Below are 144,179 nucleotides of genomic sequence, written 5' to 3' on the forward strand. Positions count from 1 at the left end.
CGAAAAGTGAATTTTTTTTAAATTTATTTATTGGTATTAAATACGATTAAAATTACATATACACAAAATTTCTTTGGAGAAATTTTAAGTTACTTAAAAGAAAAAATGGTTTGTATTAAAGGCTTCCACATTCAAATGTTCCATCTTTAAAAATGAATTACTCGTATAACAAAATTAAAAGAATATAAAACTAAAAGATAAATGCAAGCCATATTTATTAATATTAAAACCTTTTTAGCACTTTTCCAAAAAATTTTTGAAAAAAAGTGCTTATTAGTTTCATTCTGTCTTTGCGTTCGTCCGTGAACCCGTTTACAAAACTTATAAACCCTTGAAGATAGAAAGTTGAAGTTTCAAATATACATAGATCTTTACTAGAAACTTATTTTCGCAGAAGAAGATGTCTGCTTTTTCTAGAAGTTATGACTTGTCAAATTTCCCTCAAAAACTTTCACTGAAAAAAAAAAATCGCATTTCTAAGGTGGCTATAAATCATTTCGAAAGTCATATTTCTGTTTTGAAAATAAAATATTTCATAACCCGTAAAATGTGTACTCAAGTTTATCGGTATTTAAATAAAAATATTAGCAAATGAGAACGAATTTATTTGCAATGTGCCATGAGAATGATGTTAAATTTGTTGTAATATAACAATACGTATTTGAAAATATCTGCATATGTGATAAATTTATAATATGTATATACAAATGTAAATGAAGTAGAGCTACCAAATAAATGTTAATTATCTCAAAATGGTAGTTATAAATATTGCATACAGCTATTTATATATTACTTTTCATACTTAAATATATATCAAATTAATATTATAAGTAATATTAATGTGAAAATATATATAAAGTAATATTAAAATTTGAAATAAAGAACACTTTTGAGACATTTTTATATTTAAAAACGACATTACTGTAGCCAATTCAGAAATACTTTTTATTCTTACTAGATAATTTATTTTCATAAACAGCTCAAAAGTATAACTGATTTGTAAGCATTACGAGTATATTTCTAAAACTGCTTTGAATTATATTCAAAATAAAAATGAAGTGGTGTGAAATACATATATTTAAAAATTAGCTATAAAGTGTGGTTGTTGTGATTTCGGATATAGTTTGGGTCTGTTCTGGTTATAAAAAATATCTAATATAGATAAAATTTTTCTCAGAGTTAAGTGCAATTTTTTGACTGTTTACTGTAACAAAACCACAAACATTACTTTATGTACGATCCTCTTCTGCATACCAAGCCGCATACCAAATTTGAACTTAAAAAAAAACAAAACGGCCGTTAAAATTTATCGTTATCTAAAGTTTGTTTTTTCGTTTGAATTTAATATAAAATAATAATTTTATATTAAATATGAAATATAAGAATATAAAATTTTTGACATCGTTTGTCTTGTAGACTTCTGGCTGTATTAGTCTAAATAATATATTTAGCAGCTTTCAGACATTAATAAATAGCTCGTTTCGTTCAAAGAATTGTTTTTTTCACCTTCACCTCTCTCGAAATTTGAAAAATGTGAATTTTTGGCACCTTATATTTACGAAACTGCAAATTTTTCCAAATTTCTATAAATGCAGAAAGCTGACGGTAAATGCCATGCCATTAAAAAATATAATTATTTTTTTTTAACTTAAATTATTAGCTCTTAAATTCGAGCATTATTTTAAAGACTATTTAAATTTCTTTTTGTCTTGTCCCAAATATATTCAATCTTTGACATATTTTGGTATATGATTGAAAGAAATTTTAATAATGTAGAATGTAAATTGTATTTGAAAGCAAAATTTTAACTTCTTGAAAAGAAAAGTGCTACTTTACAAAGGATTGATTTGAGTCAACTTTATTTTTTAATAAAACGCAAATTTAGGTGAGGCGCTCCCTCTCTGGTTTCGAGTAACTCATTTTTATTATGAAATCGTTTATGTACTATTATTGAAACTATTAAGCTATAAAATTTTAATTTTTGATTTTTTTTTCGTTATTTTATTTACTATTTTGTAAATATAAGATGTTCCATGGCGTACATGTAACAATTTTTGGAATACCCAAAATTGTGTTAATCCCTATGAAAGAAAAAATTTATTATGTTGGGATGATAAAATTAAAGGAAATTTAACAAAAGTTTGTGCTCTTACAACTGGTTCGAATGTTTCACTAACTGATTTAACTGATCCAGTTAAAGAATTTTGGGAGTAAGTTGTAATTTTCTTTTGTAAATTTAATTAAATTAAACTATTAAAAATTAATTTAAACTAATTAAATTTTATTAATACTAGACGTCGTGCACTACAAATTTCATCAGGTATTGAAGATATTGGTGTTATAAGATGGGAACTAGCTGGAACATTATTACTTGTATGGATCTTATGCTATTTTTGTATTTGGAAAGGTGTTAAATGGACAGGAAAAGTTGTTTATTTCACAGCATTATTTCCATATGTATTATTAACAATATTATTAATACGTGGTATTACATTGCCAGGTGCTATTGAAGGAATTAAATTTTACGTAATACCAAATTTTACAAAATTGTCACATTCGGAGGTAATTCTTGTTAAATATTATAACCATGGGTCGTATTGTGCTATAATAAAAAAGTACTATTTAAAAAGCTTAAATATTAAAGTGGTTGGTGCAATAAGGCCCAAATTTTAAAATAAAAGCGAAAACGTATTAATATGCAATTCATAAAATAAAATTCATAAGCTGAATTGTGTATTAATTGTGCAAATTTGAAGTTAAAAATTATTTATGCAAAAATTTATATAAAATGAATTGGTTTATATGTTAAGAAACAAAAAAAAAAACTTCCTTTTTTATTTCATAGGTATGGATTGATGCAGTAACACAAATTTTCTTTTCATATGGTCTTGGTTTGGGTACATTAGTTGCATTAGGAAGTTATAATAAATTTACGAATAATGTTTATAAGTATATATTAAAATTATTATGAAAAATTACTAAAATATTCATTGCATATTTATTTTTACTTTAAGAGATGCACTTATAGTATGCACTGTAAATTCAACAACAAGTATGTTTGCTGGTTTTGTAATATTTTCTGTTGTCGGTTTTATGGCACATGAACAGCAAAGACCAGTTGCTGAAGTCGCTGCCTCAGGTAAGAAAGATTATATTTAACTATCAGTGCGGTAAAAATTTTTAAACATTCTTATTATTATATGTGACATAGTGTAATATCAAAACTTTCGTCAAAATCAACATTTATACGATTTATAGTAACTTTTTTCTTTTTTTGCTTGACATGCTTTACAGGACCAGGATTAGCATTTTTGGCATATCCATCTGCTGTTTTACAATTACCAGGTTCACCATTATGGGCATGTTTATTCTTCTTTATGTTATTATTAATTGGTCTAGATTCACAATTTTGTACAATGGAAGGCTTTATAACAGCAATAATTGATGAATGGCCACATTTATTAAGAAAACGTAAAGAAATTTTCATTGCAGTTGTATGTATGATAAGTTATCTTGTTGGTATAACTTGTATTACACAGGTAATTTTATATTATGCATAATTTTTATATATTAGTAATTATAATTAATAATTTTAATAAAAAAAAATATCAATTCAAACACAATTTTTTTTATTCTATGTTTTTTTTTATATTTGAAATACTTAAAAACTGTAAAAAAATTCACGAACCTCCATAAATGGAATATATGTAGGGTGGAATGTACGTATTCCAAATATTAGATTCATATGCGGTCAGTGGTTTCTGTTTACTATGGTTGATATTCTTTGAATGCATATCAATATCATGGTGTTATGGTGTTAATCGATTTTATGATGGTATAAAAGATATGATCGGTTATTATCCAATGGCATGGTGGAAATTTTGTTGGACAATAGCAACACCAACAATATGTGTGGTACGTATAAAACCAAAAAAAATATTCTATTGTCTGTACTCGTAATCTTTGATTTCAATATTGCATTAATACAGTATTAATACACAATTCAGTAGCTAATTTTGTGAATTAAATTATAGCTAAATTTGTGTTTTAATACCGTCTTATTGCAATTTTGAAGTAATGAAAACTATTGTAATAAAAGAATTATCTAAGCAATTATCAGTTATTTATATTTTATGACCTTGAAAACGAAATCACTGCCAAATACTGTTTTGGTACACAATTCAGCAACTGTTGCTCATTAACTCAATTGTGTGCTAATATCGTAGCAGTTTTCAAACCAGGGTAAACAGATTTTTGTCCCTTTAATTTAAACCCTTTAGAAGACGCTTAATTATATTTTTTTTATCTTTTTTTATATTTTTTTTTAATATAGGGAGTATTTATTTTCAATTTGGTACAATGGACGCCAGTCAAATATTTAGATTATAGTTTTCCATGGTGGGCACATGTATTTGGTTGGTTTACAGCCTTATCATCTATGTTATATATACCTGGTTATATGTTCTGGTTATGGAACAAAACTCCAGGTGATTTAGCAACGGTAAGTATTTATATTCAAAAAAAGTATCACTAAAAATTAAATTCTGTGCCGTTGAGAAATATGTATTAGTTTAATATAAAGCAACCTTATTCTCTTATCAATATTTTATAGGATTAAAAAATCGGGATGAAATTTTTGATTTTAATCCACAAGAAAAACAAAGATTATTTCTTTTTGTTGAAAATGTATAAAGAGGTTTACAAAAAATCTGTATTTAGGTTGAATCATATAGGTGAAAATTTTTAGTAATGAAACCAGAAATACGAGTATTTTTTAAATTCTGCAAACGCAGAAAAGTAGCGGTTGGCTTTTTACACTGCGGTCTAGAATAGTTGAGCACGAAAATCCCAAAATGGCTCTTCTAAATTTCTATAAAGGCAGAAAACTATGCCATCAAATAATATAGTTATTTATCTTAATTAATGCATTTAATCCTTAAATTCGAACATTACGTTCTTTTTAGCACTTTTCCATAAAATTTTTGAAAAAAAGTGCTTATTGGTTTCACTCTGTCCGTCCATCCGTACGTCCGCCCGTCCGCCCCTCTGCCCCTAGATATGTTTACAAAACTTCTACACCATTGAAGATAGAAAGCTGAAATTTTATATGTGCACAGATTTTTACTAGAAACTTGTTTCCGTAGAAGAAAATTTTTACCTATCTTCCCCCTCTAAAAGTTATTTTAGAGGGGGGAAGATAGGAGAAGATAATTTTTTTCCACCTCCACCGCTTCTCAAGTTATCGTCTCTTGAAATTTGTAAAATTTGAATATTTGGCACCTTATATTAAAAAAACCACAAAGTTTTTCAAATTTCTATAATCGAAAAAAGTTAACGGTAAATTCCATGACGTTAAAAAATATAATTATTTTTCTTAATTCACGTAATTAACTCTTAAAATCGAGAACTACACTAGCCCCTCTTAAAATTTATTTTTGCTTTATTTCAAAGACTGCGTAAATCGTTCACCCGAAATATATGCAATCCTAGAAATAGTTTCATATGTAAATGAAAATAATTTTAATAGTGTGGTAGGTATACACAGAATGTTTTTCAAAGCAGTATTTTCACTTATTGAAGGGAAAAGTGCTACAATACAAACCATTGGTTTGACCCAACTTTATTTTATTCTATTTGGCTCCTAGGAGGAGCACAGGACTGATGCATGATATTGTAGATAGCCACGAATCAGTTTCTTACGTCATTGAGTTTACTAAGTAGGTGACGAGCCTACCATAGGAGCATTATATTAAAGCACCAATTTTATTTTTCTCATCCTAAAAGTATGCAACTTTTGGAATATTTTGATATATTAATATCACTATTTTAAATAATGTAATAGATTGTTTTTAACAGCAATTTTTAAAGAGAAAAGTATTAATTTATAAATAAATAATTATTTCAATATTATAATAATTTACAACTTAAATAGACAATTGTAAGTTTACATTATCGAATACTGTAGCATTATTTTATTTACAGTATTGAAGTCGAAGAAATACTTTGTACTTATGAAATTAGTGTTCCGATAAGATTAGTGTTGCTCACTTATTATAATAATACAAATTATATTTATATACTTATTATTTTCTACTTTTCATTTTATTCATTTAGAAAATACGTTTAGTTATCAGAATAGATGATGATGTGACTTCATTAAGAGAAAAAATGCAACAAGAAACCCATAAAACGACGGCAGAAATTTAAAAAGAAAAAATTAAAATAAAAAAAAAACTGTCTTAGTTTTTTTTTTTTGTTGTTCTAATACTTATTAATTTCTTAATATTTTGAGAAATTTCAATTTTCTATTGTAATTAAATACTATTTTTATTAAAAAAAAATGATTAAATTAAATTAAATAATTAAACAAAAAAAAGAAAAAACAAAAAATCTTCTCATCCTAAAATAAAATTTATTAATTTGCTTCATCAATCCGCTTATATATTAATTTGTATATGCCTAAATAAATTATACAAAAAGATTTTAAGCGATTTGATAAATATAATTTTTATTTTAAGCAGAAGCAAAAAAAAATTTTTTTATAATATCCCAATTACAGTGATATTTTTTATTACTTTAAAAATTTAGCAATTACCAGTTAACTAAACATTAATATATCCGAGTTATAATATAAATTCGAAATTATATAATATACCATCACTGTGACTTCAAGAATTTGCAGTAATAATGTCTTTTACCACAATTCAGCAATATCAATTTATAAGCTGAATTGTATAATAATAACGTATACTCTAATTTTGGAGAACAAAGGCATATTATAAAACAGTTCAGCTAAAAAATGCTAATTGCTGATTTATTAAATAAGAAAATATAGGTTTATATTGAAATTTCGATGAAGATGCTATAGGAATTACACAGTTATGTTATTTGGATTTGAAAGATTATTATTTTTGTATTTGACTTCAAAATTAAAATTATAAGACATTAAAACAAAATTCAGCTAATCAGTTGCATTTGCTGCAATTCTGAAGTCACAGACACATTGATAAAAAATTTAATACAAAAACATTCCATTAAATTATGTCTTCCATCTATATATTAATAATATTATTATTACATTTTTTTTATATAAAATTAAAATATAAAATAAAATATTGTATAATATGAGGAATAAAAATTAAATAAAAATAATCGATTACTAAGGTTTTTTTTAGATTACTAAGGTTTTTCTTTTAGTACGAAAAAATTATATAAATTTTTAAAATAATTAGGGGACATATTTTTAGTATTCTATACAAATAAAAAATAATATAGAAAACAATTTTTATAATAATATAAAATTTTATATTTGATATTTTTTTATATTTATGGTAATGAAATTAATAAATTTAAAAAAATTAAATTAATTATTATTTAAATGTAGTATTAAAATTTATTAAAGCAATATAATGATAATAGGTAATAAAAAAACAAAAAGCATTCAATTCTAAATAAAATTTAATTTATAATTGATATATAAAACGGTATTTTAATACACAATTCAGTTTATAAGCTATAATTGACCAATTGTGTAGAAATATAGTATTAATGCAATTTTAACTCAGATATATTAACGTAAATTTAGATAAATTAAGAATCCCAACGATTTTTTATAAATTTTTACAAAAATTAAAAACAGTATTTTAAAATTCAAAAATTTCAAAAATTAAAAAAAAAATAAATAAATAAAATTATAAAAAAAATACACGTGGGGCTCAATATTTTATAATTTTACAAGATCAAATTTTTTTTATTCATTGTTTTATAATTTATCCTTTACTTCATAATTTCAGCAATATGGTATTCAAATATACAATTCAACTTATGACTTCTAATTGCTGAATTATGCAGAAATGAAAATATTCTTATATAATTATTTGAAATATGAAAATACTTATTATTCATTCATTTTATTTCCCATATTTCAGAAAATATTTTAAAAAAAATTTCCTTGAAAAAACAAATCGAATAATATGCAATAAAATTTAAATTTTAAAATTGATCTAACTTCAATATTACAGTAATACAGTATTAAATATACAATTCACTTTATTATTTTCAACTGCTGTATTGTGCTGATAATAATAGCTGAATTACAGCATTATTGAAATTTTACATTTTTTTTATTTTGTAGTATTACAGTATTATTGAAATTTTGAAGTCACATTATACAAAATACTCAAATTTTTAATTTCTAAATAAATTTCTAATTTCTTTCATTATATGACAAGTAAATTATTTTGTGACACTTTGAATTGCAATTATTTTATTGTATTTACTGTAGATGCATAATTCAGCTATTAAAATTTATAAGCTAAATTAATAAATCGTTTTTTAACTGCCATTTTTAAATCAGAGATTAAATATAAGTATGTGTGAAAATAATTTACTTTGAAAAATTTTTAAAAGTAATGATTATTAATATTATTTGGAAATAATTGAAAATTTCATCAATTTCAAATTAATCTTTATTTAAAATACACTTCAGCTTATGAATTTATTATTTTTTTTTTAGTTTTTTAAATAAATTTTTATAAAATTAGGATTATAGTAAATAGAAATGTATTTATTTCTTTTATAATTAAAAATATTTATAAATAATATATAAGATGCTTGTGTGCGTGAAAAAAAGAAATGTATGGACCCAAATAAAATATTTCATAAAAAAAATTTAAATTCTTATAAAAAGAAGAAAAAAGCGGAACAATAAACAAAAACAAACGGGATAGTTTACATTGGTATAATACTGTGGGAGCGAAAATCGTACATAAAAGAAAGTCGCAGAAATTTTGCGTTGTCGTAATTCAGTACACATATTGATGATGTAATATTATAAAAATTTTATTATTAATTTTTAAGCAATTTCTACTCTTTCTATTATTTTGAACTGTACTCAAATTTTTCTCTACGCAATTTTAAGTTTTTATTGTTTGCCTTATTCCAAAATATAATTAAATTTTATGCTGAAGCGACAAAAAATATTCTGAAACTCTATACTGTAACTGCACTTTTAATGTTGCACCCAATGTAAGCAAAATAATATTGAATAATGTTTTAATACAATTTCAATTTAATGTTTTAATACAACCAGAGGCTTGTCACATTATTATAGTATATGGTGTAAACAGCTCATTTAATACAAAAATTCATATTAGATATGACATTTCAAATAGAAATCATAAAATAAGCCTTGAGTTCCATAATATCCTTGACTACCAAAATGCAGTAATGCGGTATTGGCAGGTACACAATTCAACTTATAAGCTTGAATAGCTGAATTATGTAATAATGTCATATTCCTGTATTTTGGAAGTCAAGGTATATTATATAATTTAATATATAATTATTCTATATTATTTTGGAAATTTAGATGATTAAGCCTGGATTTATGATATAAGTTATTGCTAAATAAGCTAAATCAAGTCAGATTTTAAAAAAATCATATGTGTTACTGCAATATGTGCATTGATTTGTATTAATTTTATATTGAAAATCTTCATATTTTTTTTAAATTGATGAGTTTAAATCCATGACATCAAAAATGCAATAGTATTGCTACTACTATATTCTTTTTAAAAAATTCATAGGCTGAATTTTGTATTTAAATATATATACCGTATTACATTGCTATTTTGAAGTTAGAGAATTTAATTTTATAAAATATATAAATTTTCGAGCATATAAATCGAAATAATATTAAAATAAAGTACTTATTCGATAAAAAATATCAAAAAAAAAAAATAAACGTTTGCAGAATCAAATTTGAAATATATAATTTGAAAATAATTCGAAGTATATAAAATGAAAATAAAAATCATTAATAAAACAATTTTGGTACATTTTTTGTTATATATCAAAACATAAATTACGCTATTTAATATGAGCTTCTTTAAACTATTTCTATATATGTACATAGTGCGCACTTATGCATACAATATGTTTTAATATACAATTCAGCTTATGTATGATTGTAATTGCTGAATAGTTGTACGAATATATTTATTATTGCAGTTTATTAAAACCAGGATTATTTACTTCGTATATATATATATATATATATATATATATATATATATGTATTGTTACAATGTTATTTTGATTGTTTTTGTTTTTAAATTAAATCCCATATTTATGTCTAATTAACAAAATATTAAAATATTTAAATAAAAAACAAAATTTTTATATATAGAGTATAAAAATGTATGTCGATCACGATGATCTTATGCTGCTTATAAAAATTTCTCTTTGTATTTTCAAATACTGATTATAGTATAATAGTCTATAAATACTATACTACTAAAGCATATCATTTTAAGCATCTGTGCTGTCATTTATATTTTCAAAACCGCAGTAAATAGGTCTCTTAAGCTGCAGCAAACTTACCCAAATTACAGTAAATCTGACAAAAGAACAATTTTTGCTTCAATTAAAAGTTTTAATCATTTATACGTAATTAACACTTTTCCTGACGTTTATGTGCAAAAAAGACCTAAATCAGTATAACGTTTTATTTATTTAATTCCGTTTAGTATAATGTTGCATCTACAATCTACAATCACAAGTTTAGTTTTCAATTAATTTTTTTTGCAAAAAAATTCGTTCAATTTTTGAATTATTATGGGGTAAAATTAATAAGCCTGATACGAAAAGTTTCAATGTCAGAAATATTTCCTCATTTAGCCAGTTTCATTTACATTGAAGTATTCTTTTAGATCGGTTTGTTGAATAACTTTCTTTGAATTGTGAGAAATGAAAATATACGTGTTCCATGCGAATTTTTTAAGATTTGATTGCAAAAGCTGCTGAGAAACATACATGAGAATTGAATGGAATGTACATCCTATTATGTGTCTTTTAAGAGTTTTCACAAATAAACTAGCAAAATAATTAAAACACATTTTTTTAAAATTGCAGAAAATCTATTAGAGCTGCAGTATTGAAGTAAACGTTTCCCAAATGCCATAAATCTGTTGCAATTTCCATATAAACAGTGAACATCAATGTCAATTCGCTCTTTATATAATAATCTAAGCAGTTCTTAAATTTCGAATTCAGAAAATCCGATTTAAATTTCATTTGTGATTGAACTTTGTTTTTTTTTATTTTATTATAAATTCGATGCTTTTCGAAATGACGTATTAAAATTTCAAACTGTTGCTGTTTTTTTTTGGTTTTGTTTTAAATTTTTTGGTGTATAACAAAATTGTTTGGAGTATTTAAATACATTAGCAGTTCACAAAAATTACTCTGAACTATTAAAGTCGTTTTTGAAATTTTATCTCAAGAAAGAATTAGAACTATACAATGTATATGGAACACTAGTTTTCAATTTTATCGTTGTATATTATCATAAATTGTAAAGTTTATTGTGAAGTTACGCAGGAAAACATTTTGAAAAACATTTTTTTTTTATCGAATTAGTATTACAGTTATTGTATATAATATAATATATATATATATTCATGATTATAAATATATGTATATCGACTATTAAGAGATTATATGAGAATGTTTTATAAAATATAAAAACTAAGTATTTTGAATAAAATAAAATTTTATGAATTGAAGAAGAAAATATGTTCGATTAAATTATATAAAAGATTCTTATGTCTAAGAGAAAATTTTATTTTTGATTTAAGTTTTGATTTCATAACAACTTGTACTTTAAAATTTAGTATTTACATGAATATGTGTATATGTTTACATGCATATATGTATATATATATATATATATATATATATATATATATATATATATATGTATATGTGTAATTTAAATTTTTAATACAAAATAAATAAGTATATTTATGTACGTTTAAGATAATATTTATTAATTATTTTTTTTAATATTAGATTGTCTTGAGTATTATTTTTGAAAAAAAAAAGGTATAACAAAGTTATATAATTGTTATATAACTGATATTAATTATAAAAAAAAAAAAACAAAAAAAAAAAAGAAATTTAAAATATTTTAAATATTGACAACAAAAAAATAAGGAATAGATTTTTAAGTTTTTATTGTTTAAGTTAAAAACAAAAAAAAAAAACACAAAAAAAATAGGAATAAGAACAACCATAATGTGTAAATATATACATATGTACACACAAAAATTCGCAGAAAATAAAAAAAAGGTTCAGAAATAATAAAAAAAGTATTTCAAAGTTATTTTTATTATGAAAAGTTTGAAAATTAATCAATTTTTCTAGTTTTTAGCACAATTTCAAAGAGGTTAACATAATTGAAAATAACAAAATGGCGGTTGAAAATTAACGGATTTTTAAAGCTCGTTTCGCTTTTTATACCCTGCACTTCGTGAAGAGTTTATTATCTTTGGTATGGAGATTGTAACTACTTAAAGGAGTGATTTGCGGTATGGACATACATTGTATATATTTTTGCTTAGCGTAAAATTCTACGTTGATTTAGACATGTCTGTCCGTCCGTCCGATCAAACGATAACTCAAACACGAATAATACTAATTCGGACAATGAGTTCGGGTAGCTGCCATACAACTCAAAGAGTTTATTTTAAATATTTCGAAAACTAATATAGGTATTAATATCAAATATTCTAAAGGTGTGTCCAATTACATTCTACATATGATCTAAAAATTTTAATAGGATGGCGGCACCGGTTCGGGTGGCTGCCATACAACTTCAAAAGCAAATTTTATATAATCGGAAAAATAATAAAGTCAGATTCATGAAATTTGGCAATCATGTGTGCAATTTAGATTAGATATATTCTTGAAGTTTTGGTTGAATTGCTTGACGGGTTCGGGTACCTGCCATAAAATTCTAAAAGCTAATTTTAAATATTTAGCAAAATAACGAAGTCAGATTCATACAAAATTTAGCAGTTGTGTGTCTAATCATGGATCAGACATATCCGTGAAGTTTCTATAGAATGGTTTCACAGGTTTGAGTAATTGCTATACAACAATGAAAGGTACAGGGCATAATTCAATCAGTTTATACCGATTGAAAAGTTTTTATAAGTTTTTAAAATTTTTTTGATATGAATTTTATTGGAAAAATTTAAAATTTAGGCTCAACTTTTAGATACCTAGTTTTTTGATATTTTAAGTGAATGTAAGGATGACGTAATAAACACAAAATAATAAAACATAACAAATAATAATACCCAAGCATATATATATATATATATATATATATATATATATATATATATCAAACTATATTTATCTAAAGTTGATTGGCGCTTGCTCCACTCCATAAAACCTCCACATATAACCTCCAAAAATAACATATTAGAAAAAAAAGAACGATTAAATTCGCACTGAAAAAAATTGGTACGGTTGTTTTGTTTGGTTTGCTTCACATTTTCATCAGTATTTTGATATTTGATCGGGGAATATAAATTGTGTTCGATTAGGTAAAATACAATGTCATATTATGCCAAAATTTAAAAAAAACTTGACAGTTTCAAAGTAGTTTAATTGAAAAAACAAATTTCAATTTCATTTCAGTTTTTCATATTATTGGAGTTATAACATATAGATGTAAATAAATTAAACAATCTTGAATTAATTAACCAGGAATTACAGTCTCAATATTTAAAATAAGAAATAACAACCCTACAAAATTGAAATTAGTAGGCAATTTTTGAATAAAAAAGATGTGATATATACGAGTGCTTTCTTATTGTTAATTCATACCCCCGAAATTTTCAAATTATTTTTATTTTTAATTCAATGTACAGAAATATAGTAAACTTTTATAATAACCAATTGTATTCTTTTATAAACTACACTATTCTATTAATATAAATAAATCACATATCAAAAATGAAATATTTCTTTGACTACTACTAGTTCATACAGCTTCGAAAAATTTTATTAAAACTGCGTAACATAGCCTTTATTTTTTATTACTGTCTAAACCAGGCATGGGGAACCTGCGGCCTTTTAACTGTTTTTTAGTGGATCTCAAATTCCCATTTTTTAAAAGAAAAAATGAGAATTTGATTGACGATTAATAAACAGGTGTTCAAGCTGCAGCTGGTATTTCAACCACACTTGTTAGATGTTTTGAAGGCACCTGATTATTTGCAAATGGAATTAATCGAATTATCAGAAGATCAAATATTTAAATCTCTCTTCAACGATAACATTGACATGCTCGTCGTGTCCTCTCCTGTTTCGGCACAACTTACTACTGTTAATCAACATTTTCACATATGACGCAAATTAAATACTGCTTGAGATCCCAATTAACTAACGCTCATTTGGAAGACCAACTAAGATTGAAGACAACGAGGCTGGAACCAAATATAAAATTGTTATCGAGCAACAAACAATCACAGAAAAGTCATTGAAATAATGAACCATATTATTTTATTAATAATGTACATACTTACTTATCTATTTTTATTTATGAAATAAACTGTTTTATGTTATTTTTTATATTCTGACATAATTTTGTTTTCATCAACCTACACAAAGCAAAAATTTATAACCTTTGGACTTTTTTTAAACTTTGCGGCCTGATTGACTTTGCATTGACTAAAATTTGGCCTTATATAGAGAAAAGGTTCCCCATCCCTGGTCTAAACTCTTGTTGGCATGGTGATTGAGTTCGATATTTCTTTTATTTTTTCTTTTAAAGGCTCTAATCTTCTTTGTGGGTCCTTTTTGAGTTTCCTTTTTTTTTCCCCAAAGACACTCTATAGGATTTAGGTTTATAGAGAAAGGGCCTTATAAATTCAGGTGTATGAAATAATTATGGTTAAGGTTGTTTATCAAGCAGTGAAAACTGTCTATAAAAATGAAACTTTTAGAATTCTTTTTCAAAGATTTTTCAAGGTTTTAATAAAAATACACTTGGCATAATATTCAAAAAACTCAATACAAAACTAAAATCCATTATGCCAAATTTGACATCAAAAATGCTAATATGTATCCCAACAGTGATTTTAATTAGCCCCTTAAGTGGAAAAGACGAGTGTCGCCCGCAAACATTTTTTGTGCCAAATTGGACATTGACGGGCTATACCCGCCGCATATTCAAATGTTTCAACAGCAGTAGTACGAGTAGTAAATTTTATAAGCAAAAACAACTTTTATGATATTTATGCATAATCTTGGCTTCCTTGTTCTCTAAAATTCTCTCATTGTAGATAACGGTACTGGGCATTTTATAAAAGAAAATAATTGTAATTTTTCCTTATTCAGTTTGTCAGTGAGTTTTGTAGAGTGTTGTAGTTTTTTAGCAATATATTTTGCTATTTTTGGGAGGTTGTTTTATAAAGTTTATATAATTAAAGATAACAAATAAATAACACAAGATGTTAATCTTAGCCGTTTTTAGCACTTTTCCAAAAATTTTTTGAGAAAAAGTGCTTAAAGAAACTTATTTCGGTAGAACAAAATTTTTACCTATCTTCCCCCCTCCAGAAGGTGTACTCCCCCAAAACCCTAAAAATGGCCGTTTTTAACTATTTGTTGCAATGAAACCATAAGCATTTTTCAAATTTTGCAAACGCAGAAAGGCAGCGGCTTACTTCCCCTAGCGCGGTATACTACTGTTAAACTTTAGAAAAACAAAATGGCCATTCAAATTTATCGTTATCTAAAGTCCGTTTTTCTCAAATTTTTGATATTGTTTTTCTTCTAGACCCCAGCCTGTACAAGGTTGAAATTTTAGGGGCTTTTAGACACTAATAAATGCTTCATTTTGTTAGAAAATTTTTTTCGATGTCCACCCCCTCTCAAGTTATCGTCTCTTGAAATTTGTAAAATTTGAATTTTTGACATGTTATATTTCCGAAACCACAAGATTTTTAAAATTTCTATAAGCGCAAAAAGCTAACGGTAAATTCCATGGCATTAAAAATTATTATTATTTTTTTTAACTCACACAATTAAACCTTCAAATCGAGCATTATATTAAACCACTTTATATTAATTGTTGCTTTATTTTAAAGACTTTTAGAAATTTGAAGAATAGTGTTATAGACATGCGTAGACTGTATTTAAAAGCAGTATTTTCACTTGTTGAAGGGAAAAGTGCTACAATACAAACCATTGGTTTGACCCAACTTTATTATTTATACATATCTAATATAATTCTAAAAAAATGCCCAAAAAATAGAAAACTTATTATACGAAAGTGATGATGACTGCAATTTGAGTGAAAGGAAAGATATATTAGATGAATTTGAAGTTGAAAGTGATTTTTTGTTCATTTTTGTTATTTTTATAAATATACTCATTAAAGTTAAAATATTTTAGTTTTATTTTCTGATAACACCCGGACAGAGTTCGAAATTAAATCGTAAGGCAAGGGGTTAGTACACTTCTTATTAGCATTTCGTTTATCCCTTTTTGTATGAAATAAGAGCTTTATTATTATTTATCTTAAGATATTATTTATCCTTACAAAATTAAAACAGAGAGCTACATTCCAGAAACCGTAGATGCCCATAACGCGACTTTCAGGAACAGGGCATTAGATGTATTTATTAGAAGACTAAATTCAGACCTCGCACGTATGCTAATGATCCAGAGGCTGCTAACACTACCCGAGGCTTATTCTTCTTGTATGGAAATACAAAATTTTAATATTCGAAATATGCCTGTGTACAACAAAAACTTCAATAAATCAATCGTAGCACCTGTGAATCAAATGATGAAGAAGCAAGCTGTACCAACAATGGCACCACAGCGTAACCATAATATTTACTTGCCTAAACTAACGCAAATGGCTCAACTTCAACCCCAATGAGTATAGATCAGTATATGTTAACTATATGAATAGGCCCAGAAGGAACTTCCAACCAAATCACCAGGGAATCTTTTGCGCCGAACTAGAGGAAGAAGATGATTTTGAAGACCACATTAAGAAATACGATAACGAACAAGAATTTGCTGAAACGAAAAATGACGAATAAAATGAGCTAAATTTTATAAATCAAGCCCTTCCAGCGTACCATACCTAGAGTATGCCATTACAGACAACAAGCTCTTAAAATTTTGATAGACACAGGGGTGAGTAAAAAGTCAAAGAACCGAATTAGCTCCAAGTTTAAAAACTGTAGAAAAATTTTTTTATAAAATCGGTGGGTAGAAATATTAAGATTACTAAAAAAATAACAATCAAATTCTTCGACAGTATAGGAATCATAGGAGATGACACTTTAAAGGAAATAGAAGCAGTTATAGACAGAAAAAATAATCCACTGAAAATAGTAATAAAACAATCAATCCAGGTCGACAATTTAGAAATCAGAAAAGTTAGGGATACTGGTAACAACTGAAGAAATTAGAATTGACCCAAAGAAGACTCAAGCCATCCAAAACATAAAGCATTTCTCAAAGCTTTTCTCGGTTTTTTCCTGATTTTTAGAAGCCCTTTATACTCATCACTGCGTCATGCATCAAACATGACAATAAGCACAGTATTTTTACAAGGAGAAGGTGGAAAAGACCGTCCGATAAATTACATTTCTAGATCTTTCAACAAGACGGTAGAGAGGCTTACGCAGCAAATGAGAAACAACTACTTGCGATCGTATGGGATCTAGGCACAAGTTACTTATATGGTGCGAAAAATATTAAGATAATGACTGATCATCGGCCTTTAACATACATAATGAGCAACGGTAATAACAAGTCGAAACATAAAAGTTGGAAAGCTCGCATCGAAGAATATAACTACGAACTCGTCTATAAACGAGGAACTACGAATAAAGTTCCTGATGCGCTCTCAAGGTTGCCACTAGAATTAATTATGTTATCTACTTCAGGCGCTATACCATCATCATCGACTGAAACAGCTCACACTGCCGAAGAAGATAGCACTAATTTAATGCATAGAAGGTCCCAAAAATGTCTTCAGAAATCAAATGATCATAGGTGAAGGGAAGGTCCTGTGAACAACCACACCAAATTTCCATCGGCATTTTATACAATTGGAAAGAATTGACCAAGCTGCATTAACAAAGATTTTAAAGGAAAGATTATTACAAACACTTTTCAATGGTGTCCGGAAAATACCTTAAAAAAAAACCTAAATAAAATACCGGAAAAATGCATTTAGCAATTACAAGAAGTGTTTCAAGAAACCTTCCAGAGTTACAAAATAAGAATAACCCAAATAATAGTCGAAGACCTCAAAACCAATTAATAGTTGCTAAGTAGGAACATAAAAGAGCACACAAAAATTGGCGAGAAAACAAATAGCTGTGATATTTAGAATACTAAAAGTATGACCGCCATTCTAATGATCACCAATTATTAGAAACACCGGTTCCAACCTATCCAGCCGAGGTTCTATATATTGACATAATCGAAATTAAACAAGAGAAATTCATAAGTTATACCGACAAATTCTCAAAATTCACAAAATTCTTCCGTATATAAGATAAACAAAGTTTCTTATTTAGACTTTCTTTTTTTTTCTCTTCAATTTTTTCATTCTTCATAAAATTTTGTGTTTTTTTCTTGCAAAATTTTTATCAATATATTATTATTTTTTTTTTTTTGCAATATTTGAGTTAGATTTTATTAACTGTAATTTTTGTTTCTGTTACTAATCTCAATATTTTACAACTTTATTATACTTATGTATATACACATGTTTTACAATTTTGTTATACTTTGTTACACTTTTTAGAATTCTAATATTTTTAATTTTATATAGTCTGTAATGAGATTTAAAATTCTCCTTAGACATTATACTTTGAAATAAATAAATAAATAAATAAATAGATCTGTTCTTCAAAAAAGGGATAAACCCATCAAAATTATGAATTGTTTCACAGCACCGATGATAATAGTAATGGACAACGAAACAGATTTTGTCAGCCAAGTTGCCACATACTCGTATTACTTGAAAACGCTTGGTATCGAAATTTATTTTACACCATCACAAAGAAGCGAAATCAATGGAGCTGTCAAAAGAGTTCATTCCACGATTATTGAAATTATAAGATGCCATTAAGAAGAATTCAAGGATCTCACTATGAAAGAACTAGTAAACATCGCAGTAGACCGATATAATAACTCCATACACTCAGTTACAGGAAAAAAACAAAATAATGTCTTTTTCGGAAGATCACAACGGATAAATTACTAAAACTTAGTAAATTTCAAATCGTAGGACATTGACGACTTAGTAGATCATATTAGAAAGAGTTGGAAAAGAAAAATTGACACGGAACAACAAAAGCGAAAAGCAGCTAAATCATACCAAGCTGGAGAAACAGTTTATGCCGCAATAAAACAAATAAAGGGGAAAACAAAGAGCTTTAAATTAATGGAGCAGTTTAAAAATGAAGTTGTCCCAAAAGACAATCGAGTTACCATCACAACTTAATCAGGCCGCAGAATTCATAAGTTCCACTTAAGAAACTCCAGTCCAATCAACTGAACATTTTTACACTTTTCAGACCCTTCCAAATTTATCAATATGATACGCAGCTGGTTACCATCACACTGGGCGTTGGTTATATTTTGAATGGTAATTTTCGTCTAGTCCACAAAATAAATTTAGAGAGCTATTAAACAGTCTTGAAATTAGTTTCAAAAGCAGTACAGCAAGTTACTACAAAAAATAAACTCTGATCCCAACCCAGTTATCAAATAAAACAAGTCGAGAAGCTAATGGCGAAACTTATTGAGTTATATTTTTGCGCTTGAACGTTTCAATATATTATCTTTCGTTTTATTGTGAAAACGAGAACCAATCCATCGGAATCAGGATGAATTTCTTTGAATCGCTTCATTTACCATCCGTTTCTCGCCTTTAGTAATATCAAATCGGTATTCTTTCTCTGGATCTCTGCTAATCTCAGAAAGACGTCGAAGATCTAGGGGAGCTTCTATTTAGTTTAGTTGAAAACTTTTCATACGGTATTTTTGCAAACCCGAGAATTGGGATGTTGTTTTGCCGATCTATTTAAACCAGACAAAGTGAATTTTATCCGGTATTCGGCGCTATGAAACTGAAAGCTCTCCCTTATATTCAAGTGGTTGCGTCGAATCCGATCTCAACCGTTGCAACGCCTTTCTATATTGCCCCGTGAGCTCCATGTCTGCGCCAACAAAGCGAATGACGCCATCGCAATAGAATATCTCGCATCTGCTACGCCTGCAGCCGAATCTCCTGCTAGCTGGAGTGAAACCTTCGTTGCTGAGAGCCATGACCAGCTCAATATGTTTGCTCCCGACTGCACGTAAAAATAGATATGTAGCTTTTATATGTTTTCGGGTTTTAACACTTATTGGCTCTTAATTCAAGGGAGGTTTATGGGTTCTTAATTCAAAATTTAGTTATTTTGGAAAAGTTTTGTCTGATAGGTTTAGGTTTAAATGATAAGAGCAATGTAAAAAAATAAAAGTTTTATAAATCACCGTAGTTTGAATAGTAAGAATAGAGAACAAGAAAACACAAATACTATAAAATATAATAGCAGGTATGTACCGCTAAAAATATACTAGTCACATTAACAATTTGTAAATAAATTTTTTGAATTTTGTGAAATTTGAATAATTTCTAAATGAAGCATCTGAGTTTGAAAAGTAAAGTAAAACTGTTTTTGTTTTTGTAAATAACTTTTAATTGGAGCTTATTGTATAATTTTAAAATTAAAGTGAATTTTGGAAAGTAATTTGTAAATTATTTTTATAAAATTTTAAATGAATTAAGTTGAAATTTTATACAAAACAAAAAAAAATATTATCTTAAAAAGAAAAGGGAGATGTTGTGTAGTTTTTATTTAATTAAACTACATATAGAATATCTCTTTGAATAATAGTATTAATAAGTATGCAATCATAGCAATCGTATGGCACACTGTAGTTTTAGCTTTAATTCATACTCGTAAGTTGAATTATTGATATAAAGACATAAAATGATCAGACTCAGGATTAAATATCCAGATCAAAATAACTCCAGTTATAATGTAGGACTGAAAATGGTAAGATCCTTTTGATTTTAAATTTATAAACTCTAAAACAAAATATATAGGTTATTAAAATATAATAAAATAATAATATTATTAAAATTGTAGTTTCACGTAATGATTATTAAAAAAATCTTATTCTATCGATAATCTTGTGAAAACGTCACTTTTTAAACTAAGGTCTACTACTATATTAGAAGAAATAGAAAAATAATAGACAAATACTACTCTTAAAGGAAAGGTTTTTACTTAAAAAAAATCATTCTTAATAATTACAGAAATAAAACAATACATAAAATATTTATTATTTTAATTATAATTTTTCTCTTTTTCATATTTCATTTATTTTCTCCGAACTATAAACATACTATCAATATAAATAACTTAATATTGTGAATTTCAACATTATATTTTTAAAAATATATTTACATAAAATAAACCTAGGTATGTAATTATAAATATAAAAAATTCAAATGTTATTTAGACAAAAAAAAATATATATATAATAATTTAATTCAAAAGTATATTAGTTTGGTTTTTATTCATTTAAAATATAAATAATATAAAGACTACAACTGTTTCTTAAATGATTTAAGTTGTTTGGTAAGTATTAGTGTTTTGTAAGTGTTTAATTTGTTTAGTTCAGATGACTTAAATAAAATATATAACAAGGAAAAATAGAAGAAATTGTGTCTCACTTTAGCTTTCATTTCAGGGTAAGGGATAAGGACTTTTTATAAACGTAAGTACATTTGAAATTGCGTTATATTAATATTCATAAATGAAATAAGCAAAATGTTGCTAACCTTATTTATTTATACTGAAATCAGTAAATATTTTCAACAATCACAAACAGTAACTGCGAAACGCAATATGCCATAATGTGACGACTATGTAGTATCTTAAAAACATACTGTAAAATATTATTACATTTTTTGAATTATTTTGAATTACAGTAGTGTATTGATAGTTTAAAAACAAATGGTTTATTGTTTTGATTTTATTACGAGTACTTATTTACTACATTCGTTTGTTAACAATGTTTTTATCTCTTTCCTAAATATTAAATTTATTCATTACTGCATTTGTCTTTTCGTACATGTTAAATTAATTATTTCCATTTAAAATTATCGAAATGTTTTCAAAATTTTGAAACAGTTTATGAGAAAAATTCTTTCAAATGGAATATTCATCTACTAGGTTAATTTAATATTGTATATGAAAGAAATGCTGAAAAATCATTCAAAAATTCATTTAATAAGAAAAAGAAACTAATTTATTTGATGCGAAGAGGAACAGAGATTATATCATAAATTTTCTGTAAATTTTGCCTTTTTTTTTTAGCCAATAAATTATTCTATTCTTCTTTATAGATTTTTAAGATGAAACCTTTGATTTATTTTGATACACGATACTCGTTGGGCATATTGTATAGAAAATTTAACTATTTGATTATGTTTTTTTGATTTTTTAATATTCAATTTTAAATACAAATTCAAATTAACAACTATATTATTACAGTTTTATTTTGTTTTTAATTATTAAAAAACACCATTATACATGCCATTATTCATAGTTTAATTCTTCACGATGTATAATGGCATTAATAATGATCGTGTATTGTTTTATGAGTGCGATAAATAAATACATACATACATATATATAAATAAAAAATTTTTGTTATTTAAATTAAGAATTAAATATTAATTAAGTTAATTTTCATTCCATTTTGTTTTTAATTTTTTCGTTTATATTTTTTGCGTTTATTCTTCTAAAATATAAATTTATAATTAAGTCGATTTTAAAATTTGTATGGAAATTAGAAAAAAATATTTGTTATGTTTCATGTTTTACTGATGTTTGCGATGATGTTTGATTTAGTTGCTACTGCTGTTTTTGTTGCTGATTCTATTATTGTTGTTGTTTTACTTTTATCTAGTATTAATGTTCGATGCTTATGTGATGTTAATTGTGCTCTTGATAATACTGCAACATCACATTTTAGACAATGAAAATGAGTTTGTTTCATTGTATACGGACATTCATCATAATATTTTATATTATTTATTTTTTCACTATTATCTTTTAAGTTTATAGAATCTATTAAATTACATTTTTCATTATTTGATATTTTACGAAAACCAGCCATACGGAAAAATTCAGCTTTATTATGTTGTCTACGATGTGCAACAACTTTATTCGTATCAGAGCATATAAAATCACATTTAAGACAATGAAAATGTGATGACTTATTATTCTGTTCATCTTAAAAGAAGAGAAAGAGAATAAACAAATTAATTTTGTGTAGAACAATTAAAATTATATAATGTTAAAATTTTATAAAATATTTATTTAAAAATCACAATAGATTGCAACTAATAAAGTACTTTACTATTTTAATTAATAAAATATTAGATGTATAAAATCGCTCTTGCCGCAGCATAACAAAAAAAAAAAAGAATTAAAAAAACGCCTATTAGTTTTAATTTGTCTATCCGCACGTCCGTCTGTGGATCCGTTTATAAAAATTCTATACAGTTTAAGATAGACAGGTCAATTGCCATAAGATGTAAATAGATCTTCACTAGAAACTTATTTCCGTAGTAGAAAATTTTTACCTATATCCTCACTTATAAAAGTTTTATGCCATTTTTCAACCATAAGAAACCATAAGCATTTTTAAAATTTTCAGCTCTCTATTTTCACGGGTGTAGAAGTTTTGTAAGCAGATCCACGGACGGACAGACGGACGGACAGAGTGAAACTAATAAGCCCTTTTTTCCACAATTTTTTTTGAAAATGCTAATAAAAGCACTATAATAATTATAAAACTTAAAATCAAATGATTACGAAATTAAATTCTAAATTAATAACTAATAAAATTTTTATTAACTTTTTATTTTATGTCGTGTATTTTAGACCAAAAAAATTTAGTACAAAATTTTTTTTATTCATTGTACGAGTACTTTCATTTTTCACTCCTTCCTCAGATATGCTGCCTGAAATGACCTTTTCAAAAAAATTCGGAAATATATTAAATTAAAATTACGGTTAAAATTTCGAGTTGAAATTTGAGTTTTTGGTATGTTGCTAAAAAAACTCCCAGTTTCATTTTTTTAATGAAAAATTTGTTAGACTTTCATCAATTTTTTTTATAGAAAACTCAAAATGAAAATAGGCAAAAACCATAATTTTAAAAAAAAAAAAAAAATTATTCAGAAATGTAATTTTTTTACATTCATTGTGTAAGTATATTTGCAGTTAAGAATTGATATTATTATTACGTCTATTGTGTTAGCGCCTCTTTAAATTTTGTTATTTTTTTTACTCATCCTAAATATATGCAATGGTTTGAAATATTTTAACACATTCATTTTCATTCAATTTAATGGATCGAACAACATAATTTAAGTGTGGAGTCACTAAGTGATAGTGATAATTATCGTTGAAAGTTCGATATTATTATTATAAACACAATTTAATGATTCGTGTCTACGATAAAATTCTTGAAACTTTTACGATAAAAATCACTATTCCTTAGAACAGGCTTGTCAAACACACGGCCAGCAGCTCTTGATCCTGCGGTTCGTTACGATTTTTTAAAAGTCGTGAAATTAAATTCTCATAATTTTGTTAGAAATATTGATTTAGAATCAGTAAGAAAATGTTGAAACCAAAGTGAAGGTTCTGCGGGAGTTTGTCACACATCCAAAAACCAAACTTATGCGTATGTGAAAATTACAGAGTTTCGAGAAGTGGAAAGCGATTGTTTTATACACGAAATACTTATTTATTTGAACCAGTTTAATTTTCTCATAATTGTAAACAGTTGACCAGTTAAGTTAATTAGAAATTTTCCGAATATTCTAATTAGAGAAAATTTTTAAAAACGGAATTTGAAAGAAGATTTTTAGATTTTAATAGATGTCAATAGATTTTCCATTTTCTGTTGATAATTTTTTGCTATTTTGCTAATATTTTTTTTAACTAGCTTACTTTTCAAAAAGTAAATGGTAATATTTACTGACCGGATTGTGTATACAATAGGTAGGTTATGTGATGGCAACAAATTTTGCATATTGAGTTTTCGGTGGGAATGCACTTCTCCATGGTAGGGAAGTGTAAATAAACTATTTTTAGCAACCTGTCGGTCTGTCGGTCTGTGTATCCACGCGTGTATCTCAAGTTCGGCTGAACCGATTTTGATGAAAATTTATATGTAAGTTTATTTCGAATATGACACGGAATGATCAACTTTTGTGATATATCAGGCTTCGGGAACTGCACTTTTTAGTGGGCCTGCTTTACATTTTTGACCATTTTGAAGAAAATATTCAACCGATATACTTGAAATTTCATATATAAGCTTTGCTCGATCATACGCAAAAATTCCTAACTTTTGGAAGAAATCAGGCTTCAGCAACTGGGCGTTTACTACGGGCCAAATATACATTTTTGTGTATATAAAGAGAAATAATCGACCGATTTCATTGAAATTTAATATTTGAATTCTTCGTATTAAATCAATGATCATATAAATTTTTTTTGGAAAAATCAGGACTTGGAAACTGATCTAAGGGCCGATTTTACATCTTTAAGTATATATATGAAACGAATTGATCGAATTTCTTGAAATTTGATAATTGAGTTCTGGTTGTTACCGAAACTAACGCGCGAGCATTTCAGGGAATTCGAGTGGCCAAAATTGAAGCTCTACCATGAGCAATATTTACATTTTTCTAGGTATGTTAACTATAAGCTTACTAATGCCCTAAAAATTAGAAAAAAGTATTTAATAGGCATTTTTATAATATTCTGTAACACTTTCACTTAACTACACAATACACATTGCGGTCAGTTATGTGCTGAACATATCAGTTATTTTTTTCTTGTGGCAACTTTCTTTATTTAATCTGGTTTTGAATTAATTATAATGCATTATACATTTATTTGAATATTTATGCTGTGAATATATATATATATATATACGTATATGACAATTAAGCGATATATGTATATAAATAGAATAAATATGTAAAAAAAAACAAAATTTATTAGAAAAATTTATAAAGAAATTTCATTCAATTCTATGTACAATATTCCGATTCCCATATTTATTAAAATTTTATTTTTCAGAGAGTAAATGAAAAAGTACATAGTGATAACAACCCTTATATCAAGTTCATAATATATCAATATGTTATTATGATGCTAGTATTTACATATGCACATACTTAGGCATGAATAATGAACATTTATTCTATTTAGCATGTTTACAAAACTTCTACACCCTTGAAAATAGAAAGCTGAAATTTCGTACGTACATAGATCTTTACTGAAAACTTATTTTCTAAAAACAAAATTTTTACCTATCTCCCCCCGCTAAAAGTAATAAACCCTCAAAATCTTAAAAATGGCATTTTCTAAAAGATTATTGTAGTAAAACCAGAAACATTTTTTAAATTCTGCAAACGCATTTAAATTCTTATTGCAAGCAGCATACCATATTTGAACTTTACAAAAAAAATGACTGGTAAAATTTACCGTTATTTAAAATCCGTTTTTTACAAATTTTTGATATCGTTTTTTTTCTAGACCTCTTAGGATAATAATAAATAGTTCATATCGTTAGAAGAAAATTTATTCCCACTTCCACTCCCTCTTAAGTTACGAGTATCACCTTTCGAAATTGGTAAAATTTGCATTTTTGGCTCCTTATACTTCCGAAACTGCAAATTTTTCGAAATTTCTATAAATGCAGAAAGCTAACGGTAAATGCCATGTCATTAAAAAATTTAATTATTTTTCTTACCTCACGCAATTCACCCTTAAATTCGAAATTCGACTATTATATTAACGCTATACGTTATTTTTTTGTTTTATTTAAAGGATTGCATAAATTGTTCATCCTAAATTTGACCTTGGAAATATATTCGTATATGAATGGAATAAATTTTAATAATTTAGTAAACAGATTATTTTTAAAAGCAGTGTTTTCAGTTTCTGAAGCGAAAAATGCTACATTACACTTAATAAAGTTTGACCTAACTTTATTTCTTTTTCAAAAGAATTTTGAAAATTCAATTTAAAATTAAACCAATTCTCAATTTTCGATTTATTAGTTTTTTTATTGGTATTGAAGTATAAAAAAATAATCGGAAAGAAAAAACAAATTACATTGTTGGACAATGTATAGGTGTATATATATGATATACTTGCATGTACATATGCATGTGCTTTTTCTAAACGAATAATAATAAAAATTATGATTTTTGGTGGAATATGTAAACACAATTTTGTTTTTAATCCATCCTTCTATTGTAAAAACTAACAACATAGTATTTTCGGTTGCTAATAACTAAGGCACCAAATACAAATTTTAAATTAGCTATAAATATTATTTAGGTATTTACAACAAAAAAAATCTGATCTGGTCAGCACATAACCGACCGCAATGTGTATTGTCTAGTTAAGTGAAAGTGTTACAGAAGATTCGTACATGCGTGCACACACAGACAGACACATATACAGACTGATAGACCGATACCTCTCTAAAAATAGTTTATTTTCGCGTCCGTACTATGGAGAAGTGCGCTCCTACTGAAAAATCGATATACAAAATTTATTGCCATCACATAACCTCCCTTATTATATGCAATGCGGTTGGTAAAAAATAATGGTTTAGAAAATTTTCAATAAATTTTTTAAAATATTCAATATTTAAAAAGAATAATATTATTATATTTTTCTAAATTAAGCTTTCGTTTAAAAATTAAAGCTGGGAATCATTTTAATAAAATTTTCTTAAGATTCTTGGAAAACTTTACATAGAAAAATCCTTAAATTTTCCTTTGAATAATCATTTTTAATGTGCATTACAATTATATAGCAATGAAATGACATTATGAACTGAACAATCGAAGGAATAACATAATTTTCTTTTATGTTTTTAAAAAAGTAATTTTTTAAGAAAAGTTGAAATCTTTCAAGATTCAAGATTAAGAAATAGAAAGAATAATCGCACTTGTTAAAAATTTACAAACGCATTTGTTGATTATTATACGTACTATGTATAAATTTCAATTTGAATGACATAAAATACGTCACACAAAAACAAGATTCTTAGAAAAATAAACTTGTTTTGATAATTTCTTTATTTTTTTATTCACTGTCTTTATTTTTATTTCATCTTTCTTCCCGTTTGCTTTCTAACAACAAATCGTTTAACTACAATTGGTTAATTGTTATACATGTTTCATCGTCATACATGTTAATTGTTATACATGTCGCTAAGAAGTGGGAAATACTTATATATATTTTGCCTTTTCTGGCGAAAAATTTTACGTTGGTTTGGATTTCTGATATATTATAAGGACTATGCTTTCGTTCATATACTAAAATATATCAAGCATGTATTTGCATATATTTAGGATGAGCGAAATAAACAAAAAAATTAAAGAAGCGTCAATATATTTTGACGCTTAAGTGTGACTAACTTTTAATGTAAATGTAATTATATATTTTAAAGGCACAGCATGTATCATCTTATTTTTGTTTTTTTTTTGAAAAAGTTTGAAAGTTTCGGAAATATAACAGCGATTGCAGAATTTAATAAATATTTAATATACATATAATAATTTTTTTTATATAAAAATATATAATAGATTCTTCATCTATATTAGAGATGATATCTATATTATATTCATTTTATATAATGTATAATAAAACAAAGAGATAAAATTGAATGCATTTTAAAAATGGAGAAAAAAATTATAAAAATAAAATTAAACTTACCAAAATTTTTATTATATGAGCATTTCATATAAAAGCATCGCATATTTGAACGATATTGTTTAAAATCATCACCCATTAATTTATCAAGACGTTCGTGACGTGCTGTATGTTGCACAAATCTTGTTTTATCGCAAAAGCTATAATAACAATCATTTCGTATACAATGAAAGTGTGATTGATGATTTCTATAGCCACAATTATTAAAATTACAATCTTCATTAAAACGAAATTTTAGATAACCATTTGGTATTGGTTCATCTTTAAATATAACGTTATTATTAATATTATTTTCAATAATATTGTCATTACTACTGTTATTACAATTACTATTAGAAGGTTTATTATGTAATTTATTTTGAATAGTTGATGATATTTGTTTAATGTTCTTTGTTGTATTATCGATATTATTAGGAACAGATATCGTGGGAGAAGAAGTGCAAGAAGAGGGAAAGGAAAAAGATAAGGAAGGCATAGATGATAATGAAGATAATATGGAATTAGAAGTTACAGAAGGAATAGAAGAAACTGTTGTTGTAATATTAGATATCGTGGCATTTGTATTAAATAAATTTTTATTATCAACATCACAATTATTATCATGATCGTCATTATCAGCATCGTCATGGACATTATCGTTAGTATATTTAGAATTCTGTATTAATTTTTTTGTACTTGAATTAAAATTATTATTGTTATTGTTATGCGATAATTTACGTTTTTTATTAAGATTACTGTTATCAATATTATTAATATTATATTCTTCTACCTTTTCTTCTTCTTCTTCATCTTCTTCCTTTTCTTCTTTTTTGCTTTCTTTTTCTATTATATTATTAATATTAAAATTTAATAAATCTTCATCTTTATTATTTGATAACAATTTTGATGATGACTTCATATTAGAATGATTAGTAGATGTTAAAACTGTAGATGCTGTAGAATCAGCAGTAGCAGCTAATTGCTGTTGTAAATTCATTATTGCTGCTGCTTTAAATAAGTAATTTGATAAATTATTATTACTTATACTAGTGTAGTTATTAACATTATCATTTTTATAATTATCTACATTAACATTATTAATATTTGGACTAGAATCAATGGAAGAAATTAAAGGTGAAGAAGACGTTGACATATTTTTTAAGGATTCTATAAAATTTTTATAAAAAAATTGATTAGATTTATATTGTTCTTTGTTAATATCATCTTCTTGTTGTAACGATAATAAAGATTGAGCTAAATGAAAATTTTTCATAGTATTATCAAAATTTTCAAAGTAATCTTTATTTTTATTAAATACTGTTGATGAATATGGATTCGATAATATTGATGACGATGACGATGATGACGATGATGATGTTGATGAAGATGTTGATAGTGATGATGTGGTTGTTGTTGTTGTTTTTACTTTTGATAACGATGATAGAGAACATGTTGAAGATAATAACGATGATAATGATGACGTTGATACCGTTGTTACTTCTGTTGTAATAGTTGGTAATAAATTTGAAAAAAATATTTTATCATTTGTTGGATTTGTTATAAATGATGTATTAAAATACGGTATTGAAAATGGATTTAACTTTTGAAATTTTTCTAATAACTGAAAATTTTTAAAAAATTTCTCTGAATTTTCATTTAATAACGGTACATCATTATTATAATAATTATTATCAGATGATGATGATCCTGACAGTAATATATTATTATTAATTTTTTTTGCAACCATACTTAAATCTTGTGGCTCATCATTTATGTTTAAATTATTATTTTCATTGTTTTTACTATTACTATTAGTGCTATTCTTATTATTTTCATTATATAATGATTCTGCCTCATCTTTTTCGCTTATTGCTTCTGTTGTTGCTGTTGTTTTTGTTTCTAACACTGCTGTAGTATCTTCTGAATTTAAATATAATAAATGCTTTGTTTTGTGATTTTTAAATTTTATGCTATTACGAAATGTCTGTTGACGAAAAAAAAAGTGTATATAGGTTATAGTAAAATTTAGATATCTTTACGTTGAAATAATTGTATATTTCGGACGTATATATATACATATATGTTATATTATTAAATCCCACAGTTTTCTTGCGTTTTTTAAAATTAAAAGCAGCATGGAAAAATTATGAACAACGAAAGCAATTAAAAATAAAACTAATGCAACCTTACAATACAGAAAAGCACAGACCACCGCATTTATGCAAGAATTCCGAGATTATAATTTTCGACTCAATTTACGAAAACATGTTATCGTGCTTCTTAACAAACAAACGAATTCCTCAAAATATAATTTGGTTTTTTATAGAAGTGTAAGGTTTGCAGTACTTTATTATGGACACTGGGTTATTCAATAGAGCTGGAAACAGAAGTTTAATAAGACAGTCCACCTTTTGTTTAATATAATGCTTGAAAACAACAAATACACCTGAATTAAACGGACTCTCACAGAAAAATTAGAAGATCTGGTATACACAGATTATATGGCCTTTCCAGTATAATATAGAAGATATCTTCAAGTTCTGTTATCCAGGTAATTACTAAAGGAAGGTCGTGCTAAAATATGATCTGAGACTTATGGAAAAACCGGAAGCAATAACATTTGGGAAGGTCTATAAAAATAAGAATATTGAACACCTGTGATAAATCAGTACTTCTCTATCATGGTGCAGTGAATCATGAATGAATATCTGTGAAGCATAAATCGTGAAACAAATAAGGAGTGTTACGAGTATATGAATAGAATACCGGTCCCTTTGTCAACATAGATAACTTTGATTTATATGCGAAATATTCTGATAAAGAAAATAAAGATATCAAGGAGGTTGATTACAAATTCAGGTAAAAACGAATTGGGATTGGTCATTTTTTCTGAACGTTAATGAAAAACATTTCAGAAAGGGTTGTTCAATGAAACTCACAAGATAGAATAATTAGTTTGCCAGAACAACAAAAAGTGCTCAATAAGAAGAAGATAAATTAAGGAATATTTATTTTTGAACCCTTGGAAATAAAAAAAAAACAAATAAAAAAGTTAATTTTGACTTTTGGAAAGATTTGGTTACTTTTTTTTAAGTTTTTATCGGGACTATATAAGAGTTTTAAGCTCCCGATAAAGATCTGTACTATATATCTAGATGGATCTTTACCGGGATATTTATGTCGTGCCTTTATCGCAAGCTTATTGTGACCAAAACAAAGGAATAACAAAAATTAATTATTGGAATTTTTAACGTATTCCATAAATGATGAGAATTTTATATAAATTGTGAGTTGCAAGAATAAATTTTATATCAATTTTATGTCAAACTATTAAAACATTTCAAAATAAAATTTGTTTAATTACCTGATTACAAACTTCGCAATGATAATGTGGTCGTTTTTTTAATTTGCAAAATGACTTCCCACAGTACATAAGATTTATATTGTCATTAGTATTAATTAAATTTGATAAGTTACTTTTTGATAAGTTATTAAATTTGATACTTGTTAATTCCTTAACCTCATTTAGTCCTAGATGTAACTCATCTGCTATATCATTATTATTAACAGTATTTTTTGTTGTATTTTGTGGAAAATATGTGCCGGCCGCTCTAACAACTAATTTATACAGAATAAAAGAAAAAAAAGGAGACAAAATTAAATTAATTTTTTTATAAAATATAATACTATTGATAATTATTACAAGTATATAAGTATAAAAGTAAGAAAAAGCACACCCTTATCCTGAAATCTGTGCAAATGTTGATTTTCATAAATTGCCTAAAAATTTTATTTTTATAAACGTGTGAAATTCATGCGAATAATGATGTGAAATTCATGGCGATTGCAAGATATAAGATGAATAACCTAAATATTTCTAGGCTATATAAAATATAGCATAGAAATGTTCTGGTTAAATATTTCTGTTCGATATACAGGGTTCGATATAGGCACTTATGATAACACTATGAGAGATAGAGGAAAATGTTATATACATTAACTTTTAGATCTCATCGTAGCACCAAAAAAAAAACAAAAAAAAATACTAACAAAAATATTCGAGAAATTTCAAGTTTTGTAAAAAAAATTAAGAAAAAGACAAAAATTCTGACTTTGACGAGCTGTTTCCCGAAAACTATGGCTCAAATCGAATTAATTGTAAGACCAAAAATAAAGAACAATCAATGTAAAACAAGCTTCCAATGATAACTCTATTTTTTATGGTTTCGAAGTTATTAATATTTAATTATATTTATATATATTTTTTTTAGCAGGCTGTAGCTCGAAAACAAGTATATCTGCACCCCACCCAACCAATTTTTGCTCGAAATTGATCAAAGAATTATCCCTGAAATTATTTGCTACCTTATGCGTACAAACACCCTGCATAAAATCATATACTGTAAAATTCCGATGATTGCCTTCCGTTTAATTATGTTCTTTCATAAAGAAGAACTATATGAGATCAACTTAAAGTTTTTAATACATAAATAGAAAATTTTAATTCGTTTTCAGGTTGACTTAGTTAAAAAATTTAAAGTTTTGTGCTGAAGAAATTATCGGTTTTCTCCTTGAAATATCCAAATAAAGAATATCTTTAACATTTGAACGAAAGAATCTTAAACGAAATTCAAATTTGAACCAATTGGGTATTTGGAAAAATTATCGACTTATTTTATAAAAATAGTTTTGAATTTTTATTTGCAGTTTATTTTTTTTATAAAGAGCTATTTCATTAAAATATCTACTAATTTAATAAATAGGTCGAACATTCTTAAATTTCAAAATCTTCACTTGCAAAATGTAATTATTAATATACAGTTATCCATGGATATTTTTTTTAATTTTACAGCAATTGAACAAAAAACCCATTTAATCTTAAATGTATCTACTGAAAAAATTTGGTCTTCCTTTCGCAGCACTAAACGGGAAACGCATTTAAACATAGTGTTTATATCAGGATATAATTGTATATTTAACTTTTATGATATTTGCAGAGGATGAAAAATTTATAAGTTCGTATGTTTGATTCTTTTTTGTAAATTGTGTATGTATGTAAATAAATTAATATGTATATGTAATATAAGAATGTTTCATTGATACATAAGAGGATGTTTCTTAAATACTTTAATATAAATTAGTTTAACTTGAATCTTGTTTTTACCGAACGCTTGAATCTTGTTGATGTTTTTATGTGAGGTAGGCTATGTGATGACAGCAAACTATGCACTTCTCCATAATAGAGAAACGACAATAAACTACATTTAGAGGGATGTCGGTCTGTGTGTGCACATGTGTGTCTCAAGTTATTTTGACTATTGCACGGATTGATAACTTTTTAGGATATATCAGACCTCTCAAAACTGTTTACGTTCTTGCGTATATAATGAGAAATAATCAACCAATTGCCACGAAATTTAATATTTAAATTTGGGGGGTTAAGGCAATGAATCTATAAAGTTTTTGAAAAAATCAATGGTCGAAAACCAAATTCGGGCCGATTTTAAATATTTTACCATATCTGTGGAACGGATTAATGAAATTTCTTGAAATTTGATATTTAAGTTCTGATTGTTACCGAAACTAACTGGTGCGTTTTTCAGCGATATAGGTGGCACAAAATGAAATTCTTCTAAGAGCCAAATTTACACTTTTCTAGGTATGTTAATTAAAATTTTACAAAGTGTCCTTAAAATTTAATAATATATTTTTAACTGTCGCCCAACGAAAAAGGCGTCCAAGTCTGAAAAAGTTACTTTTAAAAAACCTCCTGAGAAAAAATTTAAACAAATTTTTTAAAAACCAAAAAAAAAATTTTTTCTTGTGTAAAATTAAAATGACTTTATGAAAGTTGAACTTGTAAATCAAAAATGATAATAACTTTTAAAAATAAAAATTGTGCCAAATCCTTGCAAAAATAACGATAAAAATAATAAAAAACAATTTTAGAAAATGAGAGCTAATAGCTAGTTGAAAATAAATATAAAATAAAAATCAAAACAAAAATAATATTAAAAAGCCAAACTAAAAAATAATAAATGAAATTCAAAACCAAAATTAATACTAAAGTGAAAAAAAGTAAGGAAAAAATTGTAATTAAGTAACAAGGTGAAAATTTGGAAGCAACTTGGATGAATTAACGAGGCCCTGAACTAACTCAACAGAGAGGAAACGGAGTTTTTAAACAGATTTAATTAGTTAAAAAAAATATCCGTCTTCGCAGCCTATAACAATCACTAATAAATTTTAATTATTTCGAGTTATAAGAAACAAAAAATCACAAGCAAAAAATTACACACATGAAAAAATTTTTTAAATTCGAATATAAAACAAAAGCAAATGCGAATAATAATAATAATAAAAAATTTTTGAGAATATTTCTTAGCAATAATATTCATGTGAAATGCGAGTAAGAAAAAAAAGAAAAAAGAACAGAAATCAAAATTAAAAAATAAACCTTTTTATATAAATTTGCAAGTTGTAGTTAATTTGTAAACATATTGAAGAATCCTAAGCACAATCCAAGTATTCGTTAATATACAATTTCTAGAAATTCAAATTAAAAATTAATAAAAAATCGGAAAATTTTTTCTTCTTAAAAGTAAATTAATCTTTCTTTAAATACAAGAAAACTAAGAAATCGATAAATGAAGTGTAGTTATGTGCTATAATATTACAACTTTAAAGTTATATTTTTAAAATACAAAGTTATTGACTATTAAAATTTAAAACAAAAAAAAATTTTGAATCAAATATTTTTACTAAATTTAATTAAAATTCTTTTAAAATTTTCTAGTAAACAAATTTAAATTTTTATTAAAAACAAAGAATATTTTAACTTCTTTTATTAAACTACAATTTAGAGGTAAGAGGATTATGAGGAGAGTTATCCAAACTGCTAATTATAAAAGAACCGGTAGATTTACCACAGGCCTAACATCTTTGTTTAAAATTACAAAACGTTGACTTTAGGATAAATTATACGAAAAATAATCAGAACACAATACGCAGACCATCCCATTCTACACGGATTACTTAAGTTCCTTCTTACTTCCAAATATCCGGAGTAAAAAATTGTAGGTGCCAAAATGCCGTAATTCGTAAAGATTTTTACGCACAACCCATGAGCTATCCTCAACAAAATCCATACTCCAGTTCTCAAAAACAAAATCATGCACAAACACATCCACAATATTATCTCAATCCAAATTTCATAAGAACTTCTCACCGACCGCCGCTGAAAGTTGCGGCAATGGAAGTGGACCAAAGTATTCATACCGCCGAATCAACCGCACAGTTTTAAAAGACCCCTTAACAATTCTATACAAACACATAACCCCGTTAGAATCAAAGATTATTCAATGCAGAAATAGAGACGGACAAACATTGAAACCTTGATCCTCAACCTTTCACATCCCGGCATTCTAACCAGCGATATATCGACTCCGAAAATTTATTTATTTATTTATTTATTTCAGTATGTCCGAAGAGAATACAAATTTATTCTCATATAAAGACCAAAATTTCATAACCAAAATTTCGAACAGGACTTTTAATCTGCTGCAACTCAATGGGCGGACGTGAATACAAATGAAGAAACTGAACTAGAAGAACATGAAGACATTTAGACTAAACCGCGCTTGGTCTCCTTACTTCAAACACAAACTTAAGAAAGAAGGGTCTTTAAAATTTTTAATAGACACGTGCCCCAAAAAAAGTATATCGAAAGTAAATACGTACGTGCCACAATCCCAAACGAAAAACCATTTTTAGCAAAGTCTGCTGGAGGAAATATCAAAATTACTCAACACGCCTTCATTAAAAATTTTAGGTGAAACCAAACTAAAATTTTTTATATTACCCAGTTTCTAAACATTTAACGGTATTATCGGAAACGACAGCTTAAGGGAGCTTCAAGTGGTCATACATACCGATAAAAGATTCATAATAACAAATTTCAACCAAAAAATCCCACTTCGTGAACAAAGTACTACTGACAACATTAACAACATTAACAACGTTTAAACAAAATAATAAATGAAAATCCGAAACTTTTTTCATACCCCGACAAAAGATTAACGTACAGTACCATACCCATACGCTATGGCATTCAAGGTAGAGGTCGAACGTCAAGTCCAAGAGTTGTTAGATCAGGGCATTATAAGACCTTCGAAACCGCCCTGTAACTCATCGGTTCTGATCGTCCCCAAAAAACAAGACGCCTTGGAAAAGAAAGAGTACAGAATAGTAATAAATAACTGCAAATTTAATTCCATTACTATACCGAACAAATATCCGATCCCGGAGATTAACGAAGTTCTTTCTAATCTTGAGAAAAACAAATACTCCACAACTATTGAACTCAAGAGTGGATTTCACCAGGTTCCTTTCAAACCTTCTGACATTGAAAAGATCGCATTTTCCATTATAAAATGGCAAATTCGAATTTGTTCGCCTACCATTTGGGTTTAAAAACGCCCATCCATTTTTCAAAGGGCTCGTGACGCCATTTGGAGGGAACATATTGGGAAACGATGTTATATCTATATAGATATCATAATATTCAGTAGAGACCTTGACGAGCATCTGAACAATTTGAAACTTGTTTTCAGAACATTAGGATCCGCGAATATGAAGGCTCGGTTGGATAAATGCGAATTCCAGCAATTAGAAGTGGGATTTTTAGGGTTCATTGTTGGAACACCGGGATTGAAGCCGAATCCTAAAAGATTGGAGCCATTGTCAACCTGCTTTCGCCTGAGAATCGCAAAGACCTGAGATGGTTTTTGGATATGTCAAGGCAGACGCTTTATAATGCACTACGTTAAAATAGCAAAACCTCTGACATCTCTTTTGCGTGGGGAGGATGGACGACCGTGCAGGAGCGCTTCGAGAAATAAACAAATTATATTAGACCGAAATACGCTTAAAGCATTCGAAAAGTTGAAAGCTAATCTCGTAGCGAAAGAAATTATGTTGACACACCAAAATTTTGACAAACAATTTGAATAAATAACTGACGTATCAAAGTTCCCTATAGGAGCAGTTCTGATGCAAAATATTAGACCTACAACTTTTATTAGGCGGAATTTAAGTAAAACAGAAGAGAACTACGCGATGAATAAAAAGGAAATTTTTGTCATTATTTAGGCCCCTAATTCATTGCGAAATTACCTATACGGTTCAAGGAGCGTAAAAATTTACACGGACCATCAACCTTTGACACATGTTCTAAGTAGCAAGAATACGAACAGCAAGAAGAAGCATTGGAGGGCCATTCTCGAAGAGTACAACTACGAACTTAAATACAAAACCGGAAGGTCTAACGTTGTTGCTGATTCACTTTTAAGATTACCTTATCGGACAGAAATGAATTCGTTAACACCTACCCAACATGGTAACGAAAGCTCACTACACAATGTAATACCACTTGGCAGTCAAATTAACGTCTTTAGAAATCAAATATTTTTAAGGATTTGAAACGAAACCACTTGCCAATTAAAACATCCCTTTTCTAATTTTCTCAAACGCACCTTAATCCAACCGCAATGCTCTAATTTGGAAGATACCTTAACCCAGACAAAACTAATGGCATATTTGCGGAAGAGAGTATAATGGGCAAAATTCAGGAAATACGCCTCTTATTCTTTTCCAAATAAAAAATTGTACTTACGCGCAAAATGTTAGATAACGTACAAAACGAAACCCTACAAGAACAAATAATATTAAACACGCATCGTGGAGCTCGTTGCGGTGCCCCAGAAACCAACTTCAAATCCTTGAAAAATTATACTTCCAACAAATGACGAAATAGATTCAACGACTAACCAAATATTGTGAAATTTATAAATAAACGAGTAATTATGAATAATTTAGTTACTGAAATACTAAATAACTTGACTTGATAACTATTTTACCTTTAGACCTAAAATTTTTAAGGAAGACCTTTTCAATATAAACTATGCCAATCATTGGGCAAAGTTAATATTAGTTAACTCATTAATTTTATCTTGAGCCGAAATTAATAGTATAATCAAAACATTGAACTAAAAACAATTTAAATATTCCACAGTAGAAGAAGGTTTAAACTTTTCTGAAATTAAAATAATAACCAATAAGTCAACTATTCTCCACATTTTTAATATTCCAATAATCGAAAAAGAGATTTATGAAAAAATTTTACTAAAACCTGTAAAAAGAAATAATGTAACAGTAGACCTTCAATACAACAATGTAATAAAAAATAAAAATAATATTTTTGCTTTAAAAGAAAACTGCAAAAGTAATGACACATTTTTATTTGTAATGAATTAATATTATAAATTTAGTAAACGAAAAATGTATAACTAATCCTTTAAAAAGCCTATTAGCTGATTGCAACATCAGTATCACATTAAGACAGTATATAAAATCGCACCTGGGGTCATTGTGTTAAACAACTTTGAAGAAAATATTTTTATCAATTCAGAAAATAAATGGTCTTTTCTATTGAAATTCCATAGCATAGAAATTACAATAAATGATAAATCATTCACTTCACATGAAATTTCCAATTTTCATCTAGCAATTTTACATCCTCTTCCCAAAGAGATTAACGTTCTATCCTTAAAAAAGTGTCATGCAGTTCACGTCAATAACACAAAATTGTGCAAAAAGTAATTTTATTGTGCAAAAAGTTCCATTTCAAAATCATCGAAAATTCAACAACCAATAAGAACAAATTCTCGATGTACAAAATCTCGAATCTTCGCGTCCATGCTAATCTACCAAGATTTTCGATATACAATTTTTCTAAAAAATTGAGGACAATCATTTTTAAGCGGGGAAGAGTTAACGACAAGTATTCATTTATTTCTAAGATCACGTTGCAAATCCGCGTGACCAATTGTGAGAAACAATGTTCAAAATATTTTCTCACAATTATGTTCCCATATGTTGCAAACGGTAAATATGCTTATTTACGTTTTATAAATTAAATTATAAATCTTAGCATGTAAGATATAAACATTGTTAATTCGTAATTCTAATTTCTAACCATGCAGTTAGATATTCATTTGTATTATTAGAATAAAATTTGTATTGAAATGAAGAGTAAAATTTTTATAACAAAAAGTGTTAAAGACAAATTTTTTTTTATACCAACAATAAAGGTGATTTCTAAAAGCAAAGTTGTATGTATCTGATTTAAAAATAAAATGGTGAACTAAGATATACTCATATTTTAGTTTACCATTGGTGTATACAGTAAAACACGGTTAAGTGGAAATCGATCAGCCAAAAAAATTTTGTCCACTAAAGCGTGTTTTCCACTTATACGAATTCGACTTAAAAAATAAAGTTGGGTCAAACCAATGGTTTGTATTGTAGCACTTTTCCCTTCAACAAGTGAAAATTCTGCTTTTAAATACAGTCTATGTATACCTATCACACTATTAAAATTATTTTCATTCATATACAAAACTCTTTCTAGGATTGCATATATTTAGGATGAACGATTTATGCAGTCTTTGAAATAAAGCAAAAATTAATATAAAAAGGGGTTAACATAATGCTCGATTTTAAGGGTTAATTGTGTGAGTTAAGGAAAATAATTATATTTTTTAATGTCATGGAATTTACCGTTAGCTTTTTGCGTTTATAGAAATTTGAAAAAACGTACGATTTCGGAAATATAAGGTGTCAAAAATTCAAATTTTACAAATTTCAAGGGGCGATAACTTGAAAGGGGGTGGAGATGGAAAAAAATTTTCTTCTAACGAAATAAACTATTTATTAATGTCTATAAGCCACTAAAATTTCAAGCTTCTACAGGCTGGGGTCTAGAAGAAAAATGACATCAAAAATTTGGAAAAAAAGGACTTTAGATAACGGTAAATTTGAACGGCCATTTTGTTTTTCTAAATTTTGACTATAGCATACCGCGCTAGGGGAAGCAAGCCACTGCCTTTCTGCGTTTGCAAAATTTCAAAAATGCTTATGGTTTCATTGCAACAAAAAGTTAAAAAAGGCCATTTTTAAGGTTTTGGGGGGGTATAACTTCTAGAGGGAGGGAGATAGGTAAAAATTTTGTTCTACGGAAGTAAGTTTCTAGTAAAGATCTATGTACATATAAAATTTCAGCTTTCTATCTTCAAGGGTGTAGAAGTTTTGTAAACAAAAAAAGTGTCCACGGACGGACGGACGGACAGAGTGAAACTAATAAGCACTTTTTTCAAAAAATTTTTTGGAAAAGTGCTAATTATCTCCGATGTCAAAGAATTGAATTTATTAAAAACTGGTTCTAAACTTTAATTTTTCAACACTCAAAATTTGACAATGACAGAAACTAAAATATTTTGTGTAGCTACATAGTGTTGCTTTTCTTATTTTGTAGTTGAGAGTGTAGTTTTTCATTTTTGACATTTATGCTAAATAAAAACAGGGATGTGCAGTTAACTGAATAAATTTACATATTAAGTATTACATGAGGGAAAAAATATATGCGCAGATAAGCGTGTTGTGCACTTATCCGAATTCCACTTAAACGAATTTTTTTATATGAAAAAATCGAAAAAAGTACAAGCCACGAAAATTTGATGCAATTAAGCGTGAAATCCACTTAAGCGTGATCCACTTAACCGTGTTTTACTGTATATGTTTTTAATTTATTTTGACAATTCGTTTGACATTTCTTTTGGAATGCCAATTAACATTTCTGGAAAACAACAGCGGAACATATATTTTTATGAAACCAGTTAACATTGCAATTACCTGTAATTGTTTACTCTGCAATTAAAATTTTGCGCTTATCATTCACGCAATAGAATACTTTTTGATTTAATTTTCATCGTTGCACAGTTATATTGTTGATTTCAGATTACAAAAATACAATAACAGTGAACTGCGGACAATCATAAAGGATCTACTGTATCCCCCCTCCCCCTTACTAACCACAACGCTAAAACCATTTATATTTATCAACTAATGAAAAAGAAATAATAGAACAACTCATCTCCCTTAAAACGGATTTTTTAAATTTTTAATTTGTTTTTAATACATATCCAAACTGCTTTATAAGATATATTTGGTGTGTGTTTGTGAACAAAAAAAATCATCTTATTTTGGAATTTCGGATCAATATAATATCTAAATAGTCATATTTTTAACTTCATAACAATACATGAGGAGAATATTTGCACGGATATCACATAAAATATTGTTGTTATGGCATTTAATTAAATTAAATAAAAACAAATCTGATGTGTTCAACACATAACCGACCGTAATGTATCTTGTCTAGATTAGTAAAAGTATTTCAGAAGATTATAAAAATGCGTTTTAACAACTTCTTCACAATTTTAAGGACATTAATAAACTTTTAGTTAACATATCTAGAAAAATGTGAATTTGACTATTAGTAGAGTTTTATTTTGTGCCGTCCGAATTATACAAAAAATTTGTTAGTAACTTCTGGTAACAACTAGAACTCAAATATTAAATTTCAAGAAATTCCATCAATTAGTTCTGTAGATATGGTAAAAAGTGTAAAGTCGGCTCCCAGATCAGTCTCCGAGCCCTGACTTTTCCAAAAAATTTATAGATTCATTGTTTTAACATCGCAAAAACTAATATTAAATTTCAATGAAATCTGTTGATTATTTCTATTTATATACGCAAAAATGTATATTTTGCCCGTTGTAAACGTCCAGTTGCCACTTGATTTCTTCCGAAAGTTAGGAGGTTCAGCGTACGGTCGAATGAAGCTTATATATAAAAATTTCAAGTAAATCTGTTGAATATTTTCTCAAAATGATGAAAAATGTAAAACAGGCCCGTTAAAAGGTGCAGTACCCGAGGCCTGATATATCCAAAAAGTTGATCAATCAAATAATGTAATGTTTAATTTTTTTTCATAGTCAAAATAATAGAAATTCCTCAAAGTCGGTTCAGCCGAACTTGAGACACACGCGTGCACGCACTGACCGACTGACCGACAGGTTGATAAAGATAGTTTATTTACACTTCCCTACCATGGAGAAGTGTCATCCCACCTAAAAATCGACATCCAAAATTTGTTGCTAGCACATAGCCTACCTTATTGTATACACAACGCGGTCGGTAATTACTTACCTGAAATTCTTTCATTATCATTATCAATTAATTTTGTAAATATTTGCTTTGATTTTTTTGTTATAAAAAACTTTTCACTTAATAATTTCACTTGATCATCATTGTTTATTTGAAATGAATTTATATTTCTTTGTACTATTTTATTATTAGGATTATTTTTATTATCGTTAATACTAATATTTTTATTAATTTTACTATCACAATTATTTTTATTATTAATATTACTATCACTTAAACTATTATCAATGTTATTATTATCATTTTTCTTATCATTAAAATTATTGTCATTATCACAATCGTTATTTTCATCATTATTATTATCATGAATGGAATTATTATAATTTTTATTATTAAAAATTTTATCTTTAATTATTTCTTCTTCATTTTCATTGTTATTATTATTCGCTTTATTCTTTTTCTTATTAATATTTTGATTTTCTTCAAAATTTTTTGTTGATGAACTATTATCGAAAATTTCAATTGGTTGTTGTATATGATAAGATGATGTTATATTTTGCTTACAATTAAATTCGGTAGATGATGATGTAATTGTTGTTGTTGTTGGAATTTTAATATTAGGAGAATTTACATTACAATTGATATTATTATTTTCATTTATGTTTGCTATTGGTAAATTTGTTACCGTTGTTGTTATTGTTGATGTCGATGTTTCAACATTACGATCAACTGAAGAGGAATTTGTAACAGTAGCAGCAGCAGCAGTTGGTTTTTTTAGCATATCAATTATATTATTATTATCATAATGATATTCTTTTATTTCTGATGTTAAAACTGACGGTATTAATAATTGTGATGAGAATGAGGTTGATGATATTAAATTATTTGAACTATTATGCTGTTCTTGATGATCATCATCGCTATCGCAATCATCATTATTATCATCATCATCATTGTCATCATAATCATTTTTATTTTCGCTCTTGTTAGAGAGTTTTTGTTGCCCTTGTTCATAATGATGATGATTATCATGTTGATGTTGATATGATGACTCTTGATATTGATTATAAATCGTATTAGAATTATTTTGCTCATTACATACATCTTTTTCCAATTTAAAACTAGTAAATATTGCTTGGGGAGAATGTTGCTTCTATTATATAGATAAAAAATTAAAATAAATACTATAAAAAAATATATATATGTATATATAAAGTATATAACAAAATGTACATTAAAAATATGTGCATGTGTGGGAAAAAGCAAGGATATGATTATTTGTTAGTGTAATTGTAATTAACACTGGATTTGGGATGAAATGAACAAACATATAAAATTATAATTAAGTATGTATGTAGCTTAATTTAACAATTAAGCTAAAATATATAGAATGAATTAAAAACTTATAATATATTAAATATTATTAATATATTAGTATATTAATATATTAATATATTAAGTATATTAAATACAATACAAACACAATATATATGCAAATACATTATTGAATTGTGTGGATTGAATGAACGTGACTTTACAGTTTTTAGAAATTTATTGTAAAATTTGTATGTATCGAAAAGTAACTAAAGATGTTATGGCTCTTAAATAAAGTGAGGTAAAAAATAGTTCATTTGAGTCAAAAGTGGGGAACACTTAGACGCATGAAAACATAGTCATAATCCATGTACTAATTAAATTATATTGTGTAGTTAATATAGCATTAATTAAATTTAATGTTAAAGCTGTTTGTTTCCAAATATTAACTAAAATTCTTTTAATTAGAAATATAGTATGTGCCTTCTTATTGTTAAGAAGTGATATAGTGTTGAATTTTGTTAGATTGTACATACTTAGATTGTAAATTGTATTAATGGAGTAACAATGCGACCAGAATTTAAGCATCTATTGCCCCCCCCCCCCCCCCCCCCCCCCCAAACCAGATGTGGGATAGAGTTCTGTTAAAGACATTTTTCTCAATTACTATTTTTAAAAAATATAAACTTACATTACTATAAACTTCAACGACACGATTTTTTGGTGGTCTTCCACGTTTTCTATTAAAAAAACCTTCAATCGATGTTATTTGCATTAAATTTGATTGATTTTGTAATAGTTGTAATGAAGTTGATGAAGAAGATAATGTTGATGATTGTGATGATATTCCTAATAATGGTATTTGAATTCCCAATGAGTTATTTGAAGAAATTATTGTTGAATTTGAAGTTGTTGCTATATTTGGTTTTGTCATTGCCGTTGTTATTGTTGCTGTTATTGGTGTTGTTGTTGTTGATATTAACGATTTAGCATTTATTGAAATATCAATTTCTGATTCAATTGAATTTGTTTTTTTAATATTAATATCATTTTTGTCATTTTTATTATTAGAATTAGTATTTTTATTTATTATTACATTATTAACTAATTCATGTTGTTGAATATGCTGAAATATTTCTTTTAAATTATAACCGTAAATAATTTTTAAACAATTTTTGTATAAACAATGATAATGTATTACACTATCATCGACGCTACTATTATTACTTAAATTACTATCATTATCATTATTATTAATATTATTATTAATTGTTTTTATAATATTACATTCAATATACGGTTCATACAATTTTATTTCTTTGTTACTTTTAATTATGATATTATTATAATTATTATTATTATTATTATTATTATTATTATTATTATTATTATTATTATTATTATTATCGTTACTTTTAATATCATTATTATCTAATAAATTATCACACAAAAATTTTTGCTGTTTTGAACAATTTGTTGTAAAATATTGTTTAATTATAAATTTCATATCATTAAAGTTATTTAAATTTGATAATAATGTGTTAATATTATCATTATTGTTTTCGTACTCATTAAAATTATAATTATTATTATTATTATTATAGCAATTATTATCGTCACTAATATTACCATCATTATCACTAATGTCATTATCAAAAATCTTATTATTTTTATTTTCATCATAAAGTTTTTGTTTATTTATTATATTTAAGAGAAAATTTTTATATATATTTTCATTGCTTAACGAAATATGAGAATTATTAATATTATTTTGTGGTAGTAATAAAGACTTTAATTTTTCATTTAAAATTTTATATGATGTTTTTTCATTATTATTATCATTATTTGTATTATTACTATTATTATTATTATTATTATTTTTCATTGTTATTGATGCTAAAATAGAAGTTGTTGGTATTGCAGTCGTTACTATTGTTGATGCAGGTATCGTTGTTGCGGTTTTCGTCAATAGTTTTAAATTTGATGAGTTTTCTTGTAAATTACTATTATTTTCGTTGTTATTATTAGATATTTCATTTATATTATCAATAATGTCTGAATTTGAAATAAATTCATTTAATATTGACATAGATTTTAAATTAATTTCATTATCATTGTCACTATCATTATCATTATTATTTTTCTTATTATTACCACTATTATTATTATTTTTATTATTATTATTGTTATTATTATTATTACTATTGTTATCATTATTATTATTAATATTATTATTATTATTACTATTATTATCATTATTATTATCATTATTACTAGGATTATTATTAATTGATTGTGATGTTAATTCATTTTTTTCTATTGATAATGTATTATGTAATGTGGATTCTGATGTTATTGTTGTTGTAGGTGATAATGTAGATGATGATATTAATTGTACAGCTTCTGGTGGCAATTGTAAGATTTTATAATTTTGATATGCTAATTCATTATCCATACGTTCATGTTTACGTTTATGACTTAGTAATTGTCCACTAGAATGTAATATATAAAAACAATCCTTTCTTATACAATGTATATGATTGCAAACACGTGAAAAACGGCATTGTTTATATGGGCATTTCTCATTTTTTAAATATTTTTTAAATCCATCTCTTGTTAATTGTAAATCTTTAATATGATAAGATTTATGTTTTTCTAATTATTAAATGGGAGAGAAACAAAAATGTAGAATTATTATTTAGTTTTTAGATTTTTCCTTTTGGAAAAAAAAAAAAAAACAAAAAATTTTTTTTACCCATATCCGCTTTATTTTTGAATGTAAAATTACAATTCTCTCGGCGGCAGTGAAAATGTGTTGTTTTTTGACTTGAAAATATACAATATGTTGCATTACAATTTTCGGTTGCACGATATCTTTGAAATCTATGCACATATACATATAAAGAGAATAGAATAAAACTATGTTAAAAAATGATATAATAATATAAAAAAAAAACATAAAATAATATTGAATTATTTGATATTTTGGATATATAAGTTCACCATGGTTCGTTCTTTCCATAAAACTGGTTTATAATTTTCGCCAATAGCCAATTAATGCAAAATGTATAATATGCAAAAACATTTCGAAATTTATAAATTTTAATAATTTCTTTTATTTTTTTTTTAAATAGACAAGAACATTAAGAACTATGTGTATCCCTGCTTTTTGGCAACTAAATTTTATGTCGCTTCCCAATACGTCAAAGATTTGAAAATTATGTCAATTGTTTAATTTTGTTAATTACTGTATCATCTACAGTTAAGCATTTTTTGTAATTTTTATATTCGATTTTCATTGTTAATTAACATATGAATAAATCTTTAACAAATAATGTAAAATAATATCTAAAATAATCGTCAGTAGCTTTTTGTGGTATATTGGGACCAATAAGACGTCGGAGTTCATGATTATAATGTTAATCGCAAACTTAAAATAGTGATTTTTTTTTAAATTAATTTTTTTGTTGAAAAAAAAAATAAAGTCCAAAATTAAATATATTCCAATCAAAATTAAATGCTTATGATTATGTTTCAAAGATCATTTTGTGCCTACTTAATGTAGGGTTTTTCGTTTTACCTATAGATATATGTAACCTTTACTTTAGAAACAGACATGCAGTTTTCAAGTTTTCATCAAACGGCTGTACCAAAACTAAAAAGGCATATCTGCCAGAGCCCTTAGACATAAAATATATTCTTTAATTATATTTTGATATTTTTTTTAGGACGCATGATTGAAAAAGTGTTAATATTAGTAACAATTTACGAAATTAAGTTTAGAAGTGCTGTATTAGGCACCGTAATGTAATTATAGAACAATCTTCATAATGTTTTCTCTTTTTTGTTTTTTTCAATGCACTCATATAAATTGAGAATTATTTTTTTGGTATTAACATTTGTCCACAGATATGATATAAATCCATATGATATAAACTCATATAATATAAAGCAACAACTCAATTAAAGAAATCGATCAATAAAACAGGGGAAATATATTCGTTTTGCTTATATCGTTCATGTGTTCTTCTTTTCGAAAATTAAAAAAAAAACTCGTAACCACTGTTATATACGTTATTCTAAAACTTTTATATTGTCATTTACAATCTGGAAATAAAAATTTTCCAACACTATGTTGCTAATATTACAAATGTCTAACTTTCGCTTTTTTTTAACTTACCCTTCTTGAAATATAGCAATATCCTTACGATGATAATTTGAATGCATTTGTACATCACTAGTGCTTATATAAACTTTATCACAATTTGGTTGAAAACAATGATAATGTGTTTGCTTCTTATTATGTTGACAACTTGAATTGAAACGTAAACTGCAATCATCTGATGACGAAAAACGTAAAAAGCCATAATTTAAACTTTCATTACGTTTTTTATGCCATTTTATATGACGTATTATTTCATCCTTTTTGTTTAATGATTTACCAAAGCATGGTACGTCATAACAATGAAAATGTTCACGTAAATTTTCATATATACATTGATTAATATTACATTCATAATGTGATCCAAAACGTTGTAAATTTTTTAATTGATAAGCTATGAAAAATAAAAAAAATAAAACAAAAAAAAATAGTTATTTTTTATTACTTTGATATTCAAATATTTTATGTAAAAGTAAATAGACATATCGTCATTCTGATGCTATTTATATACTGCCATATGTTGCAAAAATAATGAAAATTATGAACTAAACTCTAAAATGAAACTGAATAACACAATAAAATATAAGTTCATAATTGGAAGCAAAATATGCGAAAAAAATGGCGACAAAAAAATTGTCGGTCTATCGTCTATTTCAAGTTCGGCTGAACTGATTTTGATGAAATTTTATATGTAAGTTTATTTCGACTATGGCACGATCAACTTTTGAGATATATCAGGGCTCGGGAACTGAATTTTTTAATTTTTGATCATTATGAAGAAAATATCCAATAGATTTACTTGAAATTTCATATAAAAGCTTCGCTCGACAGTTTGTGAAACCTCCTAACTTTTGAAAGAGTCAAGCGTCAGAAACTGGACGTTTACGACGGGCCAAATATACATTTTTGCGTATATAAAGAGAAATAATCAACCGACTTCATTGAAATTTAATATTTAAATTCTTCGTGTTAAAACAATGAAAATATAAATTTTTTGGAAAGACCAAGGCTCGGAAACTGGCGACCGAAACTAACTGGCGAGCATTTCCGGGAATTCGAGAGGCACAAAGCGAAACTCTATTAAGACCCAAATTTGCATTTTTCTAAATATGTTAACTATAAGCTTACTAATACTCTAAAAATTGGAAAGAAGTATTTAACAGGCATTTTGATAATATTCTGTAACATTTCACTTCGCTAGACAATACACATTGTGGTCGGTTATGTGCTGACTACATCAAATTTTTTATTTCGAAATTTACTGCTTTTATTGTTTTTTTTTCTGTATTTCTCTTTTAACATTTTACCAAACTATACGTACTAAATAAGCGAAAAGTAACTGGCGAGATCGACATATTACCCAAATGGTTTCATTTTTGAAATTGTAATGGAAAGGGTAAGGTATTTAATAATACAATCAATTACTCCTCAAATATTTCACCAAACGAAAGTAGTTCTGATTACTTTGTGAATAGTTACTTCTATTCTTTTAGAAATCTATAGCGATTAGTAGTTACTTCTGTCCTTCTTTGTAATAAGATGGTTAAAAGGTTACCTAATCTGATTACTTCACTTTAATTCTTTACTTCGCTACTTCTTTGCAATCAGATGGGTAATGTGTTGTCTCCTCTTGCTTTCCATCCTGATATATTACCTTACTAAGTACACTTCATTTAATTGGTTGCCTGCACGGACATTGTCCGCGATATATAGTTCAGGAATTACATTATGGGTAATCAATTAATGCCTACAAAGGAATAGTTACATAATTACCTATTGTAATAACAAAATCTCCTATTGAAGACATTTGCTCGAATTAAAATTAAAATTTATAGTTATTAATATAAATTACTATGCAAATACTCGTATGATCGGAACATATGAAAAAAATGTTTTCAATAATAATTATGGCCTCTTTTTTTGCTTCTCAGTATTAGAATCTAATAATCTCAGTATTAGACAATATTACTAGAAGTCGATTCTACATTTTTGATCATACTAAAATCTCAAACACTTCAAGAGCATTTATGGAATCTATTTATTTTTACAGTTTTCATTCCATATTACTATTGTTCGTTAACTAGAATTCTATAGCAAAATAATTTTTCTAGACCATCTAAGTGAAAAACACTACATTGCTAATTCAAAAAGAGCAAGAATTCTATATAATAAATTTTTTTAGAATTCACATGAAATTAATCGGTCCAATTTGTCTAGTTGGAATTCACTCGGTTAAATTTTCAATGTGTATATTTAATAGATGGTTAATATAATTCTCATTAAAATTTGAAATATGTAAGTTTCAAGGACACATTTACGTATATAATCATGTACAATAAATGCGGGGGGTTATGTGCTGGCCACATCAGATTCGTTTTACCGACCGCATTACCAAAGTTCACACTTCTAGTTTTCGATGGAAATGGGTATGTTTGTCTGACTTTTTGTCAGTCTGTCTGTGCAGATCAGAATCTGAATTTTGGCTTAACCGATGTTCACGAAAATTTATATCTGAGGTTTTATCTAGGATGCGACGGTGTGATCAACTTTTAGGATATGCCAGGTCTCTAAAACAGGTCTTTACTGCGGGCTTGGAAACCAAACTGGGGGCCGAATTTATATTCTTTTGTCATATTTAAGGGACTAATTGACGGAATTGACGGATCTTTACTAAGTGCCAAATTTACGTTTTTCTCTTTCTAACTAATTAGAATATATAGAATAGATAATTAACTTGCGGTTGGTTAAGTGGTGACTACGTGAGATTTCTTTTACTGATTTCTACATTTTGCACATATAATTTTTTTAAATTTGTCTTAAAAGTTTTAGGGACAAAAAATATTTAAATTGAAAAAAAAGAAACAAAATGAAAATAATAACATGCAAACAACCAATTTGAATCAATTTAAAGCTTTAAAATAAAGACCTAAAAAACATGAGAAAAAATTATAAAACAAAACCGGCATTCTATAAACCGTGAGAAATTTTTTTTTTTTTTATTCTTTAATTTAATAATATGAAATATATAATTTACAGTTAAGGGAAGTTAATGTTTACCATAAATACAAATTTTCTACACTTGTTTGTTTTATACATTTACATTTTGAAAAGGTATTATAAATTTGATAATTTATACATGAAACCTCTAAAAAATTAAAACCTCTGCAATAATTATTGTTGTTAATTTTAATAAGAGCAATTTATCTTAAAGTAAGATCTATCAAGAGAAAAATCAGAACATTGAAAAATCATATGAGATTATATAAGTTTTTGATAGAAGCCATAAGTCCTTACTGCATTTACATTTACAAAAAATACAACGAATTTTAATAAAAGAACATAGATCAAGAAATTTTAAAAAAAGAACATAGAAATTATGCACATATATAACAATAGATCACTTATTACTTATTTAGATTATGGTAAATAAATAAAATAGTTCTCAATTTTTAATACATAGGTTAGCTTGGATTGGCGCGGCTTACCGTAAGATACACATAGACCAGATAGGTCCGTTGTAATACCACCACCGGATTCACAAAACAAGAACATTTAGACCTGACAAGAATCAACCTTTCTTTAATACATACGTATATATCCTTATCATATATATTTTAAGAAAAAAATTTTATATCATTGAATTATATCATTGAAAATACAATGTAGATTGTATTTTTGCCTCAAAAATTTAAAATTTAATTCGAAAAAAATCATAAACTCTGCTATAAATGGAACGCTAACACAATTTAGATATTCATATTATATGTGACATATATAAATACCAGGATGTTCGAGATTCAACACTATTCCAACAGTATTCCAATAGTAGGGTGACTCTAGACAAACAAGAAACACCTGCAAATGTTTTGTCTTTTTGGGCCCACGTTTTTAAGTTATAAGGCCTCAAATTTGGAATTTCTGAAAACCATCTAGTTTTTAAATTTTCATTGATATCTCTAATGAACACTTTCCAGAACCTTTAATTTCTTTCTTTATCTTCTTTTACTTTGATATATCTAGAAAAGCTTCGGAATGTGTCAATAATTTCCGTTATGAAACAATTATCAGCTAAGCATTCCAAAAGTATTTAAGATACAAAATTAAGATATACGTCAGTTTTAAGCCGTTAATTAATGCTCTCATCCTCTTTTCATTTCAAGCTCCAACTTTTCTTTATACAAATACGGCAATTATAGCTAGAAAAATGTGGGCAGTTAGAAATTCAATGATATTTTCGTAAAATCCCTGTATCTCGGAAACCATTGGGTTTTGAACTGTATCCCTGTATCTCGGAAACCATTGGGATACAGTATCTCGGAAACCATTGGGATATTTTGAAATAAAATTTTAAAATATTTTCCGATGTTTCATATAACATTATATAAAGTTTTATACTCTTTATAAAATCAGAACCTTACCCTATTAATCGAATTATTAAAAAATATCATAAAATTATTTAAAGAGTCCATAATTTTAAATTTTTTTATTTTTCTCATGAAAAAGAAAAATCAAACTTAGAAAGATTTAAAAAAAAAAACAACAGAACAACCAGAAAAATATCAAATTTAATAATATAACCGTGAATTGTACAGTGTTAATTGAATAAAAGTGAGACCGAGGGTTGCTATTCTTTATATAAGCTTTCAAATAAAATAATGCAAAATATTTAATTTTTCCCTTAAAAAAAGAGATCAAATAGTTTTTTTATTTTTGACCGAGCGTATTGTGTATATAATAGGTAGGTTATGTGATGGCAACAAATTTTGCATATCGAGTTTTCGGTGGGAATGCACTTCTGCATAGTAGGGAAGTGTAAATAAACTATTTTTAGCAACCTGTCGGTCTGTGTGTGCACGCGTGTATATTATAACAATGAACATATAAATTTAGTGGAAAGATCAGGGCTCGAAAACAGAATTGCGGGCCGATTTTATATTTTTCAGCATATCTACTGAACGAATTGATGGAATTTTTTGAAATTTGATATTTGAGTTCTGGTTGTTACCGAAAATAACTGGCGAGCATTTCAGGGAATTCGGGTAGCACAAAGTGAAACTCTACTAAGAGGCAAATTTACATTTTTCTAGGTATGTTAACTATAAGTTAAATAATGTCCTAAAAATTGGAAAGAAGTATTTAACAGACGTTTTTATAATATTCCATAACACTTTCACTTAACTAGACAATACACAGCCGGTCGGTTATGTGCTGACCACATCAGATTTTCGTTTTATTCTTTGAATCGTATTTGTTGGCAGTGTAGTGACAGAATCAATGAGAGTAGTAAAGTTTAGTGTGATATTTATCTCATAAATTAATAATGTTGTCAGTTTTGTGTTTTTTTATTTTATATTATAGCTAATAAAATTGCGAAAATTACAATATTAAAAAAGACCAATTTATAAAAAATATCTTATTTATAAACTGAATTATCTTCTTCAATAGAAGTGGTTTTTTGTAACAAAGTGTTGCACTACAATTATATATTTAGTTGATATGTAAGCGCAAGTCAGATATCAGCATATAAACGATCGCGCTGCTATATTGTCTGGTTCAGCGAAAATGTTGCACAAAAGTATGAAAATAAGTTTTAAGCCCCACTTTCATTTTTATTAAACTTTAAGTTAACATACCTAGAAAAGTATAATTTTGGTTTTTAGTAGAACAGAATGCTTACGGTACAAATAAAACCCAAATTAAATATTTCAACAAATTCCTTCAATTAGTTCCTTAGATACGGTGAAAATGTGAAAACTGGTCCCCAACTTGGTTCTCAAGCCCTGATAAGTTCATTGTTTTAAAACTTTGAACTTAACATAAATATTAAATTTTAAGGAAATTGCTTGATTTCTCTTTATATGCTTAAAAATGTAAAATCGTCCCCTGGTAAAAGCCCACTTGCTGACATCTAATTTCCTTGTAATGTTAGTTAGCTTGTGGAATTGTCGGACAAAGCTTATATATATAAAATGTTAGTTTAAGCTGTTAAATACTTTCTTAAAAGTGTCAAAAATACTGAATCATCCCATATAAAGATCAAGTTGCAAAATTTTATTGAACAAATTGGTTTGTAAAGTATAGCAAAGAGGAATGCTCTTAAACAATTTACACCGAAAATGGTTTCGAATATGAAAACATTGGATTGTTATTAAGTGATTACGAAAGTAAAAATGTAATTATTCGCTTTAACGATAAAAGCAAAGACGTACGTGTGTTTAGCTCTGGAGGGGTTAAAAAAAATTTCACTGTATATTAAAATTTCAAGTCAAAAATTGAAGAAATATAACATTTAGACTGTTTCCGAAGGTATTTTGCACTAGCACTAGCATTTTGCACTTTGCATTAGCACTTCCCGAAAATATTTTAGTGCACACTATTTATCACACTTTAGTATTTTTTGGGCTAAAAATTTGTGACACTTAATAAATAGAATAAGTGTTACATCAGTGCATATTTTTAAAGAATTTTCAAGTCAAATTTTTTTTTTAAATAAACAAGTAAAAACCCAAAATGAGTGGGAAAAATAAAACGCAAGTATAAATAATATTTTCATAATTAACGTGTTTTTAATTTATATTGTTTTGAATAATGTTAGTTACCACACCGATTTATTGAATTACTAATTTTTTTTTAAATATTCACTTTTTTAATATATTTCTTTAACAATTTAATTAACTACAACTTGTTTATTTATCGATCGATATACTTGCGATCATCTAGTGTGGCTTAACACTAATAATTTTTGACACATAATCTTCTGCAAAGTGCGATGAGGTTCGGAAACACTTAATACTATCCGGAGTTTTAAATAAAATAGTTCGATGAACTAGATTTTAGTACCAAGCGTGATAGATTCGAAAACAGTTTTAGTGGGTATTTAAAATCATGCAGGAAGAATAAGACTAACAAGAAAATATCATATTTTGATAAAAATATAATATTGATACCCTTGTTGAACGATACTCTCGTTGTCACGGCATTTTAAAATAAAAAAAATTGTAACAATTTGAATAAACTTGAAATTATAACTTACATAATAACAATTTTTCATCATTCTGTTGTTGATGCTGCTGTTGTTGTTCTAGTTGCTTTTGTTGCTGTTGTTGTTGCGATAATAGCATTCTTACAGGTGAAAACGTTTCCTATATTATTTAAGAAAAAGAAAATTTCATTATGATAATAAACAAAGAATAAATAAAAAAAAAGTAAGGGAGAAAGTCTGAAAGAAAAGGAAGAGATAAAAATCTAAGTTTTAAATTAATTTGAATCTAATTAGTTTTCACTATCATTTTATCGTTTTTGTGAGAAAACCTTTAAATATAAGTCCCAATTTCATTACCAACTTCAAATAATTCAAGTTGTTGAAGTGAAATGTGTTACCAAATCTTCTTTTGGGCTTCTTTAAAGATTTGGTGTATTTTCTACTTATCTCGATGGCTTATGGGGAAAACCCTCTAACTAATAGAATTAATAGCAAAAACCTATACCAAATTCCAATTATTAGTAATTGTGCTGCTATATTTTCTTTTTATTTACAGTTTACATATTTATAATAGACAGTAGTGAACTACTATCTGGGATTTTAAGTAAGTTTATTCAAAATTATTTCAAAAATTTTAAAATGTGCGATAGAAGTTTTTCACCCGTACTCTCGCTATATTCGTTACTTTTCACATGTACATACGACAAAAACCTACGATTTAATGTCAGTCTGATGAAAGCCTTATATATATAAACGGTAAAACCCTTACTTTATTCTCATCAGACTTACTGTCCGATTTTCTAAAATTTAAATGAAGCAGTTTCTTTCAAATTTTTTAAAAGAATATTTTTTACGCAGTTTTGAGTAAAGTTTTTATTTTGGCTATAATAAAATATAAGCAAATTATTAAATATTTACGTAAAGTCTTGAGCACCATGAGATAATTTCAGTTTAATATGTAAAGAGTTATCAGACTTTATAATAGATTTGATATTAGATTTTGTCGTACGTATATGTAAGCAGTATACCTTACGAGTTTCATTGATTTTGAAGAAACTGTTATATATAGGATATATATCAACATATAATAAAATATAGGAAAACTGTTGAAATATACGATATATATCAATAGTTTATATAATATTGATAAAACTGTTAATTTTTCAAAAAAAATTTTTAAATCAAAATTTTAAAACTTACCAATGAAGATGGTGATAAATTATTTAAAAAATCATTTTCATTATCATAAAGGGATTCATCATTTTTATTATTATCATTAATAATTGCATTTGAAAATGGCATATTTGATAATAATGATGATGTTGATGATGGAAACGTGGATAAAAATGATAAAGGAGATGATGAAAATGATTGTTGTTTATGTTGGTATAATCGCAATTGTTGTAAAAAGTGTAAGTGCTGTTTTTGTAATAATTGTAAATGCTGTTGTTGGTTTTGTAATTGGTCTTCTTTTTGCTGTTGTTGTAATACTGATGTTGATATATCATATTGTAATGTAGATGATGTCACCGATGGTGATGGTGAAGAAGATGTTGATGATGATGACGCTGATGATGATGATAATAATGATGATTTTACTTTTGCCAATTGTTGTATCAATGGTGTTTCTGATATTTTTGTTAAAGATGGTAATAATGCTGATGGTGTTGACAATGGCGATGACGGTAGTGGAAATTGTAGAGATGGTTGTTGCTGTAATATTGGTGGCGGAGGCGGTGATGATATTGATAATGATAATGATGATGATGGTGATAATGATTGTGGTGGTAAATTTATTAAAATAGGTGATGATGACATTATTGATTTTTTCTTATTATCATCATTTTTCTTTTTATTATTTATTAAATTTTTTTTTTGTGATTCTTGTTTTTGTTGATGTTGATGCTCTTTAATTTGTTCTTCATTTTCTTTTTTCTTTTCGTTTTCTTCTTTTTGTTCTTCATTTTCTTCTTCTTCAATTTCTTCTTTTACTATTTTCAATCGTTTTTGTTTGTTTTCTATAATTTTGTTCAATTTAATATCATCATCATTATTATCGCTATTATTGTCATTATTATCAATATTTATCAATTCATTATCATTACCATTATCATTATCGTTATCACTATCACTATTAATTTTTAATATATCAATATTTTTTTCTTGTAATTTTTCTAATTCAATTTGGTGTTCTTTTTGTTGCTGTTGATTCTTCTCTGGCATGAAATTACCTTCTATTTTTTGCAAATAACCTAATAAATTATATAATGAATTATTAATAGAAATAATATTATTAATATCATTAGAATCATTGCTATTAACGATGTTATTATTATCATTATTAGCTTTATCCATAATTTTACTACTTATTCCTAATTTTAAAAAAATATTTATTTTATATAATTAAAATTGTACCTTTGTTTTATTTTATACAATTTTAAATTTTTTTATGTAAAATTATGAAAATATATATTTGAAATATACTAATATAAAAATAAATAATTATGAATTAATTATTTAAGACAATTATTAATAAAAAAATTTTATAATAAATTTATGGCAATTTCGTAAAACAATACGATCCTACAATTTTCTTGTATACAAAAAACAAATAAAATATTAAATTAAAATTTTCTAAAATACCGTCACCCTCTTAGTTCAATTTTTTTGTTTTTAAACCTTTTTACCATCAAACCTTCCTCTATCTGAATTTTTTTTTTTTGTTGTTTTCCTAAGATAGTCGTTCCAAAAGAACAAATCCTTGTTCTTTTTATAGTGTTTTGTTTTTTATTTTTACATAATTTGGGATAAGGAGAGTGTTTTGGATATTTCAGTATTATCGAGACGGTATATAAAAGTTTGTTAAGATTTCAATTAAAGATCTTAATTTTAAATTAAAATTTCTCAATAATTTAGTATAGAATTTGATGTAAAATGATATTTTTGAATTCGATATATCAGTTATATCAAAAACCTTTAATAATATAATTTTATATAAAAATTATTAAAATAATTTTCTAATTATTTTTTGTTTTAAATTTGTTAATTTTTAAAAAACTGTTTATTTCTTCGGAAATTTTAATTTAAATTAAAATTTTTTTTTTACACAAATCTTTTTTCTCCTTAAAAATTCTTTAATCACTTTTTCTTATAAATTTTTATTTAGTTTTATTTCGCTATATCTTATATCTTATCTTAATATACTATATATTTTAAAGTGACAATTTATTTTTTTAAAATAACTATTTATAGATTGATAATTTATTTTGTTGAGTAAACAATTTATCGTTCAACTTGAAATTTCAAAAAAATTTTTGATAATTTTTATTGCTTTTGATTAAATTTGTTTACGAAAATGAAATAAATTTTATAGTATTTAAGTAAGTATATAAAAATAATATTGATTATTTTAATTTTAAATGTTTTTTTTCCAAATATTTTCGAACATTTTTGTAACTTGAGTATTTGATTCTTTTGTTATATTTTGTCTAATATTTTTAATCACTATATTTGTATTTATTTTTCTATAAGCTTGTATTTAATTTAATAATATTTTATGAGATCCTTATAATAAAATAGATCAATGCGAGTTTATTAAAAAAGAAGAAGAAAAAGGAGAAGTATAGAGGAAAGAGAAAATTAAAAGATTTGAAAACTCTTTTAGTTAAAGAATAAAAGCTATTAAAAAAAAACAGAGATTAGAACGGATTTTTAAAAAATCTTTAATTTTTAATTAAAAAAATCTCTTTTATTTTTATTTAGAATTTTCACTAAAATTAAAAAAACACTGAAAAATATTCTTATTTGGTTTTATTTAAAAAATCAAGCAGTTTTTTCTTTGAAAAAAAAATTATTCGAAAAACTATTATTTATTTTTATAAATTAAAATAACTGAAATTTATAAAAAAATTTTATAAATTATATAACTGAAACTGCATTATTTTTTATGTTTAATAAGTCGGAATCGCAAATTGATACTAAAAGAAATTTTGCTTTTTTAATGTCATTTTTTTCTGCATTTCTTTTCTTTTTTGTCAATTTTCCAAAAAATTTTTAAAAAACTAATAAAGAATACAAGCACAGGAAGAACAATTGAATAAAAGAAGAAAAAAAAGCAATAAGAAAACGGAATTAAATTTTTATAGGAATCTTTCAATCCTTTTTTCATAAAATTGCAAAAAAAAAACTCAAAAAACTCACATATTTTTTTATTTTTTAAGTGAAAAAGCAAAAAACAAAAACAAAAAGAAATTGTAAACTGCCCAAATTGAGAAATAAATAACAAAATAAATGGGAGAGAGAAAAAAAAGCAAACGACCCTTATTTTAAAATGATCTTTCTCTCTAAAAACAAATTCTATCAAACAGGAGAGAGCTATTTTTTTGTTTTTCTTGTGTTAATTTTGTATAACTGGTATATACACGCACTATAAAATAAGCAGTGATGTTAAAACAATCATTAAAATAAATTTAAAATACAAGTAGTTCGGTTTTGATGCGATGAGTTGAGCTTTAATGCGAAGGCAGATTTATAATAATCTCTGGTCTGGCGAAAGCTGATTTATTTTAGTGATTTTTTTAGGTTTCCTTTAACTTTTTCGATATTTAAATTAATTCAACTCTTTTTATTTTATTAAATGCTAAGATTTTTCGTATAGATTTGATTTTTTTTTTTTTCAATAACCTTAACTGTGTAAATTTAATTATTAAACTTCATCATTGGTATTTCACATGAAGACGATCTATTTTTAAAAGTACTCTCATTTCTCTCATTGAAGGCTTAAGGTCTTAAATTGCCAAATCTACTTTTTTTATATTATTTCATTCCATTTAAAAATTTAAAATGAAATTTTATGTCACTTTTTTGACATATAAAATGACACTTTTAAAAACCTCCATACTAAAGTTACTTCAAAACTGAAAAATACAGAAAACTGAAAAAATATATGCTCGCATTACATCGGTGCAATGAATTCAACTTAAATTAGAGTTTAATTAATTCTTCTTGAATTTAGACCATTGAAATATCAAATCAATTTGATAAATAAACTCTCATTCTTATTCTATGTATGTAGTTAAAACTGATATTTTAGTACAATATTGAAATGACCTCAGTTTGAGTTTAGCCTCGAAAACAAAACCATTGGAAAGCACAATTTATTTAAGTACTTTTATAAAGAGGAAAAAGTACTAAAAATTTCTTACAAAACAAAACAAATTAGAAAAAAGCACCTCTGATTTTTAGAGATCGCTAAGTAAAAATAAAAAAAAAAAACAAAACACCAATATCAAACCAACAAACCCTGAACGAATTTTTTATTTTAAAAATCTTTTTCTCTCTCTTTGCGCTCATGATAACTGTCATCGCTCTCGTAGGAGAAATCTCAATTCTTGTAGAAGAAATGATAGTTAAAAAAATTTTTTTTTTCGTTTTTTGAATAAAAAAGTGAAAATTTTTGAAAAGGATAAAAAAGAAAAAAAGTAAAATAAAAAACAAAAAATTCGGAAGAAGCCGATTGGTGAAAAATATTCCATAAAAAAAAAGAATTAAAAAAAAAACAAGGAACAAAAACAAAAAAAATTGTCGCAAACAATTTTTTTTATAAGTTTTATAAATTTGTGTTATTTAATTTTTTTTTTTAATTCTTTTTTATTTAAAAAAATTTAAAAGGGGAAAATTCATTTTAACAAAAAAAGAAAAAAAAAATTGAAAAAACGGAAATTCAAATTGTTGTGAAATTTGGCACTTTGGCAGTAATCTACATAAGTACAGTGTACTCTGCAAAAAGTGACTAAAAATGATTGACAAACAAATTTTTTTTTATGTGCGCATGAATCAAAAGCTTTAGAATGCTTCAGAGTTCAGGTTGTTTATAAACAAGGTTTTCTGCGTAAATCTCGTCAAATTTAACATTTTTCTGTTATTTCTTCTATTTAGGGGCATATAACGCGTTCAATACATCGCGAAGCGTTTGCATATACGCACTGCAGTGCTGCAATTTCTGATATAAACCAATGAATGTATGTAGAATCTGTTTGTGAAATCATTATTATAATATTTGCTGTAACAGTAACATATTAATAATGTAAATTATAGAAACTTATTAAAAATCTTTTCTATAAGATTCAATTCTATGCGAGTATAAATTACCTATATGAAATTATAGCAAAACTTTTCTACTATTCTACTAATAAATGGAGAGGGACGTAAAACACAAATATTTTAGAAGACACACGCGAAGAACTTGCGCTGTAAGAGTTAGTTTTTGCTTAGAGAGATACACTGAGGCTGAAAAAATGTTCGTTTTAGTACAACATAATTTTTTACTAAAGACGCACGTAAAAACTTATTACAAAAAATTTAATATTAATAATTGAATAAATATTAAATTGAGTTTTAAAGATATACATTTTATGGTTTTTCTCAAAATTAAGAGATTCCCTGATTTCAAAATTTCAAGAATACGACATTAATATACAGTTCGTTAAAAAAAATGGGTTTTATCTTTATACAAATAAATGCTAATAACTGCGGAATTGTTCAACATAAAGTATCCATCCGGCAGTTGTTTCGAAAAGTCACTTAGTTTAGCGTATAATGCGTTATTGATTCAGAATTTGTATTATTCATCAAACTTTATTAATCAAAATTTTATTTATCATTATAGAACTTTATATAACATTGCAACATGCTATGCAAATAAACGTCAAATAAGAATTAAAATAATTTTCCCTACATCTAATATGGTTATTTTTTTAAGAATTATTTACCTGACTTTTTTTATCAACTTCTTTTTTGCATTTTTTTAATAAAAATAATTTTAAATTATAATTATACTCGTACGAATGTATGTTCGAAGGGTATACTAAATTTGCCTTGCCGTTTGTAATGCTAAAAAATAACGGTCTTTGATATAGACTCAAGTGTATGTTTTTGATCAGCGTCGAATTTTGAGTTGATTTAGCTTTGTCTGTTCGTCCGTCCATCCGTCCGACCCATCGATAACTCAAAAACTAATTGAGCTAAGTTCAACAAATTTTAACAAGTGATTTATTATAGTAAATGCCAGAACCCTATTGAAATTGGATATGATCAGGGTACTGTTTCAGGTAGCTGTCATACAACTTCAAAATTTATTTGGCTATATATATCTCAGAAACTATAAAAGCTTTGGTATTGAAATTTCACACAAACGAATATATTAGTACGGTCAATATGTATGATAAAAGTCGTTGAAATTACTTGGCTCCTTCTGGTTGCTGCATTACAACTTCAGAAGTTATTTGGCCATATCTCCAAAGCTATAAAAGTTGTGGTATTAAAATTTCACACAAGCTAATGTATTAGCAGGGTCAATGTCTTTAATAAACAAATGAATATATGTATTTGTAGGGCCAATGTGTCTGATAAAATTCGTTAAAATTGCTTGATTCTTTCTAGTAGCTGCCATACAACTTCAATAGTAGTTTGGCATACACAGTACTGAAATTTTGCATAAATTAATATGATAGTACGGCAACTTAAAGTCATAGTCTGTCCCATGGTCAGTTATGGCATATATATTGGCACATAGGATAACAAATTTGTACGGGTATCACAGAGTTGACAAGGTCAACTCTATTTTATCTCGTTTTTTATTAAGTACGCGCGCAGGATAATAAATGGTATATTACGAGTATATGGTGGCTCTTTCTATATTTCGATATTATTTTGTATTATCTTGTATGAATTGCTTTTTTTCTATAAAACTTAATTTTCAAGAAGGTATACACGAATACAAAATGAAATTTTCTCACGAATTTGCAGTTGTTTCTTTTTTTATTTTTTTTTTCTATTTGTTGTAAAACTACTAAAAAGAAGATGTGATTTTTATCTAAGAAAATCAAAATTTAAAAAAAAAATAAAAGGATAAAAGGGTCTATCATCAAACTAACGTAATAAAAAATCATTACTCTATAATTATCATAGATCTATAGATATTTACAAAACAAAAAGAAAAAGAGAGAGTCTAATGTATTTTTGTGTAAAAAAATAGGGTTGAACTTGTTTCTAGTGAAGTCAAATACTAGGACAGTAGTAAGATCTACTGACAATTGTGAATTTAATTTTATTAACTTTCACCTTAATGTCTCTCAAATATAATATTCGATACTTAACCACTCGTCTCATTAAAATTCTATACGGTTCAAACCAAATTGATCTAACATTTTAATTTAAGGAACGTTTGTTAACAGTGTTTTGTTTTTGGTTTTTTAGATAAAATTTTATGAAATCTCAGAATTGTTGAGAAAAGCTTAAACAAATGAATTTTTAACATTAATTGAAGATCAATGTGAAATTAAAAATTACTAATCAATTTCTAGTACGTTTCGTTTCAAAATTTTTGATTTGATTTGAGTTTCGTCTCAAAATAATTGAATTTATTGTTTGATAAAAATGAAATTTAACTAATGAATAAGAAATAATTATCTTCTCTTTCAAGAAATTGGCACACAACCACCTAAATGTAGATTTAATATTAACATTGCCGTAATTAAATTTGTCAACATGATTTTTAGTGAGCGCCGGATATACCATATGTGCAAAGTAAGCATTTTTCGGGGGCGCCATTGAAAACTTTATGTTTAAATTAAGAAACAGTAAGTTCTCTCGAAGTTACTTAAACAAATTATTAAAACTGATTAAGTATTAGTTTATTACTTAATATTAAAAATATTTTCATTACTTTTCACTTTTATTAATTAGTTAAAATTTTAAAAATATTTAATATTATTATTGCAATAGTATCTTCGTTCTACTTCTCCTAGTACCACATTATCTAGTTGTTCTTGTTAAGTTATTTTATTATAACTGCTGTCAAACAACTTATTTATTTTCTTGGTCTCACATCTTAGATATTTTTAAAATCATTTGTTTTTTACATTATAATATAAAAATATTGTAAAAATATTGTAGACAATTTAACTTTAATAATCATTCAACCTAAAAAATTACTATCAAAATATCAAATGTATTTTTAAAAAATTCAATAATACTCTTTAAATGCCTCATTTTAAATGAGAAAAAGAGTTCTCTCTTTATGCAGCACAGATAAGTCGGATCTGTTATGTGTTATGTAATGATCATGATGTGTAAAATCATAACATCGTTTAAAAATCGAAGTAAAAAATAGAAGAACAGCAATAAAGAAGAGAAAAGGATCTACACTTTTTTTTTGAATTAAATTTAAAAAAAAAAATTAAAAATATAGGAAAAAAGAAACATCCTGTCAACAACATGATGATTAATTGTCGTATTACTTCCATGTCATCATACACACACATATGCAATTCATGTACACATATACAAAGTATTTCAAATATATTATAAAAATTTATATCAAACTTTTCAAAAAAAAAAATAAATTGTAAATTATTGAACGAATTTAATCATTATGAAGATTATATCAGATATAAGAACTTAAGAGCAGCACCTTTACAAGCTTCACATAGCTTCATGTTGCTGCATTAAACTGAGATTTCTTAAAAACTATAAAATATATGCATATATACATGCACAGTTTCAAACATGAGAAATCTGTCTTTCAATATGGAGAAAGAATTAATCAAATGAATACGAGAAAAAATAAAAAAATTGAGTAATCTAGAGTAAGTATATACGGCTTTAATTTTATTTTTTCTTTAAATAGAAATCTCTCATAGGTCTCTCTTTTCATATGTAACAATTCACCACAAATCAATTAACATTTACATCAAATATTGGGACTATATATGGTGTCCAAGCCTATATATAGGTATTTTTCCCAAAAAACAATAGGAGCCTGGGAGCGAAATTACTTGGTGGGATCTCACGCCATCAGGTAGTACACTGCGGGGAGAAAGACCTGTGATGAATCTATGGAAGCGTTTAAATGAACGAAATTCATTTTTAGTATACTCCGCGGCAGTACGAAGCTGTCTTGAGAAAATCATTGAGGATTAGATAGGCGTAACCAGGTCACTCGGTGTTGGGTTCCAGACCACTTGGGTGTAGAAGGAAATGAGGCAACAGACGTCGGCAGGCAGGGAGATTATCTTTTGTTGAATCGGAAAAGGAACTGGTTGCTGAGAACTGAGAAATACATCAGAGGCAGTTGGAGTGCTGGGAAAATATTCTGAGATCTACAAATAAAATCTTGCCATCTTGCTTTTAAAAATATATTGCATGAAATTCCATATTTTTCTAATTTTGTTACAATTATAATTAAATTTTTTACAATAAAACACATTTTTTTTGTTAGAGTATTTTAAAATTTCTTTTATAAAAGAAAATTTCTTTTTGAAAAATGTTAACATACAATGGTATTCCCTAAACACGGTCGTAAATAGAATTGAGGCGAACTAAGATGATATACATGTTGTTGATGGAATACCATATATTGGTTTTGAAATGAAGTCTGAAAAATTAGCTTTAATTTAATGACGTCTTATTATAAGTAAATTTTATTGAAAAAATTTGAAAAAAAAAAGAATTTTTTTAACGCTTACATATTATTATCTAATTCAAAAAATTAAAACATTGTCTCAAATAATATTTTGCGGTAGAGGATAAATTTCATCTTTTGTAAATTGAACAAGTTTATCAGCTATGTCATATTTCCTAAGTTACAAGTAAACATTGAACGCTTTTCAAACGACTCAATTGAAGGTTTAGTCACTTGAAAAGGTCCTTAACCAGAAATATTTTCGTTATCCCTTTATGTTTGGGTGCATCAATTTTATCATTTAATTTTAAGTATAGCTTAATTAGTCTAGGGTATTAAAGGATGTGCTAGGATATATGCGCGATTTAGTTCAAAAAAATCAAAAGGCAACATTTTTTTTGTAAGTTTTTAAGAAAGTTTTCTTTAAAGTTTTTTTTTTTAAACAAGAAACACGAGACTATTTTGCATTCAATTTGCTTCTAAATCAATTTGCATCAAATATTTTTGGAAAATAAAAGTATTCTAAACGCTTAAAACTAGATCACTAGGAGGAGGAAGAAAAAAATTTTGATCAATGAAAAAAATTTGAATCTATAAAAAAGTTAAAAAATTTTTAAAGAGTTTCAAATTCTATACTTTCGCTATGAAAATACTAGTAATAAGCTCAAGTTTTTAAACAATTTGAATTATTTACAAAATTAAGAGTTTAAATTAGGCACAATGTTTGATTTTTAATCAAATATATAAGTAGTACAGAAATAATTTTGAAATTTTAGATTGAAGAAGTTTGGCCTTTATAAGTAATTAACATAGAACCAAAAAGTTCCACTGAATATATTTGATTTACAAATTACTTTAAACATACATATTGATATTAGTATTGTCCGTCACTTAGTATTGTTTTTCAACGTTAATAGAATTTTACAGGTTGCGTTACTGTAATGAAACAGATCCATTTTGTGAGTAAAATAGTTTAAATAACATAAGATTGAGGTTCACTGAATTACATAATTTATTTACTTAAAAGAAAACCACATGAAATAGTAGAACTTATTTTATTAAACACGCTATTTTAAAGTCCGATTTATATGTGTAATTAACGAGGTTCTACTGTACACAAAATATTTGAAAAAAAATAAAAATAAAATAAAAGTCTCTTAATTCTCCCTTTTTATTTTCGTTTGCTTGTGATATATTTTTTATTTTTCTCAAAAAAAAAAGAAACCTTTCAAGTTTCTACAACAAGTAAAACTATAGTATAATTATCTTATTAGAAAAAAAAATAAAAAAAACAAATCAAAAATTTAAAGAGGTCAGTAACATTTTGGTATACGAAAAACCTTATAACCTTTATGGTTATATACCCAATAATAACAATTAAAACCATTTGAGTATGAAAGAGGTCAACTATTGACAATAAACATTAAACAGATTTCTCATTTTTATTTTTATTGTTATTATTGTATACAGTTACATACAATAAGAATTTACAGCTACATAATATAGAAGATCACCAGAATCACCAGACTAAATTATAAAGGATCCAAACCGTTGTAATCTCATTCATTTACCCATTTCGGGTATTTGAGATTATACCCGAAACTATTTCAGGTATTTTATTATCATTTTGAGTATTTGAGATTTTACAAGAAATGGTAATTATATTCTATATATTTATACGCGTAAGCAGCTTTTTTTTTTCACGTTGTCTCTAACTACCTTTATTTGTAAGAAATTAAGAAAATTAAAACAATAGGAAATTTTCTCTAAACTTTCTTTGTGATTCAATAAATTTTTTAAAATTCAGTTTTTGCATTAAAATAATGGTCAATATCATTGTCAATGTCATTCGATTATATGAGAACTTATAATATTTTGATTGAAAATTAACACTAATTAAATTTAGATACCACATGTGCGGAACCGGCCCCAAAGGCTCTCAAGGTAAAGTTCTTTATGTTATTTTTACGGTGGTCGACCACCTATTCTTTTGCTTTGTTTATTTTCTTCCTAATATTTAAGTACATGCATACATAATGTACAAATAAATATAATTCATAAATTTACAATGCAAATTTCAAGGATAAAAATGTTCCGCATCTCTGTTAAAGTGTGGTGAACACTATACTTGTAATTCCATAGCCATTTAAATTATAATTTTTTTAAAAAGTTTAATAGATGTCACGCATTTCATAATAAACTGCATTTCATAATGAAATTTATAAATTTGAATACCATGTTAAAACAAATAGAGATAAAAGTTTCAAAAATTTTATAAAAATGAAAAAATCAAGTATCACAGTATTGCTGGAATCGTACATTAAACAGCATTATAAAATGTTTATATATCTAAATTTTTAAACTATAGCAAAATTATAAGTTTCATGCCAAATCAAATATATTTTTCACACTTTAGAATGCAAAATGATTATTTTAAGGTAATCTTGTTTTAATTACACATGGTATGCAAACATTTTGAGGTTATAAAATGAAGATTTTCTAGATATTAAAGATATTTTCAAATATATTAACTGCTAATGAATCAATAAATAAAATTATCAAAATGATGTCCAATTTTAGTGCATCAATTTTGAAGTGGCAGAATTATGAAGAACATGAAGAAGTAATACTTAGTTGACTTCAATAAAAATTAAAAGTTTCAAACATTGCTGGTACAGTAGATGAAACAATAGTAGATCAGAAAAATTATTATAATCGGAAAGCGTTCCATTCATTTTTAATACAGGTATTTATATAAAAGTTTCTATTATATGCAAATTTTATAAACATGTTCTCTTTTTTTGCATTTTTACCAAAACTAAAAAAAAGAAAAAACTTCCTCTAGTTAATCTTCTTTATCATCATTACAGTTGCAGAATTAAAGATGCGATGTAGTGTGGAATTTCTTAAATGTCTTACTTGCAGTTGTAGCTTCCCACATTTTTAAATTCACTGCTACTGTTATTAAACATGCACTTAGCAATCTAGTACTGAGGTAGAAGGCACGTTTATAGAAGAACTAATTTTTTTTTTCAATTTGCATATTTCAATGTTGTTTTAGAAACAAATATTTTTCTAATATTGTCAGTTTTTAGTTATATATCGGTTGAGTTATACAATATTCTACAAAAAGAGAAAAATTTCAATATTTTTTAGCGGTGTATTTTAAAACCAAAATTTTGTTTTTTTTGAATAAATCTTATAAAATGAAATCAAAATTAATGTAAAAGTGTTTTTACTTATACTCTTTAAACTCTTTATACTTTTTTAACATCTGTCCTATTATTTATACATACAATTATGTATGTCTATAATATATGATTACGTGTATGTATGTATGATTGTATATGCACAGAAAATCTTTTTTTATTGTTTTCTGCAAATATCTTTTTTCTAAATTTTTACTTTATTGTGTAAGTTTTGAGTAAACATTGAAAATTAATCCTTTTACTATAAAAATATGTAAATGTATGTATGTACATATGTGTACTTATATACGTATTTAGGCAGATATATGTTTTTTGCTTTTACGTAATTTTTACGTAACACGAAAAACATTTGATTTTTTTTTTAATTTAATAGTTCGAAATCAAAGAGAATTTAAAAAAAATATAGGAAAAAAAAATGTTTTTATTCTTTTTTTGGTCCTCTTTTATATTAATTTATTGTTATCCTTTGATTCTCATCTTAATTTGTACAAAAAATAACAATGAAATAGGTAAAATAAGAAAAAAAATGTAAAAAAACACAGAACTAAATATGATCACTATTTCACTTTTATTATTTATCCTTGTTGTTATTACACTCTTTCCTTTGCTGGTCCTGGTACCCTTCTTAAGAGTAGCAAAATCTTAGAAATTCTCAGGAGTTGAACTCACGTTCAAACTTCATTTATTTATATTTCGTTTTTTTTTTTTGTAAATTAAAATTTATCTAGGTTAGGTTGTAAGTTCAGCTTGCGTTTAACTTGATCTTTTTATATTATAAATTATATATTTTTAACGTATATATGTATGTGCATGAAATTTTATATCTGGTGTATATTATACATACATACATGAATAAATATTATGTGAAAATAGGTATATAAAAGTTAAAAAAATACCTACATATATATTTTGAACTTATTAAAAAAGGGGAAAGAACGTTCTTTTTTTAAATTTAAGTAGCACACATACCAACACAGAATATTTTTAGTTAGTATAATGCAATGCAAAGAAGCGACAAATAAAAATTGTAAAGAATAATAAAAAAAAAAACTATAAAGAATTCAGAAAGAAAGAGCAAAAGTCGGACATAAAATAAAACCGCTATATGATTATAACTGAGTTTTTGATCTTCTTTGATCTTAAAATAAGTTATGAAACAAGCAAAATGTTCTAATAGTCCTCCAAATTTAACGTAATATGACCATATAAAAATTTGTTTTTGGAATATTTAAAATTAGATTTAATGTTTGTTTGGCTGTTGCACTAATCTTTCATGAAATTCAACTTGAAAAACTTCAAAAATATGTCTGACTTATAATTGATCACACAACAGACAAATTTAATGCAGCTATAGCTTTATTATTTTTCCAACTATTTAATATTATTTGTTATTAGGATTGTATGGCATTAAGATTTTTAGAATATATATTAAATGTAATTAAACACATATTTAAAATGTTTCATAAATATATCTTCATTAGTTTTTGAAATATTTAAAAATAATCTCTTTAAGTTGTAATGCAACTAACCAAAACCGTTATTTGAATTGGTCATTTTTAGCAATCATGTGGATTACAGTATAAAGCAATGTAGAGAACATTTCGTCGGCAATTTCTTCATGTCTCTGTAGCTCAGTTGGTAGAGCGTCCGCCTAGAAAGCGGTAGGTCACTGGTTCGAGTCCAGTTCGAGGAGAAAAATTTTTTAATTAATTTTTCTGCCTTTAACTCGTTCCTTTGATTACGTCATCCATCTGTTCTGCAGTTGCATGAAGAAATTTCCATTAAGTTAAATTATTAGTGTAATAAGCACATTAATTATTAATTTCACAACTATGACGTTGTATTAGTAAAATTCATAATAGAATTGAGCCTTTTATTATAACAGTCATCTTTGACAGAAAAGAAAACAATATGAGAAACTTAAGCAATATCATAGTACTTAGTTTATTAGTTTCTGAGATATCGTACCTTCGGACAGATGAACGGATTTGTCAACAATTCAACGCAGAGTTTTAGGCTGCGCAAGAATCTACATACATATATACAAGTACATACGAGTACCACAGACATCTCTCTCAAGTTGTTATAAGTCCCACATCAAAGTATATGTATCCTTCAGATGGAGGGTATATAAGATATTGTTTTGCTCTTATTTGTAATAAGTTCTTTCATAAAAATTAATTTAAATTAACTTAATTTAATAAAATATTCAAATTATTAATGAAAAAATGTTGTTATCTAAAATCTAAGAGAATACGTCATATAAAGTGAATTTGACTACAATTGCTGAAATAATTTATTCATTATTGAAATCAATAATTTGTATTGTTGAATAGGTTAAGTTTCTAAATTTTTAAGCTATCATAAATTTCATTCACAGAGCTTTTGAATTTTCGAAGAATTTTAGTCATAATTTTTCCAACAGAGCAACAGGGTCATTAAGTAATTAGTAATTTTAGAGAATGCAGTAGAAAGCTGATAAGAGCTTCAAGGAAAATGTTCAACAAAAATATTGAAACTCTACATAGTACTCTATTTCGTATTTTAGGTAATTTTATAAAATTTTTAGATAGTTTTCGTAAACAAATAAAAATATTTCGAAAATTGAACTACGGGCCCATTTAACATTTTTTCACATCTAAGAAACTAATTGAACGTAAATAGAATGTAAATAGAGCAACGTTCAATTTGACTCCACTTTGATTCAAGTTTTATTCAAGATTTTACGGTTAGTAAAAAGGACTTCGAAAATATTAAACGCATTCTTATACCAATCGTGTTTTTAGTTTTTTTCATGCTCAGATTCTAAAATAATCTAAATTTTATAATAGAGAAGAATTCTTTGCAAATTCATTGCTAAAGCAGCGTTATTTGGATTGCTGAATAAAATTCAAATTTTTTTCTTGAGTTTGTTCAAGATGTCTTTCTATATCTTTTTTTATCAGATAAGGCCTTTAATATTAAACATTAATCTACGATTTATTTAGTTTTCAATTTCATAATTATTATGAGTTAATTTTAATGTTGCACAATTCATACCATTATTCCCATTAATTTTTCTATAAACATAAAATTATCGAAGTTTTCTTAATTATCAAAAATTTTACGTTTAATCACAATCAATCGATTAATCACAAATTCTAAGGCTTTTCAAAATATTAATTTATCCTGCAAAAATTTTACCGATCTTTGAAATCTGTCAACTAACATCATGTTTCATGATAAAAATATATTATATCAAATTTTCAATCTACAAATAATCACTTTTGAAACAATATTTTACGGCTACTACACAAGAGGAATAAAACCTTATCATTAGTTTAATTTTTTAAAATTTTGTAAATATATGGGTTTTGATTCTACTATCATCGTTAACCCTTCACGAAGTGCAGGGCATAAAAAAAGAAATTTAAATTAATCAAGCAAACTTTTGATTGACTTCGAAAGTTTTTTGCAATGTTTATTGTCTAGTTAAGTGAAAGTGTTACAGAAGTGTATAAAATGTCTTTTAAACACTTCTTTTAAATTTTTAGGACGTTAGTAAGCTTTTAGTGAACATTCCAAGAAAAATGTAAATTTGGCTCTCAGTGCAATTTTGTTTTGTGCCATTCGAATTCCCTGTTTCGGTAACAATCAGAACTCAAATATCAAATTTCAAGAAATTCCAATAATCTCTAAAAAAGGTAAAATCGGCCCCTAGTTTGGCTGCCGGTCCCCGATTGTTCTAAAAAATTGACATGTTCATTGTCTTAATGCTCCAAATTTAAATGCTAAGTATTAAGAAAATTTCTTTTATATGGATAAAAATCTTATATTGGCCCTCAAAAAAGTCTAATTTCCAAGGCTTGATATATCCCAAAAGGTGATCAATTCGTGCCATAGTCGAAATAAACTTACATATAAAATTTCATCACAGTCGGTTCAGGCGAACTTGAGATACAGGCGCACACACACAGACCAACAGCTGGTTTTGAAGAAAATAAATTTACTTGAAATTTCATATATAAGCTTCATTCTACCGTACGAAAAACCTCCTAACTTTTGAAAGAAATCAGTTGTCAGCAACTGGACGTTGACTACGGGCCAAATATACAATTTTGCGTATATAAAGAGAAATAATCAACCGATTTTATTCAAATTTGATACTTAAATTCAAGGTGTTAAAACAATGAACCTACAAATTTTTTGGAAAGATCAGGCCTCGGAAACTGTTCTGAGACCGATTTTACATTTTTCGCCATATCTAAGGAACGAATTGGTGGAATTTCTCAAAATTTAATACTTGAGCTTTGGTTGTTACCAGAAGTTACTGAACAACTTTCTATATAATTCAGACGGCACAAAATGAATCCTCTACGAAGAGCCAAATTCACACTGTTTAGGTATGTCAACTAAAAGCTTATTAGTGGCCCTAAAATTGTAGAGAAGTGTTTAAAACGCATTTGCGTAATCTTTTGGAATACTTTTACTAATCTAGACAATATACATTACGGTCCGTTATGTGCTGACCACATCAAATTTTTTTTTATAGAATTTGGCTAGGAAAAATTTATTATCTTTTATACTCGTATACGTATTATACCAAGAGCTGAAAATATAAAAATTGGCAAATAAAAAATTTAAGGTTTTTCCTCTTCTTGTTTTTCTTTTGTTTTTAAGATTTCACCTAATTTTTTTCCTTTTTTTACCACGTACCTTCGTGAAGTTATATTCACTTTGGAATGAAATTAGTAACCATTTGAAGTCGTCTCCGGTATGGACATGTCTATATATTCTTGCTCAGCGTTGATTTAAACATGTCCGTTCGTTCGTTCGTCCGATCGCACGATAACTTAAAAACGAATAATGCAATCGACACCAAACTTTCACAAGTTTTTTCTTTTCTGCCAAGGACAGCTACTATTGTAATCAGACCAATTCGGATAAATTTTAGACGGGTTCGAATAAATGCCATACACCCCAAAGAGGTTTTTAAATGTTTCAAAAACTGGTAGAGATATTAGTATCAAATTCTTCAAAGGTATGTCCAATTAAATTTTACATATGTTCTAAAAATTTTAATTGGATAACTAGCTTCAAATGCTAATACTGTATATTTGAAAAAATAATAAAGCTAGATTAATGAAACTTGGCAGTTATGTGTCAAATTGTAGGTCAGATATGTTCCTGAAGTTTTGTTACAATGGCTTGATAAGTTCGGGTAGCTGTAATACAACTCCAAAAGGAAATTTGGAGTTGTATTGCAGCTACCCGAAAAATGATTTGGGAAAATAATAGGTTTGGATTTATAAGATTTGGCAGCCATGGGTAGCATAGTTTAGATTTATCCGTGAAATTTTTTTTTGAATGGTTTGACAGGTTGGAGTAACGGTCATACAACCATGGAAGCTAATTCTAAATATTTGAAAAACAAGTTTTTATACTTAAATGTAATTTAGACCGACTGAAACGTTTTCTTTTACTTGCTTTTTTTTTGTAATATTTTTATTAAAAGATGAAAAAAAAACCAAATATTTCTTTATTATTTTGTAAAAAATAGGAAGACAAAAGGATGCATAAGAAAAAATGCAAGAAGTAAATAAATAAAAAAACGATAATAAAATAATAAACGATCCTTTGACATTAAAACCACTAGAAAAATATACACAATTTATTTCTTAGATATATATAAATATATATATAAGGTTATATAATATTCACATACACACTTCCCTTCTTCCCTTCTATTTATTTTTTTTTTCATACGGTATTTATACCTATTCTAATAAAATACAATGCTAATATATCTCCGATAGCATTAATAATGATTGTGATGATGGCGATGATGGTAATGATGACCATGATGATGATGATGTTGATCGTAGGGAAAATTAATAACTTTAATCATTATATATTTATAGGTTGTAATAAATATAAAGACGAGGTCGTTATTCTATTGAAAAAAGAGGAGATAAATAAAAAAACTAAAATAAAACGGAAACTTATCAAAAGTTCATGACTCAAAAAATACTGTAATGAGAGTTAAAAATGATCACTTTACAATCCTGCCGCCTGGATTGTTTTCTTATTTTATTTTAACAAAATTTTTATTTTTATTGCCTTATATACTTTTTAATTGTAATAAAATTAATGCTGTGTTCTAAAATTTACTTAACTATACGTACGCTACTCTTCGTAAAAGAAAAACAAAATAGAAGCTTTAAAGGTATGTTATTATTGATTTCAATTGATTTCAGTTTATTTTCTAATTAAATTCACAATTGTACACTGTTCAACCTGTTGAAAATTGTATACGTACACACTTTTAATCTATTTCTCTAAAATATTGTATTATCTTATTTTTTAAAACGAAAAGTATTTAATGTACAGAAAGAGGGAGAGAGAGATTTTGCCTGTCATTAAAGAATAAATTTTAGAAATTTATGTCAAAAATAGACAACAGTCTTGGTAAGTTTTGGAAAGACTTTTGAATTTCTCTTTCTTCTTTCCCGAAAAAAATAAGCTCTTTTATTTTTTAATTTGTTTTATTAAATATTTCATATTTTAAAACAAAAATTTAGTCGAATTTTATGAATCCAAAATCTCTTTTCAATAATCCAAATATAGTAAACATTATACTTTTCTTCTTTTGATCAAATTGGTCTTTTGAACAAATTTCTTTCTTATCGTATTTCTCTTCTAACCGAAAAATAAATTTACGAAAAACACCTTTTAGTTTGAAAATAAACTCGAAATAGCCAGTAAATAAATACACCAAAGCAGTCCTTTTTCTCTCTCTCTCTCTCTCACCATTCAAAACTAATTAATATATGTACCAGGGATGGAAAATGTGATCCTATTGCAGCAAAAGTGATGTTTTCATAAGTAAATTGGTCCAGTGGTACGCTCAACTAAAATATTATACTTTTAATCATATAAGGAATAAAATCCAAAATCCTTATTTATTACGTCGAATACAAGAATTTTTTTTGTTTGTCATTTCTTTTACTATTATATATCAAATTAAAGCAATTCCCAAAAACCAAACCCCTGATTTTAAGCTAATTAAAACAATCTAAAAATTGGTAATTCTTAATCCCAATATATAAAGTGTAATACTCATATGTAACATTCTGATTGCTGGAAACGTTTCTCACTTTGAAAGGCATGTCAATTGAGATATTTTTAGAATAACACAATAAAGAGATCATTAATATGGAAAATTTTAGTTGCAACAACAACAATAAACAAAATTTAACTAAACTACGAGTATGAGAAATTGCCTAACACTAATGATTTTATGAATATAATAAAGATGCATGTATAATTGCCATTTTAATGTAGTATGTATTACCCAGATTGATAAAGTGGTGCTCTCAGACCTGGTTTAGTACGCTCAGAAAACTTAATTTGGTACTCTAAAATTTTTTGAATTTTTATCACTTACACATAATTTTTGTTGTGTGAAAAATTATTATTAAAAAAAAATTTTTCTTCGCAATTTTCACTTGAAAAATTAATTTTTTGTGAATACAACTTTTTTTTTGTGGTAGTTGGTGGACCATTATAAAAGTGATAAAAATAATTACAATTAACAAAGTTTTAAGTATATTTGAAATGATTTTCGTTAATGAAATTTTAAATGAGAAACTTTAAGTAACTTAAAAAAAAAAACGAATTTATTTAGACGATTACTTTGAGAGCAAGATAAAATAATCCGAGTCAATAAATTACAGATATCATTATGATTCTTTTCGTACAAAATTTTCAAAATATACATCAATATATAATTTCGGAATGGGATCTCGAAGCGAAAATATACTAAAAGTGAATAACTTACTCTCGAATATTCGCGAAAATTATATAATGAATCGCTAGGACAATTAAAATCGCTGCAAAAAAAATCGTTGCTATTAATATTTCAAAAAAATTTCATTAAAAGTTATTATAATAAATGAAGTGATTAATATATAGGTTACAATAATAATAATGCATTTTTCGAAAATTTAAAGTTTGATTGATATTTTAACATTTTTAATTTATGAAACAAAAGAAAATATGTTTTACGCCCACATACCCCCACATTTCCTTAAATATTTACATTTTTACTGATTTCTAATTTTAAATTAATTTTTTAAATTTTTGTTTTAATTACATTTTATTTTATTTTACAGATATTTAAAAATTATAAATTATTTTACTATACAAATATTTAACCTATTTTTTCACTATAGAGTCTTTAATCATAATATCATAAGGCGAATCACAATATAATTTAGGCGACTTTGAGAACAATGAAATTTGCTTCGCGAATTACAATAACTTTATAAATTCCACTTTATTTTAAAATTTTCTTTATGAAATCGTTATAACTGATAAAATCCAAATTATTAATTTTTGTGTTTAAATTTTTTTTTGATTATGAAGAATTTTAACACTTTGAAATTAAAAATAAAATTAATACACAAAAATAAATATCAATTTCCTTAAAAAAATATCAGAAATCATAAAATTGCATTATTAAAAATTTCATAAAAAATAGGCACAAAACACACGAAAAATTGAAATATGTGAAAAAAATAAAATCCTAAATTTAATTTTTAACAGTTTCCCTTTTTTGTATTTCTAACCCCTTTTTTTCCCATAAGAAAATTTTCTTGAAATAGGATACTAAGAAAAAAAAAACACAAAAATAACAGCCAAAAATATGAAATTTTGTCTTTCTCTTTTTTTTTACCTGATCGATTTATTTCCTTCTTCTTCTTCTTCTTATATAATTTTTACTTATTGATTATTTCTTTTTCTAAGAAACGGGTAGATTCTTAAAAATTATTAATGATTTTATTTTTGGGAACAAAGCGCAAAAAGAAAGGGGTTTCTTTTTTTTTTGAAAAATGAAAAATGATCATGAGATTTTTATGATCATAAAGATCATCTCATCTCTCATCTCAACCCATTCATACAAAAACTTTTTTTCATTTTTCATACTATAAAAATATAAAATTCTGCCAAATGAAAAAAAAAAAAAAATAAACATTAATAATAACAACAACCTCTTTTTATTTTCATTATTTAAAAAAAAGGAAGTAATAGAATATTTTTTTTAAGAAAAAACATTTTGTTTACCAAAATCAAATAAAATACAGAGTGTTTCGATGATTTATGATTGAATTGATGTATACAGCTAAAGTAAAGGGATCTAGAATATAAAAAATGAGAAAGAAAAAGCATGGGAATAAAAAAGCGGAGAATCGCGGTTGGGCAAAAGGATTACGTTTTTAGAAGTGTCAACAACGGATGTTTATTAAAATAATTTCATAGTTCAATGTTAGAATTTGGTATTTCCAATTGTTACTCACCATATGTTAGCCATTTTTATGTAACACTTTCTCTCTTTTAAGGTTTATCACTAACTATTGTTTATAATACCAATACAGTACCTTGGAATTATATTCGTTAAAAACAATAATTAAAATTGTGCAAATGCTAGTCCTTATAGGAGTTGTTGCCATTTCGAAATTGTTGTCATTTCAATTTTTTATATACAAATAATTTCTTAATATTTTAAACACTATTTAAATTGGGTTGTCATTTACACAACTTGCAACAATCTAAGGACCGTTTGTGTATGGATTTTGCCATGATATGAAGAGGCAAAATCTATTAATAAGAATATTCAATTAATTATAAAGAATATTCTATTTATTTCATAAGCAAATTATTATTTTTGAGCTGAGTGAGATATGAAATTCGTATATTTGCACTGTAATAGGGATATCTGCAATATTTTAATAAACTTTAAAATATTTCTATTATAATAAAGTTAATGATCTTAACTACCTCTCGACCAATTGAAATTCGAAGTATAACACTTATTTTAAGTTCAATTAATAAGTCGAGGGGGGGAGGGGTTTACTTTAAAAACTGCTGTTAGTTTTGATATTCCCAGAATAACATTAGATTTTCCATATGATTTCTGCTTTTGTTATTTTGTTACAAAATTTCTTGATTTATTTAAGTGAATATTTGGAAATATTTTTTAAAATAAAGGTTAAAAATACATATTCTAAAATATGTTATTAAAATATGACATAATTTTAAGTTTCTAGCCCAGCAGTAATTAATTGATTAAGTTTCCCAATAATAATTAAATCCTTTACTTTGACAAATTCAATTCCCAAGAATTCAATTTGAAATTATGATTCAAATTAAATGTAAGTTTTAGGGCTCTGGTAGGCATGCAATGTTTAGTTTTGTATCTGTTTTATTGCTTATTTGTATCCTGCGCGTGTATAATCGCAAGTGGAGATAAAACAAATATTATTGTTTTGTTGTTAACTTAAAGTGCAAAATTTATTCACTAAAAAATAATAATTTGTTTATGGTTTTCTACAGAAAGAGTTACGAACGCTGTTAATATTCCTCTTCTTTGATGTTCACTATTTGTTCTTTTTCTGTGATATATTATCACCGTTCCACTTTTATTTTTTGCGCCAAATCTATTAAAATTACAAAATAACATGTACCTATATCTTACTAGTAAAGCTCATAATAATTTATTCAAATATTCTAATATAAAATATAATTGGGTTGCTTTAAAGTATTCTCTTTGACTAGTATAAACTTAAATAACAACAATTAATCAAGACGTGACTCTGAACAAATTTTGGAAAAATCAGAATAAAATGCCGTCATGAATATTAAGGGTTAGGCCATAATATTATAATTTAAAAAATTTTGAAACAATTTAAAAAGTTGGCAAAATAGGGCTAAATGTAAAAAATCTCATGTAGCCAGGACATAGCCGACCGCAATGTATATTGTCTTGATTAGTAAAAATATTCCAGAACATTATGAAAACGCGTTTTGAACACTTCTTTTCAATTTTAAGAATACTAATAAGCTTTTCATCAACATACCTAGTAGTAATATGGCTTTTAGTAGAGTTTAATTTTATTCCGTCCGAATTATACAAAAAATTTGTAAGTAACTTCTGGTAACAACTAGAATTCAAATATTAAATTTTAAGAAATTTCATCAGTCCGGTCCGTAGATATGTTAAAAAATGTAAAATCGGCCCCCAGATCAGTTTCCGAGCCCTGATCCTTCCAAAAAACTTATAGATTCATTGTTTTAAGCGAAAATGTATATTTGTTGCCATCACATAACCTACCTTATCGTATACACAATGCGGTCGGTAAAACAATGGGTCGCGGGGCCAAAAAAAATTTTAAGGAACTAATGGGTCAAGGTAAAATTGCTTCGTATTAACATACATAGTTTGCCTTTTTGTTTAGTTTAATTAATTAATTATTTCAATTTGGATTTCATATTTTGTATCTCATTTTCTTTATTTTTTTGATTTTGTTCAATTTTCTATTTCTCTTTTTTTCTCTCTTGTATCTCTTTTTTTCCTTAGTTTTCTCTCTTATTGTCGTATTCTTTATTCTTGGTTAGGGTTTTTTTCTCTTTTATTTTTTAGGGTTTTTTATATCCGATATCAAATTTTAGAATTAAAAAATTCTGTTTTTTTTTCTTGATTACTTTTACCCCCTTTGTGTACCCCTTATTAACCTTAAATCACCCTTATTTTCTTAATATTTTTTTTCGTTGCTTATAATCTTAAACCCTTGGGCATATCAATCAAGTGTGAACTTTAATATGAGAACTTTTTAATGATTCATTTTATTTTGTAAAATTTTTTTCTTTTTTATTCATTTAAGAGATTTAAAAAATATTTTTTTTTGTATTTTTACTTTAAAAATTTTTTTCCCGTTTTTCATTTTCTTCTTTTTTTTCCTATTTATTAATAGTTATTTTGGTTCATGGTAAATTGCTCAATAATTTTTTTATATGTAACAGATATACCTATTGTAAGTATGTACAAATGTGCACAGAGAAATCTTGTGAAAATAAAAGAATGGAACATTAACCTTAAGGAAAAATAGTTAAAATCATCTTATCAATATCAAAATATCTTGTTACAATAGTATCTCTCTCTCTTTCTCTTTTACAAAATATTTCAATTTTATCCTAAAAATTAAAACAAAATTAATAAGTTCACATTGTAAGTATATATTGTAGCCCTATTCCTTATGAAAGCGTATGTGTAATAAAAAAAAGGTAAGAAGAAAATCGTATATAAACCGCTCATAGGTTGAAAGGTATTTTACCTATAGGTTAAATATAATTTAAATTTATTATATATTTTTTATATTAAACAAAATTTGATCCCAAAATGAGATCATCAATTTGGTATAGTGAAATTGAATGGGGTCACGCGAATAAATACATTTAAGAAGCGTAAGTGAAAAATTCGATATTTAAGAGTAAGAAATAATAAAAAAAATAGGAAAAAAAATATTAAAAATTTTCGATTATGTATATTAAAAAAGGACCTTCTGCTCTTTCTATTTTTTTATTGAAATCGAATAGTTTTAATACAAATCAGTTGATTGAGATTGCCAAAATCACTCATTCGTGCAATATTAATTTGCATGATAATTGATGTTTGGCGTAAGCAATTCGTCTAATTCTAATATATATTTTAATCGTTAAAATACCATATTTTCATAGAATAAGCGGCCGCTGACAAAATTTCGGTTGAATATTTTCTTCAAAATGGTCAAAAACGTTAAACAAGCCCTTTAAAAAGACCAGTTCCAGAGCCTTGATATACGCCAAAAGTGATACGGCCTCGAGAACTGATCCTCGAGAACTGTGAAAAGTGATCAGACCTTGGGAACTGAATCCGTTACATAGCCAAAACAAACTCATGCATAAAATTTCATGAAAATCGGTTCAGCCGAACTTGAGATGTTCCGAGGGTTAATTTTATATTTACGATAATTTTTAAGAAAACAGTCGCACAGATTAACTTGATATTTTATATGAGTTAAGCTTCCTCCAACAATGCTATAAGCCAACTAGTTTTTCAAGAAAATCAAGTGCAACTTTTTGCACTTTTAAAACGAACCACATTTACATTTTCTAAGCATAAAATTTTTAGAAAAATAACAAACCCGTTTTTTTGAAATTTAAAAATTCATTTCGAATGTTAAAAAAATTAATCCGAAATTTTTTTGGGTAATATTAGACCTTGCGGAAACTGAATTTTCACTTTGTGCAATTTTATATTTTTTTACCAATTCTTGGAAATTACGTTGTTTCCAAATATTTTTTATTAAATAATTTACAAGAATATTCTTGAAATTTAAAAATTGCGTTATGTTTGCCATCGGAACTATAATGAGGAACTTTTCAGGGAATCGGACATTTCAAAATGAATTTCTATACTAAGAGCCAAATTTTCATTTTTTTTTAAATTTTAAAAGAAGTGCTTAATGAGAAAAATTTTCAAAACCAGAAAATATACATTTTCAGATGGGTTATAATGGCTAACTAGATCAAATTATTTTAATTTATTAGATTACAACAAAAATTTAAATGTATTAAAGTTTTTCCTTTTACTTTCGCTTGAATTTAAATATTTAGCAGAAAATAAAATATTTATTTTTTGACATTTTGTTAATTAAAATTTTCAATAATATTTCCGATGTCATTACTCAATTAATATATAGGTATGTACCCTATTTTATAATTATTTATATTTAAAGTAATGTTAAGAGTTTTTTTTTTCAAAATTTTTGTGGTGTTTATTTAAACAAACGTAAAATATTTGAATTAAGGGTAACACGCAAAAATATACAAACATCAATTTGATAAATGATAAAAAAGGAAAAGAATAAGTAAAAGTTAGTTAAGAATATTTCATTATTTTGGAAATTTTTATGAATAAGGATAACAAAAAAGGATATCCTTTTGTATACTTGAATTTCAACAATAACATCTCTTTTTTATTTCATATTGACCCCTTTTCTCTTATTTTTCAATTATTTTATGGGAAAAGAAATTAAAAGAAAAGACCTAAAAGAAGAAGACCCTAATATTAATTTAAAAATGAAGATATGGTTTTATAATTATCAGTAATAAAATTTTCAATATTTTCTATTATTTTTTAAGTTAACGTATTCGAAACTATGCATAAAGTTTATGAGGTTAAAACTATTTTAAAGAGAATATATGTTACACCTCACAGTTATTTTCTCATTTTTTATAGCAAATTGTAAGTTATATTGGAGAGCTATATGATTTAAATCAATCTTTATTTTGTATAAAAATACTGTAGTTTTGAGAGGAGTAACAAGTACGAATTTTTTTTAGTATAATGCTTTTTGTTACGGGTATAGCAAAAAATTACTTACATAAATTATCACTTGGCCTGCAAAACTTTTCGATTGCAATGAAGTTAATATATAGCAAAGTTGTAGAGGATGATGTAGTTTAATGCATCTAGAAATTCTAGCTTTTTTGAGATAATTAGCGTTTTTTGAAAAATTTTCCGTTTTTCAATTTAAGATTCTGTGGTTTGCAGGCTATTACTTGAAAACGCTAAGTCTGGCACCAATCATTGGTACATTGTTGTAAAGGTCTATTATTCAACACAATAGCTTCCAAGCTAATATGGATATTAAGCTAATATGGATATTAGCTTAATAATGTCGAATTCTGAAGCGATTTAACCACATCGGTACGTCCTGGTAATATTAAAGTCTGCCCCATAGTCAGGTATGTCATATTTGTTATTGTAATAAACATATATTTATTCGCCAATTGGATAACAAGTTTGTATATTGATATCACAGAGTTGAGATAGTCAACTGTATTTTTTCTCGTTTTTCAAATACATTATATGAAAAAATTTTTTTGCGTGAGATATTTTTCAATTGAATCTTTGAAGTTCTTTTAATGTTCTCAATAATTTCAACAAATTATCTTAATATTTTATTATTATTGTTGTGTTGTGCTATTATATATTACTAGATTTGTACATCCATTAATATATAGTAAATATGTTAGGATTACAAAAGAATTAAAATAATGAAAACGACAAAATAAAATTAAATTGGCATTCTTAATTTTCTTTTTAAATAATATTCAATAAATTCAATAATGCTATAATGTACTCGTATGTTACTATACAAAATTCAAAAACTTGAACTTGTAACCTGAATTGCGTGTAGAAAATTTTTCTTATTGCAGCAATTTGAATTTGAGATAAATACCTATAATAAATATCTAAATGTTAAAAAAAATCTTAATATTTTTCGTATAATAAAGTCACTTTTTTTCACTCTTATTAGAATGACTAAAATTTTATATTTTTGATAGACCTAACAAAAAGTTGTGAAACCCAAGCTCAGTTTCCATTTTGAAGTTTACCATTTTCCAAATTTTATCCTTTAAATGGCTCGTTAATTAGTCCGCTTCGGATTCCAACTGTTGAAAGCTTGTTTTGAAGAACTATGTTGAATAGTAGACAAACATTGGGAAGCGTTAGAGTTATACAAAAGTCGGATAATTAAGATCTTTTTCTTTCGATCACATCTTACCTTGCTCGTATAAGAAATGAGATATGATGGTTATACTATTTGAATTTGTTGGTTTCTGAAAAAAATATAATTGTCGTACCATCATATCAAAACTTTACAAATGACATGTTCAAATTGGAAAATTTAATAATGCAATACAAGGTTACGCATCCACTTCTTAAATTATATAAAGTTTTATTGTCGTTATCACTATGGTTTCCTAATTCTATATAAACTCTTGCTTTAAAGTTTTGATAATTTTTATAATCATATAACAACTCGTAAATGAGGTAAAAAAACATAAAATAATATTAATATTATTAATAAGTTGTTTATCATAAGGATCCCAAGTTACCTTAAAACAACTTTTCCTTCAGACTAGCCCAATGGGTCTGTCGGAATGCGAACTTTTATTTCGAGTTCTAGTCTATGCCTAAATCAACAAAAACCACACAAATATTTTTTATTTCAAAAAATTCGTAATTTGAGAACGAAAAATTTAAAATTTTTAAAAAATTTCAGCAGAATTTTAAGTATAAAAATTATAATTATTGAAGATTCTAATAACAATAAGCAAAATATTTTTTTTCTACTTACCATCAACTAATAATTTTTTTATTTCTTCTTGTTTTTCAAATTTATTGCGATCAGTAATGTTCAATCCATTGTAAAAATTTAATAAATCTTCTCTTAATTTTAAAGTATTTAAACTATTTTTGTTATCCATTTTAAATAAAAAAATTTTTACTTCACTTCAATTACATTTTTTTTTCAATTACTTTTGAAAATTTTACCAAAAGAAGAACAAATTAATTAGAATCTGAAATTAAAGAAACAGAAATAAAATTAAAATTAGTAATTTATAATTTTTTTTCTTTTAAATTACAATATTTAAAAAAAATTTAAATTGGAATTTAAAACTTACACATTTTATAATAATTGTGAATTATATTAACCCTTTTCAATCTATATTGCAGCTGTACTATATTATTTATTAAAAAAGTGCCTAAAAAAATTTAACTATAGGAATTTGTTATTAAGAATTTGTTGTTTTTCAATAAATGTCTGATCATTCAATTTCATATCAAAATAACGGTTCTTAAAAATATCAAATGCTTCTTTTGATCATTTTAATCAAAAATTAATAATAGTTGATAATTAGAGATATTAAAACCAAAAAAATTCAAAAATAGTGCCATTTTTCTGTTGTATTTCCTGTATACCACAAGATTTAAAATTTAATAACTTAAAAAAAGATACGTGCGGGTGCTTAATGGCTTTAGCAGCTGCCAAAATTGTTACTTCAACAAGAAAATCTTAAAGTTTCAAAAAATTTCGTACAAAAATATCCGGGTAAAGAAAACTAAAAAATTAAAAAATTGGAAACATTTATTTTTTTTTTTAAAAAGAATACTTGATGTTCCGAAAGTACACAAAATACATTATCAACCAAATGTTACTTCCAAATTCATAACTAGACCTCATATCCTAGATGATATCCACAGGGATTTAGGAATTCCTTTGGTTTTGAATGAAATTAGGAGTTGTGCTACAAAGCATAGGGCTCGTCTAGAACAGCATGTAAATATTGAAGCAGCTCGGCTGCTAGACAATGGCGTTATGACAGAAAAACTTAAACGAACAAGACCATTCGATTTAACATGAAATACCAATTTCTTTATGGAAGGTATTTAATTCCTGCATGGAAAAACCAAGTTAGCGAGGAGGTAATAGTTGGTCTGTAGGACCAGTTTTATCCGTTCAGAGTTTAAGTGATTTTTTAGCGTAAGAGTCACGCTCCCCCACTGTCGGAGGAAAAAGGCAGATAGAGCTGTCCTTCTTCGTCTTTCGAAATTTTTCACCTAGTATAGAAAAAAAAAAAATAACTAGACCTCTATATTTTTTTGCGTGAACCTTTTCTATCTTTTTTCGAATGCTATAAGCAAATAAAGTTGTTTCAAACCAATGGTTTGTATTGAAGCACTTTTCCCCTCAGCGAGTGAAAATACTGCTTTTGAAAACAATCTATGCATACCTACTACACCACTACAATTACTTTCATTCAAAATAAAGCAAAAATAAATTTAAAGAAGAGTTAACATATTGTTCAATTTTTGAGGGTTAATAATATGAGTTAAGAAAAATAACGATATTTTTAAATGACATAGAATTTGCCGTTAGCTTATAACATTCGTCATATGAGGCGTCAAAAAATCAAATTTTACAAATTTCGAGAGGCGATAACTTGAGAGGGGGTGGAGATGGAAAAAAATTTTCTTCAAACGAAATAAAAATTAGGGTCTAAAAGCTGTTAAATTTCAGACTTTCACAACCTGAAGTTAAGAATATAAACGACATCAAAAATTTTGAAAAAACGGATTTTAGAGTTCACGTAGGGTATGCCACAAGGTTTCACTGCAATAAGTAGTTAAAAAATGAAATTTTTACAGCTTTAGTGGGGGAAAGTAAAAATTTTCCTCTACAAGTTTCTAGTAAAGATCTATATACTGGAAAGGAGGAACTGACGGACGGACAGAGTGAAACTAATAAGTACTTTTTAAGAGTTTTGCCACCTTGTCCCAAATAAAAATTTTATCTATTTTTAATGTGTTAAACGATGATATGTAATATTATACCCTTTACTTAATCAACCTTAATAACCCCCTTATTTGTTGCCACTTTAGGTGAAATCATAATTATAAAATCCTGAATTCAATCTAAAATAAAGTATGAGCAGAAAAATGTAAATTAAAATAGCTCACATTTAACTAACTGCGATTTTTTTCTAGCTGAAAGTAAAGGAAACTTTCAATTAAGCAAAAATTTTGCAAACATGTATTGTTTAAATTCTGTTTTAAATTCACCCTTATTCAAATATGTATGTGTGCATGCTGAGATTTTGAAGTTGCATTTTTGCTACAAAATTCAGAACTAATTATAGTAAATTTTTAATTTTTCAATTCAATTCAATATAACTGTATAATTATTGTTTTGACATAATGATCAGATTTATGTATGTATATACAAAAATTTTTATATAACATTGAAGTGGTTAAGGACATAACAAATTTATACAGTTTAAAGTACAATTTGAATTACTGGTAAAAAAAGTATTTAATTATAATGACATATTTTACGGAAAATTGAATAAAGCACCTTTATAAACGTCATTTTTCGAAAGATTATTAATACGAATATTATATTTTCTAATCTTAATAATCAAGTTCGATCAACTTATTTGTGAAACAACCACAACACATGAAGAACACTTTGATCACGTCGGAGAAGATAACTATAAATGATTCAATTTAGTTAGTAATAACGGCAGGTTTCTACAAATAAGAGCACATCGCAACGGAATCAATATATTTGTTAATGAAACTCACTTACTGGAAATTTCAGGTTCACATGAAAAGCAATTCACCATCTCAAACATATGAAAATAAGAATTTAAAAATATACTCGTAATTTAAGCTATATATTTCTTAATCAAATTTTACTGATAACTGTTAAAGGTGATACTAACAACGGCCTTATAAATTGTTTAAAGAATGTGAGAATGAAGAAATTTTAACATTTATAACTCAATTAACTCTGTAATAATAATTTTTAATAATTCTCTTAATTTAATTTTAATCATTATTTATTTATGTTGAGCTTAAACATTTTGCAACAATTAAAATTAAAAAACACATAAACATATACATATATATTTTTTTTTAGACTGTTACAAATAATTATTGACTTCATAATCAATACTTTCGTTTCTACATACGAGTACATACATTCTACATACATGTACCTTTATTGTACATATTTTCGTATGCTTATATATGTATGTACGTAAACAATTGCACGAAAAAAATATGATATTCAATTAACTTGATATTTAAATTTTAAATAAAAATCAAAATTGAATCAGAAAAAAAAGATTTCAAATGAAAAATTCATTTGGTTCGTACTTGGAATTAGAACAAAAAATTTAAAATTTGATTAAATAAAAATTAAAAGCGGGAGAATGAAAAAAAAGCGACTGCGGTTTAATATATAAAAACAAAGAGAAGAAAGAGGGTGTAGGGATTAGGGAGATGCATAAGTAAATAATAATAATAATCGCCATCGGCAGACCACCGACACATTTATTTTTATATTACAAAAATTACTGCTAAGAAAAGTAAGAATATGAGAAGAGAATAAAACAATAACAAAGGAAAAGAGAGCAAAAAAAACATTACATATACATATACAAAGTACTTCTTGGTTTGGTGAACTTAAAAAACACAAGAGCAATAATAAAGAAAAAAAAAGGAAATGAATAAAGTGGGAAGGAATAGTTTTCTGGAGAAAAGCAAACCTTTTTGGGAGGTAAATCACAAAAATTATAATGAAAAAAAAAAATCGAAAAATAAAACAATAACATTAAAAAAAAATAAAAAGCGATAAATTGTAAAAACTGCGATTTATGCAAAAAATTCAAGATGAAAACAGTACAAGAAACATTGTAACCAGAAGAAAACAAAAACAACAATAACACTACGTATGTGAATGAAATGTGATTTAAAATCAGTGCTGCCAAATAGATTAGCCAACATATCTGCAATTTTTATAAATAGAACTTCATTTTGAAGATTTGGTAAAAAAAAAATCTTCACGAAAGATTCGAGATCTTCAATTGAAGTTTAATTGAAAGAAGTAGCAAACCAAAATATCACAAGATGGAAATCTGTTATATATATGATGTCATATGCCATATGCGCATTTAGTTAGTGCTTCAAGTCTACAAATATAGAATTAATTGCAGTGAAGAATATCAAAAATTGTCTGTCATGGATGTGTGTCACCTATTATATTTACTTTTTGACCAAAATTTTTCTTTGTGTACTTTGAAAAATATTGAAAAAAGTATAAAAAATTCTAAACGCTACCATAGCAATAAAAACATCAATTTTGAGGATATTTTTGTTTGTAAAATTTAAAAATTTTGAAAATCTCATATAGAAGTTTTGCACAAAAAATGTGGCGAAAATATCTTCATTTTGGAGTAAAATTTTTAGTTTTGGCAGTACTGTAATAAGAAAAACAAAATCAAACATGAAAATCAAAAGAAGAGAAAATAAAAAGAGAAACAATTAAATTATTCTCTTTTGTATTTTTCCAAAAAAAAGATCGAAAAAGAGGTTGTTAGTTTCAGCTAGGCTGTTCGTTTCCTTTGAGATAAAAAGATTTTTACCTATCCTCTATAGAAATTATAGCCGGTCAAGGTCTTGAAAATTCTATTTTTGGACTACTTTTTGTATCAAACATTTTTTAAATTCAAAGGAAAATGCTACTTTAAAAATCAATTTTTATTTAGCATTTCATGTCTTATGTTAATTTTTCTGGATTCTGCTATGAAAATGATTGAAATTGTATGTTATAGTGTATTGTTTCATAATTCAGCAATTATTATTTCTATTGCTTAATTGTTTTATAAGTTCTAATTTCTGAAGGTTGTAATGATAAAATATTACTATACATTTTAAATAAGAGGAAAAATATTACTGCACTTAATATTTTTTATTCTGCAATTTATTTCAATTGATCAAAATTTCCATCGGGTTTATAATATTGATTTTGATAAAGAATAGTTTATGGCAATGTACGAACGTATATCCGAAGCAAATGATTCATTATAATAAATGTCGGAATTTAAAAAATTAAATACAGGCGTCCCTCGTATAACACGGTTAATTCGTACCGTGCTATATCGAAACCGTGTTATTCGAAACAAGGTATACCGTGTAGTATCGAGACCTTGTCTTGTGTTATATCGAAACCGTGTTATACGAAACCTTGAAATAATATAAATAAAGGCAATGTGTACCGTGTTATATCGAAACCAAATCTTAAGGTGTAAAATTTTATGATAGCTGAAATTTCGTTCCAAATACTACATAAATGAAAAAGGAAGTTACCTTCAAGTTTTTATTAAGAAAAATAAATGAAATTCAATTTTATGATGAAATACAAAAATTAAAAAATACAACAAAAAATATATTAAATGACTAATAATTATAATTACATATTATAAAACAAGTAGAAACAGCTTATTACGATTACAAAATTAATTTTCATCATCACTCTCATCAGAAATTACAGCTAATCTTCTTTTTTTTCTCCAGGTTGGTTGAAACTCCTCTTCACTAGTTATTTCTCCATCATGACAAAGGTTATCTGACGTAGTAGCAACTACCTGATAACTAATGACGTACAATTTGGAGGAAAAAACACAATTTTTACGTTAGGATGATTCAACTCTCTACTATGGCTACCTGCATTATCAATGAGCAATAAAACTTTAAAGCTCAAATTTTTTTTCTTCAAAAACTTTTCTACTTCTATAATAAAACAATTTTTAAACCAATCTTCAAACAAATTTTGCGTCATCCAGCCTTTTTTATTTGCTCGCCAGAAGACTGGTAGATGAGACTTATCAACGTTTTTCAATGCTCTGGGATTCAAAGAACGATTTATTATCATTGGTTTTACTACAAAATTTCCTGATAGGTTACTACACATGTGAAGGGTAACACGATCTTTACAAGTTTTATAACCTGGTGATTGCTTCTCATTTTTTGAAATAAAAGTTCGAGACGGCAGTCTCTTCCAATATAAAGCTGACTCATCGGCGTTGAAAATTTGATCTGCTGAATACTCTCCCTCTTCAATAATTCGCGGTATTTCCAATATAAATTTTTGAGCAGCTTCTACATCTGCTGAAGCTTGTTCTCCTTGCAATTTTACATTGCGCAAAGAAAATCTTTTTTTAAAATTTTCAAACCACCCTTTACTTGCCAAAAATGATAGGTTTGGTTCTTCTTTAGAAGAAAGTTCATCTTTCCTTAAATGTGTGTAAACTCTGAGGGCTTTTTGTTTAATAATATTTGTACTCAAAGGGATTTTTTTATCTAAACAATCTTCTATCCATATTATAAGAGCATGTTCCATTTTTACGATATTTATATCTCTTTTGCGGGACACACGTTTTGCACCTTGCGAGCAACCAAAGGCAACATTTTTTCTAATTTCGCTTTCATTTTTGAATATTGTTCGAATAGTAGCTTCGTTTAAATTTAATGATTTTGCAATCGATGTAGGTTTTTCTCCGCTTTTTATACGATCTAAAATTGCAATTTTTTCTTCGAGTGAAATAAATTTTCGTTTAAATTTTTGCTTCTTGATCTTGTCAGACATTATCTAAATTTAGGGTCCAAAATAAGATTTACAATAAACGTTACAACTTCATTTTTTACATACCTCAAATTAAAATTATTATGCACTTATAAACTTGCAAAAGAAGGCTTTTTTACTACGTACTTTTTACTTTACTTTCTAAAATGTTAAAAACAAAGCAAGCTAAAACTTTATCAACTTCATTTACAAAGGACAAAACGCAAATGTACTTTCACTTCTCAAAACGAAATGAGATATTTTTTTGTAGCAATAAATTTGTGGTATTCCCCTTATTGAACGGAAAAAAAAATTAAAATTTTCAATGCATATTTGTTATTTATTTCAAAACCCTGTTTTACCGTGTAATATCGAAACCGTGTTATATTAATCTCAATTCTTGTACCGTGTAATATCGAAACCGTGTTATATTAATCTCAATTCTTGTACCGTGTAATATCGAAACCGTGTTTTACAAGTACCGTGTTATACGAGGGACGCCTGTACACCAAATATTCATAAGAAGCTTAATCGATTACACTTGTAATCCCTATCACTTGGTGCTAAGAAACTATTTTATTTTAACAATATTTTAGAAATATTACTCGTTAATATTCTTACAAAAGTTCTGCAGCAAAACTATTAATTATAGAATTAAGTACTTTTTGCTTGACACTTTGTTAGAAACAATCTTGATAACTTTGTTGAAATAATTGGGAAATTTTATAAACATTGTGGAATTATTTCAATTCTCGATAAAATAAAAAAGTGGTCCCTCAATTTTATATGTATGTTTATAGAATTTGGATACATGCAAGATTACCTTAAAATAAAGATCATACAATTTTTCAAAATGTAAATCAAGCAATGTCGGAATTGTGAAAAATTTTGAAGAATCAAGAAAGTAGAATAGTCAAAGTAAAGCTTCAATTTAAATCAAAATATCTAATATATAAAATAAAGTGATGTCTTTAAATATTATAATAATAATTTTTTGTGACATTTCCATCAAACTAAAGTAAAATGGCAACAAGCAAGACTTGCAAATATTTAGTTTACGAAATTGAGAGTTTATGCTGCTACCGTCGAATTACAAATTTTTTATCTTTCAAATTTCTTTTTTCGTCTGTCAAATTAGAATTTGCATCTACCAAATTATTTCTTTTCCTTCAACTAAAGTAAAGGTAACAATTTTTTTTTCCTTTATTTTGTCACATTCAATCATTTTTAGGATCCGCATATGATTTAAAATGCGAATAGAAGTATTAATTTCGCGAAAAATATGTTTATTCAAATATTTTCACCTTATGTAATCTAAAACTACTCTAGAACCCGTTGAATACGTTATGTAATTCATGAAAAAGCCCTTGTTATGTTCCCAAATCATATTTAATAACGTGTCTGTCTGCACACATGGAATTTATACTTAAAATTAAAAAAAAAAAAAACAGAAAAATCTATCGAAATAGATTTTAAACCCCTGAACTTTGGGATGTGTTGAGCTGTGAACATCGTTTCCACGCAAAGTTTTCGTCTACTTATGAGGGTCAATACACTGGTATAATATAACGGTGCACATATGTAGTTACATGAACTGTGTTTAACAGAACTTTCATACAAAAAAATGTTTCATTTATAATTTATACTCTTATCTAATTCGGAGTACCTTACAGCTAGTGTATGACAAATCGATTGTAATTTTTAAAAAATTGTGCCCACATTCACTATATTACAATTAAAAAATTTTTAAATACAATTTAAAGTTAAAATTCTAAAAACTTTGTATACGAAACAGTGAAACCTATATAATTTTATTCTGTTCCATTTTTGTCCGGCTTTATTTGAAATTTTTGTACAGGCTATATTGTAAAAATATTTTCTAAATTGTATTTTATTCTAATTACTGTTCTCTCTAACGGATGTTTATACTGGCTTATAAAGATATAAACAAAATAAAATAAAAAAACTGTTTGTTCTTTGTTTATTTTTATTTTTTCTTTCAATTCCTGATTTGATTTGTCAGTTATATGGAATTTCAGTTGAATTTTGATTTATATTATGGCACTTGATTAATTTTCAACTTTTATTTTAAAGTTTTTTAGTTTTGTTTTATTTCTTTTTCTTTAGAAAGATGGAAAAATCGTATATTTTATAATTTTGAATAAAATGAAATTTTCATGTGAATTTGAAATAAAATTATATATAATCCCGCCAATGGCTTATGACGCTCCAATATATGCATACATATATACATACAAAAACAGAGAAAAGTACCCAACAGTGCAGGGTTTGTAAACGAAATTCTGATTTTTAATTTTAAACACTAAAAAATGTGTGATTGGAGTGAAATTATAAAATTAGCTTTTCACTTGCGATATTCAACATACACATATTGGATATTGTTTACGTTTCTTTTAAGGGTGCCTGAGTTTCAAACATATATATATATACATATATTTATGTAACGAGTAATTTAATTTTGAATTTGCGACATAATTTAAATTTTGATGTGTATGTTATTATTCTCAATCTCTTTCCTATTGCTTTCTTTATTCAATGTCTAACGGGTTAGAAAATAGATCCAGTTTTCCTCTTAATTTATTCATAATTTATTTTATTGCATGTTATTTAAATGAGCACTTAGGCTCGTATGTAAGGCAGAATCGCTACTCATAAAAATTAACTGGAATAAACTAAAATGTTCAAAAAATTAGAATAAAAATTTGTTAAATGATAAATTTGGCATGTTAAACACTTATTTGTATAGTCTAATTTTAGTTTTATTTCAAATTTGTATTAGATTGTGTTGTTAGTGTTGTCAAACCCGGAAACTTCTTCATTATTTTCTTATTTTTTGTTTTCCCACAAAACAAATTAACCCGAATAAATGAAAAAGTTTTTGTAATATTTTCAATAAATATTAAAATAAATAAATAATTTCTCAAATTTTCGATAATTGAAAGCTCCATTTTTAATGTAATTTTTCATGAACTGTCGATAACATCCCAATTACTGGTGTTCATTTTTAAGTATGGCTTGCCGTAAGTATCACATTTTGAAAACTACTCATTCAGCGAATTGTATCCTGTTGCTTTTATAGCATTCAAATCAGCAATATTTTTCAGAAGGTTCGATTGTGAAATTCTCAATTGAGAATTCTCGAGAAATTTTCTTGGTGAAAAATTTTCATTTTTGATGAAATAATACATCTCAAAATTTAAATTATGTGACAAATTCGAAATTTAATTACTCATAAAGTAAAGTAAGTTTTTTTTTTAATTATGTTCTTTATCGGAAATAATTGAATTGAATTAAGAACCTGAAATATTAATGGTGAAGTATGCTTATATGATTATAATGATTCACTGATATTTGAAACTAAACCTGAGAGACAACTTTAAAAGGAAAATGAGAAGATTCGGTGAGCAATAGAATATAAAAATATTATGCAATACAGACTGCAGTTTCGTGTCATATACATATACTTTATTGGTTCGAAAATGCTTTTCTTTAGTATTACATAATCTTATACAGATTCGGTAATGTTTTAATCTAAAACCTACAGTAGTAGAGGGCTAAATAATTAAGATCAACTTTTCAAGATAAGACTTTGGCCTTTTTTAAGAATGTCATATGATTTCTGCTAATGACCATCATCTGCAAAGTTGACACTGGCATCACATGCCTCTTATCATTTGACTTTTGAAATTAATCACATTTGCAAAAATTCATTTGATATTTTTAAATTCAAATGTGGTTGAAATATGTACTTGTTATGCGGTCCAAAAACTACCTCTACAAAAATCACGTAAATTAATATTTTTATGTACATATGTACCTATAAAGAAAGAATCAACACTTACTCAGTTTCATCTGCACCAGATTCGTAATTTTATTGAAATTCCGATTCTCTTTCAGTTCGCTCAATTTCGCAATTACTTTTTTAACTTACTAACTTGCAGGGTAGAGTTTTTGAAATGCTGACAGATATCACATGATCATCATGTGACATTTTTAAAAAGGACCGTTATATATCAGTACAGTGTAGTCATATTGAATCCATCTTTAAATTCAATAGTTTTGTGTTGAAGTCGATATATATATGCCATATAAACATACAACAAAACTAGTCAAAGCTGGAAATGTAAGTTATCGAAATATTTTTTCATCTCAGACAGTTTTCGGAGATATTTTTGTATAAAAAATAAATAAACTTGTTATTTGCTGTAAGATTTCCGTTGTACAAAATCATTTAAATTAAAATTATACGTATAATGAAATATGTTATAGACACTAAAATAAAATAATAAAACAATCAGTAATTTCATAATTTTCGGCATTTTTTGACGATTTTTTCATTTTTAAATTTTTTTAGGGACAACAGAGTTGGAAGTTTTCCGGAAAATACACGATTTTGTCTTTGACAGCTTTCATCTCTGACAAATTTTACTGTACATAGTTGTGCATATTCTTAGATCGCAAATTGTACATTTTGTAGCCAATCAAAGTTTTGTGACAAAGAACTGAAGCAAAACCAAAATTTTTGAAATTTTTTTTCTTTATTTAACACACTTACAGTTTCAATTTTTCTATATGGCTTCCTTAGTTGAGAAATATTTTATGATATTGTAATAAAAATTAAGCCAGTGCCGTAATAGTATGAGGTATGTACATATACACATACATATTTGCAAATATACACAGTAGGTAGATAAACTTATATTTAACTTAAAAAAAATGATTACCTATAAGGAATTAACATTAAATAAATAAAGCAACATTAAAAAAGAAAAAAATGATTTGGGTGTATTGAAGAATGAGAATGAAAAGAGAAGGAGAGTGATGAAACAAGGAAAGGAAAGACAAAAGAGGAGAAGTAATAATTTTTTCTTATTTTGTTGGTGACCTTAAAATGTCAAATCACACCAAATCAAAACACAACAACAACAAAAAACAAAAAAAATGATTAATCAAGATATTTGCTGTTTAGCATATTTTAAAAACAAATTGAATTAAATTCGTTCATATTCATTTGTTTCACGCTCTCTGTCTATTTGTGCTTAAACTGGGAAATTTCCGCCCCCAATGTAGAGAGAAATTGAAATAAAAATTTGCGTGCAAAAAGCATTTTAGTAAAAAGATGATTTGTTGAAAACAAAATTTTGGGCTTTTTATTTCCGGTTTCCTTCTACAGCTATTTTACTCCGTTTTTTTCATTTTTCTTGTTCTTTCTAAGAAGTATTTTATTTTTATCATTTCTCTTATTCGAAAAGAAGTGCAAAATTTTAATGTTTTATAAGTTTCTACTCCTACAAGAAGAAAAATTAAATTTTTTTAAGAAGAAAATCAAACCTTTGATTTGTACTTTATGTTAAGCAAATTTTTACACAATGTCGTACTGTAACAAGGATCTTTACGTATAACGGTGCTAATTAGTCTAGCATCGAATATCGGAGCATTTCTGGAAATTTTTCACTGATATTGTTTGTTGTTGTTTCATTTATAAAACAAAGCTACAATATTTTCTGCTACAATAAAATATTATGTGTATTCGATATAAAATATTTGCTTGTGCATAATATATTTTTATTTATTTTGACAATATGTTTGATGCTTTTTTAGAAATACAAATAAACATTTTAAGCACTAAGTCGCTAACGTAAGATAATAATACGTTTTAATATAATTTTAAACCGATGCGCAGCCGTTGTCTGTAAACCCCTATCGTTGTTGTCTCTTATTTCAGAAATCAGAACTTATAGGGCTACATTGTGTCGTAATACAATATAATATACAGTAATAATTATTATTTCCATATTAGGTATACATAAATTTGAAAAAACGAAATGTACTTAATTGAAAAACTTTTGTTTAATTGATTAACATACAATGTATGTATATACACAAATTATTTTTTTGATAAAATTTGACAAAATTACGAAAATTACATAAACAAAAAATTAATGAATATTTTTATAAAAAAATAATCAATTAAATTAGAAATAAGTGCGCATATCTTTTACCATATATTGTGTGTATTGTATGGTAAATAATTTGTATAATTTATACATATGCATATGTATAAACATTGATTTGTGAGTATACATACATATATGCAAATATGAAATATTTCAGTTAATCTTCAGTATTTAAAAATATAAAATATTTTTAAAAAAATTTAGATTTCATGAAATTTTAATGTATTTTCTAAACTTATATATACATATATTTAGAAATTATGATATTAAAAAATCTGATATACATATGTATGTAATATATAGAAGATCAACTCTATTGTAAATTCCCTGAATGAGATAGAGGTGTCCCCCTGACTTATGTTGTAACTCGTTGAATGTCAGTCAAATTTTTGCACCAGCTTTCATTTGTTTTTCGATTTGTATTTTTTTTTTATGATTTCTGACGTTAGGTTTAAAAATATGATTATGCGACGCACACAAAAGTGATATAACTCACTTAATTAATGGCGCTAGCTATAATAACCTTCATTAGCAATTCAAAATTATAAAACATTTTAGGAAATTAACAAAACAGGTACTGTGAAGACTAAGAAAACGTGTAGGAATGAAGAAAACCAAAAAAGAGGACAATTCTTACTGATATAGAGTACAATCTATAAATATAAACATATTGGAAGCTGTAACTAAATATAACAGTTTACCGATTTTCCAATTTAAAGCAGTCTCCAAACATTGTTCTAAAAACGTGCTTTTATGTCTATCGATTAAAGTTGAATATGCCACTGAGTTATTTATGAGAAAAAGTAATATATTTTCATAGTAGCTTAAACAAAACGTGAATTTTATATCAATTGTTCACAAATTGTTTTTTAATATCAATTGTCGACAAAAAATTTTATAATAGCACATTGCAACCCAAAGTTGCAAAATTTTCCTAATCTGTTTATTAACATATGGGTGATATCATCACAAATACTAAATCAACTGCTAAATAAGGTCCACATTTAAATTTAATTCAATGTGAGAGCTTGTAATGTTTTATTAAGAAAAAATAGATAATAGATAAAGATTTTCATTTCAATTCACTTAGCCAAAACTAAAATGTAGGAGCAAACAGATAAAGTTATATCTCCTTTAATAATTTTTTTGTGTTTCTCTGGCACAGAGATGAAGTTAGTGAGAATAGTTTTTTTTACAATATGTTCCAATAAGAACTTCAATTTTTTCAGAAATTCAAATACATGAGTATAAAATTTACCAAATCTCATGCATGTCTTTAAGTAGAATAAAGAAATTGAGAAAGCATAAAATTTGGTCAGTTATATGCCATCTCACACCGGATTTTTTTTTTGTTATTTCACTTTTCACATATAATTAACATTAACAAAAACGAGAAAAAATAGAGTTAACCGTACGAATTTGTTATTCAATGTGCAATAGATATGTCAGACTATGACTGTAAGTTACCATATTACCATATCAACAAATTTCACAGCAATTTCAACGAATTTTATCAAATACGTTGGGCCTACTTATCATATTTGCTTGTGTGAAATTTCAATATGACAACTTTTATAGTTTTTGAGACATAGCCAAATAACTTTTGAAGTTGTATGGCACTTACCAGAAGGAGCCAAGCAATTTCAACAACTCTCATCAAACACATTGGTTCTAGTTATTTGAGTAGAGCCTTACTACAATAAATCATTTGTGAAAATTTGCGGGTATAAACAGAGTAAAATATTTTTCATAATAAATAATATAAGCGGTTTATGTTTTTTGAATTATATATGAATAATATGCTGTAGAGTTTCTATACAGGATGTACGAGACTCAATGACATTCTCGAAGCAGGCTAATAGAATACATTCAGATAAACAAAAAACACTTGGCGACATTTCTTTTTGAGCCCTTGTTTTCGAGTTATATGGCCTCAAAGTTGGGATACTCGTAAGCGAAAACCGTCTAATTTTTACATTTTTATTTTTAACTTATCCCGTTATTATAATAACGGGAGAGGAGTTAAAAAAATAAAATAACGGCAAGTTTTTAAACAAATTAAAGTTAAATTTTCTTTTGTCTCTGATTTTTTTTAGAAACTGTTACCTTATTTATATGGCAGCTTGAGTACTTGATCTGAAATCATCTTGAAAATCAAACTACGTTTTTACCATGTTGACTTGAAAGCCCGTAAATGACGTTTAGCTATTACCTTTTTTTCAAATATTACAAGTTATTATTAACATTTCAAGTCCAATAAGGAAAATATTTTGATTGACTTTATTGACACTGGCTTAAAGTCAAGTAACGTTTATGCAAAACTTTATATAAAAATCAGTATAAATTTTGTATTTTTTGCATTTAGAAGTTGAAAATAGGTAAAAAGTTTTATTTTGGGAATTGTCTTAATAAAACTGAAATATATTTTATAAAAAACAAAATGTCGAAGCGTATATCTCGCTATCCTAGCGATAAAAGGTATGCGTCGGAGACCTCAAAAATAATGCTAGCGCATAATTAGCTAGCGCATTGTTTACGAGAGTTAAATGAAAGCGGGTGAAGGGTCCGAGTGCAACCCACGACAGGAAAATCCGCTGGCTCAGGTCGTTATAGACCTGGTTCAAATATCGTGGAAATTTCATTGAAAACTTTTTATTGAAATATTATTTTTCTTATAATTTTTATTTCCTATATTTTACTTATTTTTATTTCTTCTTTTTTCCTACCTAGTTTTAATTATTGCTTTTTTTTCAGATTTCTTATTTTAAATTAAAATTTTTGAGGAAAAATTAGTTCTTACCATTTTCTTGTTTTCTAATACCAATATAAACTTTCTTCTCATGACAATAACAAAAATCTGATTTGGTCAGCACATAACCGACTGCATTCTGTATTGTCTAGTTAAGTGAAAGTGTTACAGAATATTATAAAAATGTCTGTTAAATACTTCTTTCCAATTTTTGGGGCATTAGTAAGCTTGTAGTTAACATACCTAGAAAAATGTAAATTTGGCTGTTAGTAGCGTTTCGCTTTGCGCATCTCGAATTTCCGGAAATGCTTGCCAGTTAGTTTCTGTAACAACCAGAACTCAAATATCAAATTTTAAAGAAATTCCATCAATTCCTTCAGTAGATATGGTAAAAAATGTGAAATCGGCCCGCAGATCAGTTTTCGAGCCCTGATCTTTCCCAAAAATTTATATGTTCATTTTTTTAGTACGAAGAATTTAAATATAAAATTTCAATAAAATCGGTTGGTTATTTCTCTTTATATACACAAAAATGTATATTTGGCCCGTAGTAAACGTCCAGTTACTGTTGCCTGATTTCTTCCAAAAGTCAGGAGTTTTCGCGGAGAGTCAAGCAGAGCTTATATGAAATTTCAAGGAAATCCGTCGAATATTTTCTTCAAAATGGTAAAAAATGTAAAACAGGCCCGCTAAAAAGTGTAGTTCCCGAGGCCTGATATATCCCAAAAATTGATTAAATTCGTATTTGATTTAAGTACAATGCTAGTAAGTATATAAATAAAAACTTTCTAAAAAGGAAATTATATAAGGGAAAAAATAAGGTATGGAAAGGAGAAAAAATTAACAACATTAAAATAAACAGTAATGAACGCCACTCATCTCGTGAAAATACTAATGGTAATACTGAAAGTCCCCGATATAGTTGCGATAAGTCCTCAAACGGGGAAGGGGGTAAGAAGCGGAAGAAGAGATCGTGATAGGAGTAGCAGCAAACGTTGCGATAACTCATCTAGGTCTTTGTTAATTAATAGAAGAAACGGAAGTAATTCAAGAAATCGAAACTCTAGGCCAAGATCTAGGAAAAGACGCAATAAAATAAATACTGCGAGTAATTTGCAAAAAGAAAAAATTTTAAATATCGTAATGATATTTGGCAACGACAAGGAAATTCATAAACAAAAAACATTAAATTTATTCAATCATAATAATCACTGCCCGCGATGGACAAGGGGTAACGCACTCGATTGCAGAAATGTAAAAAACCGGGGGTCGCTGGTTTAAATTCCACTGTTTGCGCATTCAAAATTACATGGAAAGTACATTTATAAGGTGGTGCAATCTTTTTCATTACATTTAGTGGCTTCGCTCCTAATATATCCACTAAACAATTAATATAACAATTAATATCAATAATTTTTATATAAAAATATAATAAGAATATCCAATATAACACAATAAAATAATAACAGTATTAAGACGGGGCTGAAAACAACTAACCATTATCGCCAACCTTACAGTTGACATCTTACTAATCGCTGACTTTGGATCTCCAATAAAGATCTTGGATGTGGAAGAAACGGCCGAGATAAGAACAGCAGCACATAGTGCTATAACTTGTCTAGGTGTTTGTCTACGAGAAGAAAAAATTGATGTAATTTGAAAAAACGAAACTCTAGGACAAGATATAGTACAGGACCAAATACCGATTTAAGGAAAAATATTGTGAAAAAACATTAAGAAATACGACCTTTAAAAACAAGTAAAATAAAAAATTTTAAATACCGTTCTAATTCTTAACAATGACGACAAGGAAATTCATAAACAAAAAACACCAAATTTATTCAATTATAATAATCTTTGTCCCCGGTGGCCGAGTTGTAATACAATCGTGAGAAAAAAAATATCAGACCCGAGGTCTTGGCTCCTAATTCCGCGGGTTGGGCAATCAAAATTAAATTGCAAATATCTGAATAAAATGTAATTTTACCATTTTACACGGTGGATTCCCTCCCAATAAAGCAGATTAATAATCAATATAAGTATAACTAAAATAGAATAATATCATTAGAACTAAAATAATAGTAAATTTTATACCTTAATTTCAATTCCTATACCAAAATTTAATAAGAATACCCAATACAACATAAAATAATAGCAAATATAATACGCGGCTAAAAACAACTTACAACTAACACCATTCTCACTGTTGACATCTAACATCACCTTTGACTTTGACAACACAATAAAGACCTTAAGGTTAGGGTAGTGGTGTAAGAAGCGGGAGAAGTGGCTGTAATAGTAGTAGCAGCAAACGTTGCTTATCTAGATTTTTGTCTATTGATAAAAGAAACCGAAGTAATTCCAGAAATCGCAACTCTAAATCAAGATCTAGAACAAGACACAATACCGATTAAAGTAAAAATATTGCAACAGAAAATAAAGAAATATATAAGAAAAATTATATACTGGAAGTAATTTCCCAAAATAAAAAAAATTCAAATATCGTCCTAATTTTTAGCAATGAAGACAAGGAAATTCATAAACAAAAAACATTAAATTTATTCAATCATAATAATCACTGCCCGCGATGGACAAGGGGTAACGCACTCGATTGCAGAAATGTAAAAAACCGGGGGTCGCTGGTTTAAATTCCACTGTTTGCGCATTCAAAATTACATGGAAAGTACATTTATAAGGTGGTGCAATCTTTTTCATTACATTTAGTGGCTTCGCTCCTAATATATCCACTAAACAACTAATATAACAATTAATATCAATAATTTTTATATAAAAATATAATAAGAATATCCAATATAATACAATAAAATAATAACAGTATTAAGACGGGGCTGAAAACAACTAACTATTATCGCCAACCTTACAGTTGACATCTTACTAATCGCTGACTTTGGCACTCCAATAAAGATCTTATCATCAGCGTAGTGGCGCAAGATGTGGAAGAAACGGCCGAGATAAGAACAGCAGCACACGCTGCTATAACTTGTCTAGGTCTTTGTCTACGAGAAGAAAAAAATTTATGTAATTTGAAAAAACGCAACTCTAGGACAAGATATAGTACAGGACCAAATACCGATTAAAGGAAAAATATTGTGAAAAAACATAAAGAAGTACGACCTTTAAAAAAAAAAAAAATACTGCGGGCATTTGCAAAAAAGAAGAAATTTTAAATACCGTTCTAATATTGAACAATGACGACAAGGAAATTCATAAACAAAAAACACCAAATTTATTCAATTATAATAATCTTTGTCCCCGGTGGCCGAGTTGTAATACAATCGTGAGAAAAAAAATATCAAACCCGAGGTCTTGGCTCCTAATTCCGCAGGTTGGGCAATCAAAATTAAATTGCAGATATCTGAAAAAAATGTAATTTTACCACTTTACACGGTGGATTCCCTCCCAATAAAGCAAATTAATAATCAATATAAGTATAACTAAAATAGAATAATATCATTAGAACTAAAATAATAGTAAATTTTATACCTTAATTTCAATTCCTATACAAAAATGTAATAGGAATACCCAATACAACGTAAAATAATAGCAAATATAATATGCGACTAAAAACAACTTACAACTAACACCATTTTCATTGTTGACATCTAACATCACCGTTGACTTTGACAACACAATAAAGACCTTAACGTTAGTGTAGTGGTGTAAGAAGCGGGAGAAGTGGCTGTAATAGTAGTAGCAGCAAACGTTGCTTATCTAGATTTTTGTCTATTGATAAAAGAAACCGAAGTAATTCGAGAAATCGTAACTCTAAATCAAGATCTAGAACAAGACACAATACCGATTAAAGTAAAAATATTGCAACAGAAAATAAAGAAATAGCACAAGAAAAAACTAAATACTGGAAGTAATTTCCCAAAATGAAAAAAAATTCAAATATCGTCCTAATTTTTAGTAATGAAGACTAGGAAATTCATAAACAAAAAACATTAAATTTATTCAATCATAATAATCACTGCCCGCGATGGACAAGTGGTAATGCACTCGATTGCAGAAATGTAAAAAACCGGGGGTCGCTGGTTTAAATTCCACTGTTTGCGCATGCAAAATTAGATGGAAAGTTCATTTATAAGGTGGTGCAATCTTTTTCATTACATTTAGTGGCTTCGATCCTAATGTATCCACTAAACAATTAATATAACAATTAATATCAATAATTTTTATATAAAAATATAATAAAAATTTCCAATATAATACAATAAAATAATAACAGTATTAAGACGGGCTGAAAACAACTAACCATTATCGCCAACCTTACAGTTGACATCTTACTAATCGCTGACTTTGGCACTTCAATAAAGATCTTATCATCAGCGTAGTGGCGCAAGATGTGGAAGAAACGGCCGAGATAAGAACAGCAGCACACGCTGCTATAACTTGTCTAGGTCTTTGTCTACGAGAAGAAAAAATTTATGTAATTTGAAAAAACGCAACTCTAGGACAAGATATAGTACAGGACCAAATACCGATTAAAGGAAAAATATTGTGAAAAAACATAAAGAAGTACGACCTTTAAAAAAAAGAAAAAATTTTAAATACCGTTCTAATTCTTAACAATGACGACAAGGAAATTCATAAAAAAAAACACCAAATTTATTCAATTATAATAATCTTTGTCCCCGGTGGCCGAGTTGTAATACAATCGTGAGAAAAAAAATATCAAACCCGAGGTCTTGGTTCCTAATTCCGCAGGTTGGGCATTCAAAATTAAATTGCAAATATCTGAATAAGATGTAATTTTACCATTTTACATGGTGGATTCCCTCCCAATAAAGCAAATTAATAATCAATATAAGTATAACTAAAATAGAATAATATCATTAGAACTAAAATAATAGTAAATTTTATACCTTAATTTCAATTCCTATACAAAAATGTAATAAGAATACCCAATACAACATAAAATAATAGCAAATATAATACGCGGCTAAAAACAACTCACAACTAACACCATTCTCATTGTTGACATCTAACATAACCGTTGACTTTGACAACACAATAAAGACCTTAACGTTAGGGTAGTGGTGTAAGAAGCAGGAGAAGTGGCTGTAATAGTAGTAGCAGCAAACGTTGCTTATCTAGATTTTTGTCTAGTGATAAAAGAAACCGAAGTAATTCGAGAAATCGCAACTCTAAATCAAGATCTAGAACAAGACACAATACCGATTAAAGTAAAAATATTGCAACAGCAAATAAAGAAATAGCACAAGAAAAAACTAAATACTGGAAGTAATTTCCCAAAATGAAAAACAATTCAAATATCGTCCTAATTTTTAGCAATGAAGACAAGGAAATTCATAAACAAAAAACATTAAATTTATTCAATCATAATAAATACTGCCCGCGATGGACAAGTGGTAACGCACTCGATTGCAGAAATGTAAAAAACCGGGGGTCGCTGGTTTAAATTCCACTGTTTGCGCATGCAAAATTAGATGGAAAGTTCATTTATAAGGTGGTGCAATCTTTTTCATTACATTTAGTGGCTTCGCTCCTAATGTATCCACTAAACAATTAATATAACAATTAATATCAATAATTTTTATATAAAAATATAATAAAAATTTCCAATATAATACAATAAAATAATAACAGTATTAAGACGGGGCTGAAAACAACTAACTATTATCGCCAACCTTACAGTTGACATCTTACTAATCGCTGACTTTGGCACTCCAATAAAGATCTTATCATCAGCGTAGTGGCGCAAGATGTGGAAGAAACGGCCGAGATAAGAACAGCAGCACACGCTGCTATAACTTGTCTAGGTCTTTGTCTACGAGAAGAAAAAATGTATGTAATTTGAAAAGACGCAACTCTAGGACAAGATATACTACAGGACCAAATACCGATTAAAGGAAAAATATTGTGAAAAAACAAAAAGAAGTACCACCTTTAAAAAAAAGAAAAATACTGCGGGCATTTGCAAAAACGAAAAAATTTTAAATACCGTTCTAATTCTTAACAATGACGACAAGGAATTTCATAAACAAAAAACACCAAATTTATTCAATTATAATAATCTTTGTCCCCCTTGGCCGAGTTGTAATGCAATCGTGAGAAAAAAAATATCAAACCCGAGGTCTTGGTTCCTAATTCCGCGGGTTGTGCATTCAAAATTAAATTGCAAATATCTGAATAAGATGTAATTTTACCATTTTACATGGTGGATTCCCTCCCAGTAAAGCAAATTAATAATCAATATAAGTATAACTAAAATAGAATAATATCATTAGAACTAAAATAATAGTAAATTTTATACCTTAATTTCAATTCCTATACAAAACTGTAATAAGAATACCCAATACAACATAAAATAATAGCAAATATAATACGCGGACAAAAACAACTTACAACTAACACCATTCTCATTGTTGACATCTAACATCACCGTTGACTTTGACAACACAATAAAGACCTTAACGTTAGGGTAGTGGTGTAAGAAGCGGGAGAAGTGGCTGTAATAGTAGTAGCAGCAAAAATTGCTTATCTAGATTTTTGTCTATTGATAAAAGAAACCGAAGTAATTCGAGAAATCGCAACTCTAAATCAAGATCTAGAACAAGACACAATACCGATTAAAGTAAAAATAGTGCAACAGAAAATAAAGAAAAAGCACAAGAAAAAACTAAATACTGGAAGTAATTTCCCAAAATGAAAAAAAATTCAAATATCGTCCTAATTTTTAGCAATGAAGACTAGGAAATTCATAAATAAAAAACATTAAATTTATTCAATCATAATAATCACTGCCCGCGATGGACAAGTGGTAACGCACTCGATTGCAGAAATGTAAAAAACCGGGGGTCGCTGGTTTAAATTCCACTGTTTGCGCATTTAAAATTAAATGAAAAGTACATTTATAAGGTGGTGCAATCTTTTTCATTACATTTAGTGGCTCCGCTCCTAATATATCCACTTAACAATTAATATAAGTATTGCTAACATAAATATATTTCATAAGCATTAAAATAATAGTAAGGACTATATCTTAATATCAATAATTCCTATATAAAAATATAATATGAATATCCAATATGATATAATAAAATAATACGCGGATACAAACAATTAAATTGACGTAATTTGAAAAATCGAACTCTAGGTCAAGATATGGGACAGGAAGAAATACCAACTAAAAAAAATATTGCGAGAGAAAATAAAGAAATACGACCTTTAAAAACAAGTAAAATATTGCGGGCACTTTCAAAAAAGAAAAAATTTTAAATACCGTTCTAATTCTTAACAATGACGACAAGGAAATTCATAAACAAAAAACACCAAATTTATTCAATTATAATAATCTTTGTCCCCGATGGCCGAGTTGTAATGCAATCGTGAGAAAAAAAATATCAAACCTGAGGTCTTGGTTCCTAATTCCGCGGGTTGTGCAATCAAAATTAAATTGCAAATATCTGAATAAGATGTAATTTTACCATTTTACACGGTGGATTTCCTCCCAATAAAGCCAATTAATAATCAATATAACTATAACTAAAATAGAATAATATCATTAGAACTAAAATAATAGTAAATTTTATACCTTAATTTCAATTCCTATACAAAAATGTAATAAGAATACCCAATACAACATAAAATAATAGCAAATATAATACGCGGCTAAAAACAACTCACAACTAACACCATTCTCATTGTTGATATCTAACATAACCGTTGACTTTGACAACACAATAAAGACCTTAACGTTAGGGTAGTGGTGTAAGAAACAGGAGAACTGGCTGTAATAGTAGTAGCAGCAAACGTTGCTTATCTAGATTTTTGTCTATTGACAAAAGAAACCGAAGTAATTCGAGAAATCGCAACTCTAAATCAAGATCTAGAACAAGACACAATACCGATTAAAGTAAAAATATTGCAACAGAAAATAAAGAAATAGCACAAGAAAAAACTAAATACTGGAAGTAATTTCCCAAAATGAAAAACAATTCAAATATCGTCCTAATTTTTAGCAATGAAGACAAGGAAATTCATAAACAAAAAACATTAAATTTATTCAATCATAATAAATACTGCCCGCGATGGACAAGTGGTAACGCACTCGATTGCAGAAATGTAAAAAACCTGGTCGCTGGTTTAAATTCCACTGTTTGCGCATTCAAAATTAAATGGAAAGTACATTTACAAGGTCGTGCAATCTTTTTCATTACATTTAGTGGCTTCGCTCCTAATGTATCCACTAAACAATTAATATAACAATTAATATCAATAATTTTTATATAAAAATATAATAAGAATATCCAATATAATACAATAAAATAATAACAGTATTAAGACGGGGCTGAAAACAACTAACCATTATCGCCAACCTTACAGTTGACATCTTACTAATCGCTGACTTTGGCACTCCAATAAAGATCTTATCATCAGCGTAGTGGCGCAAGATGTGGAAGAAACAGCCGAGATAAGAACAGCAGCACACGCTGCTATAACTTGTCTAGGTCTTTGTCTACGAGAAGAAAAAATTTATGTAATTTGAAAAAACGCAACGCTAGGACAAGATATACTACAGGACCAAGTACCAATTAAAGGAAAAATATTGTGAAAAAACATAAAGAAGTACGACCTTTAAAAAAAAGAAAAAATTTTAAATACCGTTCTAATTCTTAACAATGACGACAAGGAAATTCATAAAAAAAAACACCAAATTTATTCAATTATAATAATCTTTGTCCCCGGTGGCCGAGTTGTAATACAATCGTGAGAAAAAAAATATCAAACCCGAGGTCTTGGCTCCTAATTCCGCGGGTTGGGCATTCAAAATTAAATTGCAAATATCTGAATAAGATGTAATTTTACCATTTTACATGGTGGATTCCCTCCCAATAAAGCAAATTAATAATCAATATAAGTATAACTAAAATAGAATAATATCATTAGAACTAAAATAATAGTAAATTTTATACCTTAATTTCAATTCCTATACAAAAATGTAATAAGAATACCCAATACAACATAAAATAATAGCAAATATAATACGCGGCTAAAAACAACTCACAACTAACACCATTCTCATTGTTGACATCTAACATAACCGTTGACTTTGACAACACAATAAAGACCTTAACGTTAGGGTAGTGGTGTAAGAAGCAGGAGAAGTGGCTGTAATAGTAGTAGCAGCAAACGTTGCTTATCTAGATTTTTGTCTATTGATAAAAGAAACCGAAGTAATTCGAGAAATCGCAACTCTAAATCAAGATCTAGAACAAGACACAATACCGATTAAAGTAAAAATATTGCAACAGCAAATAAAGAAATAGCACAAGAAAAAACTAAATACTGGAAGTAATTTCCCAAAATGAAAAACAATTCAAATATCGTCCTAATTTTTAGCAATGAAGACAAGGAAATTCATAAACAAAAAACATTAAATTTATTCAATCATAATAAATACTGCCCGCGATGGACAAGTGGTAACGCACTCGATTGCAGAAATGTAAAAAACCGGGGGTCGCTGGTTTAAATTCCACTGTTTGCGCATGCAAAATTAGATGGAAAGTTCATTTATAAGGTGGTGCAATCTTTTTCATTACATTTAGTGGCTTCGCTCCTAATGTATCCACTAAACAATTAATATAACAATTAATATCAATAATTTTTATATAAAAATATAATAAAAATTTCCAATATAATACAATAAAATAATAACAGTATTAAGACGGGGCTGAAAACAACTAACTATTATCGCCAACCTTACAGTTGACATCTTACTAATCGCTGACTTTGGCACTCCAATAAAGATCTTATCAACAGCGTAGTGGCGCAAGATGTGGAAGAAACGGCCGAGATAAAAACAGCAGCACACGCTGCTATAACTTGTCTAGGTCTTTGTCTACGAAAAGAAAAAATGTATGTAATTTGAAAAGACGCAACTCTAGGACAAGATATACTACAGGACCAAATACCGATTAAAGGAAAAATATTGTGAAAAAACATAAAGAAGTACGACCTTTAAAAAAAAGAAAAATACTGCGGGCATTTGCAAAAACGAAAAAATTTTAAATACCGTTCTAATTCTTAACAATGACGACAAGGAATTTCATAAACAAAAAACACCAAATTTATTCAATTATAATAATCTTTGTCCCCCTTGGCCGAGTTGTAATGCAATCGTGAGAAAAAAAATATCAAACCCGAGGTCTTGGCTCCTAATTCCGCGGGTTGTGCTTTCAAAATTAAATTGCAAATATCTGAATAAGATGTAATTTTACCATTTTACATGGTGGATTCCCTCCCAGTAAAGCAAATTAATAATCAATATAAGTATAACTAAAATAGAATAATATCATTAGAACTAAAATAATAGTAAATTTTATACCTTAATTTCAATTCCTATACAAAACTGTAATAAGAATACCCAATACAACATAAAATAATAGCAAATATAATACGCGGATAAAAACAACTTACAACTAACACCATTCTCATTGTTGACATCTAACATCACCGTTGACTTTGACAACACAATAAAGACCTTAACGTTAGGGTAGTGGTGTAAGAAGCGGGAGAAGTGGCTGTAATAGTAGTAGCAGCAAAAATTGCTTATCTAGATTTTTGTCTATTGATAAAAGAAACCGAAGTAATTCGAGAAATCGCAACTCTAAATCAAGATCTAGAACAAGACACAATACCGATTAAAGTAAAAATAGTGCAACAGAAAATAAAGAAAGAGCACAAGAAAAAACTAAATACTGGAAGTAATTTCCCAAAATGAAAAAAAATTCAAATATCGTCCTAATTTTTAGCAATGAAGACTAGGAAATTCATAAATAAAAAACATTAAATTTATTCAATCATAATAATCACTGCCCGCGATGGACAAGTGGTAACGCACTCGATTGCAGAAATGTAAAAAACCGGGGGTCGCTGGTTTAAATTCCACTGTTTGCGCATTTAAAATTAAATGAAAAGTACATTTATAAGGTGGTGCAATCTTTTTCATTACATTTAGTGGCTCCGCTCCTAATATATCCACTTAACAATTAATATAAGTATTGCTAACATAAATATATTTCATAAGCATTAAAATAATAGTAAGGACTATATCTTAATATCAATAATTCCTATATAAAAATATAATATGAATATCCAATATGATATAATAAAATAATACGCGGATACAAACAATTAAATTGACGTAATTTGAAAAATCGAACTCTAGGTCAAGATATGGGACAGGAAGAAATACCGACTAAAAAAAATATTGCGAGAGAAAATAAAGAAATACGACCTTTAAAAACAAGTAAAATATTGCGGGCATTTTCAAAAAAGAAAAAATTTTAAATACCGTTCTAATTCTTAACAATGACGACAAGGAAATTCATAAACAAAAAACACCAAATTTATTCAATTATAATAATCTTTGTCCCCGATGGCCGAGTTGTAATGCAATCGTGAGAAAAAAATATTAAACCTGAGGTCTTGGCTCCTAATTCCGCGGGTTGTGCAATCAAAATTAAATTGCAAATATCTGAATAAGATGTAATTTTACCATTTTACACGGTGGATTTCCTCCCAATAAAGCAAATTAATAATCAATATAACTATAACTAAAATAGAATAATATCATTAGAACTAAAATAATAGTAAATTTTATACCTTAATTTCAATTCCTATACAAAACTGTAATAAGAATACCCAATACAACATAAAATAATAGCAAATATAATACGCGGCTAAAAACAACTCACAACTAACACCATTCTCATTGTTGACATCTAACATCACCGTTGACTTTGACAACACAATAAAGACCTTAACGTTAGGGTAGTGGTGTAGGAAGCGGGAGAAGTGGCTGTAATAGTAGTAGCAGCAAACGTTGCTTACCTAGATTTTTGTCTATTGATAAAAGAAACCGAAGTAATTCGAGAAATCGCAACTCTAAATCAAGATCTAGAACAAGACACAATACCGATTAAAGTAAAAATATTGCAACAGAAAATAAAGAAATAGCACAAGAAAAAACTAAATACTGGAAGAAATTTCCCAAAATGAAAAACAATTCAAATATCGTCCTAATTTTTAGCAATGAAGACAAGGAAATTCATAAACAAAAAACATTAAATTTATTCAATCATAATAAATACTGCCCGCGATGGACAAGTGGTAACGCACTCGATTGCAGAAATGTAAAAAACCGGGGGTCGCTGGTTTAAATTCCACTGTTTGCGCATTCAAAATTAAATGGAAAGTACATTTATAAGGTGGTGCAATCTTTTTCATTACATTTAGTGGCTTCGCTCCTAATGTATCCACTAAACAATTAATATAACAATTAATATCAATAATTTTTATATAAAAATATAATAAGAATATTCAATATAATACAATAAAATAATAACAGTATTAAGACGGGGCTGAAAACAACTAACCATTATCGCCAACCTCACAGTTGACATCTTACTAATCGCTGACTTTGGCACTCCAATAAAGATCTTATCATCAGCGTAGTGGCGCAAGATGTGGAAGAAACGGCCGAGATAAGAACAGCAGCACACGCTGCTATAACTTGTCTAGGTCTTTGTCTACGAGAAGAAAAAATTTATGTAATTTGAAAAGACGCAACTCTAGGACAAGATATACTACAGGACCAAATACCGATTAAAGGAAAAATATTGTGAAAAAACATAAAGAAGTACGACCTTTAAAAAAAAGAAAAATACTGCGGGCATTTGCAAAAACGAAAAAATTTTAAATACCGTTCTAATTCTTAACAATGACGACAAGGAATTTCATAAACAAAAAACACCAAATTTATTCAATTATAATAATCTTTGTCCCCGGTGGCCGAGTTGTAATGCAATCGTGAGAAAAAAAATATCAAACCCGAGGTCTTGGCTCCTAATTCCGCGGGTTGTGCATTCAAAATTAAATTGCAAATATCTGAATAAGATGTAATTTTACCATTTTACATGGTGGATTCCCTCCCAGTAAAGCAAATTAATAATCAATATAAGTATAACTAAAATAGAATAATATCATTAGAACTAAAATAATAGTAAATTTTATACCTTAATTTCAATTCCTATACAAAACTGTAATAAGAATACCCAATACAACATAAAATAATAGCAAATATAATACGCGGCTAAAAACAACTTACAACTAACACCATTCTCATTGTTGACATCTAACATCACCGTTGACTTTGACAACACAATAAAGACCTTAACGTTAGGGTAGTGGTGTAAGAAGCGGGAGAAGTGGCTGTAATAGTAGTAGCAGCAAAAATTGCTTATCTAGATTTTTGTCTATTGATAAAAGAAACCGAAGTAATTCGAGAAATCGCAACTCTAAATCAAGATCTAGAACAAGACACAATACCGATTAAAGTAAAAATAGTGCAACAGAAAATAAAGAAAAAGCACAAGAAAAAACTAAATACTGGAAGTAATTTCCCAAAATGAAAAAAAATTCAAATATCGTCCTAATTTTTAGCAATGAAGACTAGGAAATTCATAAATAAAAAACATTAAATTTATTCAATCATAATAATCACTGCCCGCGATGGACAAGTGGTAACGCACTCGAGTGCAGAAATGTAAAAAACCGGGGGTCGCTGGTTTAAATTCCACTGTTTGCGCATTTAAAATTAAATGAAAAGTACATTTATAAGGTGGTGCAATCTTTTTCATTACATTTAGTGGCTCCGCTCCTAATATATCCACTTAACAATTAATATAAGTATTGCTAACATAAATATATTTCATAAGCATTAAAATAATAGTAAGGACTATATCTTAATATCAATAATTCCTATATAAAAATATAATATGAATATCCAATATGATATAATAAAATAATACGCGGATACAAACAATTAAATTGACGTAATTTGAAAAATCGAACTCTAGGTCAAGATATGGGACAGGAAGAAATACCGACTAAAAAAAAATATTGCGAGAGAAAATAAAGAAATACGACCTTTAAAAACAAGTAAAATACTGCGGGCATTTTCAAAAAAGAAAAAATTTTAAATACCGTTCTAATTCTTAACAATGACGACAAGGAAATTCATAAACAAAAAACACCAAATTTATTCAATTATAATAATCTTTGTGCCCGATGGCCGAGTTGTAATGCAATCGTGAGAAAAAAATATTAAACCAGAGGTCTTGGCTCCTAATTCCGCGGGTTGTGCAATCAAGATTAAATTGCAAATATCTGAATAAGATGTAATTTTATCATTTTACACGGTGGATTCCCTCCCAATAAAGCAAATTAATAATCAATATAACTATAACTAAAATAGAATAATATCATTAGAACTAAAATAATAGTAAATTTTATACCTTAATTTCAATTCCTATACAAAACTGTAATAAGAATACCCAATACAACATAAAATAATAGCAAATATAATACGCGGCTAAAAACAACTTACAACTAACACCATTCTCATTGTTGACATCTAACATCACCCTTGACTTTGACAACACAATAAAGACATTAACGTTAGGGTAGTGGTGTAAGAAGCGGGAGAAGTGGCTGTAATAGTAGTAGCAGTAAACGTTGCTTAACTTGGTTTTTTGTCTATTGATAAAAGAAACCGAAGTAATTCGAGAAATCGCAACTCTAAATCAAGATCTAGAACAAGACACAATACCGATTAAAGTAAAAATATTGCAACAGAAAATAAAGAAATAGCACAAGAAAAAACTAAATACTGGAAGAAATTTCCCAAAATGAAAAACAATTCAAATATCGTCCTAATTTTTAGCAATGAAGACAAGGAAATTCATAAACAAAAAACATTAAATTTATTCAATCATAATAAATACTGCCCGCGATGGACAAGTGGTAACGCACTCGATTGCAGAAATGTAAAAAACCGGGGGTCGCTGGTTTAAATTCCACTGTTTGCGCATTTAAAATTAAATGAAAAGTACATTTATAAGGTGGTGCAATCTTTTTCATTACATTTAGTGGCTTCGCTCCTAATGTATCCACTAAACAATTAATATAACAATTAATATCAATAATTTTTATATAAAAATATAATAAGAATATCCAATATAATACAATAAAATAATAACAGTATTAAGACGGGGCTGAAAACAACTAACCATTATCGCCAACCTCACAGTTGACATCTTACTAATCGCTAACTTTGGCACTCCAATAAAGATCTTATCATCAGCGTAGTGGCGCAAGATGTGGAAGAAATGGCCGAGATAAGAACAGCAGCACACGCTGCTATAACTTGTCTAGGTCTTTGTCTACGAGAAGAAAAAATTTATGTAATTTGAAAAGACGTAACTCTAGGACAAGATATACTACAGGACCAAATACCGATTAAAGGAAAAATATTGTGAAAAAACATAAAGAAGTACGACCTTTAAAAAAAAGAAAAATACTGCGGGCATTTGCAAAAACGAAAAAATTTTAAATACCGTTCTAATTCTTAACAATGACGACAAGGAATTTCATAAACAAAAAACACCAAATTTATTCAATTATAATAATCTTTGTCCCCCTTGGCCGAGTTGTAATGCAATCGTGAGAAAAAAAATATCAAACCCGAGGTCTTGGCTCCTAATTCCGCGGGTTGTGCTTTCAAAATTAAATTGCAAATATCTGAATAAGATGTAATTTTACCATTTTACATGGTGGATTCCCTCCCAGTAAAGCAAATTAATAATCAATATAAGTATAACTAAAATAGAATAATATCATTAGAGCTAAAATAATAGTAAATTTTATACCTTAATTTCAATTCCTATACAAAACTGTAATAAGAATACCCAATACAACATAAAATAATAGCAAATATAATACGCGGATAAAAACAACTTACAACTAACACCATTCTCATTGTTGACATCTAACATCACCGTTGACTTTGACAACACAATAAAGACCTTAACGTTAGGGTAGTGGTGTAAGAAGCGGGAGAAGTGGCTGTAATAGTAGTAGCAGCAAAAATTGCTTATCTAGATTTTTGTCTATTGATAAAAGAAACCGAAGTAATTCGAGAAATCGCAACTCTAAATCAAGATCTAGAACAAGACACAATACCGATTAAAGTAAAAATAGTGCAACAGAAAATAAAGAAAGAGCACAAGAAAAAACTAAATACTGGAAGTAATTTCCCAAAATGAAAAAAAATTCAAATATCGTCCTAATTTTTAGCAATGAAGACTAGGAAATTCATAAATAAAAAACATTAAATTTATTCAATCATAATAATCACTGCCCGCGATGGACAAGTGGTAACGCACTCGATTGCAGAAATGTAAAAAACCGGGGGTCGCTGGTTTAAATTCCACTGTTTGCGCATTTAAAATTAAATGAAAAGTACATTTATAAGGTGGTGCAATCTTTTTCATTACATTTAGTGGCTCCGCTCCTAATATATCCACTTAACAATTAATATAAGTATTGCTAACATAAATATATTTCATAAGCATTAAAATAATAGTAAGGACTATATCTTAATATCAATAATTCCTATATAAAAATATAATATGAATATCCAATATGATATAATAAAATAATACGCGGATACAAACAATTAAATTGACGTAATTTGAAAAATCGAACTCTAGGTCAAGATATGGGACAGGAAGAAATACCGACTAAAAAAAATATTGCGAGAGAAAATAAAGAAATACGACCTTTAAAAACAAGTAAAATATTGCGGGCATTTTCAAAAAAGAAAAAATTTTAAATACCGTTCTAATTCTTAACAATGACGACAAGGAAATTCATAAACAAAAAACACCAAATTTATTCAATTATAATAATCTTTGTCCCCGATGGCCGAGTTGTAATGCAATCGTGAGAAAAAAATATTAAACCTGAGGTCTTGGCTCCTAATTCCGCGGGTTGTGCAATCAAAATTAAATTGCAAATATCTGAATAAGATGTAATTTTACCATTTTACACGGTGGATTTCCTCCCAATAAAGCAAATTAATAATCAATATAACTATAACTAAAATAGAATAATATCATTAGAACTAAAATAATAGTAAATTTTATACCTTAATTTCAATTCCTATACAAAACTGTAATAAGAATACCCAATACAACATAAAATAATAGCAAATATAATACGCGGCTAAAAACAACTCACAACTAACACCATTCTCATTGTTGACATCTAACATCACCGTTGACTTTGACAACACAATAAAGACCTTAACGTTAGGGTAGTGGTGTAGGAAGCGGGAGAAGTGGCTGTAATAGTAGTAGCAGCAAACGTTGCTTACCTAGATTTTTGTCTATTGATAAAAGAAACCGAAGTAATTCGAGAAATCGCAACTCTAAATCAAGATCTAGAACAAGACACAATACCGATTAAAGTAAAAATATTGCAACAGAAAATAAAGAAATAGCACAAGAAAAAACTAAATACTGGAAGAAATTTCCCAAAATGAAAAACAATTCAAATATCGTCCTAATTTTTAGCAATGAAGACAAGGAAATTCATAAACAAAAAACATTAAATTTATTCAATCATAATAAATACTGCCCGCGATGGACAAGTGGTAACGCACTCGATTGCAGAAATGTAAAAAACCGGGGGTCGCTGGTTTAAATTCCACTGTTTGCGCATTCAAAATTAAATGGAAAGTACATTTATAAGGTGGTGCAATCTTTTTCATTACATTTAGTGGCTTCGCTCCTAATGTATCCACTAAACAATTAATATAACAATTAATATCAATAATTTTTATATAAAAATATAATAAGAATATTCAATATAATACAATAAAATAATAACAGTATTAAGACGGGGCTGAAAACAACTAACCATTATCGCCAACCTCACAGTTGACATCTTACTAATCGCTGACTTTGGCACTCCAATAAAGATCTTATCATCAGCGTAGTGGCGCAAGATGTGGAAGAAACGGCCGAGATAAGAACAGCAGCACACGCTGCTATAACTTGTCTAGGTCTTTGTCTACGAGAAGAAAAAATTTATGTAATTTGAAAAGACGCAACTCTAGGACAAGATATACTACAGGACCAAATACCGATTAAAGGAAAAATATTGTGAAAAAACATAAAGAAGTACGACCTTTAAAAAAAAGAAAAATACTGCGGGCATTTGCAAAAACGAAAAAATTTTAAATACCGTTCTAATTCTTAACAATGACGACAAGGAATTTCATAAACAAAAAACACCAAATTTATTCAATTATAATAATCTTTGTCCCCGGTGGCCGAGTTGTAATGCAATCGTGAGAAAAAAAATATCAAACCCGAGGTCTTGGCTCCTAATTCCGCGGGTTGTGCATTCAAAATTAAATTGCAAATATCTGAATAAGATGTAATTTTACCATTTTACATGGTGGATTCCCTCCCAGTAAAGCAAATTAATAATCAATATAAGTATAACTAAAATAGAATAATATCATTAGAACTAAAATAATAGTAAATTTTATACCTTAATTTCAATTCCTATACAAAACTGTAATAAGAATACCCAATACAACATAAAATAATAGCAAATATAATACGCGGCTAAAAACAACTTACAACTAACACCATTCTCATTGTTGACATCTAACATCACCGTTGACTTTGACAACACAATAAAGACCTTAACGTTAGGGTAGTGGTGTAAGAAGCGGGAGAAGTGGCTGTAATAGTAGTAGCAGCAAAAATTGCTTATCTAGATTTTTGTCTATTGATAAAAGAAACCGAAGTAATTCGAGAAATCGCAACTCTAAATCAAGATCTAGAACAAGACACAATACCGATTAAAGTAAAAATAGTGCAACAGAAAATAAAGAAAAAGCACAAGAAAAAACTAAATACTGGAAGTAATTTCCCAAAATGAAAAAAAATTCAAATATCGTCCTAATTTTTAGCAATGAAGACTAGGAAATTCATAAATAAAAAACATTAAATTTATTCAATCATAATAATCACTGCCCGCGATGGACAAGTGGTAACGCACTCGATTGCAGAAATGTAAAAAACCGGGGGTCGCTGGTTTAAATTCCACTGTTTGCGCATTTAAAATTAAATGAAAAGTACATTTATAAGGTGGTGCAATCTTTTTCATTACATTTAGTGGCTCCGCTCCTAATATATCCACTTAACAATTAATATAAGTATTGCTAACATAAATATATTTCATAAGCATTAAAATAATAGTAAGGACTATATCTTAATATCAATAATTCCTATATAAAAATACAATATGAATATCCAATATGATATAATAAAATAATACGCGGATACAAACAATTAAATTGACGTAATTTGAAAAATCGAACTCTAGGTCAAGATATGGGACAGGAAGAAATACCGACTAAAAAAAAATATTGCGAGAGAAAATAAAGAAATACGACCTTTAAAAACAAGTAAAATACTGCGGGCATTTTCAAAAAAGAAAAAATTTTAAATACCGTTCTAATTCTTAACAATGACGACAAGGAAATTCATAAACAAAAAACACCAAATTTATTCAATTATAATAATCTTTGTGCCCGATGGCCGAGTTGTAATGCAATCGTGAGAAAAAAATATTAAACCAGAGGTCTTGGCTCCTAATTCCGCGGGTTGTGCAATCAAGATTAAATTGCAAATATCTGAATAAGATGTAATTTTATCATTTTACACGGTGGATTCCCTCCCAATAAAGCAAATTAATAATCAATATAACTATAACTAAAATAGAATAATATCATTAGAACTAAAATAATAGTAAATTTTATACCTTAATTTCAATTCCTATACAAAACTGTAATAAGAATACCCAATACAACATAAAATAATAGCAAATATAATACGCGGCTAAAAACAACTTACAACTAACACCATTCTCATTGTTGACATCTAACATCACCGTTGACTTTGACAACACAATAAAGACATTAACGTTAGGGTAGTGGTGTAAGAAGCGGGAGAAGTGGCTGTAATAGTAGTAGCAGTAAACGTTGCTTAACTTGGTTTTTTGTCTATTGATAAAAGAAACCGAAGTAATTCGAGAAATCGCAACTCTAAATCAAGATCTAGAACAAGACACAATACCGATTAAAGTAAAAATATTGCAACAGAAAATAAAGAAATAGCACAAGAAAAAACTAAATACTGGAAGAAATTTCCCAAAATGAAAAACAATTCAAATATCGTCCTAATTTTTAGCAATGAAGACAAGGAAATTCATAAACAAAAAACATTAAATTTATTCAATCATAATAAATACTGCCCGCGATGGACAAGTGGTAACGCACTCGATTGCAGAAATGTAAAAAACCGGGGGTCGCTGGTTTAAATTCCACTGTTTGCGCATTCAAAATTAAATGGAAAGTACATTTATAAGGTGGTGCAATCTTTTTCATTACATTTAGTGGCTTCGCTCCTAATGTATCCACTAAACAATTAATATAACAATTAATATCAATAATTTTTATATAAAAATATAATAAGAATATCCAATATAATACAATAAAATAATAACAGTATTAAGACGGGGCTGAAAACAACTAACCATTATTGCCAACCTCACAGTTGACATCTTACTAATCGCTGACTTTGGCACTCCAATAAAGATCTTATCATCAGCGTAGTGGCGCAAGATGTGGAAGAAACGGCCGAGATAAGAACAGCAGCACACGCTGCTATAACTTGTCTAGGTCTTTGTCTACGAGAAGAAAAAATTTATGTAATTTGAAAAGACGTAACTCTAGGACAAGATATACTACAGGACCAAATACCGATTAAAGGAAAAATATTGTGAAAAAACATAAAGAAGTACGACCTTTAAAAAAAAGAAAAATACTGCGGGCATTTGCAAAAACGAAAAAATTTTAAATACCGTTCTAATTCTTAACAATGACGACAAGGAATTTCATAAACAAAAAACACCAAATTTATTCAATTATAATAATCTTTGTCCCCGGTGGCCGAGTTGTAATGCAATCGTGAGAAAAAAAATATCAAACCCGAGGTCTTGGCTTCTAATTCCGCGGGTTGTGCATTCAAAATTAAATTGCAAATATCTGAATAAGATGTAATTTTACCATTTTACATGGTGGATTCCCTCCCAGTAAAGCAAATTAATAATCAATATAAGTATAACTAAAATAGAATAATATCATTAGAACTAAAATAATAGTAAATTTTATACCTTAATTTCAATTCCTATACAAAACTGTAATAAGAATACCCAATACAACATAAAATAATAGCAAATATAATACGCGGCTAAAAACAACTTACAACTAACACCATTCTCATTGTTGACATCTAACATCACCGTTGACTTTGACAACACAATAAAGACCTTAACGTTAGGGTAGTGGTGTAAGAAGCGGGAGAAGTGGCTGTAATAGTAGTAGCAGCAAAAATTGCTTATCTAGATTTTTGTCTATTGATAAAAGAAACCGAAGTAATTCGAGAAATCGCAACTCTAAATCAAGATCTAGAACAAGACACAATACCGATTAAAGTAAAAATAGTGCAACAGAAAATAAAGAAAAAACACAAGAAAAAGCTAAATACTGGAAGTAATTTCCCAAAATGAAAAAAAATTCAAATATCGTCCTAATTTTTAGCAATGAAGACTAGGAAATTCATAAATAAAAAACATTAAATTTATTCAATCATAATAATCACTGCCCGCGATGGACAAGTGGTAACGCACTCGATTGCAGAAATGTAAAAAACCGGGGGTCGCTGGTTTAAATTCCACTGTTTGCGCATTTAAAATTAAATGAAAAGTACATTTATAAGGTGGTGCAATCTTTTTCATTACATTTAGTGGCTTCGCTCCTAATGTATCCACTAAACAATTAATATAACAATTAATATCAATAATTTTTATATAAAAATATAATAAGAATATCCAATATAATACAATAAAATAATAACAGTATTAAGACGGGGCTGAAAACAACTAACCATTATCGCCAACCTCACAGTTGACATCTTACTAATCGCTGACTTTGGCACTCCAATAAAGATCTTATCATCAGCGTAGTGGCGCAAGATGTGGAAGAAATGGCCGAGATAAGAACAGCAGCACACGCTGCTATAACTTGTCTAGGTCTTTGTCTACGAGAAGAAAAAATTTATGTAATTTGAAAAGACGTAACTCTAGGACAAGATATACTACAGGACCAAATACCGATTAAAGGAAAAATATTGTGAAAAAACATAAAGAAGTACGACCTTTAAAAAAAAGAAAAATACTGCGGGCATTTGCAAAAACGAAAAAATTTTAAATACCGTTCTAATTCTTAACAATGACGACAAGGAATTTCATAAACAAAAAACACCAAATTTATTCAATTATAATAATCTTTGTCCCCGGTGGCCGAGTTGTAATGCAATCGTGAGAAAAAAAATATCAAACCCGAGGTCTTGGCTTCTAATTCCGCGGGTTGTGCATTCAAAATTAAATTGCAAATATCTGAATAAGATGTAATTTTACCATTTTACATGGTGGATTCCCTCCCAGTAAAGCAAATTAATAATCAATATAAGTATAACTAAAATAGAATAATATCATTAGAACTAAAATAATAGTAAATTTTATACCTTAATTTCAATTCCTATACAAAACTGTAATAAGAATACCCAATACAACATAAAATAATAGCAAATATAATACGCGGATAAAAACAACTTACAACTAACACCATTCTCATTGTTGACATCTAACATCACCGTTGACTTTGACAACACAATAAAGACCTTAACGTTAGGGTAGTGGTGTAAGAAGCGGGAGAAGTGGCTGTAATAGTAGTAGCAGCAAAAATTGCTTATCTAGATTTTTGTCTATTGATAAAAGAAACCGAAGTAATTCGAGAAATCGCAACTCTAAATCAAGATCTAGAACAAGACACAATACCGATTAAAGTAAAAATAGTGCAACAGAAAATAAAGAAAAAACACAAGAAAAAACTAAATACTGGAAGTAATTTCCCAAAATGAAAAAAAATTCAAATATCGTCCTAATTTTTAGCAATGAAGACTAGGAAATTCATAAATAAAAAACATTAAATTTATTCAATCATAATAATCACTGCCCGCGATGGACAAGTGGTAACGCACTCGATTGCAGAAATGTAAAAAACCGGGGGTCGCTGGTTTAAATTCCACTGTTTGCGCATTTAAAATTAAATGGAAAGTACATTTATAAGGTGGTGCAATCTTTTTCATTACATTTAGTGGCTTCGCTCCTAATATATCCACTTAACAATTAATATAAGTATTGCCAACATAAATATATTTCATAAGCATTAAAATAATAGTAAGGACTATATCTTAATACCAATAATTCCTATATAAAAATATAATATGAATATCCAATATGATATAATAAAATAATACGCGGATACAAACAATTAAATTGACGTAAGTTGAAAAATCGAACTCTAGGTCAAGATATGGGACAGGAAGAAATACCGACTAAAAAAAATATTGCGAGAGAAAATAAAGAAATACGACCTTTAAAAACAAGTAAAATACTGCGGGCATTTTCAAAAAAGAAAAAATTTTAAATACCGTTCTAATTCTTGACAATGACGACAAGGAAATTCATAAACAAAAAACACCAAATTTATTCAATTATAATAATCTTTGTCCCCGATGGCCGAGTTGTAATGCAATCGTGAGAAAAAAATATTAAACCCGAGGTCTTGGCTCCTAATTCCGCGGGTTGTGCAATCAAAATTAAATTGCAAATATCTGAATAAGATGTAATTTTACCATTTTACACGGTGGATTCCCTCCCAATAAAGCAAATTAATAATCAATATAACTATAACTAAAATAGAATAATATCACTAGAACTAAAATAATAGTAAATTTTATACCTTAATTTCAATTCCTATACAAAACTGTAATAAGAATACCCAATACAACATAAAATAATAGCAAATATAATACGCGGCTAAAAACAACTTACAACTAACACCATTCTCATTGTTGACATCTAACATCACCGTTGACTTTGACAACACAATAAAGACCTTAACGTTAGGGTAGTGGTGTAAGAAGCGGGAGAAGTGGCTGTAATAGTAGTAGCAGCAAAAATTGCTTATCTAGATTTTTGTCTATTGATAAAAGAAATCGAAGTAATTCGAGAAATCGCAACTCTAAATCAAGATCTAGAACAAGACACAATACCGATTAAAGTAAAAATATTGCAACAGCAAATAAAGAAATAGCACAAGAAAAAACTAAATACTGGAAGTAATTTCCCAAAATGAAAAACAATTCAAATATCGTCCTAATTTTTAGCAATGAAGACAAGGAAATTCATAAACAAAAAACATTAAATTTATTCAATCACAATAAATACTGCCCGCGATGGACAAGTGGTAACGCACTCGATTGCAGAAATGTAAAAAACCGGGGGTCGCTGGTTTAAATTCCACTGTTTGCGCATTCAAAATTAAATGGAAAGTACATTTACAAGGTCGTGCAATCTTTTTCATTACATTTAGTGGCTTCGCTCCTAATGTATCCACTAAACAATTAATATAACAATTAATATCAATAATTTTTATATAAAAATATAATAAGAATATCCAATATAATACAATAAAATAATAACAGTATTAAGACGGGGCTGAAAACAACTAACCATTATCGCCAACCTTACAGTTGACATCTTACTAATCGCTGACTTTGGCACTCCAATAAAGATCTTATCATCAGCGTAGTGGCGCAAGATGTGGAAGAAACGGCCGAGATAAGAACAGCAGCACACGCTGCTATAACTTGTCTAGGTCTTTGTTTACGAGAAGAAAAAATTTATGTAATTTGAAAAGACGCAACTCTAGGACAAGATATACTACAGGACCAAATACCGATTAAAGGAAAAATATTGTGAAAAAACATAAAGAAGTACGACCTTTAAAAAAAAGAAAAATACTGCGGGCATTTGCAAAAACGAAAAATTTTAAATACCGTTCTAATTCTTAACAATGACGACAAGGAAATTCATAAACAAAAAACACCAAATTTATTCAATTATAATAATCTTTGTCCCCGGTGGCCGAGTTGTAATGCAATCGTGAGAAAAAAAATATCAAACCCGAGGTCTTGGCTCCTAATTCCGCGGGTTGTGCATTCAAAATTAAATTGCAAATATCTGAATAAGATGTAATTTTACCATTTTACATGGTGGATTCCCTCCCAATAAAGCAAATTAATAATCAATATAAGTATAACTAAAATAGAATAATATCATTAGAACTAAAATAATAGTAAATTTTATACCTTAATTTCAATTCCTATACAAAACTGTAATAAGAATACCCAATACAACATAAAATAATAGCAAATATAATACGCGGCTAAAAACAACTTACAACTAACACCATTCTCATTGTTGACATCTAACATCACCGTTGACTTTGACAACACAATAAAGACCTTAACGTTAGGGTAGTGGTGTAAGAAGCGGGAGAAGTGGCTGTAATAGTAGTAGCAGCAAAAATTGCTTATCTAGATTTTTGTCTATTGATAAAAGAAACCGAAGTAATTCGAGAAATCGCAACTCTAAATCAAGATCTAGAACAAGACACAATACCGATTAAAGTAAAAATAGTGCAACAGAAAATAAAGAAAAAGCACAAGAAAAAACTAAATACTGGAAGTAATTTCCCAAAATGAAAAAAAATTCAAATATCGTTCTAATTTTTAGCAATGAAGACTAGGAAATTCATAAATAAAAAACATTAAATTTATTCAATCATAATAATCACTGCCCGCGATGGACAAGTGGTAACGCACTCGATTGCAGAAATGTAAAAAACCGGGGGTCGCTGGTTTAAATTCCACTGTTTGCGCATTTAAAATTAAATGTAAAGTACATTTATAAGGTGGTGCAATCTTTTTCATTACATTTAGTGGCTTCGCTCCTAATATATCCACTTAACAATTAATATAAGTATTGCCAACATAAATATATTTCATAAGCATTAAAATAATAGTAAGGACTATATCTTAATATCAATAATTCCTATATAAAAATATAATATGAATATCCAATATGATATAATAAAATAATACGCGGATACAAACAATTAAATTGACGTAATTTGAAAAATCGAACTCTAGGTCAAGATATGGGACAGGAAGAAATACCGACTAAAAAAAATATTGCGAGAGAAAATAAAGAAATACGACCTTTAAAAACAAGTAAAATACTGCAGGCATTTTCAAAAAAGAAAAAATTTTAAATACCGTTCTAATTCTTAACAATGACGACAAGGAAATTCATAAACAAAAAACACCAAATTTATTCAATTATAATAATCTTTGTCCCCGGTGGCCGAGTTGTAATACAATCGTGAGAAAAAAAATATCAAACCCGAGGTCTTGGCTCCTAATTCCGCGGGTTGGGCATTCAAAATTAAATTGCAAATATCTGAATAAGATGTAAGTTTACCATTTTACATGGTGGATTCCCTCCCAATAAAGCAAATTAATAATCAATATAAGTATAACTAAAATAGAATAATATCATTAGAACTAAAATAATAGTAAATTTTATACCTTAGTTTCAATTCCTATACAAAAATGTAATAAGAATACCCAATACAACATAAAATAATAGCAAATATAATACGCGGCTAAAAACAACTCACAACTAACACCATTCTCATTGTTGATATCTAACATAACCGTTGACTTTGACAACACAATAAAGACCTTAACGTTAGGGTAGTGGTGTAAGAAACAGGAGAAGTGGCTGTAATAGGAGTAGCAGCAAACGTTGCTTATCTAGATTTTTGTCTATTGATAAAAGAAACCGAAGTAATTCGAGAAATCGCAACTCTAAATCAAGATCTAGAACAAGACACAATACCGATTAAAGTAAAAATATTGCAACAGAAAATAAAGAAATAGCACAAGAAAAAACTAAATACTGGAAGTAATTTCCCAAAATGAAAAACAATTCAAATATCGTCCTAATTTTTAGCAATGAAGACAAGGAAATTCATAAACAAAAAACATTAAATTTATTCAATCATAATAAATACTGCCCGCGATGGACAAGTGGTAACGCACTCGATTGCAGAAATGTAAAAAACCGGGGGTCGCTGGTTTAAATTCCACTGTTTGCGCATTCAAAATTAAATGGAAAGTACATTTACAAGGTCGTGCAATCTTTTTCATTACATTTAGTGGCTTCGCTCCTAATGTATCCACTAAACAATTAATATAACAATTAATATCAATAATTTTTATATAAAAATATAATAAGAATATCCAATATAATACAATAAAATAATAACAGTATTAAGACGGGGCTGAAAACAACTAACCATTATCGCCAACCTTACAGTTGACATCTTACTAATCGCTGACTTTGGCACTCCAATAAAGATCTTATCATCAGCGTAGTGGAGCAAGATGTGGAAGAAACGGCCGAGATAAGAACAGCAGCACACGCTGCTACAACTTGTCTAGGTCTTTGTCTACGAGAAGAAAAAATTTATGTAATTTGAAAAAACGCAACGCTAGGACAAGATATAGTACAGGACCAAATACCGATTAAAGGAAAAATATTGTGAAAAAACATAAAGAAGAACGACCTTTAAAAAAAAGAAAAAATTTTAAATACCGTTCTAATTCTTAACAATGACGACAAGGAAATTCATAAAAAAAAACACCAAATTTATTCAATTATAATAATTTTGTCCCCGATGGCCGAGTTGTAATGCAATCGTGAGAAAAAAAATATCAAACCCGAGGTCTTGGCTCCTACTTCCGCGGGTTGTGCATTCAAAATTAAATTGCAAATATCTGAATAAGATGTAATTTTACCATTTTACACGGTGGATTTCCTCCCAATAAAGCAAATTAATAATCAATATAACTATAACTAAAATAGAATAATATCATTAGAACTAAAATAATAGTAAATTTTATACCTTAATTTCAATTCCTATACAAAACTGTAATAAGAATACCCAATACAACATAAAATAATAGCAAATATAATACGCGGCTAAAAACAACTTACAACTAACACCATTCTCATTGTTGACATCTAACATCACCGTTGACTTTGACAACACAATAAAGACCTTAACGTTAGGGTAGTGGTGTAAGAAGCGGGAGAAGTGGCTGTAATAGTAGTAGCAGCAAAAATTGCTTATCTAGATTTTTGTCTATTGATAAAAGAAATCGAAGTAATTCGAGAAATCGCAACTCTAAATCAAGATCTAGAACAAGACACAATACCGATTAAAGTAAAAATATTGCAACAGCAAATAAAGAAATAGCACAAGAAAAAACTAAATACTGGAAGTAATTTCCCAAAATGAAAAACAATTCAAATATCGTCCTAATTTTTAGCAATGAAGACAAGGAAATTCATAAACAAAAACATTAAATTTATTCAATCATAATAAATACTGCCCGCGATGGACAAGTGGTAACGCACTCGATTGCAGAAATGTAAAAAACCGGGGGTCGCTGGTTTAAATTCCACTGTTTGCGCATTCAAAATTAAATGGAAAGTACATTTACAAGGTCGTGCAATCTTTTTCATTACATTTAGTGGCTTCGCTCCTAATGTATCCACTAAACAATTAATATAACAATTAATATCAATAATTTTTATATAAAAATATAATAAGAATATCCAATATAATACAATAAAATAATAACAGTATTAAGACGGGGCTGAAAACAACTAACCATTATCGCCAACCTTACAGTTGACATCTTACTAATCGCTGACTTTGGCACTCCAATAAAGATCTTATTATCAGCGTAGTGGCGCAAGATGTGGAAGAAACGGCCGAGATAAGAACAGCAGCACACGCTGCTATAACTTGTCTAGGTCTTTGTCTACGAGAAGAAAAAATTTATGTAATTTGAAAAAACGCAACGCTAGGACAAGATATAGTACAGGACCAAATACCGATTAAAGGAAAAATATTGTGAAAAAACATAAAGAAGTACGACCTTTAAAAAAAAGAAAAAATTTTAAATACCATTCTAATTCTTAACAATGACGACAAGGAAATTTATAAAAAAAAAACACCAAATTTATTCAATTATAATAATCTTTGTCCCCGGTGGCCGAGTTGTAATGCAATCGTGAGAAAAAAATATTAAACCCGAGGTCTTGGCTCCTAATTCCGCGGGTTGTGCAATCAAAATTAAATTGCAAATATCTGAATAAGATGTAATTTTACCATTTTACACGGTGGATTCCCTCCCAATAAAGCAAATTAATAATCAATATAACTATAACTAAAATAGAATAATATCATTAGAACTAAAATAATAGTAAATTTTATACCTTAATTTCAATTCCTATACAAAACTGTAATAAGAATACCCAATACAACATAAAATAATAGCAAATATAATACGCGGCTAAAAACAACTTACAACTAACACCATTCTCATTGTTGACATCTAACATCACCGTTGACTTTGACAACACAATAAAGACCTTAACGTTAGAGTAGTGGTGTAAGAAGCGGGAGAAGTGGCTGTAATAGTAGTAGCAGCAAAAATTGCTTATCTAGATTTTTGTCTATTGATAAAAGAAATCGAAGTAATTCGAGAAATCGCAACTCTAAATCAAGATCTAGAACAAGACACAATACCGATTAAAGTAAAAATATTGCAACAGCAAATAAAGAAATAGCACAAGAAAAAACTAAATACTGGAAGTAATTTCCCAAAATGAAAAACAATTCAAATATCGTCCTAATTTTTAGCAATGAAGACAAGGAAATTCATAAACAAAAAACATTAAATTTATTCAATCATAATAAATACTGCCCGCGATGGACAAGTGGTAACGCACTCGATTGCAGAAATGTAAAAAACCGGGGGTCGCTGGTTTAAATTCCACTGTTTGCGCATTCAAAATTAAATGGAAAGTACATTTACAAGGTCGTGCAATCTTTTTCATTACATTTAGTGGCTTCGCTCCTAATGTATCCACTAAACAATTAATATAACAATTAATATCAATAATTTTTATATAAAAATATAATAAGAATATCCAATATAATACAATAAAATAATAACAGTATTAAGACGGGGCTGAAAACAACTAACCATTATCGCCAACCTTACAGTTGACATCTTACTAATCGCTGACTTTGGCACTCCAATAAAGATCTTATCATCAGCGTAGTGGCGCAAGATGTGGAAGAAACGGCCGAGATAAGAACAGCAGCACACGCTGCTATAACTTGTCTAGGTCTTTGTTTACGAGAAGAAAAAATTTATGTAATTTGAAAAGACGCAACTCTAGGACAAGATATACTACAGGACCAAATACCGATTAAAGGAAAAATATTGTGAAAAAACATAAAGAAGAACGACCTTTAAAAAAAAGAAAAATACTGCGGGCATTTGCAAAAACGGAAATTTTTAAATACCGTTCTAATTCTTAACAATGACGACAAGGAAATTCATAAACAAAAAACACCAAATTTATTCAATTATAATAATCTTTGTCCCCGGTGGCCGAGTTGTAATGCAATCGTGAGAAAAAAAATATCAAACCCGAGGTCTTGGCTCCTAATTCCGCGGGTTGTGCATTCAAAATTAAATTGCAAATATCTGAATAAGATGTAATTTTACCATTTTACATGGTGGATTCCCTCCCAATAAAGCAAATTAATAATCAATATAAGTATAACTAAAATAGAATAATATCATTAGAACTAAAATAATAGTAAATTTTATACCTTAATTTCAATTCCTATACAAAACTGTAATAAGAATACCCAATACAACATAAAATAATAGCAAATATAATACGCGGCTAAAAACAACTTACAACTAACACCATTCTCATTGTTGACATCTAACATCACCGTTGACTTTGACAACACAATAAAGACCTTAACGTTAGGGTAGTGGTGTAAGAAGCGGGAGAAGTGGCTGTAATAGTAGTAGCAGCAAAAATTGCTTATCTAGATTTTTGTCTATTGATAAAAGAAACCGAAGTAATTCGAGAAATCGCAACTCTAAATCAAGATCTAGAACAAGACACAATACCGATTAAAGTAAAAATAGTGCAACAGAAAATAAAGAAAAAGCACAAGAAAAAACTAAATACTGGAAGTAATTTCCCAAAATGAAAAAAAATTCAAATATCGTCCTAATTTTTAGCAATGAAGACTAGGAAATTCATAAATAAAAAACATTAAATTTATTCAATCATAATAATCACTGCCCGCGATGGACAAGTGGTAACGCACTCGATTGCAGAAATGTAAAAAACCGGGGGTCGCTGGTTTAAATTCCACTGTTTGCGCATTTAAAATTAAATGAAAAGTACATTTATAAGGTGGTGCAATCTTTTTCATTACATTTAGTGGCTTCGCTCCTAATATATCCACTTAACAATTAATATAAGTATTGCTAACATAAATATATTTCATAAGCATTAAAATAATAGTAAGGACTATATCTTAATATCAATAATTCCTATATAAAAATATAATATGAATATCCAATATGATATAATAAAATAATACGCGGATACAAACAATTAAATTGACGTAATTTGAAAAATCGAACTCTAGGTCAAGATATGGGACAGGAAGAAATACCGACTAAAAAAAATATTGCGAGAGAAAATAAAGAAATACGACCTTTAAAAACAAGTAAAATACTGCAGGCATTTTCAAAAAAGAAAAAATTTTAAATACCGTTCTAATTCTTAACAATGACGACAAGGAAATTCATAAACAAAAAACACCAAATTTATTCAATTATAATAATCTTTGTCCCCGGTGGCCGAGTTGTAATACAATCGTGAGAAAAAAAATATCAAACCCGAGGTCTTGGCTCCTAATTCCGCGGGTTGGGCATTCAAAATTAAATTGCAAATATCTGAATAAGATGTAAGTTTACCATTTTACATGGTGGATTCCCTCCCAATAAAGCAAATTAATAATCAATATAAGTATAACTAAAATAGAATAATATCATTAGAACTAAAATAATAGTAAATTTTATACCTTAGTTTCAATTCCTATACAAAAATGTAATAAGAATACCCAATACAACATAAAATAATAGCAAATATAATACGCGGCTAAAAACAACTCACAACTAACACCATTCTCATTGTTGATATCTAACATAACCGTTGACTTTGACAACACAATAAAGAACTTAACGTTAGGGTAGTGGTGTAAGAAGCAGGAGAAGTGGCTGTAATAGTAGTAGCAGCAAACGTTGCTTATCTAGATTTTTGTCTATTGATAAAAGAAACCGAAGTAATTCGAGAAATCGCAACTCTAAATCAAGATCTAGAACAAGACACAATACCGATTAAAGTAAAAATATTGCAACAGAAAATAAAGAAATAGCACAAGAAAAAACTAAATACTGGAAGTAATTTCCCAAAATGAAAAACAATTCAAATATCGTCCTAATTTTTAGCAATGAAGACAAGGAAATTCATAAACAAAAAACATTAAATTTATTCAATCATAATAAATACTGCCCGCGATGGACAAGTGGTAACGCACTCGATTGCAGAAATGTAAAAAACCGGGGGTCGCTGGTTTAAATTCCACTGTTTGCGCATTCAAAATTAAATGGAAAGTACATTTACAAGGTCGTGCAATCTTTTTCATTACATTTAGTGGCTTCGCTCCTAATGTATCCACTAAACAATTAATATAACAATTAATATCAATAATTTTTATATAAAAATATAATAAGAATATCCAATATAATACAATAAAATAATAACAGTATTAAGACGGGGCTGAAAACAACTAACCATTATCGCCAACCTTACAGTTGACATCTTACTAATCGCTGACTTTGGCACTCCAATAAAGATCTTATCATCAGCGTAGTGGCGCAAGATGTGGAAGAAACGGCCGAGATAAGAACAGCAGCACACGCTGCTATAACTTGTCTAGGTCTTTGTCTACGAGAAGAAAAAATTTATGTAATTTGAAAAAACGCAACGCTAGGACAAGATATAGTACAGGACCAAATACCGATTAAAGGAAAAATATTGTGAAAAAACATAAAGAAGAACGACCTTTAAAAAAAAGAAAAAATTTTAAATACCGTTCTAATTCTTAACAATGACGACAAGGAAATTCATAAAAAAAAACACCAAATTTATTCAATTATAATAATTTTGTCCCCGATGGCCGAGTTGTAATGCAATCGTGAGAAAAAAAATATCAAACCCGAGGTCTTGGCTCCTACTTCCGCGGGTTGTGCATTCAAAATTAAATTGCAAATATCTGAATAAGATGTAATTTTACCATTTTACACGGTGGATTTCCTCCCAATAAAGCAAATTAATAATCAATATAACTATAACTAAAATAGAATAATATCATTAGAACTAAAATAATAGTAAATTTTATACCTTAATTTCAATTCCTATACAAAACTGTAATAAGAATACCCAATACAACATAAAATAATAGCAAATATAATACGCGGCTAAAAACAACTTACAACTAACACCATTCTCATTGTTGACATCTAACATCACCGTTGACTTTGACAACACAATAAAGACCTTAACGTTAGGGTAGTGGTGTAAGAAGCGGGAGAAGTGGCTGTAATAGTAGTAGCAGCAAAAATTGCTTATCTAGATTTTTGTCTATTGATAAAAGAAACCGAAGTAATTCGAGAAATCGCAACTCTAAATCAAGATCTAGAACAAGACACAATACCGATTAAAGTAAAAATATTGCAACAGCAAATAAAGAAATAGCACAAGAAAAAACTAAATACTGGAAGTAATTTCCCAAAATGAAAAACAATTCAAATATCGTCCTAATTTTTAGCAATGAAGACAAGGAAATTCATAAACAAAAAACATTAAATTTATTCAATCATAATAAATACTGCCCGCGATGGACAAGTGGTAACGCACTCGATTGCAGAAATGTAAAAAACCGGGGGTCGCTGGTTTAAATTCCACTGTTTGCGCATTCAAAATTAAATGGAAAGTACATTTACAAGGTCGTGCAATCTTTTTCATTACATTTAGTGGCTTCGCTCCTAATGTATCCACTAAACAATTAATATAACAATTAATATCAATAATTTTTATATAAAAATATAATAAGAATATCCAATATAATACAATAAAATAATAACAGTATTAAGACGGGGCTGAAAACAACTAGCCATTATCGCCAACCTTACAGTTGACATCTTACTAATCGCTGACTTTGGCACTCCAATAAAGATCTTATTATCAGCGTAGTGGCGCAAGATATGGAAGAAACGGCCGAGATAAGAACAGCAGCACACGCTGCTATAACTTGTCTAGGTCTTTGTCTACGAGAAGAAAAAATTTATGTAATTTGAAAAAACGCAACGCTAGGACAAGATATAGTACAGGACCAAATACCGATTAAAGGAAAAATATTGTGAAAAAACATAAAGAAGTACGACCTTTAAAAAAAAGAAAAAATTTTAAATACCATTCTAATTCTTAACAATGACGACAAGGAAATTTATAAAAAAAAAACACCAAATTTATTCAATTATAATAATCTTTGTCCCCGATGGCCGAGTTGTAATACAATCGTGAGAAAAAAAATATCAAACCCGAGGTCTTGGCTCCTAATTCCGCGGGTTGGGCAATTAAAATTAAATTGCAAATATCTGAATAAGATGTAATTTTACCATTTTACGTGGTGGATTCCCTCCCAATAAAGCAAATTAATAATCAATATAAGTATAACTAAAATAGAATAATATCATTAGAACTAAAATAATAGTAAATTTTATACCTTAATTTCAATTCCTATACAAAACTGTAATAAGAATACCCAATACAACATAAAATAATAGCAAATATAATACGCGGCTAAAAACAACTTACAACTAACACCATTCTCATTGTTGACATCTAACATCACCGTTGACTTTGACAACACAATAAAGACCTTAACGTTAGGGTTGTGGTGTAAGAAGCGGGAGAAGTGGCTGTAATAGTAGTAGCAGCAAACGTTGCTTATCTAACTCTAAATCGCAACTCTAAATCAAGATCTAGAACAAGACACAATACCGATTAAAATAAAAATATTGCAACAGCAAATAAAGAAATAGCACAAGAAAAAACTAAATACTGGAAGTAATTTCCCAAAATGAAAAACAATTCAAATATCGTCCTAATTTTTAGCAATGAAGACAAGGAAATTCATAAACAAAAAACATTAAATTTATTCAATCATAATAAATACTGCCCGCGATGGACAAGTGGTAACGCACTCGATTGCAGAAATGTAAAAAACCGGGGGTCGCTGGTTTAAATTCCACTGTTTGCGCATTCAAAATTAAATGGAAAGTACATTTACAAAGTCGTGCAATCTTTTTCATTACATTTAGTGGCTTCGCTCCTAATGTATCCACTAAATAATTATTATAACAATTAATATCAATAATTTTTATATAAAAATATAATAAGAATATCCAATATAATACAATAAAATAATAACAGTATTAAGACGGGGCTGAAAACAACTAACCATTATCGCCAACCTTACAGTTGACATCTTACTAATCGCTGACTTTGGCACTCCAATAAAGATCTTATTATCAGCGTAGTGGCGCAAGATGTGGAAGAAACGGCCGAGATAAGAACAGCAGCACACGCTGCTATAACTTGTCTAGGTCTTTGTCTACGAGAAGAAAAAATTTATGTAATTTGAAAAAACGCAACGCTAGGACAAGATATAGTACAGGACCAAATACCGATTAAAGGAAAAATATTGTGAAAAAACATAAAGAAGTACGACCTTTAAAAAAAAGAAAAAATTTTAAATACCATTCTAATTCTTAACAATGACGACAAGGAAATTTATAAAAAAAAAAACACCAAATTTATTCAATTATAATAATCTTTGTCCCCGGTGGCCGAGTTGTAATACAATCGTGAGAAAAAAAATATCAAACCCGAGGTCTTGGCTCCTAATTCCGCAGGTTGTGCATTCAAAATTAAATTGCAAATATCTGAATAAGACGTAATTTTACCATTTTACATGGTGGATTCCCTCCCAATGAAGCAAATTAATAATCAATATAAGTATAACTAAAATAGAATAATATCATTAGAACTAAAATAATAGTAAATTTTATACCTTAATTTCAATTCCTATACAAAACTGTAATAAGAATACCCAATACAACATAAAATAATAGCAAATATAATACGCGGCTAAAAACAACTTACAACTAACACCATTCTCATTGTTGACATCTAACATCACCGTTGACTTTGACAACACAATAAAGACCTTAACGTTAGGGTAGTGGTGTAAGAAGCGGGAGAAGTGGCTGTAATAGTAGTAGCAGCAAAAATTGCTTATCTAGATTTTTGTCTATTGATAAAAGAAACCGAAGTAATTCGAGAAATCGCAACTCTAAATCAAGATCTAGAACAAGACACAATACCGATTAAAGTAAAAATATTGCAACAGAAAATAAAGAAATAGCACAAGAAAAAATTAAATACTGGAAGTAATTTCCCAAAATGAAAAACAATTCAAATATCGTCCTAATTTTTAGCAATGAAGACAAGGAGATTCATAAACAAAAAACATTAAATTTATTCAATCATAATAAATACTGCCCGCGATGGACAAGTGGTAACGCACTCGATTGCAGAAATGTAAAAAACCGGGGGTCGCTGGTTTAAATTCCACTGTTTGCGCATTTAAAATTAAATGGAAAGTACATTTATAAGGTGGTGCAATCTTTTTCATTACATTTAGTGGCTCCGCTTCTAATATATCCACTTAACAATTAATATAAGTATTGCTAACATAAATATATTTCATAAGCATTAAAATAATAGTAAGGACTATATCTTAATATCAATAATTCCTATATAAAAATATAATATGAATATCCAATATGATATAATAAAATAATACGCGAATACAAACAATTAAATTGACTTAATTTGAAAAATCGAACTCTAGGTCAAGATATGGGACAGGAAGAAATACCGACTAAAAAAAATATTGCGAAAGAAAATAAAGAAATACGACCTTTAAAAACAAGTAAAATACTGCGGGCATTTTCAAAAAAGAAAAAATTTTAAATACCGTTCTAATTCTTAACAATGACGACAAGGAAATTCATAAACAAAAAACACCAAATTTATTCAATTATAATAATCTTTGTCCCCGGTGGCCGAGTTGTAATACAATCGTGAGAAAAAAAATATCAAACCCGAGGTCTTGGCTCCTAATTCCGCGGGTTGGGCAATTAAAATTAAATTGCAAATATCTGAATAAGATGTAATTTTACCATTTTACATGGTGGATTCCCTCCCAATAAAGCAAATTAATAATCAATATAAGTATAACTAAAATAGAATAATATCATTAGAACTAAAATAATAGTAAATTTTATACCTTAATTTCAATTATTATACAAAAATGTAATAAGAATACCCAATACAACATAAAATAATAGCAAATATAATACGCGGCTAAAAACAACTCACAACTAACACCATTCTCATTGTTGACATCTAACATCACCGTTGACTTTGACAACACAATAAAGACCTTTACGTTAGGGTAGTGGTGTAAGAAGCGGGAGAAGTGGCTGTAATAGTTGTAGCAGCAAACGTTGCTTATCTAGATTTTTGTCTATTGATAAAAGAAACCGAAGTAATTCGAGAAATCGCAACTCTAAATCAAGATCTAGAACAAGACACAATACCGATTAAAGTAAAAATAGTGCAACAGAAAATAAAGAAATAGCACAAGAAAAAACTAAATACTGGAAGTAATTTCCCAAAATGAAAAACAATTCAAATATCGTCCTAATTTTTAGCAATGAAGACAAGGAAATTCATAAACAAAAAACATTAAATTTATTCAATCATAATAATCACTGCCCGCGATGGACAAGTGGTAACGCACTCGATTGCAGAAATGTAAGAAACCGGGGGTCGCTGGTTTAAATTCCACTGTTTGCGCATTCAAAATTAAATGGAAAGTACATTTATAAGGTGGTGCAATGTTTTTCATTACATTTAGTGGCTTCGCTCTTAATGTATCCACTAAACAATTAATATAACAATTAATATCAATAATATTTATATAAAAATATAATAAGAATATCCAATATAATACAATAAAATTATAACAGTATTAAGACGGGGCTGAAAACAACTAACCATTATCGCCAACCTTATAGTTGACATCTTACTAATCGCTGACTTTGGCACTCCAATAAAGATCTTATCATCAGCGTAGTGGCGCAAGATGTGGAAGAAACGGCCGAGATAAGAACAGCAGCACACGCTGCTATAACTTGTCTAGGTCTTTGTCTACGAGAAGAAAAAATTTATGTAATTTGAAAAGACGCAACTCTAGGACAAGATATACTACAGGACCAAATACCGATTAAAGGAAAAATATTGTGAAAAAACATAAAGAAGTACGACCTTTAAAAAAAAGAAAAAATTTTAAATACCATTCTAATTCTTAACAATGACGACAAGGAAATTCATAAACAAAAAACACCAAATTTATTCAATTATAATAATCTTTGTCCCCGGTGGCCGAGTTGTAATGCAATCGTGAGAAAAAAAATATCAAACCGGAGGTCTTGGCTCCTAATTCCGCGGGTTGTGCATTCAAAATTAAATTGCAAATATCTGAATAAGATGTAATTTTACCCATTTTACATGGTGGATTCCCTCCCAATAAAGCAAATTAATAATCAATATAAGTATAACTAAAATAGAATAATATCATTAGAACTAAAATAATAGTAAATTTTATACCTTAATTTCAATTCCTATACAAAACTGTAATAAGAATACCCAATACAACATAAAATAATAGCAAATATAATACGCGGCTAAAAACAACTTACAACTAACACCATTCTCATTGTTGACATCTAACATCACCGTTGACTTTGACAACACAATAAAGACCTTAACGTTAGGGTAGTGGTGTAAGAAGCGGGAGAAGTGGCTGTAATAGTAGTAGCAGCAAAAATTGCTTATCTAGATTTTTGTCTATTGATAAAAGAAACCGAAGTAATTCGAGAAATCGCAACTCTAAATCAAGATCTAGAACAAGACACAATACCGATTAAAGTAAAAATAGTGCAACAGAAAATAAAGAAATAGCACAAGAAAAAACTAAATACTGGAAGTAATTTCCCAAAATGAAAAAAAATTCAAATATCGTTCTAATTTTTAGCAATGAAGACTAGGAAATTCATAAATAAAAAACATTAAATTTATTCAATCATAATAATCACTGCCCGCGATGGACAAGTGGTAACGCACTCGATTGCAGAAATGTAAAAAACCGGGGGTCGCTGGTTTAAATTCCACTGTTTGCGCATTCAAAATTAAATGGAAAGTACATTTACAAAGTCGTGCAATCTTTTTCATTACATTTAGTGGCTTCGCTCCTAATGTATCCACTAAACAATTAATATAACAATTAATATCAATAATTTTTATATAAAAATATAATAAGAATATCCAATATAATACAATAAAATAATAACAGTATTAAGACGGGGCTGAAAACAACTAACCATTATCGCCAACCTTACAGTTGACATCTTACTAATCGCTGACTTTGGCACTCCAATAAAGATCTTATCATCAGCGTAGTGGCGCAAGATGTGGAAGAAACGGCCGAGATAAGAACAGCAGCACACGCTGCTATAACTTGTCTAGGTCTTTGTCTACGAGAAGAAAAAATTTATGTAATTTGGAAAAACGCAACGCTAGGACAAGATATAGTACAGGACCAAATACCGATTAAAGGAAAAATATTGTGAAAAAACATAAAGAAGTACGACCTTAAAAAAAAGAAAAAATTTTAAATACCATTCTAATTCTTAACAATGACGACAAGGAAATTTATAAAAAAAAAACACCAAATTTATTCAATTATAATAATCTTTGTCCCCGGTGGCCGAGTTGTAATACAATCGTGAGAAAAAAAATATCAAACCCGAGGTCTTGGCTCCTAATTCCGCAGGTTGTGCATTCAAAATTAAATTGCAAATATCTGAATAAGATGTAATTTTACCATTTTACATGGTGGATTCCCTCCCAATGAAGCAAATTAATAATCAATATAAGTATAACTAAAATAGAATAATATCATTAGAACTAAAATAATAGTAAATTTTATACCTTAATTTCAATTCCTATACAAAACTGTAATAAGAATACCCAATACAACATAAAATAATAGCAAATATAATACGCGGCTAAAAACAACTTACAACTAACACCATTCTCATTGTTGACATCTAACATCACCGTTGACTTTGACAACACAATAAAGACCTTAACGTTAGGGTAGTGGTGTAAGAAGCGGGAGAAGTGGCTGTAATAGTAGTAGCAGCAAAAATTGCTTATCTAGATTTTTGTCTATTGATAAAAGAAACCGAAGTAATTCGAGAAATCGCAACTCTAAATCAAGATCTAGAACAAGACACAATACCGATTAAAGTAAAAATATTGCAACAGAAAATAAAGAAATAGCACAAGAAAAAACTAAATACTGGAAGTAATTTCCCAAAATGAAAAACAATTCAAATATCGTCCTAATTTTTAGCAATGAAGACAAGGAAATTCATAAACAAAAAACATTAAATTTATTCAATCATAATAAATACTGCCCGCGATGGACAAGTGGTAACGCACTCGATTGCAGAAATGTAAAAAACCGGGGGTCGCTGGTTTAAATTCCACTGTTTGCGCATTTAAAATTAAATGGAAAGTACATTTATAAGGTGGTGCAATCTTTTTCATTACATTTAGTGGCTCCGCTCCTAATATATCCACTTAACAATTAATATAAGTATTGCTAACATAAATATATTTCATAAGCATTAAAATAATAGTAAGGACTATATCTTAATATCAATAATTCCTATATAAAAATATAATATGAATATCCAATATGATATAATAAAATAATACGCGAATACAAACAATTAAATTGACGTAATTTGAAAAATCGAACTCTAGGTCAAGATATGGGACAGGAAGAAATACCGACTAAAAAAAATATTGCGAAAGAAAATAAAGAAATACGACCTTTAAAAACAAGTAAAATACTGCGGGCATTTTCAAAAAAGAAAAAATTTTAAATACCGTTCTAATTCTTAACAATGACGACAAGGAAATTCATAAAAAAAAACACCAAATTTATTCAATTATAATAATCTTTGTCATCCGGTGGCCGAGTTGTAATACAATCGTGAGAAAAAAAATATCAAACCCGAGGTCTTGGCTCCTAATTCCGCGGGTTGGGCAATTAAAATTAAATTGCAAATATCTGAATAAGATGTAATTTTACCATTTTACATGGTGGATTCCCTCCCAATAAAGCAAGTTAATAATCAATATAAGTATAACTAAAATAGAATAATATCATTAGAACTAAAATAATAGTAAATTTTATACCTTAATTTCAATTCCTATACAAAAATGTAATAAGAATACCCAATACAACATAAAATAATAGCAAATATAATACGCGGCTAAAAACAACTCACAACTAACACCATTCTCATTGTTGACATCTAACATCACCGTTGACTTTGACAACACAATAAAGACCTTTACGTTAGGGTAGTGGTGTAAGAAGCGGGAGAAGTGGCTGTAATAGTTGTAGCAGCAAACGTTGCTTATCTAGATTTTTGTCTATTGATAAAAGAAATCGAAGTAATTCGAGAAATCGCAACTCTAAATCAAGATCTAGAACAAGACACAATACTGATTAAAGTAAAAATATTGCAACAGAAAATAAAGAAATAGCACAAGAAAAAACTAAATACTGGAAGTAATTTCCCAAAATGAAAAACAATTCAAATATCGTCCTAATTTTTAGCAATGAAGACAAGGAAATTCATAAACAAAAAACATTAAATTTATTCAATCATAATAATCACTGCCCGCGATGGACAAGTGGTAACGCACTCGATTGCAGAAATGTAAGAAACCGGGGGTCGCTGGTTTAAATTCCACTGTTTGCGCATTCAAAATTAAATGGAAAGTACATTTATAAGGTGGTGCAATCTTTTTCATTACATTTAGTGGCTTCGCTCTTAATGTATCCACTAAACAATTAATATAACAATTAATATCAATAATATTTATATAAAAATATAATAAGAATATCCAATATAATACAATAAAATAATAACAGTATTAAGACGGGGCCGAAAACAACTAACCATTATCGCCAACCTTACAGTTGACATCTTACTAATCGCTGACTTTGGCACTCCAATAAAGATCTTATCATCAGCGTAGTGGCGCAAGATGTGGAAGAAACGGCCGAGATAAGAACAGCAGCACACGCTGCTATAACTTGTCTAGGTCTTTGTCTACGAGAAGAAAAAATTTATGTAATTTGAAGAGACTCAACTCTAGGACAAGATATACTACAGGACCAAATACCGATTAAAGGAAAAATATTGTGAAAAAACATAAAGAAGTACGACCTTTAAAAAAAAGAAAAAATTTTAAATACCATTCTAATTCTTAACAATGACGACAAGGAAATTCATAAACAAAAAACACCAAATTTATTCAATTATAATAATCTTTGTCCCCGGTGGCCGAGTTGTAATGCAATCGTGAGAAAAAAAATATCAAACCGGAGGTCTTGGCTCCTAATTCCGCGGGTTGTGCATTCAAAATTAAATTGCAAATATCTGAATAAGATGTAATTTTACCCATTTTACATGGTGGATTCCCTCCCAATAAAGCAAATTAATAATCAATATAAGTATAACTAAAATAGAATAATATCATTAGAACTAAAATAATAGTAAATTTTATACCTTAATTTCAATTCCTATACAAAACTGTAATAAGAATACCCAATACAACATAAAATAATAGCAAATATAATACGCGGCTAAAAACAACTTACAACTAACACCATTCTCATTGTTGACATCTAACATCACCGTTGACTTTGACAACACAATAAAGACCTTAACGTTAGGGTAGTGGTGTAAGAAGCGGGAGAAGTGGCTGTAATAGTAGTAGCAGCAAAAATTGCTTATCTAGATTTTTGTCTATTGATAAAAGAAACCGAAGTAATTCGAGAAATCGCAACTCTAAATCAAGATCTAGAACAAGACACAATACCGATTAAAGTAAAAATAGTGCAACAGAAAATAAAGAAATAGCACAAGAAAAAACTAAATACTGGAAGTAATTTCCCAAAATGAAAAAAAATTCAAATATCGTTCTAATTTTTAGCAATGAAGACTAGGAAATTCATAAATAAAAAACATTAAATTTATTCAATCATAATAATCACTGCCCGCGATGGACAAGTGGTAACGCACTCGATTGCAGAAATGTAAAAAACCGGGGGTCGCTGGTTTAAATTCCACTGTTTGCGCATTTAAAATTAAATGGAAAGTACATTTATAAGGTGGTGCAATCTTTTTCATTACATTTAGTGGCTCCGCTCCTAATATATCCACTTAACAATTAATATAAGTATTGCTAACATAAATATATTTCATAAGCATTAAAATAATAGTAAGGACTATATCTTAATATCAATAATTCCTATATAAAAATATAATATGAATATCCAATATGATATAATAAAATAATACGCGAATACAAACAATTAAATTGACTTAATTTGAAAAATCGAACTCTAGGTCAAGATATGGGACAGGAAGAAATACCGACTAAAAAAAATATTGCGAAAGAAAATAAAGAAATACGACCTTTAAAAACAAATAAAATACTGCGGGCATTTTCAAAAAAGAAAAAATTTTAAATACCGTTCTAATTCTTAACAATGACGACAAGGAAATTCATAAACAAAAAACACCAAATTTATTCAATTATAATAATCTTTGTCCCCGGTGGCCGAGTTGTAATACAATCGTGAGAAAAAAAATATCAAACCCGAGGTCTTGGCTCCTAATTCCGCGGGT

The 144,179-nt window shown here is 27.6% G+C and overlaps 4 protein-coding genes across 8 annotated transcripts in view; 1 reads left to right on the top strand and 3 right to left on the bottom strand.

Moving 5' to 3' along the window:
* Window positions 1-7,391, top strand: part of LOC129606983 (sodium- and chloride-dependent GABA transporter 1) — a 26,999-nt gene extending 19,608 nt beyond the window's left edge. For all 5 annotated transcript variants that reach the window (XM_055517683.1, XM_055517659.1, XM_055517652.1 and 2 more), the window contains exons 6-13: window positions 2,027-2,210; window positions 2,295-2,562; window positions 2,846-2,949; window positions 3,015-3,139; window positions 3,295-3,539; window positions 3,712-3,915; window positions 4,334-4,501; window positions 6,115-7,391. In XM_055517683.1, the coding sequence (XP_055373658.1) occupies window positions 2,027-2,210; window positions 2,295-2,562; window positions 2,846-2,949; window positions 3,015-3,139; window positions 3,295-3,539; window positions 3,712-3,915; window positions 4,334-4,501; window positions 6,115-6,207 (1,391 nt within the window). In that variant the 3' untranslated portion in view covers window positions 6,208-7,391. The remainder of the gene's footprint in view (window positions 1-2,026; window positions 2,211-2,294; window positions 2,563-2,845; window positions 2,950-3,014; window positions 3,140-3,294; window positions 3,540-3,711; window positions 3,916-4,333; window positions 4,502-6,114) is intronic.
* A 14,963-nt stretch (window positions 7,392-22,354) lies between these two features.
* On the bottom strand, window positions 22,355-44,998 carry LOC129607271 (putative uncharacterized protein DDB_G0282133). Its single transcript, XM_055518156.1, has 7 exons — window positions 44,770-44,998; window positions 43,727-43,917; window positions 43,450-43,684; window positions 42,807-42,921; window positions 32,062-32,315; window positions 28,722-30,681; window positions 22,355-23,192 (listed from the first exon to the last, which is right to left on the bottom strand). The coding sequence occupies exons 1-7, from the start codon at window positions 44,851-44,853 to the stop codon at window positions 22,771-22,773; spliced, it is 3,261 nt and encodes a 1,086-aa protein (XP_055374131.1). The 5' UTR covers window positions 44,854-44,998; the 3' UTR covers window positions 22,355-22,770.
* A 1,382-nt stretch (window positions 44,999-46,380) lies between these two features.
* Window positions 46,381-84,939, bottom strand: LOC129607278 (transcription factor castor-like; the record flags this gene model as incomplete). The annotated part of the gene is made up of 6 exons (XM_055518169.1): window positions 84,901-84,939; window positions 56,423-57,474; window positions 55,274-55,382; window positions 48,259-48,634; window positions 46,834-46,961; window positions 46,381-46,733 (listed from the first exon to the last, which is right to left on the bottom strand). Coding segments are annotated over exons 2-6 (1,989 nt in total), but the record flags the coding sequence as incomplete, so codon positions are not given.
* A 5,467-nt stretch (window positions 84,940-90,406) lies between these two features.
* On the bottom strand, window positions 90,407-91,290 carry LOC129607288 (tigger transposable element-derived protein 1-like). Its single transcript, XM_055518181.1, has 2 exons — window positions 90,704-91,290; window positions 90,407-90,542 (listed from the first exon to the last, which is right to left on the bottom strand). The coding sequence occupies exons 1-2, from the start codon at window positions 91,288-91,290 to the stop codon at window positions 90,407-90,409; spliced, it is 723 nt and encodes a 240-aa protein (XP_055374156.1).
* Window positions 91,291-144,179: the final 52,889 nt, after the last annotated feature.

The sequence above is a fragment of the Condylostylus longicornis genome, unplaced genomic scaffold (assembly GCF_029603195.1).
Source record: "Condylostylus longicornis isolate FDR11 unplaced genomic scaffold, ASM2960319v2 ptg000003l, whole genome shotgun sequence".
In the NCBI taxonomy this organism is placed as follows: Eukaryota; Metazoa; Arthropoda; class Insecta; order Diptera; family Dolichopodidae; genus Condylostylus; species Condylostylus longicornis.

What these genes read in the sequence shown, in the direction of transcription:
- LOC129607271 (XM_055518156.1), bottom strand. Translation starts at nt 44,853, where the DNA reads ATGCAAATAACATCGATTGAAGGTTTTTTTAATAGAAAACGTGGAAGA. An exon ending in TCGTTGAAGTTTATAGTAAT is followed by an intron (nt 43,918 to 44,769) that starts GTAAGTTTATAT and finishes TCTATATAATAG; the next exon opens with AAGCAACATTCTCCCCAAGC. An exon ending in ATTGCGAAGTTTGTAATCAG is followed by an intron (nt 30,682 to 32,061) that starts GTAATTAAACAA and finishes TTTCGTCAACAG; the next exon opens with ACATTTCGTAATAGCATAAA.
- LOC129607288 (XM_055518181.1), bottom strand. Translation starts at nt 91,290, where the DNA reads ATGGAACATGCTCTTATAATATGGATAGAAGATTGTTTAGATAAAAAA. An exon ending in CAAAATTTGTTTGAAGATTG is followed by an intron (nt 90,543 to 90,703) that starts GTTTAAAAATTG and finishes GTACGTCATTAG; the next exon opens with TTATCAGGTAGTTGCTACTA.